The sequence below is a fragment of the Panthera pardus genome, unplaced genomic scaffold, assembly GCF_024362965.1.
Source record: "Panthera pardus isolate Hobbes unplaced genomic scaffold, ASM2436296v1 HiC_scaffold_20, whole genome shotgun sequence".
NCBI classification, from domain to species: Eukaryota; Metazoa; Chordata; class Mammalia; order Carnivora; family Felidae; genus Panthera; species Panthera pardus.
In genome coordinates this window covers 92,720,076-92,850,961 of record NW_026526766.1, presented here as the reverse complement: position 1 = coordinate 92,850,961, position 130,886 = coordinate 92,720,076, and the positions used below count along the sequence as shown (strand labels likewise).

The window sequence follows — 130,886 nt, the reverse complement described above, 5'->3', positions numbered from 1 at the left end:
CCTCTAGAAAAGGCTCCCCAACATCTGAGCAGGGGGCAGGCTCGGGACCTGGGCCCACCCAGGGCAGCCCAGTAAGACCAGCAGGGCACGAGCGCTTAGACATAGGGACCAGGGAAGGGGAGCTGGGACGGCGACGCAGGGGGCCCAACGAAGCAGAGGAGACCAGGGCACAGGGACAGCAGGGCACGGTGCTCTCCTCTCCAGCCCACCCCGGGAGCAGTGCCACTTGCCCACGAGATGATGGGCAGAGGGAGGCCCCGGTCCAGGTCCGACATGGAAGGGAAGGAAAGGAAGGAATCAGGGGCCAGGACAGACAGCATTTAATGAAAGCAGCGCCCCTGCGCTCCCGTGGGCGGTGCGCAGCTCCAGTCCCCCCTGGGTGGCCCTGTCCGGCGGGGTGCCGGGGCTCAGTGAACGGGGCAGCGGGGGCCATCACCTTCAGGGTCTTCACTCCTTCCGAGTTCAGGGCTGCCCCCTGGACTCACCTCCTCACTTCTGGGGCACAGAGACGAGACTCAGCCAGAGAGGGAGGGGTGGGTGCCCTCCCCTCACCACCCACCAGCACTGCCCACTCACCATCCAGGACGTGGAACTGGTCTGCGGCCTCGCAGAAACCTGAGGGCCCAGGCAGGGGTCAGGAGTGGCTGGGGCAGGGCACAAGGCGGGAGGGCGAGGCAGGCCACTGGGGGCTTCGAGGGAGGCTTACCATACTTGGGGAAGAACAAGATCTGGTCCTCGGTCAGGTTGACCCTCTGGATCCGCTGCTCGAATGCACTCAGGGCCGCGTCACTCGGGGGGAGTGAGCGGGCTGTGGGGCACATGGGGCTCCTGGGCACGTGGTGAGGGAGCGGGCAGGGCACGCTGGGCCTAGGGTCTGTGTGCTTGGGACGCACCCACCCACGGACGCACCCACCCACCCCTCCTCCCCGTCCCCTCTGTCCCCCACACGCGGGCCTATGTGTGGGGGCTCCTCCCTCGACCCCTGCTCAGCTGGAGAGAATCAGAATACAGGGAGGCAGGGAGGGTCTGTGTGTCCATCTGGGCCGCTCCACACGGATGGCCCCGAGCGTGCGCAAAGCTCGGGCTCCCGCGGTGGACGCACCGTACAGCTTCACCGACAGCTGCCGCGCCCGCTCCAGGTACAGGATGGCGAAGCCTCGGTAGTCTGTCTCCCCGACGACCACATCTACCGGCCCACGGGCACCTCGGGCTGGGCAATGCTGAGTCAGCTGAGGCGGTTTCTGACCCCCAGCCCTGCACCCCCTCCCACGCCCTCCCCTCACCTTGGAGCAGGAAATTGCCCCCGCGGCTCCTGTGTCTCTGTAGAGCTGCCGTACCTGCCAGCAGATCCCATCCCTGGGGGGGGGGGAGGGGGGGCAGTGAGCAGGGCAGGATTAAGGACCCCCAACCCGGGCAGCGCCTCACAGGACTCTGGTCCAGGCCAGAGAAAAGCTGGGATCAGGGTCAGGGGTCTGTCCCGGGGACTCACAGCTTCCGGAAGGTGCTGACAGCCATGGCTGCACCCTGGGGAGCCACATGCAGTGCGGTGGCCTCAGCCCGGTGGCCCTGCTCCTGCAGGAAGCGGCACGAGGAGGCCACCGCCACAAGGAGCCACGTCCCTGCAAACTAGGGGCAAGTCACGTGAGAACACAAGGGGATGACCCCTGAAAAGCGAGATGAGTTCCTGCCCACCCACCTGTCCCTCTACCTGCTGAACATCAAAGTTGGCCTCAGGCTGGATAGTGCTGATGGGAGACGCGGGTCGAGGGGGTCTCCGAGCCCTCCTGCTCAGGGGAGCCCCCAGCCAGGAGCAGAGTCAAGAGGAGAGCAGTCCTGGGGGTCAGCATGGCAGTGGCAGTGACCAGAGTGGGGGAGGCCCAGGGCAGGACGGCCGGGCCCCGGGTCAGAGTCCACTGACCAGTGTCGCCCGGAAGCCTGGCACAGGAAGTCCGCGTCGGCCCACCTCCAGCCTTACCAAGCACCCTGCCCTCCCTCTCGCCCCCAGCAAGAGTCTAGCCTCCTCGACTCTGCACTTCCTGGGAGGGCCCTGGCTCCATATCCTGCTTACAGAGTCCTAGTCGACCTCTGGTTCTTTGTCCATGACCCCCTAACCCAGGGCCCCAGCCGCTGCCAGCGGCAGCGCGGGGTCTCGAACCCGCGTTCTACGGCGAGCATAGGTCTCGGCCCCGCCCACTAGCTGCCGTGCAAGGCCGCCGCCCCTCCCGGCCGCCTGGGGCGCTGTTTCGAGCGAGCTCGGTGCGCGCGCGCGGCAACTGCCGATGCAGGCTGCCGGGTGCTCGGCGTTCTGTGGCTATCGATGCCTCAGGGCTCGAGGCGTCAGCCTGGCGGGCTCCATCATAGAGACGCGGCGGCAGGAGCGGCGGGCGGAAGCGGGTCCGCCGGCCGAGGCCGGGCGCCGGGCCGGGGGCTGCACAGCCGGGCAGAGGCGGCCGCGGTGAGTGCGCCCGGCCCCGGGGAGCGTCGTCATCCGGCCCCGGCCCCCGAACCCCGTCTCCCCGGCCCCGGGGAGCGTCGCAAACCGGCCGCGTCCGGTCTCCGGCTCCTTGCCCTCCCCCGCCCCCCCCCACCCCCCAGTCTCCGGCCCCTCGGCCTCGCCGCGCCCTCTGCCGATGAATGTGTCGCAGAAGCTGCCGCGCCGGGACCGGGGGCCGAGCCGAGGCCCCGCCCCCGGCAGCCCCTCGGAAGGAGGGTGGGAGGGGACGTTGGCAGCCCCCGCCCCGCCCACAGCTCGCCGGGCAGTGGCCGCGCTGGCCCGCTGACCGCCTGGCAGGGCTCCCTTAGACCACAAGGCACAGGCCAAGGGCCGGCTGGTGCCCCTGGCGGCGTCCGGGGCGGGCTGTCTGGTCCTCGTCCCACCGGCCCCAGCTTCTTCTCGGAAGGATCTCTGTCCCAGGCTGACAGCTCTGAAGCCTTGGGTCTACAAGGTCAGAGTGACTGGAGTGCGTGCGGGTCACCGGTTCTTCGTTTCTTGGCCTCTGAACAGTCACCGGCCTAGGCGTCCACATGTCTCTCTGGGCCCATGAGTGGGAGGTCGTCAGAGGGCCCCACCCAGAAGGCCAGGGCCCCAGACCAGGACCCTTCTGGGGTTGGGATCAGATCTGGGGCCCAGAGGGCCGCCCCATACTCCCACTTCAGGCTCGACCAGGCCAGGAGGTGCTGGGAGGGGTCTGCTGCCCTCCCAGAAGCTGCCTGTTCCAGAGGATCACTAGGACTTGCGGGGGGCCCGACACGAGTGTGGGGTCAGGGGGCTTGGGGAAGCTGTCGGATCCTTAGCCAGGTGGGCAGTGTCAGCTGGCCCCCTGCACGCTGTCAGTGCAGTGGGATTCCCAGCAGGGCAGTCGCCCCAGCCCGGGTCCCTTCCCACAGTGCGACTGGCAACTAAGGGGACCGCGTGTGGGTTTCAGGGCTGCCCGGGCAGAATGTCACAATGGACGAGGGGGGTGCGCCCCTGCTCCCTGACAGCCTCGTCTACCAGATCTTCCTGAGCTTGGGCCCGGCGGACGTGCTTGCTGCTGGGCTGGTGTGCCGCCAGTGGCATGCCGTGTCCCGGGATGAGTTCTGTGGAGGGAGCAGTTCTACCGCTACTACCAGGTGGCCCGCGACGTGCCCCGGCACCCAGGTCAGGGCCTGCACGTGGCCCCATGGTCCACCAGGCTGGCTGGGCGGGAGACAGGGCCATTCACATGCTCCCATCTGGACCACATGCTGCCATGTGGACCATCTGAAGGCACCACGCTGGCCCCCCCACCGCCCAGATCTGCACAGCGGTCACCAAGGCACCGTGTGGCCCGCACACTGATGGGGGACAGCCAGTCCATGCCCGAGCACAGGGCCTGGTGGGGGGCGGTGGTGGGGGTGGACAGCCCTGCCGCTGAGGTGACTAGCGTCCTCCAGGAGCAGGGCTGGCCCCCATGCTGTCTGGGTGGCTGGCCTCCGTGGGAAAGGAGGCTCAGGGCCCCAGCAGTGACTGCCCCCCCCCCCCCCCAGCGGCCACATCCTGGTATGAAGAGTTTCGGCGGCTCTACGACACGGTGCCCTGCGTGGAAGTGCAGACGCTCAAGGAGCACACGGACCAGGTCCTGCACCTCAGCTTCTCGCACTCGGGCTACCAGTTTGCTTCCTGCTCCAAGGACTGCACGGTGAAGGTGAGCCCAGCCCGCCAGGGAGCAGCATCTCCGCTAGGACCTGGGGCTCATAGGACGGAGGCCGGGTGGGGGGCCCTCACTGCTACTGGAGAGTGAGGAGCCCGACCCTGTGGACCCACACACCTCGGGTCTGCTGGCAGCCTGGGGCAAGGAGCGACATCCCAGTGGTGGTTTCTGGGCAGGAGCTCAGCTGGGAGAGGGGCCTGCAGCATGGGCCCCCGTGTCACGTGCAGGGTGGGCACAAGAGGCCCCTGGATGACTGAGCCCCCACGCAGATCTGGAACAACGACCTGACCGTCTCGCTGCTGCACAGCGCGGACATGCGGCCCTATAACTGGAGCTACACCCAGTTCTCCCAGTTCAACCAGGACGACTCGCTGCTGCTGGCGTCCGGGGTGTTCCTGGGGCCCCACAACTCTTCGTCTGGTGAGATCGCAGTCATCAGCCTAGGTGAGAGCCAGCCTGGGGCGGGCGGGCTGTCTCGGCCAACCCCGCCCCGCCCCCACGAGGCCCCGTGCCTCACAGCCCTGTCCCCGCTTCCGCCCCTCCCAGACAACTTCGCCCTGCTGTCCCGCGTGCGCAACAAGCCGTACGACGTGTTTGGCTGCTGGCTCACGGAGACCAGCCTGATCTCGGGGAACCTGCACCGCATCGGAGACATTACCTCCTGCTCAGTGCTCTGGCTCAACAACGCCTTCCAGGTGCGGGCGCGTGTGCCCCCTGCGGCTGTCGCCTCCTCGGCCTGCTGCCCACCTGCTGTCTCCCACCCCCAGGACGTGGAGTCCGAGAACGTCAACGTGGTAAAGCGGCTCTTCAAGATCCAGAACCTTAACGCCAGCACCATCCGCACGGTGATGGTGGCCGACTGCAGCCGCTTCGACAGCCCGGACCTCCTGCTGGATGACGGTGCCACCCCCGGCCACGTCTTCGACCTGGGCGGCGACAGTGAGGACGAGGCGGTGGGCCCGGGGCCGGCTCCGGCCCGCACCAAGGAGGGCTTGCGGCGCTTCCTGGACGGGCTCCTGGACGGGCAGGCGCAGCCCCAGCTGTCAGAGCACGCGCTGGAGACGCAGGTGGCCGAGCTGCTGGCCCAGGGCCGCACCAAGCCCCCCGAGCACAGCACAGACGCTGCCCGCAAGCTCCTCGTCTTCACCACGGGCTGCCTCACCTACTCGCCGCACCAGATCGGTAGTGGGGGCGGGCCCTCCCCAGTCGCTGGAGCCGGGGCGGGGGGAGGGACGGCGAGGCTTCCCTGCAGACTGGGGGGGAGGGGGGAGGCCAGGGTCCCGTGGCCTCGCAGGGAGCGAGACTGGGGGGCCCAGCCGCGCTCCAGCCTCCAGGACGGTGTGTTCCGTGGGGGCCTCTGATTCAGATGTGCTCCCGGTGCCGAGGTGACGCTGCTCCCCTCACCCGGCGCCCCCGCAGGCATTAAGCAGATCCTGCCACACCAGATGACCACGGCCGGGCCTGTGCTGGGTGAGGGGCGGGGCTCAGATGCCTTCTTTGACGCCCTGGACCACGTCATCGACGTGCACGGACACATCATCGGCATGGGCTTGTCCCCGGACAACAGGTGGGCCCCCGAGAGTGTCCTGGCCGGGGGCGGGGGGGGGGTGGGGGGGGGCTCTGCAGGCCGCCGGTACCAAGCAGGGTGCCCCTTGCCCAGGTATCTGTACGTGAACAGCCGAGCCTGGCCGAGCGGTTCTGTGGTGGCCGACCCCATGCAGCCACCGCCCATCGCAGAGGAGATCGACCTGCTGGTGTTTGACCTCAAGACCATGCGGGAGGTGAAGCGGGCTCTGCGGGCCCACCGCGCCTACACACCCAACGACCAGTGCTTCTTCATCTTCCTGGATGTCAGCAGGGACTTCGTGGCCAGGTAGCGGGGCGGGCCGGGGCCGGGGCGGGCCGGGCCGGGTGTGGCGGGCGGGGGGCTCACGCCAGGCTCTCCCGCAGCGGGGCCGAAGACCGGCACGGCTACATCTGGGACCGGCACTACAACATCTGCCTGGCGAAGCTGCGGCACCAGGACGTGGTCAACTCTGTGGTCTTCAGCCCCCAGGAGCAGGAGCTGCTGCTGACGGCCAGCGACGACGCCACCATCAAAGCCTGGCGTTCGCCGCGCACCGTGCGCATCCACCAGGCCCCGCGTCCTCGTCCCCACCCGTTTTTCTCCTGGTTTGCCAGCCAGAGGCGCTGAGGGGGGCGCTGGCCGACCGGAGCGTCCCGGGTGCCCTTGGGCCGCCGGGACCCGCCGAAGACGCCAGAGGCCCACAGCCCCTTCCCAAGGGTCCGGCCGCTGCCCAGACCGTGTGGTGGGCAGAGAAGCCGGGAACAGAACTGCCTCAGGGAGGGGGTTCAGCGGGGCTGCAGACGGGGCAGCCTGACCCCCGCCCGCCACGCTCACGCCCCACGCCACCTCCCACGGCCATGACGTCCAGCACCGGGGCAGCCTCCTGGCTGGCGTGGGATGCACCGGACGCTGGGGGCCCCACCCTTCACCCACTCTTTTTCCCCAGGGCCTGGGTCCTGGGGCGTCAGCACCACACGTGACCCGTGGCTGGCCCCGTGCGCCCCGAGCGGTGTTTCCTCAGGGAATCGGTCTGTGCGGCAGCGGGGCCGACGGCACGGGTCAGTCTGCCGTGGGCCCAGGCAAACTGCATGTCACCGGTCACCCGTTTGGGGCCCAAATAAACAGCTGGCAACAGCACACCGCCGTCCGATCTCTGTGTGCAGGGAGGGGCCCGGTGGTGTCTACGTGACTCTCGTGCCTGCCTGACGGGTAGCAGGACACTCGAGGCTTTGGTGGAGGCAGTGTGGCTCAAGGCTGCCTCCTCGGCGGCCGTGCCCCACAACCTCTGAGCAGACGAGGTCACCGGCGTGCAGAAAACGCCAGAGCGCGCCCACCACGTGTGCATGCCCCCGCAGGGAGACGTACAGGGGGCGCCCGACCTGTATGCTGGGGAAGCGCTGGGGAAGCCCAGGCAGGGCAGGGATGGGGGCGAGTTCTGTGGGCACGGCACGCGGGATGGGGACATGGGGCAGAGCTGGCCCGACCTGGGGGTTCACCAGCGGATGTCCTGGGTGACGGGTGGCAGACGGGTGGGGGCGCCGATGCGGCAGGGGCCCGATTTCTGCGCCTGGCTGCACCTGGAGCTCGTGTTGAGCTGTCGGCCGCTCGGGGCACGGCCACCTCTGCCACCGTTGAGAAAATGAAGCCGGCAGATGCGGACAGGCCCTTGGGAGCTGATGTCCCTCCAGGCCAGAGGTGGTGCCGGCCAGAGGCTGCCGGGGCTGGAGCCACACCGGCCACAGGGAGAGAGCCGGGCAGCGCCTGTGAGGGGCTCGGCTAGGGAGGCGGAGGGCCCAGCGTCCGCCGGCGCAGGCCGCACAGCCAAAGTGGGCGCCCCAGCCCGTGGTAACAACAGGGACCCATCTCAGAACCACCGGACACAGTACAGGGAGGGAGACCCGGAGGCAAGGGCAGAAGAACAGAACCCGGAACTGCCCACGCGTGCATGCCCGAGACCGAGCAGCCAGAGCCACGAGGCTTCTGCCACGAAAAGTCGCCAGTGAGCCCCACAAGTGCACGGGTGCTCCCGAGAAGCCATAAACGTGGGCGGTTTTCTGAAGAGGACTTAAAATACATCGAAGTTAAACTCCTCATGGAAACAGAAAAATCTGCAGAACAAAAACACAGGGGTAAGAAAAGCACACGGACTGTAAAGGAGCCGGACGGAGAAAAGTGGGCGTGAGCTTGAAATGAGGCTCAGTCCGCGGGCGGGTGCAGAAGGCTGGGCCGGCAGCAGGGTCATGGGGCGGGCGCGCAGGAAGAGAGAAGATGGCCCGAGAGCGTCCTTGCGCACGTCCTCGGGACACGCGTGCCGAAGTCTGGCCGGAGGCAGCAGCGGACACACGGGATGCGGGCCGGCGAGGATCCTGAGACCCTACAGCTCTGTGGGGGAGGTCATGGGTCCCGGTGAGAGGGTACAGGCACGCAGGCCCCGGCCCTCCGGTGGCACGGCGACAGCAGCGGCGGGCAAGGGCAAGTGAGAGCAGAACACGCACTCAGTGTCCGTGCCGGCCCGGACTCCTAGTGGCCTCAGACCCTGGTGCTCACGGAGTGGAAATGCCCGGGCCTCTTCTCTTCTCTTCATGCCCCGGGTGACCCCCGGTGGCACCAGGCGTGGCAGCTACGGGAGCCCCCAGTGTTGAGCGCGGAGCACAGCCGTGGCTCTGAGAGAACCCCCGTTGCCGTGCCCTTTCTGGCTGCCGCTGGGAGGACCCCGACGTGGACTGACCCAGGAGGGGCACGACAGAGTGGGGTAGCAAGAGCCCCGAGTCTCTGGCTGGAGCAGTGGGCGGTGCTGGCACCCAGGCGAGAGGGAGGTTATGGCCGCTAAGTGGAGGCGGAGGTGGTCGTGACCGCTAAGGCTGACCACCCAGCCGCACACCCAGACGCAAGAGCTCGCGGGCCCGCCCGATCCCGGCCAAAGGGCAGGTCCAGAGAGCCGGGGCCCGGAAGCTGGGCCGACACCGGCCGGGCCACAGACCGCTGTGGGTGGGGGCCCAAACCCGACGAGAGCTAATGCCCGTGGAGCAGACGCCCCAGCCGCCCAGGATCCAGACGACACCCAGACCCGCTCAAGTGACGTTCGAGATGCCCATGACGTAACCCACAATTACTTGGTCTGCAAGGAGCCATCGAGATGCCAACTCAGAGGAAAAGACCTTCAGCGGATGCCAAGGGTGAAAAAACACAGGTGCTGAAGTTCTCTGAAACTCTAAAGTAAAGGTCAGAAAAACACTCGAAGAAGCAATCACAGACATTCTGCAATAAATGTAAAGATATTAACGGTCTCAGCAAAGAGGAGTCGTCTGGAAATGTTGGGCCTGGAAGTCAAAATCACCAAACCGTTAAAACTCACTAGACAGACTAGCAGAATGGAGACGGACAGAAGAGTCTGAGAACTTGACTGACGACAGGTCAACAGAAGTTAGGCAACCTGAACAAAGAAAGAAAATCCATCAGGAGGAAATTCAGCCCCAGGGACCTGGGGGACAGAACTAAAGGTCTTGCATTCGTACCGCGGGGGGCCCAAAAGGAAAAGAGCACGGGGGTCCGAAGAAGCAAGGGCTGCAAACTTGTCCCATGTGGCGGAAGGCACACACCCACAGGTCTGAGAAGCTGAGTGAGCCCAAAACAGGGTAAAGCCAAAGACGTCCCCGCCCAGGCACATCTCACCGAGCTTCTGAAACCCGAGGACAGACTAACCCTGACCGGTGGGGAAGGACTGTGCTTGCCCTACAGGCCCCTCACCGGCAGCCCCGGAGGCCTCGAGGAGCAGCGACACAGTTAAAGGCGGAAAGGCTGGCAGCCCAGAGTGCCGTGTCCAGTGAAACATCCCTCACGAATACAGGCGAGATAAGTTCTCAAATGAAAGAAGATGGAGAGACTCCACAGCCAGCGACGGAAGCTTCTCCGACAAGAGTAAGTGCCATCGGAACGAGGCTGGGCCGCCAGCAATGACGGCACAGACACAGACCGACCCCTGTCCTCCTGGGTTCTTCAAGACACGTCTGACAGCTGAAAGGAAGGCGGTAGTGTTGCCTGATGGGGGTTTTCAGTCTAGACAGGTGCCCCGTGGGGGATTATAAAGGACCTCTGGGGGGAAGGTGCCCACGCCCCAGTCACAGTGCAAACTATCGAGTCCGTGCGTAAACCGTTAGGAGTTGAGCGTGTTGCGGGGCGCCTGGGGGGCTCAGCTGGTCGAGCGTCTGACTCTTGGGTTTCGGCTCAGGTCACGGTCTCACGGTTTGTGGGACGGAGCCCCACGTCGGGCCGTGCGCCGACAGCACGGCACGGAGCCTGCTTGGGATTCTCTCTGCTCCTCCCCTGGGCTCGCTCGCTCCCTCTCTCAAAAATAAACATGGAAAAAAAAAAGTGGTGTGCTCCTTAGAACCACCACTAAAACAGCACTAAAAAATGTTCAAATCCTGTCCTTCCAGGCAGGAGAGAGGAAACGGAGGGACAGACGGAGGACCGACGTAAAGGACCCCCCCACCTCACTCGGCACCGGGGAAACCCACACACACGAGCCCCCGGCCCCACCCGCCGCTCACCAAGCACGTCAAACACGCTGTCAGGGGGCGGGACGCAAGAGGACGGGGGAGGCAAGCCATAAAAACCCTCCGCGAAGGAAACCCGACCGGCTGCACTGGCCTCCACGGAGAGGGAGCCTCCCCGGGGAAGCCGGACGCCGCCCACGGATGAAAGACATTCCCCAACGTGTGCGTGGCTCGCAAAAGAGCCTCAGCACAGCCGGAGCGACGCGGCGGGACAGAGAGCAGAGGCCGCCGGCAGCAGGAGCCGGCGTCCTGCCTTGGGACTGAACCGAACGGCCACCGTATGCACCTGCGGGGCTGCTGTGACCGGGAACCCTGCGCCGGGGGGGGGGGGCAGCCTGTCGGTTCTGGAGGCCACGAGTCCGCGTGCTCGCTGCGGGGAGACCCTCCTCACCTCTTCCAGCTGCCGGGGAGCCGGCCGTCCTCGGTGTCCTCGTCTGTTGACTCTGCGGTCCGACCTTCTGTCCTCACTTGGCCTCCCCCTGGGTCCCTTCCCACCACCGTCCCTCTGTGTGTGTCTGTGTCCAAATCTCCCCACCCCTTTTTTTATTAAGGAACTTTTTTTTAACGTGTGAGAGACAGAGAGAGAGTGGGGGAGGGCAGAGAGGGGGAGAGAGAATCCCAAGCAGGTTCCGCGCTGACAGCAGACAGCCCAACGTGGGGCCGGGACCCACAAACCGTGAGATCACGATCTGAGCCGAAGCTGGGCGCCTGCCTGACTGAGCCACCCAGGTGCCCCTGGGCCTCCCCTTTTTATACGGCTACCCAATCACACTGCACTGGGCCCACCCTATGCCTCCTTTGAAGCTGTTTATCGCTATAAAGACCCTGTTTCCAATTAAGATCACATTCTGAGTTACTGGGGATTCAACGTGTCTTTTGGGGGCAGACAGAAGTGGGCCTGTAAGAACCACCAACTAACTCGATTTACCTAAGCTGCGGAGAACCTTCCACTCAGCAAGAGCAGGACACACATTCTCGGTGGACACGGACGACCCACCAAGACAGACCACAGCCCGAGCCACGAAACAAACCTCAACGTCAATGCTTCCAGACGCCTTCTCCCTAAGACCACCGTCACCCCGACATGGAAACCACAGACTACGAGCAAGACAATTATAGCTCGACATCCTTGGCGAGTGGACTTGCAAAATCAAGAGATTATGAAACCAAATCCAGAAACACAAAATGAAGAGCACGCCACAACCAAGTGGGATTTAATCCAGAAACGCAAGGCTGCTTCCACACTCAGAGACCGGTCAACGTCGGCGCCTAGAGCAGCAAAACAGAGGAAGACGCTTGGACAGAACACCTGCCATAGAGAGAGCATTTCACAAAGCACCCAAGTCATGACAAAGTTCTCTGCGAAGCAGGAGCAGCGGACGGGAGCTGCGGCAGCCTGACGGAGGCATCGCTCCAGGCTGCAGGTCACGTCGTACCCGGTGGTGAAAGAGGGAACCTTCCCGAGAGTGGGAACGAGGCCCAGGCAGCCCCTTCTTGTACCCAGGCTCCGTCTCCCAGCGGGGGACTCTGCAGGTGGGCCACGGTGGGCAAGAGACGTGAAGGACATACCGACTGGAGGACAGCACAACTGTCCTTGTTCACAGATGCCACGACTGTTTATGTGAAAAATCCCCCCAAAGCTACAAAAACACACACTTTAACAACCTCCCAGACCAGTAAGTGCGTTTATCGAGCTTACGGGACATAAAGACAACACCCAAAAATCAACCGTGTCTAAACACTGGGGACATTCGATCGGGAACTTCCAAAGTATCTTTTACGAACAGTCAGGCCGGCCCTCTGGGAAAACGGAAGCGGGCTCCCCGGCAGCCTGTGTGCGAACGTGCGCAGCTCTACGCAGGACCACAGAGATCTGGAAACCACTCGCACTCCCCTCAACACGTGTATGCTCAGACAGACGGGTCGTCTGAGCACTGGAACGCTCCTCAGCAAACAGACAAGACAAATCTCTGATCCACACGACATCTGAACCTCCGAGGCATTCATCCTGCCGAGCGGCACCAGCCTCAGAAGGTTCTACGCCGTCGGGCCGCACTGACGGCACCCTCGGACAAGCCACAGTGACGAGAGCAGGGCACTGGCTGGGGAGTCACAGGCACGGGGCCCGCAGCGCAGCGGCGTCTACAGGGACGACGGCGCTATCCCGTATTCTGACCATCAATCCGTACATGTGGCAAGACGGACAGAACTGCACCCAAAACACACGGTAAATCAACCTTACGTGACAGGTGGAAAAAGCCACGAGAGAGAGAGTGCGCTTTACCTGAACCGACCCGCAGCAGACTTCACCTGTGCAGGCCCGGGCCGCGCGCGGGGCTGGCTTCCAGGTGACGGGAACAAGAACCGTCAACCCAATGCTAAACCCAGACGGTCAGCATCAAAATACACCCGGACACGGGAAGCCACAGGCCCTCAGGACGGGACACGGGCGGACACAAGGCACCGGTGAGCCAAAACCACACACGCGGCACAGTGGCCGCTTCTGTTTTTAAATAAATACTTTTTGTATTAAAAACTAATAAGGGTTCGAGATTCTAGAGAGACCGTGGGAGGGGCAGGAGGTGAAACGAAGGCGTTACGTGGAAAGCATGCCACGAGGAATGTCGGGCCACCGGGCGGTTCAACACGCAGCCCTCCATTTCCGCCGGCGGGCCGCGTCCACACGCAAACCGCACACGACGCCCACGGCAGCGTGGCTCAAGACGGCCGACGTGGGGACAGCCTGAGGTCCATCAACGGACACGTCAATGAAACGTGGTCTGTCCGTACGTGGAGTCTCTTTCGGCCTCAGAAGAAAAGAAGTCCCGATGCCTGCCGCAGAACCTGGCCAACTTCACACGCAAGCAAGCCCGACGCGAGGGCCGAAGGCCGTGTGCACAGCCGCGAGCGGGTGCGCGTCCAGAACGGGCGGTCCGCAGAGACAGAAAACCGCCTGCCTGCCAGCGGCAGGGCAGGGGAGGGGGCTGCCCCAACAGCAGGCGTGGAAGGCTGCTGCGGGACAAGGGGTGGGGCCAGGCCTCTCACGGTGTCTCTCTAGAGCACGTGCTGTCTCCGGGGGACCCTGGTCTCCCCGCAGGAGCACGTCCCCACAGCAGCACCACCCTGCAAGGGAGACGGGATGCCGCCCTCGGTCCGGCAAAGACTTGTACCCGCTCCTCCCGGAGCCCCACCCTGCACCCCGCTCCTGGTCCGGAGCTCGTCCATCAAGCTCTCCAGACCCACAGCCCGGGGCCCCCGGTAGGTGGGTGAGGTCTGGGCGAGGTCGCAGGGACCGAGCTGCCCTGGAGGGAAGGGAGGACCAGCAGGCGGCTGCGGGCCGGCACCCTGGCAGGGCCCTCGTCTGCTCGCTGGCCACCCCCCAACCCGCCCTCCCCCTTCCAAAACGAGGTCACACCTTCCTTCTGCCGTTCACTTCTCCCTCACCCTGTCCCTGTGGGCAAAAACCTTTCCAATCCTCTCGCCTTACAGTTCTGGTTTGAGAAAAAGGAAGGAAACTCACTAATGCACTTGATCGAACCCAGCTGGCCTAACAGAAAATGAAACGTATGTACACACCCCATAAACAAATTCCCGAGTAAAGCCCAACGTGTTGAAGACGAAGCTTTAAAAACCATCAGAAAAAATACTCGAACGTTTCCTCAGAAAGACTTAGGACTTCTTGAATAAGCTGGTCAGAAGCATGGTTCACCAAGGAAATTCTACACCTTAGGTTCCCGTCGCGAACACGCTCCCGACACGGTTAACGACCGGCCTCCAGGAGCATCGGGCACTCTCGCAACCGGCAGGAAAACGAGACCGACAGCCCAGCGGACAAGTGGACAAGGGCAGGCGATGCTCTGCGTTCTGCAGGAGCAGAGTAGGCGGGGCCCGCGGCCCACAGGCCTCTCGCCCACGACAGCCTGCGCACCTCGGGGAGCCCGGCACCGGGCGGGGGGGGGGGGGGGGTCGGGCCGTGGATGCGGGCGGCGGGGGCAAGCGGGGCAGTCGGCTCTGCGCGGGGGGCTCACATGGCGAAGACGGAGCTGAGGTCTCGGTTGTGAGAAAACAAAAGACGCGACTCGTGAGGACGCCGCTCCGGAGAGCTCGGCGGGAAGGGCCTCGGAGGACGTCAGCTTCCCCGCCACGTTTCGACACCACCGCGCTCGACGCGGGACGTGTGCGCTTCTGTGTCCTCGGACGTGGCCGCAGGGGCCGGTTTCTCTCCTCTTGGCGCTCGCGTCTCGTCCCTTCTCGGGGACGTCAGGGGGAGTCCGACACGTCACGTGTTCTCTACAGAGGCCCCCGGGGCAGCCCCAGCCCGGCCCTCTGGAACCACCCGGGTGCACACAGCCGGCGGCCAGGACCCCGAGTCTGCCCCAGCGCTGCACCCCGTGGGGCCGAGGCCCCCGCTCGAACTGAGATTCGGGTCTGCGGTTGGGGGCTGGCACCACTGGCTGCCGACTGGACGAAACACCTGGTTCTGGAGGAGACCCGGTTCCGGGGAGGCAACACGGCTTGCCGGATCCCCAAATGCAAAAGCTACTGGCCGTTCTTCCACGGCCAGAGGTCCCTGCGGGGAGGGGAGGGGAGGGGTGGGGCCACATGTGGACCTGCTCTCAAGGCAGCCCCCGGGGAGGCCTGAGGGAGGAGGAGCTGGCCAACAAAGAAGATTCCAGAAAGGAGAACGGCTGGCTTCCGCAAGGCCTGCAGGAACAAGCATGGAGTGTCAGGGAACCCACGTAACTGCTCAGGGACTTGGTGACGCAGGAAGGGACAGGGCACTTGTAGGGAAGGGACCGAGGGACGGCAGAGAGCCAGGAGGCCCCTGTGAGGGTCAATGCCACCGAGGCCAGAGGCAAACGGATACCACTCACCACAGAGATTTAACAGTTTAATAACGACTCCTCCACAGCCCGACGGGGCAGCTACCGCACCACGTCTCACGGCAGGGCCCAACGTGCACCCCACGCTTGCCCCGGGGGCGGCTGACGGGAGGCCCTGAGGACACAGAGCGCCCTCCCTGCCCGCTGGCCTGCACAGCAGGACCTCTCCTCAGAGCAGCGGCCGGGCCTGAGCGCGTCCCTTCTCTCCGGGGGCCAAAGGGCAGGACAAGGTGCCGGCCCACCTTGCCCCCTCCGCTCGCTCCGCCCCGAGCACCTACATGGACGGCCCTCGGAGGGACCGACGGGCCTGCAGCCCACCCCACGCAGCCCGGGCTGAGCGGCCTCTCCCAGGAGGCGGCCCCGTCCCGGTGGGCCACGAAGGCGGCAGGCGCCCACCCGCAGCGAGGCTCAGGCCCAGCGTGGTGGCTCCTCACCGAGCCGCCGGGCCCGGCTGCTCCTGACCCCTGACCCTGGTGGGAGGCGGCTAGAGCCCCGTCAGGTCCACAATGGCCTTGATGAAGATGGCGTCATCGCGCACGTAGGAATTCTTGGCCTCCATCTTGGAAACGGGGCAGAAGAGGGGGCAGCCGCTCGCGATGTTCATGTCGCTGACTGGCCTCTGGAAGGAGGACGAGGTCACGTCGGGTCTAAAGGCGTCGATCACGTGCTCCCGGTTGTTCTGGTCAAGCAGCATTAAGGTCACCTGGGGGAGAGCGCCCCGCGGAGGGACAACGCTGAGTCACGGCCCCCCCCGCTCCACGGCTACCGGGTGTCAACCCCGTCTGGGTGATCTGCGCTCCGGCACCTTCTGTGACCAACCCCTGGGATCCCAGGCTACAGTCGGGGCTACGTGGAGCTGCATCGTTGGTGCCTTTTCTTATGTTCACGTGGCACACGTTTCCTCGCCAGAGGGCTCACAGAATACCTGCCGCCCTCCCCGAGGAACAGCACTTTTCAGATGCGCTGCCTCCACCAGGAAGACCACGGGGCTGGCCCGGCACGGCGAAGGGGAAGGACGACGGCACCGGCACCTCCGATCCCTCGCCCAACTGTGACACGAGAGCCTCAGGTACGGTCTCCAGCCGTGGCCCTTCCTCTGAAACCAGCCCCGAGGCCGCATCTGGAACCGCTGGCCCTAAGTGGCCGGAAGCCCCGGGGCCGAGCGGGTGGCGCCCCGGCTCCACTGCAGCGACAGAGCCACGTGAGGCCCTGGGCCCAGGAGCCTGAGGGCCCATCCTGACAGCCTGCCGCCCACCGGGGTCCCCCAGAGCGGCCGCTGGGACAGCCTCGCGTACCTTTTGGTTGAAGGGCCACCGCAGGAGGGCGTCGTTGGGGCCCTTCATCACCACAAAGAAGAGAGACAGGTGCGTCCCGCGCCCGGTGCCATCTCCGTTCAGGTAGATGCGCAGACACATCTTGTAGCCGTACCTGCTCGTGTAGAAGGCTGCAGGGGGGACGGGAGGGAGCGTCAGTGAAGCCAGGCCGAGGGCTCGTGCTCCCCGCAAGGAACAGAAACGCAGGGACAACACCCAGGTTGGGGGCACGTACTTCTCCTCTAAGGACGCGGTTAGTTCCTAGCGAGAACAAACGCCCAAAAGAAAAATAGGTAATTAGAAGAAACGTTTTTAGGGGCGCCTGGGTGGCTCAGCTGGTTGAGCGTCCAAGACTTAATTTCAGCTCAGGTCATGATCTCACAGTTCGTGCACAGATCTGAGCCCCGCGTCACGCTCGCTGCTCTCAGCACAGCGCCCGCTTCAGAGCCTCTGTCCGCCCTCCCGACTCTGTCTCTCCCCCACTCACACCTGCTCTCAAGAGTAAACATTAAAAAACAGCATTTCTGAAAACCCTAAATGTAACCCCAAAACAGAACCAGCCGTGAAGTTCGGGGCGGGGGGGGCTTGGCTCTAGTCAAAAGGCCGTGGTCAGACCTGAGCCGGGGCCTGGAAAGGGCACAGTGGGGGAGACCCTGGGACAAGCCAGAGGCGACATTCCCAATATCCAGCATGGCGCCCTGAGACACGCAGGAGCCCAGACACGGCACGAGGCCGGGCACCCCCGGGAGCGGCCCTCACGGTCTTCCTGCCCGTGGCCCCGGAAACCACCCTCCCTCGGCTCCCCGGACACCAGCCCGCTCCGGCTGCGCAGCTCTGCCTGAGCACAGACGAACGTCTCCCGGGGGCGCGTCACGGGGCCACCCCAGCTGGAGCTCACGCTCAGTTCTCTATCAGGTTCCGCCAGAGCTGGACCCGGAGGAAAGCTGATCGGCAGGCACGCTCCCACTCCCGAGGAAACGCGCTCCCACTCCCGAGGAAACGCGCTAGCAAAAGGAGCTGCCTGCTCGCATCCAGTGCAGAGGGGCCGGCCTCCCGAACACGCCGCTCCCCACGTGGCAGTCGCCTGTCCCAGCCAGGAAGACAGAGCGTGAGCATCCGGTTCCAGGGGACGGCGCGGTCGCGGGCGGGCCTGCCTGCGGCCCTGTACCCGCCGGCAGGAGAGGCGCCCCGCCCCTGCCCCCCGCTCGCCCGGGCTCCGAACACACAACCACGGCAGCAACTTCACCGAAGTAAACGGTAAAGGGCGCCCGTGGGGTGGCAGGCTCCTCGGTGCGGGGTGGGGGGCCGGGCTCGGCAGGAAGGGCCGTGGGCCGCGCGTGGCCCTGGCAGAGCAAGGGAGCCCGCCGCGTGGACGAGCGCCGCCCTCTCCCCAGCGGTGCCTTCCAGGGAACACCCCTGCGAGTACCCGCCCGAAGTTCCGTGCGTGAGGGGAGTCCCGGCCCGGGCGACCACCCGCCCAGCCCGCGTCCTCCCGCGGAGGCGCTGCCGGCACAGCAGGGGCCTCCAGCCCGAGGGTGCGCGCGTAGCTCGGACACCAGCAGCTCCGAGGACAAGCTCCAGAACGGCACCTGGAGAGAAGATGGCGGGCGTGCGGCCAGCCACAGCTTCCTGGCGCTTCCTGGCGAAATCCGAGATCTTCCAGAGAAATACGCCGTCGAAGGTGGACGCCTCCATCTCGTGGACCTTCTGCTCCAGCTCGGCCATGGCCAGGTCCTTCAGGCCGATGCTCCTCTCCAGCTGCTGCACCTGGGGGCGCAGGGGGCCCCGTGAGGGTGCCGGCGGGAGGGGCTGCGGGCCTCAGGGGCCACCTTGCATTTCGCAGGACGGCGCTTAGGGAAGCGCCCCCACGCCCACCTTTCCACCGACTTCGAGCAGGACGGCTTCTCCCACTGCCCGGGGCTTGACCGGGCTCAGGTCGTAGGGGAGCTCCGTCCCCACAACACCCCCGACCCCACCCGCGGCCAAGACTCGAGAGCTCAGTGTCAGGAAACGCACTTGTGGAACCCACAGGCCCGAGAGGAGGGGCCACCTCCCAGAGGCCTCCAGCGCCCCCACGTCAGGCCCATCGGTGCACACGGCTCCGAGAGGGACTCCGGCTCAGACACAGAAGCGGAGAAGCAGGAGGAGCGTCACGCCGGAACTCAAGGTGCCATCCCTGAAATCCCAGCTCCGAGGCCCCGTGGTGCCCTGGGGCCCGCCCAGACTAGCCCTGGGGGCCCCGGGCCCAGACCTTGTTACTCAGGGCCTCGATCCTGTCCTGGTCCAGTCGGTGCTGCCGGCCACAGGCCTCGGCGGTCATGGCCACCCTCTCCACCTCCCGGTTCAGGACGCAGACGATGTTCTCGAAGGTGGCCGTCTTCCTCTCCAGGGCCTCACACCGCTGCCGGAGCTCCGCGGCCTTGGGGAGCTCGGCCTCGGGGTGCAGCGTGCCGGCTTCCCAGCCCCCGACCTCGCCTTGGCCCAGGAAGCGGCCATCGGCCCCCGACGGGTGCCTGGCCTCCAGGAGGCCGCCCAGCAGCATGGCCAGGTGCTCCCGGAGCCACTGGGCCTCGTGCTGCTGCTGCTTCTCACTCTCCACCTGCAGAGGGAAGACGGGGAGGCTCACGGCGCCGCGCCCGCACTCGGCTCGGCGCCAGAGCCCCACGGACGTGCCGCAAGGTGCGGCGACGCCTCCGCGTCATTCGCTTGCCGACACGTCACCTGTCGCTGGTGTCACTGTCTTTCCAAAATCCAAACCTTCCTGGTGACTCGTCTGCTTTCGTGTGAAGTAACAGGAAAGAAGACACGGTTTAAAACTGCCCGGGGTGGAGGGTGGGGGGGACCAGTAAAGCTAAGCTTCTTCAAATCCTCTTTATCGTACGGTTCTGACCCGGCAGCCAATTTCTCCTGAGACTTCACGACAAACTTAAAAAAGTTAAACGCTCCCAAAACACCAAACGAAGGAAAGAACAGAGGCCCCGTGAGGCACAGCGCCCAGGGCGCAGCTCCCCAGCGGGGCTCTGACGGACGCCCCTGCCAATCCGGAGGGGCGTGTGTGAGGCCTCAGGTCAGGATGAGGTCAACAGGCTCAAGACGACACGCGTCCTCAGCGGCATTCGCACTCAGGCCACGGTGGACTCTGGCCGCTGGAAGGGCGGTGGCTGCGGCACCCGGGGCCAGGCCTGGCCTCGGGCGGCGCCCAGGGCGGGGGGCCCAGGGCCTGCATGGGAACGGACCGCCACCACGTCACCAAACAATGAGCAACGGTGGGAGGTGACACCAGAGACCGGGTGTCAAGGCACCAGGTGACAGCACAGCCGGGGCTACCACCCTTGGAAGTTTCTGAGGAGCAGAGCACCGGCCGTTCCCCAGGCCCTCAGAGAGCCCCTTGGGGGACAGACGGTCAGGGAAAAGGGTAGAGGCCAAGCGGACGGAGAACCGCCCAGCCCTGAGGGAAGCTGACAGGTCAAGGTCCTGAGGTGGGAACGGGTCAGTGTGCCCAAGGACGGACAAGCCAGTGACTGGTGCAGAGACGACGTCAGAGGCAGCCAGGGCCACACAGGCCACGGAAGTAGGGGAGGCAGGTGGGTCCAGGACCTGTGTGCAGGCAGCATGGGTCTCTGGCTGCCCTGGATGTGAGGCCGGTGACACGAGGTGCTCTTTTTGGGAAGGTACAGAAACAGGGCAGGGGGGCAGGGGGGTAGGGGGGTGGGGGGTAGGCACGTGTCACAGTGTGCGGCCGAGGCCAGAAACGCCCACCAGACACCAGGGAGGTACAAGGCCCTGGGCATTTTCAGCAGAGGGACGCGAGCCCTGACTGAGACTGGGACACCTGATGGCCGAGCAGGTGGACAAGGCAGCAGAAACGGGAGGGAAACCAGGAGGCCAGTCTGAAGGCTCGGCAGATCCGGCATTCGGGGAGAGGGCACGCGGCACGCTTCTGCAGGCTCCGCCCACTCACCAGGATCGATGGGCACCCGCCCAGCCCCCAGCGGACGGACCCAGGGCCCACGGGACTCACCATCTCGGGGCAGCCGACAGCACGGAACCTGCACGGGACTCGGCATCTGCCACATGCCCGGACGTGGTCCTGGAACTGGAAGGACGGACGCCGTCGGTGCCCTTACTCTCTCCTCCCTGCCACCGTCCCCTCCCCGGACCCCACCCCCACCGGCCTGGCCCCTGCGGTCTCAGGCTGAACACGGCCCACAACCCACCACAGGTGTGCACGTACACGCGCACGCACACGTGGCCACGTGGCCTGTGCGTGTCAACGAAGGGAGGTGGGTGCAGGCCAAGGGCTTCAGAACACGCGCAGACGCCCAGCCCCGTGCTCGGGCCTCTGCACCCCCGTCTCTCCACCACAGCTCGTAGGACACATTGTGTCGAGGGCCCCCGGGCCCTTGGGAGCGAGGAGGGGCCGGCCTGACCGGGGGTCAGACGCCCACGACGGACCAGCAGGGTGCTGGCACATGACAACGCCGATGCCGACAGGCGCGGAACCCAGAGAGCCCGGCCGTGCACACGCCGGGCACTGACACGGGCGGCACGTTCCACCAGCAAAGACCAGGGCGGAGGGGGGCACTCGTAAGTGGGCAAGGGCGAGCGGTCCCTCTGCCTCCATCTGCCAGGGCCGTGGAAGAGAGAGACCGTCAGAGCTACGAATGCCAGACAAAAATAAATGAAACGTTAAACTAAGTAAAAGGACAGGGGACCGTGGCCCAAACCACCGCTGACACTTAGGGCGTCAAACAGAGAAAAGGAGCACGGAGTCTCCCCCCGTTGCAAGAGGCGGGCGGGAGTCCCGATGTTCCCGGTCAGGGATGCGGGCCAGCCCGGAGCGAACAGCTCCCAGCCTGGCTCACGCCGGGACAGAGGGGAACTGGGAGTCCCGAGAGCCCCTATCTGCCCCCACCTCGGGGGTCTGTCATGGTGCCTGTGGGCGGGGCCTGGGCTCGGCCAGTCAGCACACTTTCCCCGGTTTCCAAAACTCGAAGCCCACTCCGTCCGTAAAGGGCGATCTCGGACTAGAAAGCCGAGGCGGACGGCAGCTCAGCACCGAGACGGCCTCCCGGGGCCGCCAGCCCAGAGGCGTGCGCGTGAGTCCCAGAAACGAGGCCGCCAGCGTGGTCCACGACTGACACTGTGAAAGCAGCCGTAGGCCGGGGCGGCACACGTAAGCCACCAGGCCGAGGGGATCCGGCACCGAGATGCTCCGCGGCAAGAGGGCTGAGAACGCACGGAATCAGGCAAAAATCCGAGCCGGAAGCGTCAGTATGAAGCCACAGTACGTTCTCTCTTTACCGGGAGCTCGGAGCCTGCCCCCAGCCCTGCGGGGTTTTGGATGCAGGTGAGCGTGCGCGCAGGGGTGAGACTGAGCGGCGGCCAGCATCTCAGGCGTGTGCGACTTCTCCCGGGCCGGGTGACTTCCACCGTGGGAAGCGTAACAGAACAGCGGCCCACGGGCCACCACTGAGCACGGGGCACAACGCGCACGCCCCCGCCCCGTCGTCACAGGCGCCAGGAAACCACTTACTTTCTCGCGGGAGATCTTCTTCTTGCCGCAGCCGTCACAGGTCAGGGGGAACTTGGGGCAGACTTCGTGGTGCGCCTGAAAGACAGCGGTCAGGAGCCAGGGCGTGCGTGAGGTCACCCTTGCCGCCTCGTGGCCTCGTTCCGGGGTCGTGGCTCCCGAGACCCCTGACGGGGCGGCTCCCACAGGCACCCGCAAGTGTCACTTGGGAGGGTCAGAGCAGAACCCCCTCTTCTCCATCTGGCAGCTCGGGGCCACGTGAGGACAAGCCATCCACGGCGACCAGGGCAGAGCACCACTGCTGGTCACCCGAACTGAAACCAGGCCACTGAGGAGCAAGGCCGTGGGATGTTGAGACCCTGGCCCTGTGAGCGGCCAGATGCCTCGTGAGTGGACGCGCTCGGGCCTCTGGACCGAATGGTCTACAGAATGGGGGTCTGAGGGGCACAGCAAGGACAGACGTGCAGCCCAGCTTCTTCAAGGAACAGCGGCAAAAACAAACAAACAAAAAACAAGCAGCCCCGCAGAGCACAATTAAAGAGACCTTGCGGACACACCATCAAGATGCAGCGTGGGGACCGTGTGGACCCCGATCCCGACAAATCAGATGTCGGGAGACACGGGCACCAAGTGAGCCGGGGATGGCGGGGAGTCGCCGCTGAGACCCGGAAGGGACGGTGGCATGTGCAGCGGTCTAAGAGCAAACGTGCTCAGAAACACATTCTCAAAGTTTCCAGGAGACACGACACAAAGCCCGGGACCCCCTAGCAACCAGGGGGAGCCACGTGGTGCCAGGCGCGTGGGGACACGGACACGCTCCAGGGAGGGTGGCCCAGGCCTGGCGCTGCGGCTCCCTCCGTGTGAGTTTTTCTAAAATAAAACAGGTTTTTAAAACCACTCGGCTCTGCCTTCAGATCCGCCCGAGTTCCTACCAGGAACCTTCCACCCCGCTGGCTGCGAGCGGCGGACTGGTGGGACGCGGTGAAGACGCCACGGCGGCCGCGACGGCGGGACGGCAGGCTCAGCGTTGGGGCTCGAGGAGCTAGGGGAGCCCTGCTGGACGCCCTCACCTTCAGGTCGGCCCAGCAGCAGGGCGCCCGGCAGTGCCTGCAGCTGAGGCTCCTCTCCGGGCACTCCTGTTCCGAGTGCCGCTCCTTCTCTCCGAGGCGAACCAGGCCTCTGCACGCCGGGCACTCGGTCAGCATGAACGGGCAGTGTCCTTCGTGGCAGCTCTGGCAACATAGGGAGCACGGCGTCAACAGGGCACGCGGCGGACACGGTGCGCACACAGCTGGCCGTCCCGGCTGCGGCTCCGCTCAGGCTCCGACGCCAGGCGCCGGGCCCCGTCCCGAAGCCACAAGCACCGGGCACTCATCCGCTCCGACGCCCGTGCTCCAGGTGAGACCGGGGCGGGGGGGGGGGGGGGGGGACGACTCCACGCTAGCTGGCTGCACCCCACCCACGTGACACCCCAGGGATATCCCGCCCCGTTGAAGCTCCAGACTGACACTCCGGGACGACAGGATCACTGGCCAGAGAGTGAGAAGGGCCACGGAGCCCAGGCCGAGGCGGAGGGCCGGGCGGGTGGAGGGACGAAGCCGGCTTGCTGGGTGCAGGGCGGCCAGGGCCGGAGTGGGGCAGGCTCTCGGTGGACAGGAGGCACAGGAGCGCTGAGGGCCGATGTGCTGGGAGGACGGACCACAGCGGCCAGACCGAGCAGAGGAGGACGGGGAGCCCACCCGCTCATCCCACGCCCGTGCTGACAGCCCACAGGCAGGGGGCCCGGGGAGGGCACGTGCCGACCCAGGGAGGCAGGGCCCAGCCCGGGGTCCCCCAGTAGGAGGGAGGTGCAGTGAGGAGGGCGGGATGTGCTGTCTCCTGGCTGGAGCCACGAGCCGCGAGCGGGGAGAGTCGAAACCGGTTGGAACCCAGCTGAACCTCAGCTGGAGGACGACGCTGTGGGAGGGGCTTGGGGCAGAGAAGCCGGTGGGTGGGTGGGTGGCGGGAAGGTGGGAGAGGCAGGAGTGCCCCCAGGGCGCCGGTCCCCGACCAGCCCGGCACTCCCTGCGGGCGTGGCGCGAAGCTCCCAGCAAGGGGAACAGCAGAGGGGTGCCGGGTGGAGAGACCTCTAGGTTTGTCTGCCGTCCCTTCTATTGTGTCAAAACACGCGCGACACAAATTTACCATCTTAACCGCTTTTAAGGGCATCGAGCACATTCACGTTGTTGTGCATCGGTCCCCAGAACGTATTCATCTTCCCAGACTGGACTCTGTCCTGTGACACACAGCCCCTCCCCTCCCCTCCCCTCCCCCGGGATCCGACGCCTCCAGGGCCTCCGGGAAGCGTCCACTCCTACAGAATGTGTCCCCTGCGACGGGCTACTCTCAGCACGGTGCTAAGTTTTAGGTAGGACACACGAGGCCACATCAGGGACGACGTGGGGCCTGCTGGGCAAGGAGGCAGAGGTGGCTGCGAGAGGAAAGTTCTAGACCGGCCAGAGCAGAAGCAGGCTCAGCCACTCCAGCGAGGTTCAGGCTGGGCAGCTCTGGGCTGCGATGCCCGAGGGGCGTGGTCTTTGGGGTTTCCCTGCAGAATCCCGGTTGTGGGGTACCTGAGGGGACCAGGGGAGCCTCCGACCTGCTCTTCCCGAGCGGGGAACAGGGTGGTCGTGTCTCCATCCCGCGCCAGGGGCCTGGCCGTTGGCGCCAAAGCCCAGCATGTACAGGGCAGAGGCCACGGGTGAGCCCCAGGGATGCGGAACGCGTGGGGTGTCCTTCCCGCACGGTGTGGAAACTCTGGATGTCACGTCCGGTGGCGCCCACGCCTCCTCACGGACCCACGTCACCAGTCTCCCGGGGCAGGCACCCCTGCCCTCTGACTTCCCACGGGGACACATACAGACCAGATGCTACATTCCCAGCCAGCCGCCCTAGTGACCCCACGGCAGCCCGACAGAGCACCCCATATGCTGCCAGGTGAGGTCCCAGCCTGTCCAAAGAACACGCCGTGGACTGCCTGGCTGCACAAAGCCCGGGTCCTCACAGCCTGCGCCCGGCCTCCCTGAAGCGCCCCCACAGCCCCTGGGCTCCTCCGCTCCCTGCCCACAGCTGCTCGAAGGCTCCCGGCTGGGCACGCGGCCCGGTCCCCCACCATCCACCCGCACTTGCCGCAGGGTCCCTGGGGCTCTGGCAGGTGGATGTCACATGCCCCACCACGATCCAGCAACAGGCAGCGCCCGGGCCACACCAGGTACACCATAAACACTCGAAACGGACCAAGGACAAGTCTCAGAAGTGATCATGGCTCAGAGCGGAAAAGATACAGCGGCTACAGCTGAGGTGCTTGGGTTTCATTGAAGGCGTGTTAACACATAACGTGGGAGTCCCCAAGGGAAGCACAGAGCAAGCAGGCACCCCCGGGAGGGCTGAGGGCACGCGGCCCCCTGCTGACGGCCGCCCCTGGGCCCGGCTGACGGTGGAGGCCTGAGTTCATCATCCCAGGGCCTCTCTGGAGCAGGCACTCAGCACCACCACCCTCGAGGGATCAGAGGGACCACCTTCACGTCCACTCAGGGAGAAGCACACGCCTTGGAGAAATCAGCCTTTATTCAACCAGAATTCAAACTGAGTGTCTCGGTGAAAAGAGCTGTGCTGACTCTGAATTCACCGGGACGTGCGGGACATCAAGCAGGCTTGACTCGGTCTCCCCTTTCAACTGTGACCACTGGTCACCCCTGTCCCCCATCCCGCCTTCAGCGGAGAGCTTCCCCCCTGCCAGCCGGCCCCTCCTCTGCCTCCAGCCGCAGGCTCCTGCACCCGCCCCCAGAGAAACGGCCCTGGGGCTGTGCACACGGGCACCTCTGGCACCTGGCAGGCGCCCCACTAACATCTTTGAACTGGAGTTTTAAATTATTGGGTTCTCAGAAAATACCAGGCATCGTTGCAAAGGAAAAACCTATTCAGAGGCTAACCGGGACTCTCCGAACAGCTCAGCCACGGCTCAGGCGTTTCACAACACCACTGCTCCCGGCCCCGCAAAGGGCAGCGAGCCGGCTCAGAGAGGAGGGCGGTGTGCACAGAGGCCTTGATCTCACCCAGGCCCGTGACGTTCACGGCCAGGGACAGGGTTTGCCAAAGGCCAGGCCCAGTGTCCCAGAGCAGCGCCCGCCCTCCCACGTGACCAAACCCACCCTCTCAGGGACTTTCCGGGGCTCTCCGGGCCAGCCAGGGACTTTCCAGCCTGCATGCCTGCAGGGCCGTGGCCGAGCCCACAGGCTGGCTGCGGTCCCTGGCCCTCAGCCGGAGGCCCACGAAGCCACCGCCCACCCACACCGCGGGCCTGGAGGCAGCAGAAACCGGCCTTCCAGACCGGGAGGTGGCGGGGGGGGGGGGGGGTGGCATTCCACCTGTCCCCAGGGGGTCTCTGGGTCCCTACAGAAGGCAGCACAGCCCACTGTGCCTACTTCCTGGGCCCACCAGCCCCCAGAGCCTGCTCGGGCTTCCCACCCTCCCGGGAGAGACCCCAAACCCCAAGGCCTGCCGTCGGGACAGCCCCGGGCAGTAACGGCTGCAGGCCCGTGCTGCTGAGCAGGGCCGCCCCGCTGTGCGGGTATGGCCGGGAGCCTCCGGGTCTCACTCCCAGGAAGGCAGCAGTGAGGGTGCAGGGAGCCGAGAGCTGCTCCACTCGAGGCCCCAGGCGCCTGCTGGATGGACAGCACGTCTCACCTTCCCCACCAGAGGCTCCTCCCTGGGTACGGCCAAGCCGCTCCCCTGGAAACACGCGGCTGAGAGCCCGAAGACCAAAAAGGCTAGTGGGTCAACAGAACGAGGGAAGGACGGCACACAGGCCGGGAGCCCAGGTCCCAGTTTCAGACCCAATGGGCCCTCCCTCACCGTCACGACTCAGTGCCCAGGGCCCACCCCACGACGGGGCTGTCCTAGGGCCCGAGGCAGGCCTACCTCCTGAGCCTGAGCCTAGGAGAGCCAGGCTTCCGTACCCACAGCCTCTCTGGCCTCGCCTACGGGGCTGCCCATCTGAGAGCCCCACCTGCCGCTCCACGCCAGTCCCAACCTCTTGTCCTGGCGGCGGCCTGGCTGCTTCTTGCCTCTCTGGGTTTCGCTGTTTCAGGGCTGTCACGGGAGTGGATGGCCACAGGACCGGTCCCCTAAGTCGGGCTCCTCTCACTGAACGGAGTACCCTTAAGGTCTGTTCGTACGTGTCACCATTTTGTTCCCTCCCTCTTACAGCTGAATCCTATTCCGTGGTGTGGACTGACCATGTCTTGTCTGTCCCACCGTCAGCTGGCGGATGCTCGGCTGCCATGACGTTTGTGCACGAGTAAGTGGGCTGTGCCAGTTAAGAGGACGGCCGAGCGAGCGAGCGAGCTGTGGACGCTGCGCGAGGGCGGGCAGGTCCGGTCACACAGAGGCCCCGCTGTACCAACGCAGGGACGCACGCTAGCCTTGCCTGGCTGGGACAGGCCACGGCAGGATGGGAACGGCAGCCACCGCCCTGTCACTGGCCAGATGCCTTTCTGTGACCGCAGATCGAACGTGGCTACTCCTGCAATGCCCAACGTCTAGACAGTTCGAGAAAAGAAAGCCCTAGTCTGAAGACTCACGGAAAAATCCCACCGAGCAAGAAAGCTACTTTCCTGCACGTTCAGCCCCGCAGAGCCAGCACAAGGTCCTAGCGCACCCGGCCCCCTCGCCGCCACCCGCCACAACCCTCCACAGATGACACCGGGCCCGGCCAGGTGCAAGCCCCACGCGAGGCCACAGTCCCCAGGCCCCTGGGTCCACACGCGGGTCGTCAGCAGCCGCCGCCTCCTCTGCGGACGTCAGCCAGGCTCGCAGCCGGCAGGCTCACGAGGGCTCCGCGGGCTGCTTTGGGGACGGGGTCCAGGCTCGAGGCCGAGCCGGTGCGGGGGCCCCTACCTCATACTCTTTAAGGGTCCCCTTCCAGGTGCAGCCGTCGCTGGGACACACGGCCGGCAGGCTCTCCACCTCCCTGCGCGCAGCGTTGTCCGGGAACGCCTGAGGAGAGCATTCCTAGGTTAGGCCTCCACCCGCTGCCCCCTGCCTGCCCCGCCGCCAGCCTTCCAGAACGAGGCCTGGCGGCAGACGCAGCAGCTCCAAGCTCTAGCGGCCACCGGGGCAGCGAAGGCGGGTCCTAGCTGCCAGAACGCCATGAGGCCATTGGTGTCACTAAAAGAAACATCAAAACGTTTTCTGTGTTTTGACGTTTTTTGCTTACAGACTTTCACTTACCGAACCGCTTTCCAAAATAGAAATGCCCTCTTCGTATATGCCTTCGTGAACACAGGCAGCACAGTTCTGAGGCCCGGAGCTGGGGGGAGAAGGGAGGGGCCGGCCATCAAACCCGCTGCAAAGAGCAGAGAGCACTAGGCCGCCCGCCCAGCGCCACTCCTCGCCCCATTCCGCACTTTCTAGACTGAGATGGAATCAGGGAGGAGCACGCATCGACGTCCAACGTTTAAGACATTTAGGGGCGCCTGGGTGGCTCAGTGGGTTAAGTGTCCGACTTTGGCTCAGGTCACGATCTCACAGTTTGTGGGTTCAAGCCCCGCATCGGGCTCTGTGCTGACAGCTCGGAGCCTAGAGCCCGCTTCGGATTCTGGATCTCCCTCTCTCTCTCTGCCCCTCCCCTGCTCATGCTGTCTCTCAAAAACAAACCTTAAGAAGGAAACAAGTAAATAAAAACAAAATACTTAAAACAGGGGAGAGGATTCCAATCCTCTAACGGTGACCCTCCCGCTGTGAACAAAGGTGCTCTCTGGTGGCTCAGCTGGGCGCCCAGGCGTGAGGTGCTGGCTCCCTGGGCCCACCCACCGGCCCTCGACGTGCCAGTGGCCCTCAGACCAGACTTCACAAGCTCCTGGGGACATGTGCCTCCAAGGCACACGCAACATGAACCCCAAGTGTGATTTTCAGCTGTCTTGTGCCCACATGACACGCACGGACACCCACGGAGCAGTGGCAGCAGACGGGCTCTCGTGGTGTTCGTTTCACTCCCTGTGTCCACGCTGCCCCGGCAACCCGCGACCCCTCCTCTTCGGTCGCTAACTTCACTTTCCTATCTGCAGCGCGCCTCTGCCTTTGGGGGGTGTCGCCGGGAGCACGGCCCGACCCGAGGCCGAACCCGCCACCCGCCACCGGGCCCCAGTACCTCAGGATGCTGGTCAGGCAGTAGGAGCAGTAGCGGTGGCCGCACTGTGCCTGGAAGGGCCTGCGCAGGACGTTCCTGCAGGCCGAGCACAGGTACTTGTCCTCTGGCTTGGTCCCCAGCAGGGTCTTTGAGAAGCCGGGCTGCAACACGTCTAGGGAGCCGGGAGGGGTCACGCTGGCCGCAGCCATGGGAGCCGCGAACCGCCACGTCCTAAGGAAGAGCACAGAGCAGGAGAGGGTCACGCAGGGGCCTAAGAGCCGCCTCGACTGCAGAATAACCCCCCGCGGAAAATGGCCCTCGCCCGGCGGTGAGGGGTCGGGGTCGCCAAGCCGAACAGTGGTCTAGAATCGGAGAACCAGGATTTCAGCACCGCGGGGAGCCCTGCAGACAATCTAGTCCCATCTCCCACCACAAACACGGAAATCGAGGCTCGGCCAGGGTGGCGCTCTGCCCACGCCGCACAGCTGCGCCGGCGCGCCCACTCCAAAGCCCCCAGGCCAACAGGCCGTCCTCAAGGTCACCTGGCCCGGCTCGCTGACCCACGGACAGAGCGAGTGCCGGGATCCGGGAGGCCACCTTCTGGCTACACAGCCATCGGCAGCCCTTATCCTCGTGCCTTCCTGTCTCCCCCAGACCTCCTACAGATCAGCCTGGCGTGCAGGAAATTCTGACCTGCCTGTGCTCGGGCCCTAGGCAGCCCCCAGGACGCGGCCACCCCACGCGTCGGCCTCTCCAACGTCACCCCTGACAGCAGGCACGCAGCCTGCCGGGCACCACCGCTCTGCTCCCTGGCCACCATCACCAGGGTGCCCCCTCTAGAGAGCTGCCCGCTGCTGTGCACCAGGCCTTGGCAAGGCCCCCAGGACACACGAGCTGGACAGGGGAGAGGCTCCCACAGTGTTCTGACCCCTTGCGTGGGACGCACAGATCAACAACCAGCATCTCAAAAAGCCAGAAGGAACCGTACCTGCTAACCCTCCAAGCTGGACAAGTACCCAGGTGCCACCTGAACACGCAGCACGTTGACCTCAGAGCCACCCTGGCCCGTTTGCAATCGCTCCAAAGAGCTTTCTTCCCCAAATGCCCCTGGAAACACGGCCCCGTGTCTTCTCACGGATGTGCGTGGGGAACACGCCAACTTTCGAACCAGGATGTTCTGAAATGACACCTCTTTCCAACGTTCGTGGGGCTGTCTTCCCTGGCCTAAGCTGGTGTGACACCACAGGAAGCAGCAACAGACGGTGTGCCCCTGTCTCCCATCTGCCGGGCACAGCCACTTTCAACCAAGGCTTCTGGACTCGTAGTCGGCGAGGCCTCGCTTGGGCCGCGTGCCAGAGCACACAGGCATTTGCTCCTCCAACCACAGGACATATGAGGTGTCGTGCCCGAGGCCACTTGGCAGGAGGCCACGGCGCCCTCTCACTGGTCCACACACTCTCAGCACGTGTGGGCGTGTCTGGGCCCCTGCCCCATCCATCTGTCCCTCTGACGAGCGGGGGAATTCACTCTCTCGAGCCCGACGGCACACAGAAGCGCTACGAGGCGCCACTCACTAAAGCCTTTCGGTAGACGCCGACAGTGCAGGCCAGGGCAGCCGAGGAGGGAGGACCCCTCAGCCCACGCCTCTCAAGGCCACGTCCGGATGTGCTACACAGAAGCACTACCAAGAGCGAAGGGCTCGTGAAAGTCCACTTACTCTCACGAGGTGATTTCACGAGCCATCGACGACGTACAAATCAATGCTCTAAACTACGTTAGCGGGGGCACGCCTGGGTGACTCAGTCGGTTGAGTGTCTGACTTCAGCTCAGGTCATGATCTCGTGGTTTGCGCGTTCGAGCCCCGCGTCGGGCTCTGTGCCGACAGCTTGGAGCCTGGAGCCTGCTTCGGATTCTGTGTCTCCCTCGCTCTCTGCCCCTCCCCCACTCGTGCACGCGCGCGCACGCACACACACACACACACACACACCCTTTCTCTCTCAAAAATAAACACTAAAAAAAATTTTAAAAATCACTGGTAAAAAAAAAAAAAGCCACACTTTAGATCTCTACTCTGTATTTATTACCTTAAATGAAATCCAACATCAAAAGTAAAGGAGTGTAAGCACACGACCGTGTTACACGGGGGCAGAGGAGACTAAAGTAAGAAACCAACAGCCCCGTGACAGTACGAGGATTACGGTGATGCTTTCTTTTGAAAGCCTCACTGAGCAGCCTCCCCTACAGTCTGCGAGACAAAGCTTTATTCTGGCACCGACATTCCGTCTTCTCGAAACCAGACCCGGCTTCTTGGCCGACTGATCACACCTTCTTCGGCCGGTCCCACTGCCCTAGCCCATCAGCATATGCTCCCATTAGACGTACAAGCCCCACACGGGTGGTCTCTTTCTGGCCTCGACCTCTGTCAGCTCTGGCCAGACCTCGATGACCTCGCGAACACAGCTTAGTCAGCGGTCACTACTACCCGACACAGCTGGACGGCGGGCGTCGGTATTTCTGTCCTAAACGCGGAGACAGGCCCTGGAGGACCCACGGATTCCACCCAGCGCCACGGCACCAGCCCCCGGGTCCCGCCGCGGCCCATGCCACGCCTGGGGAGTTCTCGGTGCTTGCGACCTTAAACGTTGTGTTCAAATCTCGTTTGTAACGCATTTTAACTTTTACAAACCATAACGAAAGACATCACAGAGACTCAAAAGCACTGCCCCAAAATGTAACGCTTTGAAGGCCACCAATACATCAAGTCCCGCCGCAGTGGCGGGCTGCCTGCCGCGACCACAGAAGAAAACTTCCCCGTCCCCGCGCCTGGACTCGACTCCCTGGTGGCCTGCACATGTCCACCCATCTGGGCCTCCCCAGATGACCGGCGCAGTCAGCAGCCCCGACACAGGCACCAAGGACGGTGGGCGGGGCGGCCACCGGAGAACAGGACTCGGGGGCTCGTGGGCACCCCAACCCGGAACCTCAACATCCTGCTGGCCCTTTCAAGCTTCCCGCCTATTTCCCAAATACTGACTCTCTCGGGTAAGTTGCTCATAACCAGAGCAACTCCACTGGCAATGAATGTGTGAACGAGGCCTCCCATGCAGTCTGCCCCGGATCTCACATCAACTGATTCCCCAAAAACAAGCTCCAGTTAACTTCCGTACAACAGATTCACATTTTGTTAGAAGGGCATCTCTATCAGAGACGAGACAGTATTTACAGAATAGTTCCAGTTATGTGACGTTTGAGAACAGGCAAACCAGCCCACGACAACACAAGCTGGGAGGTGATGACGTCTGGCTGCACGAGCCTGTGGCACACGAGACGTCTGCTCTCCTTCCCGGTTCCTGGCACAGAGCTCCTAAAACCCCTGGGATTTCCAGAGCAACGGGGCCAAGGGAGTACCTTCTGTGACTCATAAGCCCCTTTCACGCCGCCCCCTGTGAGGGAGGAGAGGGGCCGGAGACTGACCTAACCACCCATGACCAATAAGGCAATCGATCGTACTTTCGTGAAGGAGCCCCCGTAACACCCGGACCAGGGAGGTTCAGAGCGCTCCCGGACTGGTAACCCGTCACCGTGCCGAGAGGCTGGCGCGCCAGAGGGCGTGGGGGCCTGGCAGCCCTGCCCCACACCTGCCCTGTGCATCTTCCCACCTGGCTCTGCACGGAATCAGTGTCTCCCTGAGTTCTGTGAGCCACTCTGGACTCAGTGAACCCAAGGAGAGGTCACAGGAATGCCATGTTCGGCGTCAGAAGCGCTGAGTACAGAAACGCAGGCGTGCCGGAGAGGCCCGGGTACGCAGACGACCGCGCACCGAGCTGTACCCTCAGGATCTGTGTATTTTGCTGTACGTGCACCTCAACTTCCAAAGGAAAAGATGGAGTTTCGGGAAGCCTGGCTGGCTCAGTCGAGGAGGTGCAACTCAATCTCGAGGTTGTGAGTTCGAGCCCCACACCGGGTGTAGAGACTACTTAAATAAATTCTAAAGATTAAGAAAAAGATGTAAATCTCTAATTACGGTATACCCATACACGTTTATCCAAAATAACTCTGTCTCATGATACTAAAAATGGTAAAGAAGGGCGCCTGGGTGGCTCAGTCCGCGAAGCACCCGACTTTGGCTCGGCTCGTGATCTCACGGTCCGTGAGTTCGAGCCCCACACCGGGCTCTACGTCGTCAGCGTGGATCCCGCTTCGGACCCTCTGGCCCCTCTCTGCCCCTCCCGGGCTCGCGCGCACTCGCACGCCATTTCAAAAATAAATAAATAGTAAAAAAATAGTTTTTAATTGCAGAGAACCCGAAAGTCAGGTTCTGACGGGAAGAAGCCCCGAAAGAGCGGTGCATCTGGCACCGTGTGCTGCCCTGCCGTTTCCTCTGCCGCAGGTGGAGCTGGCGGCAGCCCCTTCACAAGCCCGGGGCCCGGCCTGGGTGCAGAGCACGGGGACACCTTCACATGCGCCGACGCTCTAAACTAAGGCATTATGAGCAGACGTTGCAGGTGGGGGAGTGTGTGTTTAATACTTACTTTTGAGAGAGAGAGAGAGAGAGACAGAGTGCGAGCAGGGGAGGGGCAGAGGGGGAGGGAGACACAGAATCCAAAGCAGGCTCCAGGCTCCCGGGTGTCAGGACAGAGCCCGACGCGGGGCTCGAGCTCATGAACAGTGAGTTTGTGACCTGAGCCACCCAGGCGCTCCTAGGTGTTTCTAGTCCTAGGTGCTGGCGCGCGTGCCTTCGTACCACCTAAATGTTGATCTTGAGTCTCTCTGATTAAAAACCAGGGCTCTCAGCAGGGACAAGGTGATCAGTCATGATGCAGCGACTGTCCCTTCGTTCCACCCGACCCAGCTGACCACCCCGCTCGCCTCCCCTCTCCCTGACCTCTGAGTGTGAGTGCCTGCACATCCCCAGCCCCCTGGAGAGCTGGGCCCCCCTTCGGTCCCTCCAGTGGAATCCTCAGAGACCTCTCTCTCTCTCCCTGTCTCTCTCTCTCTCTCATCCACCGTCTCCAATGCATCAGTAGATCCATTGGCTCTACCCTCCACAGACCCCTGGAATCTGACCACATTGCTGCAGTCAGGCCTTGGCCACCATCCACTGTGTCCTGAGCCTCCACCCTTCCTCCACCCTGCCCGTCCAGGCATCTCTTTCTCAGCAAGGCCTTCCCTGTCACCTGTCACCTGTCACCGACACTGCACTGTGCTGGCCTCCTTGTGTGGGCCTGTCCCTCTGCAATGAAAGCTAAGCGCCAGGAGGCAGGGACTGGGAGGGCAGGAGGAGGGACCCAGGCCTGGGCACGGGGTGCAGGAGCGCCCTCCGGGCTTTCCAGGCTTCCGCTCATCCACGGACTCCGGTACCCGTGAAGCCAGCCCTTCCTCCACACCATTCCTAAGTGGGGCACGCCGATCCCGGAACCGGGATGAAGTGTCCCTTCAGAGTCATGCCCCTATTCTCCTCCTACCCCCCACCCGCTGAGTCCTCACCTCCCTAAACCACAACCAGGTCACCTGCTCCACTGCCCACTGGGCCCTGCAGGGGATGTGGCCTCGATGCTGCTCCCACTCAGAGCTCGCACATCTCAGCTCAGACCCCGGACGGCTTCCGCTGAGTCTGCCTCCTGCACCCTCCTCACAGGCTCAGCACCCTCTGTGCAGGGGTGAGGTGGTGGGACAGGGACATGTCCTCCCTGTGGACACAAGAACCAGGCCTTGAGAGTGGTCCTCACGCATCCCCATGAAGGAGCGGGCCCAGTGCAAGGAGAATGGCACACCGCCCACAGGCCTGGACTCCAGAACACGACGAAGATGTGCTCCCCATCCTGGGCATCACCTGCGGGGTGTGTGGGTAATTTCTTCCGGGTTTTCTTCTCTGGACCTTCCCGCCCTGGCCTCTGGGCATGTTCGTGATGTCCCGCCGTGGAAACCCACCCGGCAACTGCCCACCGCCAGACAGGGACCCAGATGTGGCCCTCAAAACACAAAGTGAAAAGGTCTTTATCCTCCCGGAGAAAATGCGTTCTCCAGCGACCAGCGAGTACGGTGCATGCTGTGCTCTAGTACCCAGAGCATAACCAATACTGCAGGACGAACCTGGTCCCCAAGTGACATTCGCATTTATTTCCCTGGGAAGTTTAGAAACCGCTCGAGAGAGAGAACCCCTCGCTGAAAGCCCCCCTCTCCTTGGAGCCCCCTCCGAGGGAGCCAGCAAGGCTCTCTCCATCACACGGCACGGGTGTTTACAGCCTGCCCTCCCCCCTCCCAGGACACTGAGGCAGGTAACAGGACAGGACCACAGGATGCAGAGATCTGTGACACAACACAGCAGGACACCGGAGGCAAGGACCAGCACAGAGGCCCGAGGTCACAGTGCATGCGTTTGGGGACTGCGGCCACGGGGATTGGGCTCTATTCTGAGAACCAGGTGTCCGGGGAGAGGGGAGGGATCTGCGTCTGCTCAGATGCGTGGAGACGCCACTTCTGGAAGCACCGAGGGGCTCTGTGGCTTCCAAAAGCTTTAAACAAATCAACTCTTAGCATTTTTGTTTTTCTAAGATTTTTGGGAGAGAGAGACAGTGTGTGAGCAGGGGAGAGACAGAGAGAGAGGAGACACAGAATCCGAAGCAGGCTCCAGGCTCTGAGCTGTCCGCACAGAGCCCGACGTGGGGCTCGAACCCACGGACCGTGAGATCATGACCTGGACCGAAGTCGGACGCTCAACCGACTGAGCCGCCCAGGCGCCCCTTGTTTCTTGATTCAAGCATTCGCGAATACCGTGGTGTGTAAATCATACTGCAATTAAGCTGTTCAAGAAAAATAAAACTCGAGCAACAATTTCGGGGTGACTGAGACCTGCACCTAAAACCAGCAACCGAGTCGACAGACGGCACCGCCCTCCAGATGCCCCCTCTGCTGAGAGCGGCTGCGCTGGCCCAGCACGCCCGCCCTGTGCTCTGCCCCACACTCGCTGGCTTGCTCGCTCGCTGGCGTGCACTCTCTCTCCCTCACACGCACACACACACGCGCACACACACACACTCTCTCTGTCCCGGGCTCCTCCACAGACAGTTCCGAGCGGCCCCACTCCAGGATCTGGGCCTCACCTTCATCACGGGGACGCTCACCGGGCTCCTGCCCACACACGGGACACCCCACCTCTACTCACAGGCTGCAGGACGCGACAGTGCTGTGACTGGCACCCTAATGTGACAGCTGATCTTGGAACGCGGGTCTGAACTGCCCGGATCCGCTTCTGCACAGACTGCTTACAGCCCGTTACAGTAAACGTGCTTTCTCCTCCCTACGAGTTTACCATTTTCCTCTCACGCACGCACGGTCACAATCCGGCACCCCACACACAAGGGGGTCTGGGGCAGCCGGCTCTTCACACGATCGCCAGGGCTTCTGCCCAACCGCAGGCCGCTAGCTAAGTGAAGGCGGGAGTCGCAGGCGTGCTCACTCCGCAGCACACGTCCGAAAACTGGAACGAGACAGCATTTAGTGTGGCCTCTGCACGATGACCCGAAAATTTGGGAAGCGTTCCCATTTCAAAAAAAAGAAGGGAAGAAAAAAACGTTACACGCAGATTTTCAACTGCGCAGGGAGAGGGTTGGCGCCCCCACCCCCTTGTATGTTCAAGGGTCAAGTGTGAAGGCTCCGGAGCCACAGGAGGTGGGGGGGCTGAGGGCAGGGAACCCAGAGAGCCGGTGACGAAGACAGGCGGCAGGAGACACTGATACCTCCAGGATAAGTCGCAGGGGCGAGGGCGCAACAGGGTGAGAAAAGGTGACCCCAGAGGTCCACCCACCACCCTGAAGTTCAGGGAGCTCGTCCAGATCTGAAACAGGTGAGAACTCGCCCCTCGGAGGAAGAAGGGAGCACCAGGTAGGCAGGGGAGCCCACAGCTGGGGTCAAGGCAAGGGGTACGCGGCGCACAGGCCAGCAACCAAAGTTCAAGGCAGCCAGACTGGAGGGTGGAACGCTGTGACCCCGGGTCGTGGCCCCCCGGCCGTGACCTCGCACAGTGGGCCGGGGCGTTGCGGACGGCATGTCACCGCGTGGGGACCCCGCGCCACGGCCCCCGGCCGGAGCCGCCGTGGACGCCCGCGGGCGTTCGCGAACTTTCCTGCGCCGGCCCCGCTCCGACTTTCAGTTTCCGGCTGCCCGGCTCCGAAAAATCCCCTCAGGCCCGCGGGGCGGCGACCCTGCCGCCGGGGCCCTGACTCCCCGGAGCCGCCCGCCGCCGCCCTGGCCACCGCCGCCGCCCCCCGACCCCAACCCCCACCGCGACCCCCACCGCGACCCCGACCCCGACCCCACCAGCTGGACTCACCAACGGTCGCCGCGCGCCCGGAACTGCACGCCCGCCCAGCCGCCGCCGCCGCCGCCGCCACCGCCGCCGCCGCGGACCCGCCCCCGAGCCCGCCTGACTGACTGACGCGGGGCCCTACCAGGAGCGCTCAGCCAGCCGCAGCTGGCTCCGATTGGCCAGTTATCTCCCCCCGCCCTCCGCGTTGGCCCGCCCCCTGACAGACTGACACGGGACCCAACCAGGAGCGCGCCGGAGCCGCAGCGGGCGCCGATTGGTCAGAGCCGCCGCTGCGTGGGTACTTAAGTTGAGCCCAGCCCAGGCTCTCTCCGAGCAGAGCAGGTGGGTGCCGGGCGTCGTGACCTGCTTGTGCGGTGCGGGGCCGGCCTGCGCGAAGGTCTTCCGTGCTTTTAACCTCCTGAGAGCCTGGCCGATGCCCGCGAAGGGTCAGCCCGGGCCGCGGGCACGGCGGCGGCACCTCCCCTCTCCCCGGAGTCCTGCTCACAGCTGGGCCCCGGTTTGGGTCACAACTCTGAAAAAAAAAATAAATAAATAAAAAAACCACCCTGCTCACTTAAAGAGTATGAAGGACATAAGGTCGGCTGTCGGGGTTGTGAAATGTTCTACAACCACATAGCGGCGATGGTTGCCCAACATTATGAATGTACAAATGCCACTGAATCGTACCCTTTAAAATGATTTCAATGGTGAATTTTATGTTGTGTGAATTTCACCAGCAAACAAAGCCAAAAACGGAGGGCCTCCTGACACATGGAAATGTGGAACACGCATTATCTAGAAACAAGGCGGTGGCCTTAGCAGAAAAGGGGGGCAGCGCCGGGGGGAGGGGGGATACGAATGTTGACCCCATCACTTCCTCCACGTGTGTGACCTGAGGCCAGTCTGTCTCTTGATGTGCCAAAGGACAGTTGGGATAAAACGGATTATCTCTCACTAAACACAGCTTTTGCCAAATATGTGACAAACATCTCGTTTTGTCTCATGCCAGTGTTCAGAGGTGGCAACTGCTCACTCCATTTTGCAGAAAAAGAAATAGAGACTCAGGGAGGTGAGATTCCTTCCCCCAAGTCACACAGCACATTCAGCACCCCCACTCTGAGGGGCTCATCTGAGCAATGGGAACAGTCCAAACCGAAAAACAGGCTGGCTTTGAAGTTACTCGATTTAAGTGCTCTACGCTCTGTGCGGTCTGGAGTCCCCTTTCTAAAATGCCACATCCCCGGATACGGCAGCAAGGCTGTCTTGCCTCTGATAGAGCTCGGATAGCGGCCGGGTTCCGTGAACCTCCGGGCTGAGTTTGCCACAGGCAACTCCCCGTCCAAACTACAGGTTCAGTGGAGGTTTCATTCAAGTCCCATCACCGTCACCTAGTGAGCTCCTCCTGGCGTCTGGGAGGCCAAGGCCGAGGTGTGTACCCACCAGCTGCCCGGCAGGAAATGGCTCTTGTTGTAAAGAGGAGGTTCACCTGCAGCGGTATACCCCCACCCCCTTCCTTAAGGGTAAGATCAGGAAGCTGTCCTAATTGGCTACCTTCTACAGCAGGTTCCGGAGACTGTCAGACCTCACTCTTCCAGGATCGGGGACAGCGGAGAAGCCTGAGAGAGGCCCCAGAGTCCAGGAGAGACTTCCCCGGACAAGCTCTTGCCTCCTGGGCAGGCAACCCCCTGCAGACCTTGGTGCCCAAAGCGCTGAGCAATCTTAAAGTACCTGCCAGTGGTTTTAGCCTGAAGGTGCTTTTAGACTTTGCTGTTCCCAAGGATTTTCACACACACGTTTTTAAAACATTGGATTCTGATGAAAGCAGGCCTTTGGGGCTTGCAGCGCTAAGAACAGGGGGAGGAAGCCCTGGCCCAGCCCCGACTGGGAAGTGGCCGACCCGCCCCCACCGGCCTGCTCGGTCTGGGGACACCTCAGTCCCGGCTTGCTGGAAAGGGGTGAGTCACTTTGGTCGTCGGGCGGCTCAGGGGATTCCCACTCAGGTTCCTTCCTGCCAAAAAGAAAGCAAAACTCCACCCGAGGCAGCCACAGTGGGAGGGCCCAGGGAGGGCCCGGGACAGCCCCAAGCAGCCCCAGGAAGGCCCGCACCGTGCTCGCCCTGCTCCCTGAAGGCTGGGGTCTGGGAGGCCGCAGAAGGCCACCGTCATGGGCCTCGGCGCCCCCCAGAGAGAGGCACGGGCCGGCTGCAGATTGGGGTTCGTGCTGCGGTGAACACTGGCTGCTCCGGGGCAGGAGGGTCCATCGGCTGCCAGTGAGTCTCTGGACTCCTGCACTCCCTCCACTCGATGGCCCGAGCTCCAGAGGGCAGGCAGCCCCTCTGTTCTCCTTTCCCACGGGGTCGTCTGTGCCCAGGGACACCTCTGAATGCGGCACCTCCTCTCCCGACAGGCTGCTCCTCCCAGAGGCCTCATGTCCTTTACTCGGGCTTGTGCGCGTGGAGCCTGAGGCAGGAGGGCTGACCCAGGCCCCCGCTCGGGATCCGGACACGGGAGGTCCCTCCTGTGCCCAGCACTGTCCCCAGAGGGAAGGCCCCCCACTAAGGACGGGCTCCCTTACCAAACACAACCCAGTTTCTGTCCTGTCTCGTTTCTGAGACATGAGAAGGCTCCCCCTGGGCAGCAGCTTCCGAAAGACGTCGGTTTTGCTCTCACTGTACCGTCATCTGACAGAACCTTTCTAGAAAGGCCGGTCGGGAGGGGCGCCCCCCGCCCCCCCCAACAAAGTGCACACCTGCCACAGTCCCTCTCCCAGGGCAACCCCCTCAGAAAGGAGAAACGCACGGGTGGTGAGGCTCGTGCTAACTTAACAGCAGCAGGGCGGGGGCGTCCCAGAGCTGCAGAGAGGAGGAGGAGAAGCCGGCATCCTGAAGGGTCAGCCCAGGGCTGGCCCCCAGCAGTGACCCCGTGCCGAAGTCGCTCGTGGTGACCCACGTGTGCAGAACACAGCGTCCTCTGGGAGCAGAGGCGGGCGACAGCTTCCACGCCCACCTCAATTCCCTGTAGACTTGGAAAGAGACGCAGAAAGTCGTAAGAGTGGTGAAGGGGGAAGAGGAGGGGACACGTTCACGCTACACCACCCCACGTTTTAAAACGCACCCGATGATATTACCAGTTGAAAACCGTGTGTGTTTTAAGCAACAGAAGGTCACTTCAGAAGCTCTGGAAAACACAGGAAAGTACCACGGAGAAAACAAAGATCACCCCCGATTCTCCCACCCGGAAGCGCACTCCGCAGGGGTTCCCTACTCCGTTTAGCACCCACCTCCCTCCAGCCAACCTCAGAACAGAAATGCCACACCATACCCCAGAGCCAAAGGCCCAGGCCACAACCTCACGGGCAGAATTTAAAATGCCCAGTCTGGGCGCACCTGGCTGGTTCATCCAGGAGAGCATGCGACTCTTGGTCTCAGGGTTGTGAGTTTGAGCATAGAGATTACCTTAAAACAAAAAACAAAAAACAGCCCAGGCTGCCCGGGGCATCTCTAGCCTCTGCTCACCGGGCAGGTCTAGCCCCAGGGCATTTGCACCAGCCAGGCCCTTACCGGGACCAGCTCCCTTCCTCTCCCAGGCACTTGGCAACCCCCTGAGCCCTCTGCAGGCCTTAGAAGGTCTCCAGATAGAGGAGTCTCTCTCCTGGTGGCCTTGAGTTAAGAGGGATCCTCCTCCCCACATCCCATGTAACTCAAATCAGGTCGTATGTCTCTTCCCCAGATATGGGTCCCTGTTTGGCAGTGGTCCCTTTGGCCACATTCGGGGCTCAGTTCCTGGCTCGTTTTTGTTGGATAGATGAAGGCACGATCCGGTAACTAATGGCTGGGCAGAGTTCGGGTCCCCAGGGCCGTCTTTGGAGCCTGATGCCACCGCCCTCCTCCTGGCCCACCTCGCCCCTCCCCAACGGGCACAGCAGCAGGTCCGCAGCCGCCCTCTGCCGGGCCCAGCCGGAAGTGCAGCCCGGGCCCTGAGGGCGCCGCGAGCACCTGCTCTCTCCAGGGACCTTGCTCTGATTGTCTCATTTCAAACGTGCAGACCGTGAGGTGGCTTTGCTCACACTCGCACCCACCAAGTTGATCACCCGGCCAAGGTCCGCAGCCCCGTCTCTGGGAGGCTCCAAGTGGCCCTCCCAGGGTCTCTCCACCCCGCCACAGCGGGCTCTCCTGGGCCCACCGCTGCTGCCCTCTGCAGTGGGGCTTCCCCTGTTCAGCTGTAACCCTGAACCCCAACATTCTTCAGCCCAAATGGGACCTCCAACCCTGGTCCTCCCACCTGTCCACCGTCCTTCCTTGCTTCCCCAGACCCCAGGCCACACCTGTCAGCCCCCACCCTCTCCAGCCAGCTGGCATCTCTCTCTCCCAGTGACCATCTGCCGATGCCCTGTCCCCGCTTGGTCTAGGTGGTCCTACCCTCTGACGCTGACCGGGGCTGAAGGGAGTCGCTCCCCGGTGCCCGTGCTCCCTCACAGGGTGACCTCCCTGCCTTGTCCTCCTGCACACGGGCCTTTCCGGTCCTCCCGGCCTGCTGGCGAACCGGACACTGGTTGATCCTTTTTAATCTCCCTCCTGCACAGAACCGAAGAATATTCAGTGATGGCAAGCAGTACAAATGTTCCTTGGCCGAACCTCACGTAAACAATCATGCTGGTAAGAAAGGGAAGTACGTTCGACAGAAAATACGAACAAGGATAGGGGCGCCCGGGTGGCTCAGTCGGCTAAGCGTCCGACTTTGGCTCAGGTCATGATCTCATGGTTCGTCCTCCGTCGGGCTCTGTGCTGACAGCTCAGAGCCTGGAGCCTGCTTTGGATTCTGCGTCTCCCTCGCTCTTTGCCCCTCCCCCACTCACGCTCTGTCTCACAAATAAATAAACATTTAAAAAATACAAACAAGGAAAAAATGATGGATTAGAAGTTTCTTTACATTGTTGTATTTTTTCATGAGCAAGGGAATACTTACACCAACGTACAAGTTTTTTGCTGCAGTGACTGATGTTATAATCCAGTCCGTTTTTCCGCCTCAATATCTGCAAATTTGATGATAAACTTGTCACGGCTGATCTGCTTTTTCTTCTCACGTTCAAGAGACAGCCCAGCCGTATTTGTCTATTTTTGCGCACAGTTGGTCCAACTTTTTACTAACCTTAATTTGGGTAATTTTCTTTCGCTCGAAGCCACAGATTAGGGGGAACTTGAAACAGGATACATTTGGCAAAGAGTCATAAGAATCCCACTTTACGCCGCCTTCTGGAAATTGTGACTCGACCACAAGCAATCCTAGTGGCTTTCGGACATCTCTGCTGCTGAAAAACTGTGAATTCAAATGAAAACCCCAAGTGGCCGTCCGGAATGACAGGACTCAAAGAACTCAAGCGCGTTAGTGGCTGCACCGATGTGGTCTGGTTTTCTGTTTAAACGCACGACAACACAATCCCATCGGGGCCGGAAACACGGTGCACCCAAGCTTTAGGAGCTCCCGCTAGAAACAAAGTTGTAGCTGGTGTGCACGCATGCAGCGCGTGTCCAAAGATAGGTCTCCATCAGTGTGCTGATGCGAAGTCTGCCCACTTGGGCTTAAGTCAAGAGGTATCTTGAGCGGTATTTTATCACTGACGTTATCCGGAATTGGTAGCACGCAGCAGAACTTTTAGCTAGTGTCGTTACGATCTAGCCTTTGGGCCGCAGGACGAGGTGGTGTCAGCGGAGGCAGGCCTGCGGGCAGGGGCCGCACGCTGCAGGACTGGCCGGAAATCCGTGCAAGGACAGCTGGACCCCCGATCTCCTCCCCGGCCGGCACATCCGGGTGACTTGCCCTTCCTCACCGGCGGGCAGCGGGCGGTGAATCCGGCGGTTCTCCGGCCTCGGGGCCGCCGGGCTCCCTGGAAGCTGGCAGTAAGGCTAAGCGGGAGACAGTGGGTCAGCGAGATACTGCTCTTTGGGACCCTCGGAAGAAAGCGCTGCATCCCAGCCCGATCACCCTGAACGAGAGCCCACCCTGGAAGACCCCGGCACGCCACAAGGCCCCCAGCTGCTCCTCTGCAGTGTGACAGACGGCTGAGGGCTGTCGCACACTCGAGTGAGGCACAGACACCAAACCTGACGGAAGGGGAGCAGGGGCGCTGCGGGTGCCGCGGGAAAACGTGAACAGAGCTGAAATCGGCACCCGCACAGGAGAAGAGCGAAAGCCCTGTGAGACAGGGGGGCCCCACCGGGGCACACGGAACATAACAGGGAGCACTTAGGAATGCAAGGTGTGCCATCGGGTTAGAGAAAAATGTCTGCAGAACAATCATAAAATTCGAAACTCTCCCAAAAGCAGAACAGAAACAAAAGGAATTTAAATGTTTTTTAACATGGATTTAGTTTTGAGAGACAGAGTGAGACAGAGAGTGAGGGCAGGAGGGGCAGACACAGAATCTGAAGCAGGGTCTGGGCTCTGAGCTGTCAGCACGGGGCCCGATGCGGGGCTCCAAGCCGTGAACCGTGAGATCATGACCTGAGCCCAAGTCAGACGCTTAACCGACTGAGCCACCCAGGCACCCCGAGCATTAGACTCTTAATGCCAGACTCTAACATCTTAGTAACAGTGGTTTCAGAGAGTGGAAACAGACAATCGAGAGGAAGAAGTTATGAAAGAAATAGCACAAGAGGGCACCCGGGGGGCTCAGTCGGTTAAGCCTCCGACTTCCGCTCAGGTCATGATCTTGTGATTTCTGAGTTCAAGCCCCACGTCGGGCTCTGCGCGGACAACTCAGAGCCTGGAGCCTGCTTCGGATTCTGTGTCTCCCTCTCTCTCTACCTCTTCCCTGCTTGTGCTCTGTGTGTGTGTGTGTGTGTGCGTGTGTGTGTATGTGTGTGTGTCTCTCTCAAAAATAAACATTGAAAAAAATGGGAAAAAAAAGAAAGCCACATCATGAAATTGCAGGAAAAGGAGGGAGGATAAAAGATTCTGCAAACTTTCAGAGAGTGAGAGCGAGAGCGAGAGAGGATGCACCCACACAAAGCAGATCATTCAGAAAGGACTGACAGCCGGGAAAGCACGGGACATCTCAACAGAAAGGTGGACACTAGAAGACAAGGGAACACGCTTTTGAAATCCAAGACAAAACACATTCCAATCTATAATTCATGTAATAAAGACACTTTCAAACGTGCTGTGTCTCAAAACATGTGCCTCCCACGTACTCTTGGTCTGGAAGCTACTGGAGCGTGTCCACCAAGGTCAGGAAGCCACCGACACCTGGCCAAGAAGAGGCCAGCAGCGGCTCCAGGAGAGGAAAGCTCCTCAGAGAGCCGGGCTCAGGGAAGCTCCGAAGGGCAGGTCCGGGCTGATCTGGGTCCCGCAGTGGGCTGGGGGGAGTGGGCGGCAGAGGACGAGGCCTGGGAAGCACAAAGATGACCAGTCACCGGACGGGTGGGCCCCCTTGAGAGATGACAGCTCTCACAGACAGGAAGGGGGGACATAAAGAGAAGAAAAACACAAAACAAAACAAAACAAAACAAAAAACAAAACAAAACATACGACTGACCAGAAAATTAGAAACAACCATCAATATAGGAAAAAGTTATATGGGAAAGGAAATACAATCATAGTGTATTATAGGGATCTGCTATTAACAATATTCACCGAAATGCGGACAAAGGAAATAACCAGTAACTTTTATTATTTTTTTAAATTTTTTAAACGTTTATTTACTACTGAGAGAGACACAGAACGTGAGCAGGAGACGGGTAGAGAGAGGAGGAGACACAGAAGCCGAAGCAGGCTCCAGGCTCCGAGCCGTCAGCACAGAGCCCGACGCGGGGCTCGAACTCACAAACCGCGAGATCGTGACCTGAGCCGAAGTCGGTCACCCAACCGACGGAGCCACCCAGGCGCCCCAACCAGTCACTTTTAAGTTAACAATCAGCAAGAGGCCCGTTGGTGTGTGGATCCAACCCGACGTCATTGGCTTCCATAGGGCGTTCTGCCCCTTCCAGGCACCTGGCCCCTCCTTAGGCCCTGGCCAGTCCAAAGCACCGCCCACACTCCCCTGGACACCGCCCCAGCCCCGCGTACACGCCCCCACTGTCCACACTGTGGGCACAGCACTCTTTGCCAAAGGCAAACTCAGCGGGTCATTCGTGTTCAAATCTCGAAGAGGCCTCTTCTTTGCCGGCGTCCGTCTGGAACTGTCAGACCCACGACACCTTGTGCACTGGAGGCGAAGCCCAGATGTCACCTCCTGTGACACCTACAGTGGAGACAGCCTGGATATAGCAGCTGGAGGGAAAATTTCTCTGGGCTAAATACCATATCAGAGAAGCAGAAAATAGGCCGAGGGCCCCTGAAAATAGCCGGAGATATTATCCAATCTGAAGAGCAGAGCAAATAAAGATTGAAAAAAGAACGGTGGGACAGACAGAACTAGCAGGATCACATCCCGGGGAAAAGACAAGACAAAGAGTGGGACAGAAAAAATTAAAATATCTAAACACTAGTAAAAATCGTCCCTTTTCTTTTTTTTTCTTTTTTTTTTTTTTTAATTTTTATTTTTGGGACAGAGAGAGACAGAGCATGAACGGGGGAGGGGCAGAGAGAGAGGGAGACACAGAATCGGAAACAGGCTCCAGGCTCCGAGCCATCGGCCCAGAGCCTGACGCGGGGCTCGAACTCACGGACCGCGAGATCGTGACCTGGCTGAAGTCGGACGCTTAACCGACTGCGCCACCCAGGCGCCCCTGTCCCTTTTCTTTTTTAATACTTATTCATTTTTGAGAGACAGAGACGGAGTGCAAGTGGGGGAGGGGCAGCGAGAGAGGGAGACGCAGAATCTGAAGCAGCTCCAGGCTCCGAGCTGTCAGCACAGAGCCCGACGCGGGGCTCCAACTCACGAACCGTGAGATCATGACCTGAGCTAAGTCGGACGCTTAACAGACTGAGCCACCCAGGTGCCCCCAAATCATCCCAATGTGATGAACAACATTAACGTATGTATCCAAGAAGCTCAGGAAACCCGAGTAGGATAAATAAAAACAAAAGTGAGGTGCCTGGGGGACTCAGCCGGCTAGGCCTCCGACTTTGGCTCAGGTCATGATCTCTCGGTTCACAAGTTCGAGCCCCGTGTCAAGCTTGAAGCTGTCAGCGCAGAGCCTGCTTGGGATCCTGTCTCCCTCCTCTCTCTCTGCCCCTCCCCCACTGCCTTGGGCGTGCACACTCTTGTCTCTCCCCCAAATAAAAAACCAAATGTGTACCTGGGCACTTGAAAGGAAAATCCAAAAATCAAGAGAAAAGTCTTGAAAGTGGAGACCATGTCACATGACTTGCGGAGGACGATGTTACCAACGACGGCACCCACCGCTGACTTCTCATTTGGAAGCAAGGGAAGTCCGAACACGGTGGGACTCGAAGACAGAAATACCATACGACCCAACAATTCCACTTCCTTATGTCTAAAGGATTGAAAGCAGGGTGACAGAAAGCTACGTGTACGTCTGTGTTCACAGCAGGATTACCCATGACGTCATTCATAACGGCCAATGGCGGAAGCAACCCATGTCCGCAGGTGGCTGGCTGGCTGGCTGAATGGCCAATTTTGGTACCGGCACACGACGGCATAGCATTCAACCTTAAAAAGGAAGGAACTTCGGACACACGCTGTGCGATGAGTGAGCCTTGAGGACACTGCTGAGAGCCAGTCACAGAAGGACAAATATTGCAGGATTCCACTCATATGATGTCCCTAGAGGAGGCGAAATCGTAGAAAGTGGAATGGGGGGGGCATCCAAGGGGGGGCATGCGGAATGGGAAGTCAGCGTTTAAGGGGGACACGGTTTCAATTCTACAAAATGAAGTTATGAGGATGCATGCTTGTGATGGTGTCATGGCATTACAAATGTATTTAATACTAGCGGACGGTATGCTTAAAAATAGCGAAGACGGTAATTTTGTGTTAAGGGTACTTTACCACAATAAAAAAAAAAAATTAGAGTGGCGAATCACACAAAGGCTGGTCTACCGGGAGGCGGAATCACGGAAACACCTTAAAGTCCGTCTATTGTTATTGTGAATAATCCCTCGTTCACGAAGACTCTCGCGTTTACTAGATTTTACTAGAGAGTTTTCAGTTGATAAGGTTTAACGCTAATCTTTTACTGGGAATACAATATTTAAATCAATCTTTATCTTAGAAATATAGAAACAGCTGGGGCTTTTGTTTTCCAGAAGGCTTTATAATTTTTTCTCTCCTCTCTGTCTGAAGATAAAGGGCTGACGCTGATAGACAGCTTACCTTCAACACTGCAGGCAGAGGATTCGCCAACACGACTGGCAGGACGCCGCCGGAAAGCTCCGCACTGCTTACCAGGCCTCCTAAAGCTGGCTGTGTGACACCCGCTCCAGCTCCGTCCCCAAGGCTACTCTTCCCTGGACCCTGAGTCAACTGGAAGCACCCAGAGCCAGGAGGGGGTGTGCGCCGGTGAGTGGGAGGAGGCACAGACGCCTGCACCACCCGTGTCCTTGTAGGAGAGCACGCCACAAGGACAGGGGCACCGGAAGTCTTTGTGGCTTCGGGCCTGGACTCCTGGCCAAAGGCTAGATGGGGCTGTGCGGATACCGGCAGATGCCCGCGCGGACAGAGGACGTCTAGGTCTGGAGAGCCGTTCTCTGGGCCTGAGCCACCCAGGGCAGTTGCAACGCCGCGGGGCTGATGCGACTTCTCTTGCCGGGATCCCAGCCACGACTCTCGAGGGCCCTGTAGTGGGTTCACGTGGTCAAATGTTGGCGAGATCCACGGACCTCATGTTAACGATCGGTTAAGGCCGCTGCCTCTTTCCAGGTAGGCTGTTCCTTCATCACACTCTTTCCGGGGCCCGCTGGGGAGACCACGGCATTTTTGGGACCCCACTATGGCGATCTCGAGTTGGGATGCGTTTAGTTGGGGTTTATGGGAGATTTTTATGATGTTGTTTTGCCTGCCTTCCCTGGGTGGGCACGTCTTCTATGGCTGCGAATTGCCCACCCCCACAGTCTAGGCACGGGGAAGTGAGGAAGAAAACAAGATTTGGGCTCTGAACCAGAAGTGAGTCTGCAAATTGGGAGCGGAGGACTTGGTTCTCCCCAACATCTGGATAAAGGGCGTGAGCGGGGAAGGTGCCGGGCGCGCACCCGATACGTTTATCTTCTCCGAGAAATGTATTCCGTAACACAGTATACACAATTTTATGTACTGTGTATCTTTTTTCTTTTAGACGGGGACTGCATGGGTCAGAATTCCCGTCAGTGGAGCAGGGAGCCATAGCAATGCCACCAAGGGTGAGCGCATCTATGCAAAGCCCCAAGTGTTATCCAAACCAATGTCAATACCGAAGATGAGATACAAATTCTGTCAAACGGCCTAGGGAAATGTCTGAGGAGTCTTTCTGCTGTTTTCATAAAACCATTCTGCAAAGTCATGAGGTGGCCAAGAGAATACAGCCAAAAATGTAAGCAAAAGCAGTAAAGAGATGCATTTGATACTTCGTACAAATGTTATTTTTCCAAACTTTGTGATGCTTGAGGAGTTTGTCGGCTTTTGAAAACGTATTGACTTCTCATTATGTAAGTTATCTGTAAGCTAGTAATTACTGTAAAATAAAGCATCCATTTTTTTTTATTTTTTATTTAAAAAAAAATTTTTTTTAACGTTTATTTATTTTTGAGACAGAGAGAGACAGAGCATGAAGTGGGGAGGAGCAGAGAGAGAGGGAGACACAGAATCGGAAGCAGGCTCCAGGCTCTGGGCCATCAGCCCAGAGCCCGATGCGGGGCTCGAACTCGCGGACCGCGAGATCGAGACCTGAGCCGAAGTCGGACGCTTAACCGACTGAGCCACCCAGGCGCCCCAAAGCATCCATTTTTAACATTATACAAAATATACACGTTATACAAGAATATTAACTTTTGTAACTAAGCTTATTTTTATCATTTAACTTTTTTTTTTTTTTTTTTAAGGAGAGACCCACCCCAAATTGCATATGCTTTAGGCCCCACCAAACCCGGATCCACCCTCGTCCCCAACATCTTTGCAACACGTGACCGCAACTCCAGGGAAACTGAACTTCAAACTGCGTGCAGGGTGACGAAATAAAAAGCACGAAACAGAAACTGAGCTCAAATACAGAAAAGCTGAGGAGGCAACGTGTCCCTTGGCATCCAGTTTTCCGCATCCCCACCGCGCACGTGACCGGGAAGGGGGTGGTCCCTCCCCGTGCCCAAAGGTGGACCCGAGAGCTAGGTGTGGGCCCACCGAGCGCCTGCGGGGCCGCCAGTCCCCCACCGGGGTCGGGGCTCCGCGGTCCTGTCCTCTCGGCGCGCCCCGGCACCCTCCCCACTCACGCCATCCCTCCTGTTGGCGCCCTCGCCCCCACCGCACCTCTGCTCTTCCTGCGCATCGCCCCACCGCACCCCTCCGCCTCCTAGGGGCCCTGGTCTCCCCCGCACACCGGTGCCCCCTCTCCTCCCCGAGTCGCCCCTCCCCACTTTCCCCCCAGCGGGGATCCGCTGTCCCCACCGCGCGTCCCCTCGCCCTGCCGCCAGCGTCCCCGGGCCTAGCCCAGGGCGCCGTCAGAGCACCCTCCGCGCCCGGGCCGCGCACGGCCCCGACGCCTCCCTCCCCACGTCGCGCGCCGCCCGCCGATCCCTCGGACGAGCCGGGTGCGGATTGGCCTCGAGAAGAGGGAAGTGCCCGCCCCCCGAGCCGCCGGCCAATGGGGAGGCGGGGGCGGGCCGGCGGCGGGCGCCGGAAGCGGCCGAGCGACGAGGGGACGTCGCGTCGCCGGGTCTCGAGCAGCTGCCGCGGAGCCGCCGGACGGACCGCCGGACCTGCCTGCCCGCCATGGCCGAGAGCGACTGGGACACGGTGACGGTGCTGCGCAAGAAGGGCCCCACGGCCGCCCAGGCCAAGTCCAAGCAGGTGCGGCGCCGTGTGGGCCTCGGGACTCAGGGGCGGCCGCGCGGGCGGGGCGGCCGCGGGGCGGGGAGCCCGGGGATGGGGGACCCGGTGGGGACGGGGACTAGGGGCAGGGTGGGGACCGGGGCTGGGTGGGCCAGGGGGGCGGCGGATCAGCAAGGGGCCTGCGTGAGGGGATGGCGCCGGGGCTAGGAGACGGGAGACCGGCGTGAGGAAAATGGCCGGGCTCGGACAGTTACGACAGAGGCGGGTTGCGGGCAAGGGCCAGGGCCCGGCCGCAGGGTATGGGACGACAGGTCGGCGTGGTGGGAGGACGGAGGGGTGAGGGAGATGGTGGGGGCGTGGACCGGCTGCGCTGGGGTGGGTGCGGAAGGGCCCAGCAGTCTTTGGAGCCAGGGACACAGGTCCGGGGACGAGGCTGTAAATAGGGACAGGGACAGGGTGGACTTGCGGCCTCTGACAGCCGGGATGGGGGGGATGGGGGACCAGGTGAGGTCGAAGAGGTGGACCTGGGGGCGGGGATTGGGGACCGCGGTGCAGATAGGGGGCGGAGGCGGTACGGACGCCCCCAGGGTCTCTCCCGCAGATGCCTGGGCAGCCTGACGCTGCCTGTGGAGCATCGCGGAGGCGCGTTTCAGGCCATCGGGGGTCCCTGTGACTGGGTTGAGGTGGCCTAGAGACCCAGTGCTTCTGGGTCTTTCAAGTGTAGATGACACGCCCTGGGAGGTACTTGGTAACAGGTCTCTAGCGTGGCTAATCTATGCAGAATTCACCTGTGAGCTTCAGTGAACACCTCTGCGGGGCCTGGGGCCTGTGCCCTGGGGCCCAGTCTGGGCCGGGACTGGGTGCAGCCCTAGCACCTGGCAGTCGCTGACCTGCCCCGACCTTATCATTTGCATGGTCAAAACCAAATTCGCTATTCCTTTTTTTTTTTTCCCCAGAGGAAATTTCATAGCCATAAGCTAGGAGTCACCCGAACATGTCTAGACAGCGTCTCTGAACGTGTCACACTCAGAAGGGCCCCGGTCACTTCTCCGAAGCATCAGAATTGTCAAGAAATCCGTTGCGTTAACTTTTGGCAAACGTAGACAGAAGGGTATTGCTCTCGTTGGTGATGTCTGGGGGCTGGGCTCTCCTCTCAGGAGTCAGGTCCACGGAGGAAGGTTGCACCCGGCCAGCGCTTGACCTTCCTTCCTGGTTTTGCAGGAGAGCCTAGTGGAGGAGTAGGTCCGCCGTGAGCACGGATTTCTCAGAGGAACCCGTCAGCCTGTGCTCGTCCGCAGTGAGGAAGCGAGGGGTGGGGGTGGCGGGCGCGGGGGTACCTCGTGCCTGAGAGCAGAGGGAGGCAGCAGTGCCTGGGGCCGGGAGCTCCGAGCCGGGCTTCCCCGGGCTCCAGAGGCGCCTGCCGTGGGCACGCGTGCTGTCCGGCTAACAGCGGCCTCAGCTGGTGTTTGCCAGACCCTGCCAAGGCCGATTTTGACCAGAACCCTTTTCTGAACGTTCTAGGCTATCCTAGCAGCTCAGAGACGGGGAGAAGATGTGGAGACTTCCAAGAAGTGTGAGTACTTGTGCTTCCTCACAAAACAAGGGTGCGCTGTCGGGGCACCTCTGTGACAGGCGCCCGCCTCGCCTGTGCTGCCCCCAGGGGTGCTGGGGCCGCTGCGGGGCTGGGGGACGCCTGGGGTCTGAGCTGAGCAGCTGTGCTCACTTCCTGTAGTGGGGACCGAATTCTGGACTCCATGCTCTTGTGCCTGTGGCTTCCCCGTGTTGGGATACCTGGCTTCCCGTGTCTCCCTGGCACAGGTCGCTTGTCATGCCTGGTTCCCGTCTTGAAACGGCTTTATTTTGGGTTTGTTGCAAACCCTGTCCTCTGTTTTTGTCGCGTGCTGGTCCAGGGGCCGCCGGCCAGAACAAACAGCATTCGATCACCAAGAACACGGCCAAGCTGGACCGGGAGACTGAGGAGCTGCACCACGACCGGGTGACCCTGGAGGTGGGCAAGGTGATCCAGCAAGGCCGGCAGAGCAAGGGGCTGACTCAGAAGGACTTGGCCACGGTGAGCGCGGCAGGGTCATCCTCCCAGGCTTGGCGGGGGGGAGGGGGGTGGGGGGAGGGGGCCGGGACTCAAGGCCTTGTTTGTCCTCGGCCCTGGGATTCTCTCTGGAAGCCGGGTCAGGGCGGACGTAAGTTCCTTTCCAGCATGAGGTGGCTTCCAGCGTGTGTAGCCCCAGCTGCTCAGTAAGGCCCTCGGCCGCGTGCTGCCTGAAAGGTGGTGCTTGTGGCGACTCCCTTGGCTGTGTGCTAGCTTCGTGGCCTCTTCTTACCGAACCGCTATGCGTGTGATACGTTTCTTTAGAAAATCAACGAAAAGCCACAGGTCATCGCGGACTATGAAAGCGGACGGGCCATTCCTAATAACCAGGTTCTGGGCAAGATCGAGAGAGCTATCGGTGAGTGTCTTCAGGTCCCTCATTGGGTCTCCGCTGCTGCCCTCTGACCGGGTGCCCTCAGCAGGTGCTGAGCACAGGATGGCCCCTGAGGCCGTGGAATTCTCCAGACCCCTAAGAAGCTCATGAGGGCACCGTCTTGGGCGCCCTCCCCTGCTTTCACCTTTCACGTCCTGTCTACCCCTCTCTCTGCTGCTGGCCAGCGCCCTCTGGGCCTGTGGACAGAGGGCCCAGTGGCCCTCCTGTTCAGGCACTTGTGTCCCCCCCTCCCCTGCCGCCATGGGCATTGACTTCCTCTCTGGTGTCAGCATGGCCCCCAGCACGGGGAGCTCCCAGAGCGCTGGAGTCCCAGTTCTGGTTCTGGGAGGGGCGTCGGGCCTGTCCGCTGGGGGGCTGGCAGGTGCACGTGGGGGGCTAAGCCCAGCCAGGACTGCTGGTGATCCTCCGCCTCCCTGCTCTCTCCCGCCTCCTTCCCTCCTTCCCTCCTTCCCATGGAGAACGTCGTGCGGGCAATGCTGCCGTGTCAGGGCGGATGGGTGGGGACGCTGTGGCGCCGCCCCGCCTCTTGGGTCCCAGACGGGGCGCCGTGGCGGTGAGCGGGCCAATGGCTCTTTCAGGCCTGAAGCTCCGGGGGAAGGATATCGGGAAGCCGATTGAGAAGGGGCCCAGGGCGAAATGAACACAAAGCCTCGAAATCAGTGCGTTCCGGCTGATCTCGCCTGGCTGGTTCCCCTTGACCACCGGTGCCAGCGTGGTCTCTTCACGTGGCCGAGCGGAACGCGGGGCGTCAGCCCTGCCCGGGAACCCCCTCTACCCTGCTGTCAAACAAAACCTTGCAAAGTATTGTTTCTCCTGATTTTTTTTCCTTCCCACCCCTGGTGTCTGCCCAGCCTTGGGGCGGCTCCCCGGGGAGCTCTGAGCGGGACCACCCTCACGCTGGCGGGGCTGTGGGGTGGGGTGGCCTGACCCAGAAGAGAAGATGTCTTCTCCAGTCGGCTTTTAGAGAAGCTAATAAACGTGTTGCCCTTCCTGCTGGTGTCCGGTCTGATCTGCGGGTCCCCGCGTGTGTCTCTCTCTGGCCCACGATGTAGGGAAGAAAGGGTTCTCCTGACATGCCCTGGGGAGTACTTGAGGGACCCTGAAGGTCCCCCTCTGTGGTGCCGCTTCCTCGTCACCGTCTGCTGGGATAGGCCACAGGCTTCAGTCAGCCCCTTGATCCCGGACCCGTGCCCTCCCTGGCGTGGAGTCTCCAGTGGGCTGGACGGCAACGTGGTCTCACCCCAGGCAGGAGGGGGCACTTGGCTGTGCAGGTGTGGCTGTCTCCCCTTCCCCGGGATGGCCGTGCCCAGTGGGACCTTCCAGGCCCAGGCAGGGCCGTGTCAAAACTTCCTGTGGGGGTGCCTGGCTGGCTCGGTCGGTGGAGCGTGTGATTTTTTTTTAAAGTTTATTTATTAATTTTGAGAGAGAATGAAGGGGGAAGGGAGGATCCCAAGGAGGCTCCACGCTGTCAGCACAGAGCCTGACCCAGAGCTTGAACTCATGAGGCCATGGCAGATCGTGACCCGAGCAGAAACCAAGAGTTGGATGCTTAACCGACTGAGCCGCCCAGGTGCCCCAGAGCGTGAGGCTCTTGGTCTCAGGGGTCGTGGGTTCAGGCCCCACGTTGGGTTTGGTTGGAGCTTACTTAATGAATAAGTGATTTTTTAAAAAATTTCCCTTGTGGAAGAGCAGAGCCGGGGACCCTCCCTGGGTTAGGAAGGTTCGGCTCCGTTTTACTAGGCAAGGAGGGAATGCAGGCACACCGGCGGCCTTGACACCTCCGAGAGAGGGGGGTTGCCTTCATCCTTGGGCCCCGTGAGGTCAGGAGGGTGGGAGCCTTGGGTTTGCCCTCCAGTGACCTCAGCAGCATCCCCAGGGCACCGAGTGACCTCTGAGACACATCATTCCGGGGACCACTGGATTTGCCCACGGGACGGTGAGCTCGGGGACACTTACGGCACGGACCCTTTACCATGGGACAGTGGACGTGGGACCTTTATGTGGAATCACGGACAAAGCAGGGCGTTTCCTCACCAGGCCAGCTTTACGTCCCCTGACAGCTACTTCAACGTTTGCTAGTCAGTCTGTGTCCGGGGTTTCTCCCTGTCCTGAATTAGAATCACCCAGCGAGGGGCACCTGGGTGGCTCAGTCGGTGAAGCGTCCGACTTCGGCTCAGGTCATGATCTCACGGTTCGTGGGTTCGAGCCCCACGTTGGGCTCTGGGCTGACAGCTCAGAGCCTGGAGCCTGCTTTGGATTCTGTGTCTCCCTCTCTCTCTGCTCCTCTCCCACTTGTGTTCTGTCTCTCTCTCTCTCTCAAAAGTAAATAAACATTAAAAAAAAAAAAAAAAAAAAAAAAGAATCACCCAGCGAGGCAGGGGCTGGGCAGGGCCTGGGTCAGATTCCCACAGGCTGGGCTGGATAGCCTGGGTGCTGGGGTGCCTTCCCGGCCAGGGACAGGGGCTTCTCAGGGTCCCGCTGTATCTGCCTCTGGTGCCTCTAGCCCTCGGCCCCGTCCCGTGTGGCCTGCCTGTTACCTGTCAGCTGAGTCACTGAGACCTGTGGGAGGTGCCCCCAAGCACATCCTTTCAGGCAGGTTGGGTCAGTTCTGGGGATCCCCAAGAGCCCACCTTCCCGCTGACAGAGCAGGGTGCACAGACCTCAGCCAATAAGTGGGGGCTGCCCTCGGGGGCCAGGGCGTTTATTGTTGGGGTGAGGACCGTACCCAGGCACGTGGGTGGCAGTCTCGGTGCTGGGTGACCGTGTGGGGGCTCGGTGCGTCCTGGGGGAGGGGCAGGGGTTGTTCCTTGGGCTCTGTCTGCCAGGGATTGGGGGAAGGGGGTGGGGGGGCGACCGTCTTGTGAGGAGCCAGAGTCTTCTCTGCGTCATCTACTGGCTGTCGGTGAGCGAGGCCGGCAGAGTGACACCGTCCTAGGAGGAAGGAGAGGGGCCTTTGACTGCTGGGTGGCCGCTGCGCGTGTGGAACGGCCCTGGCCAGGGAGAGCGGACCAGGGGGCTTCTCCCCAGTCAGCCCTGCCCACCTGTCCCTACCCAGGGGCTCCTACCGCATTGAAGACGATGTTGTCAAAGCCGGGGGCCACAGCCGCTGTCTCGCCCTGCGACGGGCAGCCCCCCTTCTGCAGCCAGCGTCGTCCCGCCAGTCCTAGCAGGACGAGGAGGACAAGGACGACGAGGGCACCAGCCGACCGCGGCTGGCACCGATGTGGCCACTACCGTGTCCCCTGTGGTCCGAGGGCCGTGTGAGCCCGAGGACTCAAGCCCTGCCTGTCGGCCCTGTCCCCTGAGGTGGCACTTGGGACGGCCCATCCTTGAAACCCTGGCAGGTCGTGCCAGCACGAGGCTCCAGACCTGGCGGGGGTCACAGCCTCAAGCTAGAGCCGCCCCTCCATCACAAAGAGACAGCGGCCGCGTGGGCTCCACGGGCAGGCTGGCCACGGCCGCCGGCCCGCCGGGCACCTCCTCCAGGGTCTGGGAGTGAGGGCGTGGAGTGCAGAGGCCGGCTGAGAGCCGACTCGGCTCCTGAGAGACCAAGGGCAGGGGTGGCCCGGCCCAGAAAGGGAGGGGACAGTGGGCAGGGGGAGGGGCGGGGCAGGTCCCGCCTCGGTGGCTCTCCTGGCTCCTTGGGCAGCCGTGCAAGCCACAGGCTGCCAAGCCTGACGGAGTCCCGGATCTGGGGCGGGGCTGGCTGACCTGGGCAGCGCTTACCCCGGCCGGGTGCAGGCAGCTGGCAGTGCCGTCCGTCCAGATACTCGACGTCGTCCAGGGCGATGGGCCCCACGGCTGGCTGGCCGCTTAGAGTGGCTTCAAACACGATCTGACCAGAGGGAGAGGGGGCTGGCTGCGCGGGCTGGAGGAGGAGGCCGGGGCCTGGGGCCTCCGCAACCGCCAGGCTCCGGGCGGCCCGGCCTCACCTGGAACTCCTCTGCGCTGGCCACCTCCACCTGGCCCAGCAGCCACTGGTGCCGCAGGCGCCCGCCCATGCTCCACACGGCCAGCTGGCCCCGGGCGCTGTTCAGGAGCACCCGCAGCTGGCCCTTGTCTGCAAGAAGGGGGCCGGGGCGGCTCAGGTCCCCAGCCCGGTGGGCCAGGGCTGCCCCCATCCGCCCTCGCTGCTTCCAGCACCCATCGCTACTGGCCCGGCCCCACTCACAGAAGTGCTCCGGGAAGCCCATGTGGTACCAGAAGCGGAGGCAGGAGGCCTCGGTGGCGGGCAGAGGCTGGCTGTGCAGCCAGGCTGCCTGGCCCCCCGGGCCCAGCATGTGGGTTTCAAAGAGCACGAAGTGTCCTGGAGGTGAGAGGGACAGGGTGCCTGGCTAACTGGCCGTGGCCCTTGATTCTGATGGGAGCCCCCACGGGCTGGGCCGGTTGGCCTGGGGCGGGGTGGGGTGCGTGCCCCCCCGGGGTGTGTGTGTGTGGCCCCGGGGCCCCTTGCCCACCTCGGACGCACCTGTCTCTGTGCCCAGAGTGTGATCCACCAGGGGCTGGGGGTAGCGGGAAGGTGCGGCCCCACTGCTCCAGTCCCAGCTGTACCCTCCCAGGCCAGGCCAGGCCAGATGACTCCAGCCACACAGGCCAGCCTCAAAGTCACAGGAAGCTGCGGGAGACCTGGGCAATGAGCCGGGGTGCCCCCAGCCCCCGGGGAGCCCGGCCAGTGAGCGCTGCTGCCTCCCCTCTCTGTCCTGCTGGGGCCAGGGGGCCAGGGGGCCAGGCCAGGCATCTGCCGGTCCGCACTGGAGCTGGTACCAGCCGCGGATCGGTCACAAGGGGGCCCGGGGCCCGGCCGCGGGGCTCCCACCTGGCCGAGGGCAGGGCCCGTCCTGGAGGAGCAGGTCGTCCAGCGCGATATAGGAGTGCTCCACGCCGGCGGCTACCGCCTCAAACACCACCTGGGCAGGGACAGGGCAGGGCAGCCTCGTGCGTGGTCCGGGCGGGCCCTGGAAGCGAAAGGCCGCCTGCCCCTGGCACTCACCCTCCAGGCCCTCTCGGCCTGCACGTCCACACTCCCCAGGCGCCAGGCGGACCCTCCGTGGGCACTGATGCTGAGCACCTGCTGCCTCTTGGCCTCCCCCACGTGGACCTGCAGGGCGCCTGCCACGCCGAGTGACCAGCCCAGGTCAGCAGCAGCGGGGGGTGGGGGGGGGGGGGGGGGGTGGCGGCCGCTCGGGGGCCCCGGGCTGCAGACCCCTCACCTGGGTTTCTGAGGCTCAGGTGGTACCAGAAGGTCAGGCAGGCAGGCCGGGCCAGAGGCTGGTGCTCCTCTGAAGTCAGGGAGGCCACGTGGCCGGGGGGCAGGGCCCGGGGGCTCGTGTCCACCACCATGTAGTGCCCTGGGAGGCGCCAGCGTCAGCCCCCACATGGCCCCTTCTGCCCACCCCTCCGTCACCCCCGATGCGAACCTTGAGCCGTCCCCGTGGTGTGGTCAGCGCGGGGGCCCCAGGCGGCGTGGCCCGTGGCATTGGGCTGGCGCGTCCAGAGGCCTTGGCCCCCGCTGGAGAAGCCACAGGCTGAGTCCTCAAAGGAGCACCGCCTGGGGGCCCAGCAGGGCCCGGGTCGCAGGGCCACTGTCGTCCAGAACCATCGTGCCGTGGTAGCCGTCCCGGGAGCCCTCGAACAGCAGCTGGGGGCAGAGGGGGTGAGCGGCTGTGGGCTGGCCCTCTCCCCCACCGCCCTGGCGCGGGGCCTCACTTGGTACTTGGTGCCAGAGCCTGGCTGGTGGTGGAGGGTGGCCCAGGCCTCGTGCCAGTGGTTGCCATGGGTGCCGGTCCGTGACCACAGGAGCGTGTCTGCCTCTCCTTCCCGCCTCAGCACCAGCGCAGTGTCCCTAGACAGGGGGGTGGGGGTAGGAGGGGACCAGAGCCCGACTCTTGAAGGCTTCCGCCCCTGCAAAGCCTCGGACCCAGGAGGCCCTGCCCGGCACCAGGGTCGCTCACCGATCTGGGGCCCGTGGAGGTGATACCAGAAGGAGAGGCACTCCTGAGGAGCTGTGGGCACCTGGGGGCTGGGTGAGCAGGTGGGCACCAGGGCCCCGGGCTGGGGGGTCCGTGGGGTCCAGAAGCAAGAAGTAGCCTGCGGCAGGGACACCGGGCTGAGCTGCAGAGACCCCGGGTACCAGGAGGGCTTGGCCCAGACTGAGAGCCGCCCCCGGGCTTGGGTGCCCCTGCCCTACCCTCGGCCTGTGGTGTGGTCGTACCCGGGGCCGTGGCTCTGGATCCGGCGCCAGTGGGCATCTGTGAGGTGGCCGGTGTGCCAGCCGCACGTGTCCCGCTCGAAGTTACAGGAGACCTCTGAGGGCGGGGCCGCGGTGGGGTCAGCACGCCCCGAGCACCCCCACACCCGCCCTGTGTCCCTAGAGAGTGTGAGAATTGCTCTCTGGGGTGGGGGGCTCCAGGGTCCCTTGAGGTGGTGACGGGGGGCGGCGGGGAGAGGCCCCTGGGTAGGGGCTGGAGCGGGCAGAAGGACCTGAGTCCTTCTCAGTGGCTGTCACGGGGCTGCAGTCCTTCAAGGTCACATCGTCCACTCCAGCGCCCTGCTGGCCAGGGCCGTCCAAGTCCACCAGGCCGACAAACTCCAGCTTCGTGAGGAGCACAAGGGAGGGGGCTGTCGAGTCAGCGCTGGCTCTGTGACGCACCAACCCACCCCACCCCCAGGCTGCCCTCCTTACGCGGAAAGGCCGGCGGTGTGCCCCAAGAAGGACTCTGTCCATCCTCCAGCCCTGGCTGCTGCCCGGGGCCTGCCACACCAGCTCACGGTTGCTGTCCTCCACCACGACCAGGGCCAGGAAGCCTGGCCGAGGGGGTCACTGTGGGTCTGCCCAGCCCTCCTCCCCCACCCTCTCCCGCAGGGTGTCTCGGGGCGGGGTGGGCCAGAGGGACAGCGGGGGGGGGGGTGGGGGGTGGGGTGGGTACCTTGGGGGTTACTCTGGAAATAGTAAGCCATGTGGAGCTCACAGCGGGGGCCCGAGGGACCCAGGGGAGGTGTGAGGACCCGGGCCTCTGCCGCCAGCTGTCCCAGGCCCTCTGCAGGGACAGGAAGTGCCCTGAGGAAAAGCAAGGCCTCTCAGAGCCAATTCCTGCCAGGGCCCCCCCGCCCCCCTCACCCCGCTGCCCCAGGCAGGCACACTCCCTGGTGAGAGGAGGCACAGCAAGGTCTCCTCTGGGGGTGCAGTTTGCAGATGGGGGGACTTGGGCCTCACCAGCAGCGGTCCCGCGGGCGCCTGCGCCAGGGCCCCGGCTCTCCTGGGCCAGGAGACGCCCCCACTGCAGTCGCCCCACGCTGGCATCCTCCCAGCCCCCCGCTGTGAGGGGCTCAAAGTCCGTGGTGCCTGGAACGGCAGTAGCAGGGAGGGTCGGGGAGGGTCTGGAGGAAGAGAGGGCCCCCCCGCCTCCCGCCAGCTCCGGCCGCCCCTCACCACAGTCCTGCTCATCCTCGCCCCCCTCGCACTGTTGCTGGAAGTCACAGAGCTGCTCTGGGGGGACGCACCGGTCCCCGCAGGAAAGATGTCCCGGCTCGCAGAAGTCCCGGGGCCGCAGGCTGGACGGCTGGCGCCAGGGGGCTGCGGCCCAGAGCCCAGGAGGTGATCCAGACACCTCTGTGGGGACAGAACAAGGGTCAGGGGGGTGGGCTGTGCTTCTCCTGGAGAGGGAGGGGCTCAGCGGGCCCACCTGGGACTGGCTGGCAGTGGTCCGACAGGATGAGGTCATCCAAACTCACGACACCGCCTGGGCCTGTGTGCCCAGTGAGCAGAATCTGAGGGCACAGGGGACTCAGGGTGTGCCCCCCCCCCGCCCCCCCCCCCCCCCGCCCCCGCATCCTTCTGTCATCCCCAGGTCGGCTCCGCCAGCCCTCCCCCTGCCTGGCCTCGCCTCGTGTCACCGGATACCCTCCCCTGTCACCACCCCCACGCAGGCCTTGAAAGCGACCCCTCCTTCCCTGGGCCTGCTCCCAGAGCTTCCTGCTGACACAGCCTGGGGCGGGGGGGGGGGGGGGGGGGGCCCTGATCTCCCCTGCCCAGCTTTCCGGGGGGCGGGGGGCCCTCTGGGACCTCCCGCTCGCCCACCCCTGGCCGCCGCCGTCTCGGGCCTCACCCGGAAGGGGTGGTCGCTCTGGATGTCGACCCGGTCTCGGACCCAGGCGGCCCCCAGCTCTCCGTGGCGCCTGCGCAGCAGGACGGGGCCCTGAGGGGAGCCTGGGCTCTGAATCTGCAGGAACAGCTGGAGGCAGCCACCCTCAGACCCGTGCAGGTAGTGGTAGAAGATAAGCTGAGAAGAAGCCAAGGAAGGTCAGGGAGACCCCCGGGCCTGGGCAGCCAGGTCGGGCGGCCCCGTGTCCCCCAACCACCTCACCGAGCAGTGGTGGGGGCCTGAGGCTTGGAACTCGGGGCTGGAGAGGACAGCGGGGGCGCTGGGCTCGGCCACGGAGACCAGGAAGGAGCCTGGGGAGACACCAGACGTGGGCCGGGGTGGCCGGGCGGGGCCCCGGTGGGTGCTCCCTGGCGGTCCCCCGTGGGCCTCACCCTGCGCGCTATTGCGGCTGTGGTCCCGGCGCGGCCAGGCTGGCGGCCTGGGGCCGGCACTGTGGTTCCGGGCCCAGCCCTCCGAGTGGTTCCACGGGCCCAGGCCCGTCTCGAAGTCGGTGGCCGCGTGGCGGCCTGTGGGGGAAGCAGGGTCAGGCTGCCGGCAGGGCCCGTACCCCGCCTGTCCCGCTCCAGCATGCTCCCTGGTGACCCCCAGCAGCCCCTCCAGCTCACGGCAGGTGGGCGTGTCCTCATCTGAGCCGTCCCCACAGTTGTCCTCTCCGTCGCACAGCTGGTGGGGCTCCACGCAGGCCATGTTCCCACAGTGGTGGTACCCCAGGGGGCAGCGTGCCTGGGGGGCTGACATGGGGGAGGGGCAGCCCGTCACCGTGACCCCAAGACCCCGGGGGCCGGGGCAGCTGGGGGAGAGGCTCAAGGCCATCTGGGTCCTGCTAACCCACTGCCCCCCAGGTGTGGGTCCGCGGCACGGGGGCCTTACTGGGCAGCCCACAGCCCCGGAAGACCACGTCGTCCAAGGCCACGGTGCCCCTGTGGGTGGCATTTCGGGTGGCAGAGAAGGTCACCTGAAAAGAGTGGGGTTCTCAGGACTTAAGTCAGGGCTCAGACCCTCCCTGCTCCCTCCACATCCAGACCACCCCCAGCTCACCCAGAAGTCGCCCCGGATGCGGCCAGTGGCCACCACCAGCTCCTGCCAGCCTGGGCCCCAGGGCCCAGAGCTCTGCCACAGGGTCAGCGTCTCGGTCCTGTGGGTCAGCTCTAGCCGCAGCTCAGCCACATCTGTAAGTGGGGGACGGGGGGTCCTGGGGCGGCTTGGGCCCCGCTGCTTCCCGCAGCCTGCTGGCTGTGCCCTGCCCTAGGACCCTTGTCCCTCCCTTGAGGTACCTTACCAGTCTCTGCAGCGGCCCTCCGTCCTTTCCCAGTCCCTCCCCTCGGGGTGCCCCACCCTGGTGGAGGAGTTCTGGGCACCCACCTCCAGTGGCCGTGTGGTGCCAGAGCCTCAGCTCACAGGTGGGGGCGGCGTCGTGCAGGACGGGGGAGCGCAGGGCTGCCGTGGACGCCTCTTTCCCACGGTGCGTGCCAACAGCCGTGTACCAGCCTGGCCGGCAGAGAGGTCAGGAAATGGGGCTGGAAGTGAAGGGGGGAGGGGGCATCACGGACGCCCGCCAGGGCCTCACCGAGGTCTGTGCCGAGAGTGTGGTCTGAGCGCGGCCCCAGAGGCTCCAGTGTGGCTCCTGCCCGGTCTCGCAGCCACCTGTACCCTGAGGTGCTGATGTCCCGCCAGCCGCAGGAGTCTCGCTCGAAGTCACAGGCGAAGGGGGCGCCCGGGGCGGGCGAGACCCCGTGGTAACCTGGAAAGTGGGGGGCTCAGGGCTGTCTGCAGAGAGCTGGCCTGCCCGCCCCCTGCCCACCCCACCGGGCCCCAGCTCACCGCACTGGGCCTCGTCGGAGCAGTCTGGGCAGTCACACACGAAATTGCATGCGGCCTCGCTGGGGGCCCTGCAGTCGTTGGGGACCCAGGCCCGGCCTGGGGGCCCTGCTGCTAGGAGAGAGACAGGCGGGTGGCCTGGGGCGGGGTGACCCCCCCCAATCCCAGGCGGCCCAGGATACTGTTCACCTGCTCTGAGGCCTAGGCCAAGAGGTCAGGGAGGGAGGGGGCTGGGTCCTGCCAGCTGGGGGGTCCTGGTCAGGGCCAGGCAGGACACATCTGGCCCAGGAGAGGCGGGCTGCACGTCAGGATGGGGGGGGGGGGGGGCGTTGTGAGCATGGGACCAACGGTCCCCGACATGGGACGCCCCCCGAGGAAGGGAGCAGGAACCCAACAAGGAAATGCCCCCGGCCCCCTCAGGCTCCTTCCAGGGCCCTCTCGCCCTGGGACCCGGGTGGACACTGGGGCCAGGTAAAGCAGAATTCGTGCCCCTTCCCCGATGGGGCAACCCCCAGGCCCCCAAAGGCTTGTCCTGGGCACCCCCCAAAGGCCACCCAGGGCCTTGCCCCTCTCCTGGGGAGGAGACCTGACACTCACCCAGGAGCAAGGCCAGCAGGAGGTGGTGGGGCAGACGCATGGTTGGGCCGGGGGAGTGAGGCCGAGGGACAGCGCACTCCAGGCGGCCTCACGGGGATTTCGCCCGGTTATCTGTCTGTGGCCCCGCAGGCTGAGTCTGCTCTGCTTGGAGGGGGGACCTGGCCCCTTCTGTACCCGCTGCCCGTCAGCAGGCCCCGCCCTGTGTTGATGAGGACGAACGTCCGACTGTAAAAGCGTCCAGGAGAGGGGCCCCTGGCCCAGGTAGGCTCCCACCCGCCCGGATACTTCTGACCAAAGGTCGGGCTTCGGTCATCAGGCCCACCGCCCCAGCCCTGCCTGGCAGAGGCCCCACCAGAGAAAGCACCCACTCGGGCTTTGTCTCCCAGAGCTGGGGCAGGAGCCCAGCACGCACCCCCCACCTGTGCCCCCAGCCCCACGTTCCGTGCCTCCCTGCCCCAAGTGACCAGGGACTTCGTCCTTCCCCACCACAGTCTGTGGCTGCCTGTTCGCTCATTCCTTTGTAAGGGACGATCATGTATTCATCAACAACCGTTCTGATTAGCGTGGCTGGGTGCTGCAGGGCACAGGGCATTTACCACCACGTGACCTCGGTCTTACCAGATCCTGTCTCCTCATCACTAAGATGTGGTCACAACAGCCTGGAGAGGCCACCGTGAGCTCACGGAAGGCCTGCCCCAAGATGGCACCCGTGTTCACGGGGAGCCACAGGGACAGCTGTGCTCGGCTGTCCCCTCATCCACACATCCACTTGCCGCAGCTCGTCTCCCCTCAGCCCTGCACTGGGAGGAGAGGAGGGGGTCCTGCAGGGGGGCTCCCGGCTCCAAGCCTGAACCCTCAGAGCCTGTGGCTGCAGGGCGGGTGCCATGGGACCCGGTCTTACGAGGGGTCTGGGAAACTTCACGTGACTTCAAACGGCAGATCACGAGGGGACACTGATGTCAGCTGGCCCTGGGGGACTGGTGCTAACTCCTTGCGCAAGGGCTCATCAAAGAGTTTCCTCCCAGATGTCCTTGGACACAGGAGGGGTGGAGAGGAGCAATCAGGCCATAAATGGGGGCAGCAGCCCAGGGGCCCCCTTATCAGAGCACAAAGGGCTGAGTGTGCACGCCACCCCCCCCCCGGGGCCCCCAGATGTGGAGCCAGGTGAGGGACAGCCAGTAGGGGCCCTGCGGCTACCAGGGCCGCCTCCAGCTCTCTGTCACCCACACCCTCCGGCCAGGGGTCCCCAGGGGTGACCGGGAAGCAGACAGATCAAGACACACACACATCTGAGGAAGAGCAGGGGTGATAACGTTTTTAATTCCTGCAGGTGAGGTAAACCTGGGCGCTCGGGCCCGGCTGCTGTTGGTCTCCAAGGCCTGGCCCGGGGTGCATAGCGCCAGGGGGTATAGTGGGCCGCTCGGGCAGGCCTCAGTAACCGTCGTCGGCCCAGGTGACCTCGTAGTCCGGGTACACGGCTTTGATCTTCTCAGTGGAGACTGAGTGCTGGGCACGACCGTAACCCTGAAGACAGAGGCCGACGCTCACAGCCCCGTCCTGGCTCTGGGCGTCCATCGGCAGCAGCACCCGGGAGGCGGCTATGGAGGGGGCCCGCGGGAGCCGGACGTGGCCAGCCCTCCCTGACCGCCCAGGGCAAGCTGGCCGCCAAGGTGAGCAGTCCTTGCGCGTGGGCCCTCCAGCCCAGGGCGCAGCCTATCCTAGGTGCCGAGAGACGCTGTGTGAATGCCCCTGGGTCTCCACCGTGGCCTGGTGAAGGGACTCGTGGAGGAACGGGACGCGGCCCACTGTGGCTGAGGGGCAGGCAGTGGCCTCCCTCCCACTACTCGTGGGAGATGGGGAAGCCACTGGCGGGAGGGGTCTGCGGCCCAGACAGCCAGAGAACCCCCAGTGCCGCAGGTGTCCTCAGCGCAGGGCAGCGAGGGCTTGTGAGAGCTGGTCCCTCCCCCCGCCCCCCTCCGCGGGCCGGGGGCTCACCATGGAGTAGCCATACACGTGGATCTTCTTGTCCTGGCTCTGGTGGGAGATGCGCCCGCCTCCCAGGCACTCACAGCTATAGCCCTTCTTCTGCATCTCGCTCGATACCTTGTCATAGATGTCGGCTGGGACAGGGAAGGCGGCTCAGCACGTGCCACGGCCCCCGGAGGCCCGGGGGATCTGGAGCTCCGGCTCTGGGCAGCTCCTTCCCCAGGAGAGGGGCCCCTCCAGGCTGGGACGCCATGAAAGGAGGAAGGCGTGCACCCGGGCAGGAGTCCTGGGACTAGGAGACACGGGTCGCGCCATGGCGGCCCCTCGCCCTCCAGGACCCTTGCCCTCAGACCGGGTACAGGACCGCCTCTCTCGACACCGCCTCATTCCCCGCCCAGGGCCCTCAGCCCCGCCCCCAGACGCCCTCAGCCCCGCCCCGAAAACGCCGGCCGGCCCCGCCCTCACCGTGGTACTCGGCCCACTTATAGCCCCGCACGATCTCCTTGCTCTTCCCGGCCGGGGCCTCGGAGGGCGGCGCCGCGTGAACTCGGATTAGCACGTACTTGAAGACGCCGTCGGGATCGATGTCCACATCGGCTATCTGGGCGAGGTCCGCCGCCGCCATGTTTCCCACAGCCCGCCCGCCCCGGCAGCCCGCGGCCCTTCCCGCAGCGACCCTGGGTCGAGTAGACCGTGCGGGAGGCGGGCCCTGGGAGCCCGGACCCAATCCCGCGGGGCCTTGCTGCCCGGGCCCGGAGCTTCAGCCAATCGTGTCGCCGACCCGCAACACAGACTGGCCAATGGCAACCTAGCTCCTTGCCACTCCGAGGCCACGCCGGTCCCGCTTAAAGGGGAACAGGGACCCGGGAGTGGGCGGTGATTAAATCAAGCTAACTTAACAGTTCTTTTTTAGTGGGGACTGGGAGGCGGAGTGGGTAGAGGGAACGGTGGCAGGTTCCTTTAGAGGGGCTGGACGGCTCATGAGGCCCAAGCGACAGGCGCCCGTCCCGACCCCTCCCCCACCGCGTCCCAAGACCTCCCCGTCCGCCTTCCCAACGCGCGTTCCAAGGCCTCCCTCTCCCTCCCAAGGCCTCCCTCCCTGTCCCCCACCGCGTCCCAAGGCCTCCCTCTCCCTCCTCTCACCTCGTCCCAAGGCCTCCCTCCCTGTCCCCCACCGCGTCCCGAGGCCTCCCCCTCCCTCCCAAGGCGTCCCAAGGCCTCCCTCCCTGTCCCCCACCGGGTCCCAGGGCCTCCCTCTCCCTCCTCTCACCTCGTCCCAAGGCCTCCCTCCCTGTCCCCCACCGCGTCCCGAGGCCTCCCCCTCCCTCCCTAGGCGTCCCAAGGCCTCCCTCCCTGTCCCCCACCACGTCCCAGGGCCTCCCTCTCCCTCCTCTCACCTCGTCCCAAGGCCTCCCTCCCTGTCCCCCACCGCGTCCCAAGGCCTCCCCCTCCCTCCCAAGGCGTCCCAAGGCCTCAAGGCCCTCTTCCCTTCCCTCCAGCGCCTGCCCAGCTCAGCGTGGTCAAGGGCCTTTCTCCCAGTCCCACCAGTCCCACCCACGGACCGCCCCCGCCCCGCCATCAAGGAGGAAGCAATGGCTACATTCGAGTTGTTTTACTTGGTTTGAAAGCATTCGCCCCCTGGAAATAATCCCAGTCCAGCCAGGATCATTCCTGGCCAGCCGGCCCTCAGGCGTGGGGCTGAAAGCTGAGGCCCTAGGGCAGGGGGCATGGCGGCTGGACTTGGGAGGCCACGAAGGCGGGTAGGGCAAGCGGGGCGCGTGGCCGATGCAAACGCGCTAGGCTGATAGGCCAAGGTTGGCGCGCAGACGTTGTGGGATGGGCTAGGGTGCATGGCACGGAAGGAGAGCGGGGAACAGAGGTGTGGGGGACGTTCACAATTTAATCGATGTCCTCTCCTGGCCCCGTTAGGGAGTGCTGGGAGCCCCAGGAGGAGCTTGCCAGGCCGGCCTGGTCCCCTCTCACTCTGTCCTTATGGAGCTAGGGCTGTGGGCCCATGAGTGTGCGCTCCCAGGAACAGAGCCCAGTCCCCTGCCTCGGGTCTCTAGGCCTCAGCACAGGGCAAGGCCAGAGCGAGCACACGCGGGATGTTCGTGTAGTCAAGCCCCCACACCTCCAGTCGTCCCCTGCCCTGATCAACTGGCTCACTCCGACACCCCTTCCCCGCAGTCCAATCTTTTTGTCCTCCCTACGTTAGTGGGTACGAGCCCCTAATGGGCATGTGTGGTTCCTCCTGTTCATCCGCCCTCCGCATTTGCTTCCCTCCTCCCTGTGAGGTTAGGGCCTGCGCTGCCGGTTTCACCCCCTCTCTGTTCTGGCACCCACCTAGGGGCCTCCTGTCCGTGTGGGCCGGCAGCCGACTCACACACAGCCAGGACTCCTCACCTCTCAGCTCTGGGCCGGATCCTGCCAGCGCCCCCACCCACATCCTCCCGCCCACCCCGCCCAGGCCCCTCTCTCTGTCTGGGTGTGTTGTGCCTTGGTTGAAGACCTCCGACTATCCCCCTCCACTGCTGCTTGTTCCAAACCCTCCTGTAGGACCCATGTTAGGGCGGCTGGAGGTGAGAGGACCGGAGGGCGGGTAGCGTCGCCAATGTGTGGACTCCGTCGCCAGTGTGCGGGCTCAGGGTCCAGCCGTGCTCTTATCTTGCTGGGGCCCCCTCCAGCCTTGTCATCTCGGGACACGAACACACTGGGACTAATCAGGGTGTCCGCCAGAGAGGAAAGGCCTCTGAGCAGGATGCACCCTAAACCACAGAAGGCGGGTGGGGGGACCGTTGAAGCGACGGGACGAGGCTTTGGGCAACCGGGGCTCCTGGATCAGGGAGAACCAGGGTTGGGGAGGTTGCAGGGAGGCTTTGCGGACGTCAGGAAATGGACTGACCGGATCTTCGCGGTGGGGTCTGCGGTAGTGACCCCTCCGCGTGAAGGCAGGGTCGGGCGGTCCTCAGGCCCACCCCGCCTCCCAGCGGGGAGCACCAAGCGGCTGAGGACCGACCTCCGGGGAGGCCCCAGGGCTGGCTGGGAGCTGGGAGCCGGAGGAGGGGGAATGAAAGGCGGGGCCTGTGGCGAACTCAATGGGGCGGGACCCGGGCAGAGCTTGTGGCAAACAGAAGAAAGACGAGAGGAGCACGGCCTGGCCTGAGGGATTGGGCTGGGCTCCCGGTGGGCTGCGCGGGGTCTGGGTGGGCAGGCAAAGCTTGGGAGTGGGCCCTAGGTGGACTGCGCAGGCCCAGAGAGGGCTGTGTGGGGCTCCGGGTGGGCCTTGGGTGGACTGGTCGGTGTCTGAGTAGGCGGAGCAGAGCTCGGGGGTGGGCCCTAGGCGGACCGGGCGGAGCCCGGGGAGGCCCCAATGTGGAATGGGCTGGGCGGAGCCCAGGGGTGGGCCCAGTGTGGACTGGGCGGAGCCCGGAGGGGGTGTGTGGGCCCAATGTGGACTGGGCGGGGCCTGAGCGGGCTGGGTGGAGCCGGGGGTGGGCCCAATGTGGACTGGACGGGGCCTGAGCGGAGCCCGGGGGTGGGCCCAATGTGGACTGGGCGGGGCCTGAGCGGGCTGGGCGGAGCCCGGAGGTGGACCCAACGTGGACTGGGCGGGGCCTGAGCGGGCTGGGTGGAGCCCGGGGGTGGGCCCAATGTGGACTGGGCGGGGTTTGAGCGGGCTGGGCGGAGGCCGGGGGTGACCCCACCGCTCACATGATGTCGTCCAGCAGGTTGGCGCTGGCCACCCAGTCGAGTGCGCGCGGCTCGGAGGCAGCCATGATCATGCACATGAAGGGGCGGCCGGTGCGCCGGTCCGTGGGGTAGATGGTGGTGGGCGTGAAGCGCCGGTTGGCCTCGACGAACTCGCAGAGCTGTTCGTAGACGCGCGGGAACTCGTGGCGCAGGAAGACGCCGCGCAGCCGCAGCTCGCGCTGGATGTGGATGAAGGCCACCTCGCGCGCGCGCCGGCCTGCCTCGCCTTCTTGGTCCAGGCCTGCGGTGCCTGGCGGCGGAGTCAGGATCAGCGTCTCCATGTCGGCCTCGCGACCTCGAGCCGGGGGCGGTCGAGCCGGGCTGCCGGCCGCCAACGCCACCTTGGCGAACTTACGCACCGTGGGCCCAGGGCTGCGCGGTGCGGGGGCGGGCCGGGCGGAGGTGCCGGGGGGCGTGGCGCCGGGGCCCACGGCCACCGACACACTGAGCAAGAAGCACTCGGCCGGCTCGTAGAGGCGCCCGGCGGCGGCCAGCTCGCGCGCGTAGCTGCCCAGGGGCGCCGCGTGCGTGGCCAGCTCGCGCAGCGACAGGTAGGTGGGCGACAGCAGCAGCCCCTCGAGGCCGAAGCGCAGGAAGTTGTCTGCAGAGCCAGGGCTCGGGAAGCCCAGGAAGAGCACGCCGCGACCGCGCGACAAGAAGCCGACACGCGCGATGCGCGAGAAGGCGCGGTGAACGGGGCCGCTGTCGCGGCAGAACTGCAGCACGTGGCGGCACACGCTGCCCACGCGGCCGTACACGCAGCGTGCCTTGTGCGCGTCCCAGTCTTCGCGGCGACACAGGCGCGAGCAGTAGTAGGTGTAGCAGCTGTGGCAGGACTTGAAGTAGAGGCAGGCGTTGAACATGGTCTCGGTGCGCCGGCAGCGTGCGTTGGAGCACGTCATCAGGTCGTCCTCGTCGGCGCTGGGCTCCGGGGACGCGTCGGCAGCCTGCCCCTGGCCGGCCGGCTCCTCGGCGCTGCCGGCGGACGCGGGTGGCGAGCGCGGCGCCAGCGCGGGTGCCCCGGAGCCCGCGGGCCTGGAGTCCAGCAGGCGGCGCAGCTGGCGGCCCAGTCCATCGGCCGCGGGCTCCGGGGCTTGGCCCGCGGGGGGCCGAGAGTCGATGACCAGGTCGGTGATGAGCTCGTCCAGTTGCTCGAGGCTGCGCTGGCGGCCACCAGTGGGCCCATCTGGGGCGGCGGGCGGAGACGGCCGGGGTCGCCCTCCCGGCAGCTCCCAGGCCCTGGCTGGCGGTCGCTCCCCGGCTCGCAGGTCGTTGTCGGTGATGGTGATCTCAGGCGTGACATACCAGTTGCGGCCCGGGCCCTCGCCCGCGCGGCCCTTCTCCGACAGCGACGTCTCGGACAGAGACAGCGCCGCATAGCGTCTGGGCGAGGTGGAGAGGTTCACGACGACGGGCGGGCGCCGGCCTTCGGGGGATGCGCCTCGCGGCTCCCGCGCCTCTCGCCCCAGCAGGTTTTCGTAGCTGCGGCCGCGGCCCAGGGGGTCCTCCCGGCGCGGCCCCGGCGCCAGGATGTTGTCCCAGGAGCGCGAGTAGTGGCGGCTGTCAGTGACCAACCGGGGCGGGCTGGTGCCGGTGCCGCCGTGCCAAGAGGCGAGCAATGGGCCAGGGTCCGGGGGAGGCACCACCTGCAGGGTGCGGTAAGGCCGCAGGCCCCAGTCACCCCAGGCGGGGCTGCCTCGTGGGTGTGGGTAAGTCCGAGCTAGAACGTCGCGATCGCGGTACCGCCCGAAGTCCTCTGTGTAAAAGGGGCGGAGAGCGGGGTGGGCCCGCGGCGGCTCCTCGGGAACATAGCGGGGGCCACAGGGCGGGCCGTAGGGCGGGCCGTAGGCTCGAGCGGCCTCCCCATAGTAGGAACGGGAGGGCGGCTCCTGGACCGGGAAGGTGCGCACTTCGCCTGCGTAGTAGCCGCCGCCGCCGCGCCTTGGGCTGGGCACAGGGGGCTCCTCCGACGGGAAGGGCCTGGCATAGTAGCCGTCGAAGGGCAGCCCAGGGCTGGCCGTAAAGCCACCAGCGTGGCCCTCGGGCTCCTCGGTGTAGAAGAATTGGGTGGGACCCGGCGGCGTGGTGAAGGGCAGACTTCGGCGCTCCGTATAGTCCCGGGGCCCAGGCAGGGGACCGTCGCAGTACAGCGCTCGCGGATCCGCGCAGTACGTGTCACTGGGGGTGGGGGTGCGCGACAGCGCCACGTGGCGAGGTCCGGGCACCGTGAGGCCGTGGAGCTGCGGGGCAGGGCGTGCCCAGGGCATGGTCTCCGCGGGCCCGCAGGACCGCGAGCCCCGGGCGGTGTGTTGCAGCACCGCGTCGTCCGGCTTGATGTCCAGGCGGCAGCGGACGTGGGGTGCAGGCCCGGCGGGCGGCTCGGGGGGCGCGCAGCGCCCCGTGGCGGCGCAGAGGGGCGCGATGCGGCCGGGGCCGCCCCGCTGCGGCTGCAGCTTGATGGGGTGCAATTCATTGGCGAGCGCGCGCAGCGCCGGGTACGCGGGCTCCCGATGCGGCGATGCCTCGCCCCGCGCTGTCCGTTGGGCCTCCCGGCCTCGGCGCGGCAGCACCGGCGGCGAGGCGGGCGCGGGCGCCAGGCCCGGGGTCGCGCGGGGCGCGCTCTTGGAGCGGGCGCGGCGCCGGGGCTCGCCTTCGCGGGGCCGGGCGCGCGGCGCGGCCGGCTCCGGGGGCGGCGGCTCGGGTCGGGCCTCCATGGCCTCCCCGTCCAGCGCCTCCAGGAAGTCGAAGCTGCGACAGTGGCGCTTGTTGAAAGGCGCGGGCGCAGCTGGCGGGGGCACGGGGCGCTCACATGGCGGGCGCCGCGACGCGGGCCCGGGGGCCGCCACCTTGATGTCCTGGTACACGGTCGACACCAACAGGTCCGGCGGGTCCGTGCGGGTCATTTTAAAAGAGGTCCCCAGGCTGGCGGTCGCAGCTCACTCTGCCTTTCCGGGCTTTTGCCCTGGTGGGAGATGCGGGTCAGGGTGACCCCTCTGCAGCCCAGAGCTGGCTACACCCCTACGCTGGCCTGACTTACCTGGGACCCAGTGGGCGGAGCAGTCCTGGCTGCCCGCGGTGGCCGAGGCCCCAGGCACTTGCTCCATGCCGGCGTCAGAAGCACCTGCGGGAGGAACCCAGCCGTCCAGCTACTCAGGGTCTGTCCCCTGCCCCGGGCCACCCTTTCTGGGCCACTTTCTGCTGGGATGTAGCCAATCAGGCAGAAAGGCAATGGCCGTCGCTGTGGTTCCCGAGCTCCTGCTGCCAGGCCCGTGCCCCCGGGGGGCCTCCCCCTCCCCCCACTACCATCGGCAGGTTTGGGTAGAAGCCGTGTCCTGGGGCAGGAAGAACGGGGGTGTGTTCCCAGCTGGGATGACAGTAGGCTCCTTCGAAACCTTATTTACAAATTTCTTTATGGGTGTCTGCCTCACAACACTCATGGGTGACTTGAGCCTCACGCCCAGTGCAGGGCAAGCCCTCTGATGGTGTGGTCTGAGGGGGAGTCCCTGGACCGTGACAAAGTTGCTGAGTCTCCCTGGCCACCTGCTGACCGGGTGGGACATGGAGACCCTCCCCCAGTACGGCAGTGGTGGCTGCCCTGGGAACAGTCCCCGGAACCAAGCCCCGGTCCCGAGGCCCCAGCAGACATGGAGATGGCCCCATCAGGTCCAGGCACCGCCCCTAGGCTGACGGACTGGCCTGCCCCACCCTCGCCCTTCTGTGTGGCCCAGGCCAGCCAGCACACGCCACAAAGAACATCCCTTGGCCCTAAAGCCCCCTTTCCCTTGCAGAAACCTCTTTCGATCCCTGGTGTCTTAGGGTGGTTGGAACCCATTAAGCTTGTTGGGGCCGTCGTGACAAGGCCCGGGGAGCAGCCACCCCAGCTTTGCGGCCTGTGCCCTGCAGCTCAGAAACCGGTGGCGGCCGCAGGACCATGTGGGGGCGGGAGCCACCGGCTCAGGGCCGCCCCTCTTCCCCAGAGCAGCATGGGGCCAGGAGGCCGCAAGCAGGGGAGGCAGGGTGGTGGGCGGGTAAAGCCCCCCCCCCCCTTCACTGCTTCTCCTCAGGAGAGAGCCCTCTCCACAGCAGCTCAGGAAGGCTCCATGGCAACCTGAGGTTCTGCTGCCCCCGCAATGGGGGCTGGGCGGGGGTCCACCCCTCTGCACTGGGCTCATGCTGAGACTTGGGCCACCGGCCCCTCTGTGGTACCCGGGGCCTGGACAGGTTGTGTAGGGTCTCAGACGGTGCTGACAGGGCCCCCACCTCACACGGGCTGGGGAAGCGTGCTCCTGGCCGGGCTGGGGGAAGCCCGGGGCGGGGGGCGGGGGGCGGGCGGGGGGGCCTCACCTGCCAGGGTCTCTGGTCAGGCCGACCTTGTGTCCCAGGTGTGCCAGGGGCTTTCTGCCGGCAGGGCTGCCCTTCTGGGTCAGGGCCATGAAGTCCCAGCGGCCCGTCCCATCGCAGCCTTGCACCCACCCCAATTCTGTCCCTGCTCATAGGACTGTCCCCTTCCCACTCCCTTCCATCTTAAGCTCAAAGCCAGGCTGGAATTGGGGGTCCAATGACAGGGCATGAAGCTCCGCCCCAGGGAGGTGACAGCTCCGCTTCGCCTCTGCGGCGGTAAGGATGGAGCTGGGCTGGGTGACATCCCTCCCCGTGGGCACGGGGGCGGTCGGTCCTTGCAGGGGCCCCAGGCCTAACGCGCCCCTCCCGCGGGTCTCCCGGCGGCCCAGCCCTGCCCCCCGCCCCGAGCGCCCGGAGTGAGGACCCGCCGGTGTAGCTCTGAAGTAGGACCCCATCCTTGCGGGTGCCCCCCCCCATGACAGGGCCCGCGGGGCAGCGGCCCCCGATCCCTTACCTGGGCGCTGCTTCCCCGCCGCGCGCGCCCGGTGGGCTGCGCAGGCCTGCGCCCGCTCCGCCTTCTCCGCTCCGCGGCGTCCCCGGCACCGGCAGAAGCTTCGAGGCAGCGGCGCGGAGGCCGCCGGCTGCTCAGTGCTGCCCCTGGCGGCGGCCGGCGGGGCCGCATTTAAAGGGGCCGTGCGGTGGGCCTGGGACCCGTGTGGCCTGCTGGCAGTTGGTCGGGCTGTGCCGAGCGCCAGCTGAAAAGCGCTCCCTCGTTCTCAGGGTGCGGGCCTGGGCTCCAACCGGGGTACCCACACGCAGGGAGCAGCCTGCCGGTCCCGCCAGCCCCCACCCCGGGGGCACCTGGTGGCTTGGCGGTGGCCTCGGAGCAGGACCCTGGAGGAGCCCCAAGCTCCGGAATTCACACCTCCGCCGAGGCCTCGCAGGAGCAGATGGGCTGCTCCCAGCCCCGCTGGGCCCCGCTCCGCTCTGCCAGGCCGGAGGTGCCAAGCTCTGAAGGTTCCTGGGGCCAGATGGGCACGGCTGAGCGGGGCCTGCAGCCCTCCTGTCCCCGGGCTGCCGGGGCTCTACAGGGCAAGGGCACGCTCCTAGGCTCCCTGGGATCAGAGTCGAGGTGCGTGGAGGACTGTCACTGCCCTGGGCAGGTTTGCACGTGGGCCACTTACAAACCACGTGGTGATCTCCATTCTCCAGTCCCACCAGCCCCTCCCAAACCAGATGCTGAGCTGGGGAACCGTCTAACTGCGGAGGGTTGAGTCATGGATGCCCTTGGCTCCAAAGGCCAAGACCTGCCCCGCGTAGGTCCATTAGATCCAGGGCCCTGGGCAGATTCATTTCGTGTCAGCCTGATCCGCACATTTACTGGGCTCCACGAGGACAGGAGATCTTGTAGGCTGTGGGCTGAAGGAAGTCCTTACCACGTCAGCTTGCTGTCTGGTCCCCAGCCCCTGCCTGCAGCCTCCAGGGTGAGAAACCGACTAGTCTAGGCACAGGAACTGGGGGGTAGGGGAGGCTTTCCAGACCGGCAGGGGGATGGCCTGGCTACCACCCCCGCCTCCCTCTGTGTGCCTGGTTCTCATGGCAACCGTGGGGTGGGGGGTGGGCGCTGCTGGCAGCTAGAGGGGCCGGGGTATGCAGGGAGCAGCAGGGCTAGAGGCAGAACGGTGGCTGGGACAGGACGGTGCCTTCCAGAGGCCGGCAGAGCAGATGCACGCTTGCCCTCGGCAGGCCAGAGGCCCTCGGGTGTTCCTGGGTGCAGCCGCCCAGCCCTGGCCTGGGGGGGCTGGGACCGGCGTGAAGGACAATGGCTGCATTGGCCAGCCTGCACAAGACGGGGCACACGTGGGGCCGGGCCTGCCGGGAAGTCTCCTGCAGGTCAGCTCCCTGGGCCACGTGGTGCCAGAAGGCCTCCGATGGGTTGGGGGCGGGGGGGGGGGGGGTCCGGTGCCTCTCCGGGAGAAGGGCAGGGAACTTAGGACCTGCCCACCAACCCAGGGCCACCCGGGACAGGCGGGGCGGCTCACAGGGAGAAGCACACACAGACGCAGTAAAACAGGAGAGCTTTATGGTCAGAGTGGAGTGGTGGAGGAAAACGAGAGAAACAGTGTCTGACGACCTCCCGGCCTGGCCGGCAGCGAGCCCGAGCGCAGGTGCAAAGCGAGACCCTGGGCCCGGGAAAAGGCGCCAGTGCCGCCTGGCGTCTGCCCCCCATGCCGAAAGGGGCAGGAAGCGGAGCCCGCCCGCGCGTGGGGGGCCCAGGAGAGCGAGCGCGGCGGGCCGGGGGCAAGCAGGAGCCGGCCGGTGACGAGGACGCGCCCCGCCCTGTAAACAGCCTTGCGGCCTCCTCGGCCTCAGTCCCATCCCTGAGAAGCGCTGGGGGCCGGCTCCCCGCACGGCCCAGCCCGCTGCCCGCTGCCCGCTGGCCGGCTCGGTGCAGGGCGGGCCCAGCCTCCCCAGCGAGTGTGGAGCAGGCCCGCGGCCATCCCCGCGCCGGGCCGCCGTCGGCGGAGCCAGGCCTAGAGCTCCTCGTAGTCCCCGCCCCCGCGGAGGTGGCCGCTCGGCGCGGCACCCCCCAGGAAGGCTTCCAGCTCGTCGGCTGCGGTCCTCTCGGTGGTGCCCCTGGGCCGCCGCCGCCGCTCCGGCCTGCCCTCCTCCTTGTCCCTGCTCTTCTTCTGCTTGCTTTTCTTCCTCGCGGCCTTTTCTTCCTCCTGGGAAGGGGGGTGGCTCAGGCCGTGTGGACGCCGGGACCCCACACTGCCCAGCGGGCGCCCGGAGGTGGGAGGCAGGGCTCCTACCTCTTTGCTTTTCTTCTTTTTCTTCTTCTTCTCCTTCGAGGGAGGCTTGCCCTCCTTCTCTGCACAGAGGAGACACCGCGTGGGCCCCGCAGCCTCCCCGGTGCACCCCCGTCGCCCCGGGCTGGGCCGCACCGGCTGGAGAGCACACAGGGGTACTACCAGGCTACGGGGGCGGCCGGGGCGCGCTCTCGCCGTGGGGCCGACCCACCACAACCCCCACTCCTCCGCCTTGGGGGACAAGGAACTTCTGGCACGTGTCCCAGGTGACACTGCAGATCGGGGCCCAGGGCCACAGGGAGCCATGGGTGCTCCAGGGGTTTACGCAGCAGGCCACCTCTCCCGGCCGCCAGGTACCTCCCGGGCAAGCACTCGGCAGGTGGCGGTGGGACCCCCAGCCCCTCAACTACCTTCGTCACTGATCTCCTTGTGGCCCGTCTCCTCCAGTCCCAGCCCAAAGAGGTCCGAGTCATTCTTCAGTCTGAAGGAGGACACGGGGGGCTTGGGGGGCGGGGGCGGCTGGGCAGGGCGGGCGTCCTCGTCCGTGTCGTCAGAGAGGTCCTCTCGCACCGGGAACTCCTCCTGGAGTGGGGGGCGGGTTGGGTGCCCACCTGTCACGTGACCCTTGCGGGATGGCTCCTGCGCTTCTCGGGCAGGTGACAGCCACCTCGGGGGCCCCCACGCCCAGCCTGGACTTGGGGTGGCCAGCGGGGCCCGGGTGTGGCAGCCGGGACACCGCAGCCTTTCTGTGGTTGCTGTCCTGGGATTGGGCCCCAGCACCCCGCCCTGGGGTCACATGCTGGTCTGGGGCTCTCAACCCAGGATGTCGTCACCTGGTCCTCTCTGCTCCATCCTGCCATTCCCACCGAGACCGTCCCCTCCTCACCGCTTTCCGCTGAGTGTCTGAGTCGCTCTCGAAGTCAGGGTCGTCCATGACGAAGGACAGCATCTGAGCGGCGATGGGCCCCTCGGGGTCACTTGATGACGATGATGACGCCACCTGCTCACCCCTCTTCTCCTCGCGGCCTCCTGAGGGGTCCTGGCGGTGGGACTTGCGGACACCTGGCCGGCGGGACTCCACGGCCCTAGGTGGCCTCGAGGCCTGTGTGGATGGCCTTCGGGACAAGGACGAGGTCAGGGGGCTCTCGGCCGCCCCCACCCCAGGGCGCATCCCCTCCACGTACCGTTTGGTCTCTGGCTCGGCGCACTTTTGGGGGGTCGCGGCAGTGGCCTTGGTGTGCCCCGCCATCCCCGCTGCTTCCTCCTCGCTGGCAGTGGCGTCTCTCCTGGGGACAGGGCCCGCGGGCGGCCTGTCTTCAAGGCCCACGTCATCCTGGAAGCCTGCCACCAGTGGGTTCCCCCCCGGGGCCTCCCCATCGCTGCAAAGGAGGGGCAGGGCGGTCAGACGACACAAGCGGGTACGGAGAGTCTGACTTCCCACCCTGCGCCCCCCGAACACCTCTGGATGTCCTCTCCGCCGGGTGTGGGCACCGGGCCGGGAGCCACTCTACCGCTGGCGCTCGGCACTTGCGGGAGGACGCGGGCCACGGAGGGGACCCACCGGTGTGGCAGGAAAGTGGCACGAGCTGGCGGAACGGGGGGTGCGAGGTGGGGGCCCGGGGGAGGGGCAGGGATACCGCCACACACCGGGAAGCCGTGGGGGGGGGGGGCTGCTCCGTTTACGTGCAGTGTGAAGGGTGTGGGTGTGGAGGGGCTCGGCTGCCGGCTCCGTTCTGTTACTCTCGCTCCCGGAGGGACCGGCGGGTCTGACCTGGGGTCAGTGTGGCGCGGGGGAGCCCGCGCGGGACAGGCCCGGGACCCGTGACGAGGGTGAGCGGCAGGGGTGGGGCAGCCAGGCCCGAACCGCTCTCTCTCTCTCCCCCCCTGCCGGGCCCAACCTCCCGGGGAGCCCTCACAGGCTGCCCCTCCGCCAGTGCTCTCAAATGGCATCAGCCCAAGAACGTGTGGACAGGCAGGTCACGGGGCACCACAGATATGCCGGCTCGGGCCACCTGTGTTACGGGCCAGCCTCGCTGCCCCTGCTCCCTCCCTGTGGCAGGGGGACGAGCCCCAGGTCCAGACCCCAGTCAGCAGCCCGATGGCTGGTCTGAGCGGGCTTCCTCCTGGAGCGTGGAAGCTTCCCTGAGCCCTTCCCTCGAGGTCCTGCCGGACCGGTGAGGCCTGTCCTCTTTGCTCACCCAGGGATGTGGAAGGCAGAGGGGAGGCTGAGGGCCCCGACCCGCCCGGCCCCTGCTCTCACCTGTCACTGTCCTGTGAGACCTTGGCTTCGACTTTCTTCTCCTCCTTCCGGGGGGCCGTGTCATCCAGGAAGCTGCGGTCAAGGCCATCTTCGGGAACAAAATCCTCCACGTTCTGGACTTTTGCCGGGGCCTCTGAGGCCGGGGCTGGCTCTGTGGACAGCACAGGCCGGTTCCCGCTTGTCCAACGCCTGCCCCCGCCGGGCCTGTCCCAGGCTGTACGTAGGTGACCGGCCGTGGGGCTGCCTGGCCGGGAGGAAGGACGGGGACCCCCTCCCGGTCTCCAAGCTCACGGGGCCAGGGAGGCCGGGCGCCCCGCCGCATCGCCCGTCACGCCCACCCCGAAGAGCTGCTCCCGGGGCTTACCTGGGGATGAAGGGGCCGCCTCGGCAGCTGGCGACGTCCCGAACAGCCTCGAGATGATGCTGCGCCGCGGGGCGGGGGCTGCGGGAGGCGGTGGGGCCTCTGCAGGGGCTGGGGGGCAGGGGCAGGCCGAGGGGGGTTGGAGGGGCAGCTGTGGGGCCGGCTGGGGCGTGCTGGGGCTGGAGCTGCCCGTGGACACGGTGCTCGGGGGCACCACCGGAGACTGGGAGCCTGAGGACGGGCTCTGCCCGTTGGCGGTCAGTGGGGACGCGTGGCCACGGCTGCGTGCCTCCATCATCTCGAGGAAGCTGGGGGGACACAGGGCAGGCAGTGAGCAACCTGCCTTCCCCTGGGGCTCTTCCTCTGAGCTGCGGGTGACAGCAGAGTCCTCACCCTCGGGCTTATCAGCCCTCCTGCCCCCCAGGCCTCAAGCAGAGCACCACAGGGAAGGTGCCGGCGGGCGCTGATAGGCAGGTGTGGCAGCCCCCTGGCTCACGCCCTGAGCTCTCCACCCACGACACAGGACCTGCGGTGGGGAGGCCCCCGACCCCCGAGACAGGGAGCAGCCAAGACCAGGGGCTCCAAGTCCCACTGGAGGTCAGTGACGAGCCCTGCCGCTCGTGGGCCGCCGTGGGGAGTGCCACCAGCCCGTGGCAACGCCTTCCCCGTGGAGGCTTCCCCACAGGAGGTCTGCAGTGAAGAGCTGGCCCGTTTGCTGGCTGAGCTCCCTGGGCACTGGCACCTCCGACTTAGGATTTCCGGGGCAGGTGAGAAAGAAGGGCAGGGCGAGGGCGGAACCCGACTGCCCGCCCACGTCTGCGGCGGCCTATCCCCCATGTTCCAGGAAGCGTCGCGGAGACGTCTCCGCCAGGCCCCTGGCAGTGCTGCCTGATGCCGGGGCTGGCTGTGGGGTGAGCGCAGGGGACTCTCCGGCTGCCATCACCCCAGGGGGCAGGGGGCAGGGGGCCGGGTGGTGCCGGGTGCCCGCGCTCTCGGCCAGAGGAGCTGACGGAAGCGGGTCAACCCCGGGACGGGCTCCACGGCGAGGGCAGTTGCTCGCCGGGGCGGGGCTCCCACCCGGACCGGCCAAGCAGCCCAAGTGTGTGAAAACTCACTCCCCCAGAACCGCTGGAGCCGGTTCCAGAACCAGCGAACGGATCTGGCTCCAGGGAGACCCTAAGGCCCTTCGGAGTTCCCGGGGGGGGGGGGGGGACAGACACCTACTGGGGTGCCGGCACTCCCAGGACAGGAGCCCAGGCCGGGAAGCAGCGTGCCCCGCCTCAGCTCCGACGTTTACGTGCCATCTCTGCGCACCAAACAAAACGCGAGCATCTGTTTGTTCGGGGGCAGCTCAGGTCACACCTGCCCGAGAGCGCGTGCCTCCCCGGGGAACTGTGGAGGGCGGACGGGACCCGGAGCACGCAGCGGACAGGGGCGCTCAGCACCACTCAGCCGCGCTGCCGGCAGGGCACACGCTCTGCCCTGGACCGCTCTCCCTCCACTGCCGAGGACCGAGCTCCCACTCCTGCCCCACAAGCCTCCCCAAAGTCAGGCCTCCGAGAGCCCTACCCTACATCGCCATCGATCTGGGAAACCGAACTCAAACCCACGGGAGCCCCAGCGGAAGACATCGGGGACGGCCAGTCTCACCAGGGGCTCGGGTGGACACTCGGCCCGGGGTGGCGGGAACCGTGGCCCAGAACGGCAACCGTGTCTGGCAAACGGACGGTCAGCTGTACCCCGGTTACCCCTGTCAGCTTGGGGCCCCCCAGGGGCCCGTCAGGTCAATTAAGGCCTGACCCCGATCTGCCGGGTGGGCATGGGGAGGGGGCAGGGCCTCAGGGTGTCCGTCCCCAGGGAGCCTCTGCTTCCGAGGTGAGGTGGGCTCCACCTGACACGTAAGCTGCCTGTTCTAGAAAGCAAGGCTGCTGCTGTGCGTTAAATGATGAAGAACCCCGATACAGGGAACGGGGAGGGCCGCGGGGCTGATCTCACCGCGAGGCCACCCTCCTCTCCCTCCCCTCGGGGGCCTGGACTCCCCCTGCCCGCGCTCCAGTCCGTGCACGGCCACACCCGAGGAGGAAGCGACTCGGGTTTTTTGAGCAACACGACCGGCCCAAGCTGCCGGGTGTACCGGGTGGGGGCTCTCCTCGCTGCCGTCTCCTAGGCATGCCCCCGCTCAGAGGCGTGCGTGGCGAGCCCGCCCTTGGTGCTCCTGCAGAGCCTGCCTGCAGGTCTGACCCGAGGCGGCCCCCGGGCCGACGTACATGTCGTAGTTCTGGTCCTCTGTCTCCTGCTGCACCGACAGCTCCTCCAGCGTGGCGTCCACGTCCAGCTGGTTCGTCTCCAGCTGCCGGAGCAGCGTCTCTCTCTGCGGGGGAAGCAGACCCCTTCAGCCTCGTGTCCCTGCTCGGCCAGCCCTCGAGGGATTAAGCAGCAGCTGAGCACGGGGCATGGCGCCCGAGGCCTCGTCCGACACCCAGGCGGTTCGCCGTGGCTCCGAGGACGAGGTCGTTGATGTTAGCACCGCCCCCCCCCCCCCCCCCCCCCCCCGGCCCCGTTGATGTTAGCACCCCCCCCCCCCGCCCCGGGCCCTGTTGATGTTAGCACCCCCGCCCACACGCGGCCCCAGAGGTCCAGGCGGCTCCGACGAGTGAATGCGGCTGTGGGGCCGGAGCTCAGCGCCTCAGCGCCTCCGCCGCACAACCTTCTGCCGCTTGCTCCAGCGACATGACATGCGGTGTGGCCCGCCAGGTACAGGAGACCCCTCCGCATCGGTGTGCGGGTCGTAGCTACAGGGATCTATGACAACGACGCGGGTTCCCCGGAGGAAGAGCAGGGTGCAGTGACCGCGGCCACTGCCTTGAAATGGGCCCACGCCAGCCTTCCCTCAGCCGCAAATGGCAACCACCCTGTCTGCAGGGCCCTGGTTTCCTTCCAAAGACAGAAGGACAGGAGAGGAAAGACCACCACCTCCCCGGGCAGGCCCACGCCTTTCTGGACGAAGAACGGAAACCACTGTGGCTGCAGAGGGGCCGCGGGCCAGCATCCCAGGGACAAGATGTCACGAGTCCTGCCGCGACGTGCCCGGAAGGGCAGTCGCCTCTGCGGGCTTCTCCCTGAAAGCCCAGAGCCTCGACCCTGAACGGGGCTCATGGCGATCGCACAGCCTAGAGCAGGCTCAGGACTACGTGGGAGGTGGGGCCGGGCCTGAGCGGGACACCCCGGGGGGCAGCGTGTGGCAGTCGGCGGACCCTCGCTGCTTGTGGTTTGGAGGGAGGTACCGAAGAAGCTGAGCGGGCGGTGTGAGAGCCCTCTGCACCGTCCCTGTCCCTTCTGTGTAAACCTAACATTGCTCCGGAGTAAAACGTTTATTAAGAAAACAGAGGGACACCTGGGTGCCTCAGTTGGTTGAGTGTCCCTCTATTTACTTATTTTTAATTTTTAAAAAATGTTTTACTTTTGAAAGAGAGACAGACAGATAACCAGAAGCAGGCCCCAGGCTCTGAACTGTCCACACAGAGTCCGACGCGGGGCTTGAACTCACGAACCGCGAGATCATGACCTGAGCTGAAGTTGGACACCTAACTGAGCCCCCCCAGGGGCCCCAAGGGTCTGACTCTTGATTTCAGCTCAGGTAATGATCCCAGGGTCGTAGATCAAGCTCCATGTCAGGCTCTGTGCTCAGTGTGGAGCCTGCTTGGGATTCTCTCTCCCTCTCCCCCACTCGCTCTCAGTCTGGGAAGGAAGGAAGAAAGGAAGGGAGGGAGGGAGGGAGGAGAGGAAGGGAGGGAGGAGAGGAAGGGAGGGAGGAGAGGAAGGGAGGGAGGGAGGAGAGGAAGGGAGAGAGGGGGGAAGGAAAGGAAGGAGGAAGGAAGAAGGAAGGAAGGGAGGGAGGAAAGGAAGGGAGGGAGGAGAGGAAGGAAGGAAGGAAGGAAGGAGGAAGGGAGGAAGGAAGGAAGGAAAGAAAGGAAGGAGGAAGGAAGGAGGAAGGGAGGAAGGAAGGAAGGAAAGGAAGGAAGGAAAGAAAGGAAGGAGGAAGGAAGGAGGAAGGGAGGAAGGAAGGAAGGAGGAAGGAAGGGAGAAAGGGAGAGAAAGGAAGGGAGGGGGGAGAGGAAGGAAGGAAGGAAGGAAGGAAGGAGGGAGGGAGGGAGGAAGGAAGGAAGGAAAGGAAGGAGGAAGGGAGGGAGGAAGGAAGGAAAGGAAGGAGGAAGGAAGGAAGGAGGAAGGAAGGGAGAAAGGGAGAGAAAGGGAGGGGGAGAGGAAGGAAGGAAGGAAGGAAGGAAGGAGGAAGGGAGGGAGGAAGGAAGGAAAGGAAGGAGGAAGGGAGGGAGGAAGGAAGGGAGGGAGGAAGGAAGGGAGGAAGGAAGGGAGGGAAGGGAGGAAGGGAGGGAGGAGAGGAAGGAAGGGAGGGAGGAGAGGAAGGAAGGGAGGGAGGAAACGAGACAGGGCAGGCGTGCTTCCTGGACTCAGCAGGCTGCATACCAGGCACTGTGCTCGCGGTGTGTGTGGGGGTGAGACGTGGCGGGGCTCTCCCCGCAGCTACACACCAGCGGGGGGCCACCCCTGCCACGCGGCGGGGTCAGAGGAGCTGGGGAGCAGAGCCCTCCTGTGGGCCTTCGGGGGCAGGCCGTGCCCATACGGGGCAGAGAGACCCGAGCAGGCCTGGTGAAAGCCCATGGCAGGGGTCAGGGTGGGTCTAGGGGGAGAGGGGCTGGGGCACCCGCCGGCCCGCACGTCTAGTTCCTGGCTTGTTGGTCAGAGACGGCCTGACACATCTTAAGGAACCCTGCATCCTCCTGCAGCCGCATCTGTGAAAATTCTAGAAAGGCCTGGGTCTCAGGCTAGCAGCAGAGCAGAGGAAGGGGACGGAGGGGGAGGGAGGGGGACGGAGGGGGACGGAGGGGGAGGGAGGGGGATGGAGGGGGACGGAGGGGGACGGAGGGGGACGGAGGGGGAGGGAGCGGGTGCCACGGGGCCGCCGGCACTGGCACGGCGAGCCCTCACGGCGGCCGCATTCCAGGCAGACGGCTGTGGCTCTGCTCGGGAGGGCGGCCCTGCCCCTGCACTGGGACGGCACCTGCGGGCGGAGCGCTGCCGCTCCACCCCCGGGGGATGGACTCACCTGGAGCTGCAGGAACGGGATGTTGAAGAATTTGTGAAGGTATTTCAGGCCAAAGCTGTTTTTCATGGAGGACTCGGCGTAGCGGAAGTAGGAGGAGCCCGGGGGCCTGTGTGCAGGGGGAACAGAAGGTTCTAGAAGCTTGGTGGGGGGGGTGGTTCAGCCCCTCTGGAACGCGGACCACACCCGGGCCGGCCAGCCCTCCACGCCCCCGAGGGGGGCCTCACCGCATCACCCCGACACCCAGCCCCGACCCGGCCTGCCTGGTGCCAGGAAGCCACTCTGCCCTCGGCAGACCCCCTGCCAGTCACTCTCTGACCCTCGCTGCCCGCAGCAGGGCCCCTGCTGGAGCAGGGGGGAGGAGTCTGAGCCCCTTGGGACGCGGCTGGGCCTCGAGTCCGAGGAGCAGGAGGGAGGGCAGGAGGGCGTCCCAGGTGCCAGGTCTCCCGGCCACCCACCCACCTGTCCAGGTTGTCGATGAAGTCACGCACGTCATCGGGCAGGACGACTCGGTGCTCGCCCATGTCGCGGTAGTTCCCCAGCACGCACACCGGCACGTGGGCCGGCACCTTGGGAAGCTCCCGGAGAATGTAGTTGAAGGTCCTGAGGGGGTACAGGTGAGGAGAGACGTCCTCGGGGTCAGCTGTGACACGACCACCCGCCACTTCGCCCGGAGCGCACGGAGCCGGGAGGGCCGAGCCCTCGGTTCCCCTGGTTCCCGCCTCTCTCCACCTCCTTTCCTGGGAGTCCCTCTGGTGAGGTGTCTCTGCACCCCCTGTGGGGCACGGCTGCCCCGTGGGGCCAACACGTGGTGCGAAGCGCGTCCCGACCCAGAGACCGCCACCGGGCACGATGCGGACACGCACGCCCGTGCTGACAGACTGGACTTCATTTTCCCGGGAGGCGCAGTAACCGAAACCGTCATCAAAGGACCAAGGGCATCCGCCTCCCGCCCTGGGGCCCGTCTCCGGCATTCTGTCCGAGGCCACGGGGCCCAGCGACGCGGGCCTGGCTCCGGCCCACGCGGTCCACCGAAAACGCCGCCGCCCCACGAGGGCTCAGAGGAGCCATTCTCGCTGGCCGTGGGAAGGCTCCGGACAGAGCGGCACCACCAGCAGGGCGCCGCGGCTGCTCCCGTCCGGGCTGACCTGCCCCTGCCGTCCCTGCCCCAGGCCCGCGGGCGGGCTCCTGCTGCCCCTCACACACGGCAACCCCCCCCCCCCCACTCCCGCCCCCGCCAGTGGTCCTTCCTGGCCTTGGGCAAAGGCCGCGGGGAGCTTCGGGGATGCCGAGGGCCTACCCAGAGCTGCGCCCTGGCAGATTCTAGGCGGGGAAACCACCTCTAGGTGCCTTGGCGGCAGGGACCACTGCGGCTCATTCGGGAGACACGCCGGCCTTCCCTGGCGCCGACCCCGGGAGAGCAGGGTGGCCGCCTCTCGCACAGGCACGTCTGTCCGTGGGAGCCACCGCCCTGCTCTGCACGCTTCCGAGGTGCGCCCGCTGCCACCCAGGGGCCTCCCATGCACGTGCTAGTGATGGGTCCCCGGCGGGAGGGACCGCATCCCCGCAGGCCGGAGGGCTGACGGGAGGCCCCATCAGATCCCTTGGGCCTGAACCCTCCGGGTTCCCGAGAGTGAAAGCTTGACCTGCGCAAGGCCGGCGCCTCCGACCGTGCGCGAACGTGCCCTCAGATAAACGCAGCGTCTGCGGATGCGCGTATAAGAGCCTGTGTCCCGAAGACGGAATCTGCGTGTGCAGCGCCCTGAGGAAAACCTGGCCGGCACCAAGTGACGCCCGTGCCAGCCTCTCGTGGCGGGATTACGTATGCGGTGACGAGAATCTCAAGGCGGAGCTAGACCCCACAGGCCATTTTCGCCAGCCCCCACCTTGGGCTGATGCAGAGGCGGGACCGGGGAGTCCGCTCGTGTCGCCCGTGTGGCCCGCTCCCACGCTCCTCCCCGCAGCCTGCTCTGTAGCGTTTCGCTGGGATTCTAGCTACGCGCCCCCTCGTGATCAAAGGATGTGGGGCGTGTCCTCGGGGAGCCCCAAACAAGCGGTCGCTCGATCCCGCCAGACGTCGCGTGGTACTTTCAGGGAAGGCCGTGGGCTGTGGGAGGGGCGCCTCCCCCGGGGCCGTGACCCCCACCCGGCCCGCCCGCCCGCCACACAGAGACGTCCAGAGACGGCTGGGCCTCCGCTTCCCGGCGGCTGAACTGCTGGAGCCCACGACAACCACGGACAGGGTCCCGTGGTCTGGCACCAGCCGCGATGCCGGCGTAACCACCGCCCGCTGGGCTGCAGGGGGAGCCCTCCGGGTGGCGAGGCCCTAGGAGCCTCGACGGCCGCTGCCGGCCAGTGCCCCCTTACCACTGCTTGGTGATGTCGAACATCATGACCACCCCGTTACAGTTCTTGTACACGTCCAGGAACTCGGCGTCCAGGGCCATCTCGGACTCCGCCTAGGGACAGGAGAGAACTGGGCGTAAGAGAGGGTGCTCCGGGCAGAGTCCCAGGGGCGAGAACCCGGTCTCCTCCTGGAAATGGCTGAACAGGACTTTCACAATCTGAAAAGACAACAGCTGTTTTCGTTTTGGGAAAAAAAAACCACGTAGACGAGATTATCCAGGGTGGGGGTCCGAAAACTTTGCGTCAAAAGGTCTAGTAGTGAACAGTTCAGGCTCCGGGGCCACATCAGCTCTGTCTCTGATCGGGGCCTTCTCCACCGGCCAACAGCATCCCACCCGCAGGCCTCACAGACTTCACGCCACACAGAGGGACGAGCGGGCTGGAGCAGCCGGCGCCCCGTTGCAAGGTGTACATTCCAGAACTGAGGAAGACACTTGCAAAGAACCTTCCAGAGCACACAGACAGCGCCGCGGGCTGCACGCACACAGGCTGCGGTGCTGGGGCCAGGGGCAAAGTGTCACACAAAGGGCCAGACGGACCTGGACCAGGTGGTCACTTACCCCTCCTGCCCTAGAGGGGATCAAGGAGGCTGCCTGCCAATCATGAGACCATCTACGGGCAGGAGGACACAGAGAGCAGGGCCCTTGGGAACAACGTGAAGGCCTCCCTCAAAGGGAAGGGGTGCCGGTTTGCCCGACTTCTTTGTGTCAAGAGTGGTGGCCACAGCGAGAGCCCATGCAGAGCCACACTCGTGCCCACGTGCGCGTGGGGCCACACGGTTTGACCAGTGCACCTCGACAGCCCTCAGCTCAAACTCCCTGCAGGCCAGCAGCTTAGGCAGGCCCAGCCATCCCCAAATACAGCCGTGGGGCGGCGCAGGCTCGCACGAGGAGTGGGGCCGACTGGTGCCACTGGAGTCCCGGGGGAGGGGTCCCAACCCCCCATCTGAGCGGTGGGCCCCGTGGCCGGACACGGCCTACCCACCTCCTGGGGGTCGTTCTCCACCTTCAGGCCGTCACCTCGCCGCCTGCACTTCCCTGGTCAGAAGACAGACAAGTCACAGAGGGAACTGTGGCTCCAGGGAGGCACGCGGCTCCCCACATCCCACCCTGTGCCCGGCCCCCACCTCCAGCAGGCCGCCGTACTCTACTGAGGAGGAGGCCCGGGGAGCCACGCCCCCACAGCGGGCACGGGAGCAAACCCACCAGCGCCAGGAAGCGGCCGCCACCTAGCGAGACCTTCCTGGCAGCTGTAGCCGCCGACCCCACCAGGAGAGGCCCTGAGGGGCTCCAAGAACTTGGCCTAGACTGGAGGGACATCCGGCAGGGCTCGGGGCCGCTCAGCAAGATCGCCCTAAAGCCCCCACCCGGGCTCTGGTTTGAACTCGGGCACTTCCTTCCCGGATCGGACAGAGGTCCCAGCCCTGAAAGGGCGCTGCCGGCTGGCGCAGGCTGGCACGGCCCAGCCTGTGAGGTGCCGCACTGGAGGCCAGAGAGGCTCCCTGAGCTGGTGCCGGTGCCGGCCGAGCTGGGCCCGGCCCTGAGCGGGCCCCAAGGAGCTAAAGCCAACTCCAGCGGGTCCTGAGGAATAGAGTTCCACACCATCACCGTTATAGACTGGGCGCGTTCACACCAGCTGCTCCCTGTCCCCACAGCTTCTTTTTGACCCTCTGACCGCCTTTGGGGCCCATGGGGCTCAGCGGGCGGTCCCTGTCTGACGGCAGCTGGCCACAGTGCGCCCTCCTGGTGGCCGCTCCCGGGCCACAGGGCGGCATCCCAGCACCACCGACACTCTCGGTGAGCTTCCGCTGCCCTGGGGTACAAGGCTGCTCCCCAGGTGCCCTCCCTTCTCGGGGCGCTCCAAGACTCGCCGGGCCTCGCCTCCTTGCCACTCTGCACTTCCCACCAGGCTCTCAAACCCGATGCCCTCTGCTGCTGTGCATGCTCACACCCTGTCCCACAAGCAACGGGCTGGGGTGGTGGAGGGGACCAGGCGACACGGAGCTGCAGGGATGCTGAGCACTCACCAGGGGCCCCGCGGCTTAAGCCTCCTGGCCTGCCTGGAGCTCCCGCTCACCCTCAGGCTGTCCTACAGCAGCCGGGTCGGGCCTGGGAACCTACACCCACCTAAACCCGAAGACGATGGTGAGGGGACAGGGGTGTGCACTTTCGGCACAGAACCCAGAGCTCACAGCAGACTGTCCTTTCTCGCTGAGGACACCTGTGGCTACGGCAAGCCTCCCAGGCCAGGGGTGACACCGTGCTCGGGAGCACAGGGCACACACGGGGCACCGGCACCAGGGAGGAATAGGGGCTCTTGCCCAGAAACACAGAGGAGGGAAGGAGAGGGCTCCGAAGGGGGAGCATGCCCGCCCCCCCTCACCAGGCGCACTGGGGTGTGGTCCTGACAGCTGGAGCACTTCCCTGTGAGAGCACAGAGACACCACCGCCGTCAGCGACCATGGGGCAGCAGTCACGTGGGCGCATGCCCCTAGAGGGTGGCAGCTTCAGAAGCCCAGGAGCTGGTCCTCAGCTCCGGGCCCAGGGCACTACATGAGGGGCACTGCAGGAAGGGCTTCTGGAACAGCTTCGTGCAGGCATCTGGCTTTGGGGCCCACCCGCTGCCGGTCCGTGTCTGCCCCAGGGCCACGTGCTCTGTCCCCAGTGCGTGAAATGCACATTTAAGCAGCAGAGGCCGAGGTCCCTACAGGTCACTGCTGTGCGTCCGCCCCACCACCCTGGATGCAGGAGGGAGTGGCCTCAGATGCAGAAACTCAGGGGAGCAGCACGAGCCCAGACCTCCTACAGCCCCTGGCTGTTCCTGGGGGCAGACCTTCTGGTCACACACTCCTGTGTCCGCCCTGCGGCTGCGGAGAACCCAGAGGTTCCGTGACTCACACAAGGACACGCCCAAAGCGGTGAGCGTGGGGGGGAGGGGGGGACATCTGCTCCGCAGAACGGACGAAGCATCAGGAAAATGTACTCGTAATAAAGAGACAGGACTTACCTTTGTCAACTACGTCCCAGACCTCAACTTTCACGATGTCGTCAGTGGCTACGACGGGGGGATACAAAGATTAGTGCCCGACATGACCGTCGACCTTCTGGGCGAGAGGGGCTTTTAGGGGCTGCCAGGGTGTCCGGGTTTGTTCCCACTCTTCAAGGGTGGGTCCCCCGCCAGGAGACACTGCGCTCCTCCCTCAGCACCTTCTCCAAGGACAGCCTCCCCGCCCCACCCCCCCACGGGCTCCTACAGAGGGCCGCGGCCCCCTCCCCGGACGGCAGGGAGACTCATCGCTCCTTCAGGCTCCTGCTCAAGGCGCATGGTGAGCAATCCTGGCCTGTCTTCAGCTGACATGCCAGCCATTTCCGGCGGGTGTCCCTGGGGCGGGCTTGTCCCTGGCCCGGGTCCACATGGCCAGGTGCTCTTTGCAGGTGCACCTGGAGAGCAGGCTCTGGGTGCTGGGTCAGGCCTCGGTGGGCCTGATGGTGCCTCAGGCCCCGACTCTCACCCAGCAACCGGCCTCAACTTCACTCCCCGGGACGTGGGCCCACTCTAGCTGGCCCCCCGGCATCAAGTTTCCACCCAACCCGTGGTCCAGGACAGGCCCCTGAGGGGAGAGGGGCCCTCGTGCAGGTCGTCGGGGACACCTCTGCCAGGCTTGCTCAGAACTACTGGCCTTTCTGTGCTCTGCCTTTTCCTCACAGGGAAGAGACCCTCAGACCCTCCTTGGCGGGTGCTCGACCTGGGAGGGGTGCGGGGGACCCAGGGGGGCCGACCCCGCGAACGGCCAGTCCGGGCCCAGGGCCCCAAGCGCAGGACGGTGGCTCGCCGCTCCACCCCGGGTTCCGAGGGGAAAAGGGGGAGGTGGGGAATTGCCACACACCTGCCCCAGGCTGAGGGGCACGGCCAGCTTCACCCCTGCTGGGAAGGGGTGCCGTGGGTGGCTGCCCTCAGGCCCCGCCAGCCCCAGCTGATGACTGGGGTGGCGCCGATCCACGCAGCCGTCCTGGGACGTGGCGGGAAGCGGGAACTTCCACAAAGACCCCGTGTGTTGACAACTACATTTTTTTTCCCAACAAAAACGGATGTTTAAAATGGTTCAAAGGACTCTGGTTTCATGATTTCTGAACCCCGCAAAGCCACTGCCCTGCCGCCCACGGGGCCGCCGTACTGTCCCGGGGACAACAGCGCCTGCAGCTCAGCTGCGACCAGGGGCCTCGAGGTGCCCCGTGCTCTGTCTGTCGCGTGACCTCGACCTTGCAAAGGTGAAGGGGCGGGGCTCAAAGGACAGAGGGGTCCTTCCTGCTGGTGGAGCGTATGTGGGCGCAGGTGCCGGCTGTAACGGGAGCAGCCCCCCCCGCCCCCCGGCACTCCCTGATGTGTCACATGTGGTAAACCCGGAACTGGAGCCCTCTGGTGGCCTCTAGGGTCTCAGAACCGAGTGGGTCTTGACACAGCCCCCCCACGAGGCGCCCCCACCACTGCCTCGTCTCTGTCTCTGGAGCAGCTTCCCGCGAGAGGGGGATTTCAGGACAACCCAAGCACGGCTTTAACGGGTGCCCCCACTGCGGCCCTCTGCGTTCAAGGTCTGCGGGGTTTCTGTGAGGACACCACAGCCGGGGAGGCGTCTCCGAGGGACCGAGGCCTAGGGAGCCTCAACAGAAGCCCCGACCGCACAAAGGGTGCGGTACCTGGCCCCCAACTCGGGAGGGCGGACCTCGACCCGCCCCCCTGCCCCCCAGCCCTGCCCTCACTTTTGTAGTTCCAGTGGATGCTGGTGACCCGGATCTCCTGCGTGGGGATGTACTCCTCCACGAACTGCTTGCCTGCAGCCGGTGCCACAGCGCGGTCTTGCCCGTGTTCCTGTCTCCTCGGATCACAATCTTCACTGGGGGGGGGACAGATTGGGTAAACAAATCAAACCAACGGCAGACTTTAACTTCACCGACAGGAGCCCACGTGCCACCCATGTTCCTTCCACACAGAGCGTGGCCCGCGTGGCTGGCGAGCAGGGAGGAGCCCAGCGCCGGGGGAGCGGCCTGGCTGGGAGACCACCCGCAAGGGGTCGGGCCCCTGCTCGGCCCGTGGACGAGACCACACCGTCCGTGTCCCGGCAGCCCGGCCCCTCTGCTCTCCCTCCCTGTCCACGACCCCCGAAACATTCCCTGCCCCGCCCCCCGTGCTGATGGAGTCAAACCGGGCTCGGACTTCACACCTGCCGGAGAGCGGTCTCGCCCTAGAGCCAGATGTCCTGGGGGACCCCTGACTCACAGGGTCAGGGTCAGGGTCAGGCTGCCGGAGGGGGTCGGGCGGCAGCTGATGTTCTCAGGAGGCTCCCTAGATTTTGGTAGTTTGCTCTTAACCCACTTTCTCACAGCCCTGGTATTTTTAGCACACAATTTTGTAGAGCGCCAGCACTTTCCAGGCCGCACACGTGGGGTTACGGGCAGCAAGCCCGTGTTCCGTGCCGTACCGGGTCCAACACGGATTTACGTGGCGGCCCATGTGCCAGGTGTGCGCACGCGGCAGTGAGCGAGCCCACAGGCAGCGAGTGCGGAGACACGAGGGGCAGGCGGGGCAGCCGTGGATGAGATGGGCAGCCCGCGCCGGGACCCCGCGATGCTCCTGGGCCCCGTGCAGGTGCCCGGCGCAGCAGTGTGGACGGCGGATGGTGCTTCACAGCCTGGGACTGGGTGAGGCCAGCAGGGGCTTGTCCAGAGCCCTGGCCTGGCCCCGCAGCTGCCTGGCTTTTTTCTCCTGCAACCCGTTCCTGCTCCAAGGCCCCCTGTTCTCGGACACCTCGTTACTCATCCCGCGAAGCGTGGTCACCACGTCAGCTCCCCCCCACCCCCCCCCTCCACCCTCCCCCAGCTTCCGCCATCAGGACATCAACTCCCCCCCCACCCCCCACCCCCCCCCCCCCCCCCCACCACCCTCCCCAGCTTCCGCCATCAGGACATCAACTCCCCCCCCCACCCCACCCCCCAGCTTCTGCCATCAGGACGTGGTAGTTGTTTTCAACTTGAAGCACCTCCAGTCAGACCAGGGGCGTTCCTCTTGCTCCCCACTTTATCCCATCACCAGATGGGACACAACCAAGCCACTGCCCTCAAGGCCGCGGGCAGTCTAGACGCGATTCCAGCCAGAAGCCAAACACCCGGCAGAACCGGGGGAGAGCCACCAGGACGTGTCTGTGCTGTCAGCGCAGCCCTGGGGATGCCCTGGGTCCCTGTCACCAGCCTGAAACACCCTGCAGGAAGCGTGTCGCTTTAGGAGAGCACCCCCCACGTTAAGGACCCACACGAGACACACGTTCGGTGAGGGTGGGTGGACAGAGACCATGCGCAGCTCACCCCGAGGGCGGGAGCACGGATGCGGAGCCCCCAGCGCGTCCCGGGCGGCGGGCCAGGAGCTGGCTGTCCTTCGCTCTCCGGATGTTGCTTTTGATGGCGTCAGACTCTCACTTCGTGGTGGCGCTTTCCCTGGTCTCAGCTTCCCCGGGCAGGCTCCTTTCCAAACCTACTTGGCCTTTTTCTATGCTCTTCGGATTCCCGCTTACTTCCCGAAACCTCTTCCACTTCTTCAAACACTCTCTACGTACTGACTTTGTCACTGAGGGGCAGCCGGGCACACCACACGTCGTTAGTTTCAGGCGTGCAGGGGACCCGACGCTGTATGCACCACAGAACGCTCCCGCGCTCCGCGTCGCGACCTCACCGCTCAGAGCTGTTACGGTGCTGCTGACGTGCACGACCGGATCCCCTGAGGCCGCCAGGGCCTGCCGTCAGCCTGCCCTGCTCCCGCTGCTGTGTCTGCCGGCTTCCTGATCTCCCCACCAGCAGCTCCGGTTTCTTGGAACTTTATCCCCGGAGCCTCTCCCGGGTCTGGGCTGGAGCCGCCGTCGGAAGGCACCTGTGGTATTTCTGCCCGTCGTTCGGACGCTAACAACCTGGGAAGGCCTTAAGTGAATCCTCCATTCAGACTTTGGGACCACACGGATGATTCAGACGCAAACCCTCCTGGAGGTCACCCCCTGGGCTTGCACAGACCCGGCTTTGGGCGGGGCTCTCCTGGGAGAGGCCCCTTCTAGAATGGGTTCGGGGTGTTTCCCTCCTGCCCCACGGGGACCAGCACCCAGCCAGGGTCAGGCAGGTGCCTCAGGGAGAAGGCAGCTTCAGAGCTGGCCTCCCTCCCAACATCCACCCCCTTTGCTTTTAAGAAACGTGCCCTAGACAGCTGCACAACCTTTATCCGAGTTCAGAAACTGAGTGATGCGTCGACGTTTCCCCTAAATGTTTTATTCAAACTTTTTAAAATGCTTTTTGGGGAGCCTGGGTGGCTCAGTCGGTTGAGTGTCCGATTTCAGCTCAGGTCATGATCTCGCATTCGTGGGTTCGAGCCCCACATCGGGCTCGGTGCTGACAGCTCAGAGCCTGGGGCCTGCTTCGGATTCTGTGTCTCCCTGTCTCTCTGCCCCTCCCCCCCCACTCACACTCTGTCTCTCTCCTTCAAAAATAAACATTAAAAAAAAATTTTTTTTTAAAGTTTTTTAAGGGAAGGGCTGTTCAGCTTACTAACTTTATCACGCTGCCAGAAACAGAGGTTGGGCGCTGTGGTAAAGAAGGCATGAGAAGTCCATTTCCTACACATAACAGTGTCCCAACAAAGGGAGACTTCACACACACACACACACACACACACACACACACACACACACACCTTTTTTAAAGTAGGCTCCTATGCCCAGCGCAGAGCCCAACGTGGGGCTTGAACTCATGACCCCGAGATCAAGACCCGAGCTGAGATCAAGAGTCAACGCTTAATTGACTGAGCCATCCAGGCACCTGGGAAAATTCATTATTTTTATGTTAATTTTTTCCCTTTAGAAGGGCACGTATCTGCCCTGCTCCACACTTGTATTTTTTCTTGTGCTGGGTGGAATTCTATATCCTAGTGAAAGCTCAGTGAAAGAGGGGAGTCCTTGCCTTGGTCCTGATTTGAAAAGAAACGCTTCCTATGTCTCATTAGTAACATACGGACGCAGGTTTTGGTAAATACTCTTGAACAGGTGAAAGAAGCTCCTTCTGTTCCTAGTTTGCTTCTTAGCAAGTGGGTTTTCTCAGGGGACCCAGCTGGCTCAGATGGTGGAGCATGTGACTCTTGATCTTGGGGTTGTGGGGTCGAGTCCTATGTTGGTGTAGAGATTACTAAAAAATAAAAATCTTTAAAAAAAGTGGGTTTTCTCTTTTTATTTTCTGTAAATCACGAATGAGCGTTGAATTTTATCAGATCTTCTTGCACCTACTGAGATTATGATGCTTTTTCTCCTTTAACCCGCTGGTAAAGCGTGGAATGTATCTTTTCTATTAATCTGTGCACTCCTGGGCAGTCCTACTTGGTCTCGATACAATGGTCTGTTATGAATATTTTGATGACTTTCTAGATCCGATTTCCTGGCTTCTCACCGGGTTATTCCCTCTGTGCTCATGGACAGGACCGGACGGTTGCCCTTTTGGTACCGTCCTCCTCTGTCTTGGCAGCAGGATTTACCAAGTGCAGGAAGCAGGCCGAGTGCCCCTGCCCTCCGTGTCCTCTCCACCAGTGTGATGCTCGGCTCTCTGATGTCAGATTTTGTATTTCTCAGGGTCGGCTTTAGGGGCCATTCTCGAGGACACTGCCCACTCTAAGTTTTTCGTTCTACTGGCGCAGAATTATTCAGAACGTTTTGTATTTCAAAACCTTGCAGTTATAGTCACGTACTCTTGATCACTCGTGACATTTGTCTTTTTTCTTTATCAATCTCTCCAGAATCTGCTTTACCAGACACACACCATGTTACATTCTGGTGAAGATTTCAATTGATTCTTTTAAAAAAGAAAGAGTCACTGGTTTTTGCTTTTTTCTTGGTCATTTCCTTCCTTCTCCTTTCTTGGGGCTTATTCTTTGTTTTTTTCCTAAATTTTCAAACCGTATTCCTAAGTCAGTGACCACAAGTACGTGGGGTGTTCATGATCACTGAATTGTATTGTTTTAAATTTATTTTTATTCACTCATTCGTTCATCGAGAGACAGGGAGAGCGAGCGAGCAAGCACCGGGGAGAGGGGCAGAGGGAGAGAGAATCTTCAGCAGGCCCCATGCCCAGTGCGGAGCCTGACACGGAGCTTGATCCCACAACCCTGGGATCGCGATCTGAGCCGAAATCAAGAGTGGAACGCTCAACGGACTGAGCCATCCAGGCGCTCCCGCCCAGTAACTTAAATGTTTAACATTCATTCACATTTGCTGTGATACATCTCAAGTTAATTAATCTCTTTATCTTCCTTGTAAACAGCGCAAGGCCTTTCCAATGCCTTAACTCGGATCGGCTCGGTCCCGGGCTCCGTGAGGCCCTCCAGGGGTTCAGTCCCTCCTTCCAACTGGACCATGTTAGTCACCATCGCGGTGATGGCCACGACCAGCACTTGCTTGGATCTCGCCCCACATACTCACCGGTCTCGGCGCTCACCTTAGCCTTCTGAACCCCACCCCTGTGTCCCGAGCGCCGTTTCCATCGGCCCGGCGCACACCCTTGGTATTATTTCAGCGGGCGCCTGTGTACAGCAAACGGTCCAGCTCAGACTGCAAACGAGCTGAAGCACACACACTTGCGAGTAACTGCTTCCTCGGGTGAGGACCTCCCTCAGGCCGCAAACGGGACTGCTGCCTCGGTGGCGTGTGGGCTGCTCCTCTGAAGGCGGGCTGGGCTCTGGCTGCTTCCTGGACTTCGATGTTGAAACGCTCGCAGGATGTTTTTAAAACCCTGGACGGGGACTTCTTGGGAGTTTCACGTACTTCATGGATTCTGGAAAACCCTGTCTTCGTTCCCTCAAATATTGCTTCTTCCCCGTTCTTGCTAATCTTGTGTGAAACTCGTACCCCATGTGTGCTCCATTCCTGGGCCACACAACTCTCTTCCAGGCGTGAATTCTCTCCTTAGTGTGGTTATTACGCTGATTCACCTGACTGCTGGCTTCTCGCTTTTAACGGCCGTGTTTCTCATTCCTAGCTGTTCTTTTTGGTTCTTTTTCAAACATGACTTGTCTGTTCATACAGTCTTGATATGATTTTAAAGCCGTTTCCTTCTTACCCTGGAAAAGCTCTCACCCTGAAATCAGCCTTTCAGAAGGTTTTTCAGTGAGAAAGTGTTTAAGTCCATTTCTAAATTCTAGCACCGAGATCCAACTGGCCAGGACTCTGGCTGTCCCAGTGTCCGGACGCTGTCTTTGTGAGGAGTGCAGTCCTGACAAGTTCCATTACGACTGGCGTTTCCTGACCTGGGAAGGTGCCCCAGTTCAAGCTTCTTCACTAAACGCGGCCAGTAAATCGTGTCCAGAGTAGAAAGGATAGACCAAGTCAGGTAACATCCTTTCTTCCACTTTGAACGCAATTAACTTTCAAACTATAATTATGGTTCAGCGTCTCATTCAGGTTTGATTCTAAGTTTGATGTGCGTGCTGGGGCTCTTGCATATATGACATGAATCACTTCTATTATCACAGCAATTTAAAAGAAAACTTTGCCCTAGGAGACAAGGTTCTGTAAGAGGCAACAGATACACTTGGAAACCGTCAGCCCTTGCGTGTAAATATCTTGAACCTATAGTCATCAGATTGCTGGCTGGTTTCCCCTAAATAAGGTATTTTGGAAAATAAATGAAGGAAATCGAAGTTTCCACGTTGCACACTGTTCACCTACTGGGCCAATCTCCCTCTAAATGAGACTTCTCTCCATCTCTCCACCTTTGCTGTAGTTGTAGGGAGTCACAGCCTGTCCCCCAACCACCCGAGGCTGGGTTCACCTCTCTGGAACAACTCTATGGCACCTCCCCCTTTTTCCTAACCACCCTCGCCAGGGGATGTGCCGTCAGGGAGTGCTTCTCAGAGGGTGAAAAGTTCCCAGTTTCCAGCTCTGATTTCCACACAACTAGAATTAAGCTTAAAATAATACTCTAAGTGATAAAAGTAAATAAGGGAGCCAAATGGAAATTCTAAAGCTTTGCACAAATGAGTAACTCGACTTACCATTCTCTTCTCTGAATGTGACAAACACATACAAAATTGAGAGTTGAATACACCTACATCTAAAATACCTCTCTTTAAAACCTGCACAGAGGTCTTTAGGGGCCCTGGTTGGCTCAGTCGGTGAAGCATCCTACTTTGGCTCAGGTCATGATCTCGTGGTTCACAGGTTCGAGCCCCGCCTCGGGCTCTGTGCTGACAGCTCGGAGCCTGGAGCCTGTTTCAGATTCTGGGTCTCCCTCGCTCTCTCTGCCCCTCCCCCACTCATGCACCGTCTCTCAAAAATAAATAAATGTAAAGAAATTAAACCTGCACAAAGGTCTTTCTAATTGGTTTAATATTGCACGTTACCACCTCAATATGTCATCATAGGGACCAGAAAGTTCCCCTTAAAGTGGCAAAGGGGGCGGGGGTAGGGAGGAACCCAAAATCTTGTAGCAATATATGCAAATACTTGAAAGGAAAACAATTTAAAACCAGAGAACATAAAAGTCCTTTAAGTAATGCTAGAAAAAGGCCAGCCAGATGGAAAACCTTAAAAGAGGCCAAGAGGACCATCAGCCTCAGGAGCTATACATTTTACATAATTTATGACAGGACTGGAAACGTCCTGGGCTCTGAGGGCGTCTGAAAATAACTCCTCCTTCCCTCGGGGGAAGAGAAGTCTCCTACAATAAGAGTCTCTGTGCCTTCTGGAGCTTTTTCCAAATATATCCCTTACAAATGCTTCTTAAAAAAAAAGAGAAGAGGGGGGCAGGAACGCGTGGCGTAGATGATATTCTCTTCAAACTGAATGCGAAGTCTACAAAGAAAAATCCCAAAGCTCAAACCACCACATCCAGCTGGATCTCACCGCCCCTGGGCAGGTTGTCACGTGGTTCATTGACGGGGAGCCCATCACCCCTTCAAGCGTCACAGACCACAGAGCTCTCCCCACGTTATATAAGAATCACTCTTGGACGAGGTTATCCGGGCCAATCAGGGCACCGCAGAACGCACCGGGAACCGCCTGGACGAATTTTACCGTGCAAACGAAACGCACAGATTTCTTAACGTGCCCGTATTCCTCGGGAATGACCCACCGGTCAGAGGGGAACGCCACGGGCCCAGGCGCCCCCACTCCGGCCCCTTGGGTCCTCCAGGACCTCGTCTCCAGCCTGGCATCACCTCCCGACATCACCTCCCGAGCCCAAGTGAACACCCCTAGGGTACCTGCCACAGGTAAGGGCTCAGCACATCTCACACGGAGCAACAGGATTTGCCACATCTCCCCGCAGACCGCCAGGCCCTGGGGGCGCGACAGGGCCCTGGTCTCTGCCAAGTCCCAGTCGCCAAAGCCCGGGCCTGCGGACCCTGCGGGACAGCGCCCTCCTCCACCCGTGCCCTCGGACCCCCCTTTCCACGTCCCCTGGCAGGAACCCAGCGCGCCCGGCCTGCACTCACTGTTGTACTGCACCCCTTTGGCGAAGCGCCTCTGCAGCGCCTGGTTCATGGATTGCAGCCCGGCGGGGATATTCTTGTCGCGGCCGGGAGCCTGCTCCGACCCCACCAGCTTCTTGAGCGCGGAAAACATCTTCCCGCTCCCACGTCCGAGCCCGGCGCGGCCCGCGAGCTCAGCGGCGGCGGCGACGACGGCGACCCGGCGCGGATCGCACCATGTCCCGGGTCCCGGCGGCCGGGCGCCTGCTTCGAGGGCAGCTCGGGGGCTCAGCCGCGGCGGTTCCGCTCCAGCCCCGGGGACCCCCGGCGCGGCCGCCCTCCGTCTGTCAGAACCGCCATCTTGGCGTCGGCTCGGCTGGGCGCGCGGCTACGGGGCGCCGCGAGGGCCAAGAGGGTGCGCGCATGCGCGGCGGAAGGCGAGCGGAAGCGGACTTGGCCGGCCGCGCCTCTGAGGGGCGCCGCCAGTGCCCCGGTTGTGCGGCGGCCTGGGGGTGTGCGCATGCGCGGGGCAGTGGGCCGGAGGTGCGCGCGGAGCCACGTCAGCCAGCCAGCCGGCCGGCCGGCCTTCGGGGCGGTCCCCGGGCTCGCACAAGGCGCTTGACACCTGTCCGCTTCCTCGCCGGACCCCTCCCCCCCACCGCCGTTCACCCCCTAACCCTGGCCCCTCACCCAGCACCACACGTTTCCGCAGACTTCCCAACGTGATCCCCCCACGTCTGCGTCCCCGCAGGGTTCATTTCCGCGACTCCGCTCCCGCGGTCCCCCCTGGCAGTCCTGGAAAAATGTTTATTTGTGTAACAAAGCGCCGGCTGGGGGGCGGGGGCTGCGGGGCGGGGCAGGGGCTCCTCCTCCGGGTTACTTCTTCTTTTTCTTGGCCACCTTGAGCCTCCCCTCGATCAGCCACCGGGCCTGCCTCTTGATCTCGGCCCGCGAGGGGACGTAGCTGTGGTCCACGTCTGCGAACTGGAAGGTTTCTAGAAGGGAGGTCCAGGAGGAGGGCAGCTGCACTCTGCAGCCCCTCTGCTGCAGCGAGCTCACTTACAGTGCGGGCTTTGTTGGCCTGCACCATCACCCGGCCAGCTATTAGCGTTTTTTTATTTTCTATCTTCCTGATGCCCTGGCATGTGGGGTCTTACAGACCCGGGGAGAGGCTGTCCCCTCGCAGGGCTAGCCAATCCTCAGAGACAGCAGAAGCCTCGCCCGCTGGGAGCGTCTCTCCTGCAAACCGAGCTATCCAGAGCCCACACCCCCCGGCCCCCTTTCTATGTCACGCTCTCACACCAGGTCAATAATCCTCCGCCTGAACCAACCCAGGCCCAGGCACCAGACAACTGGGGACGGCCCCTACACGGCAAGCCCACTGGAATTATTCCAAAAGCCCACCCGAAGCTGCCCTCCCCTGCCTTTCCCACAGAAACCCCCATAAAGGCTCTGGCCTCGGCCTTCCCCCTGCTCCTCTCCGCCGCCTCGCGGGCAGTGATGCTCCCATGTGTCAGGAAAGTTAGTAAATTTTCCTTTTGACAGCGTCAGCCTCTCCATGTCCTCACTAAGCCCCTTCCGTGAATTAAAATCCCATGGGTACAAGAGACGCACCTGTCCGTCCTCGTAGCCCCCCCCCCCCCCGCCCCCCCGTGCCTCTAGGCTGTCCTGGCCAGAAAGAACCATCTGCCACACGCCCCCTCCCCAATGCCGGGCGGCCTGGCCCCCAGCCCCGAGCCTGTACCTATCACATCGTCCTCCAGGTCTTCAAAGCTGATCCTCTGGTTCTGCTTCTCCTTCAGAGTTGAGGACTCCAGGGTATCCCTCACCTTTGCGTTGACCTGCAGGGCACAGGGCGCTGTCAGCTCCAAGGGTACATGGGACGAATAGGCACCCCCAGCCTCGGGCTACCTCCTCGGTCCTGGACAGCGCCTGCAGTCTGTCGGCCAGGTACAGGAGCTTTCCCTCACAGTATGCCAGCTTGCTGGACACGTCGAGGGTGTTGGAGAGCACTTCTTTCTGTAGGCCCGGAGAAGGGTCTCATCTCTACCCTGGCTTCTCCCGGGGACCTTCCGTGCAGACGGCTCCGCCCCACTGCGGCTGGTACCTGGGCCGTGGGCAGCGCAATGCCGATCAGCCGGGCGTAGAGGTTGTCGATGCCCATCTGGATGGTCAGCAGCAGCTTCTGGCTCTTGGTCATGTTGGAGTAGGCCAGCTGGAGCCTTTCTTCCTCCTCTCTCAGCATGTCCTTCATTTTCTTCTCGACAGACTTAAAGCTGTCGAGGACGGTGGGGAGGGAGGTGGCACAGAGTCGAGGGCAGGCGGCCACAGACCTGCGCCGGGTGTCGTGCTAAACTCGGGGGCTCAAGAGCTCAGCTGTGGGCACGTGGCATCGCCCGGCTGGGCCTCCGTGGCCCACCTGCCAGGCTACCCACAGGCCCGTTGGCAGCCGACACACCGGGCTCTGAGCCGGGCCCCGCCCACACGGGCTGTCCACGAGGGCCCCACCGGGTGGCCCTGGCGGAAGGCAGGGGCCTCCTGGGGTACCTGGCAGAGCTGGGCGTCTGGCGGAACCTGAGCGCGGTCTCCTCTGCTTCCAGCTGCTTCATCAGGGCCTCCAGCTGCACCCGCCGCCGCTCGCAGCCCTCCACCTGCAGCCCGAGGTTCTTTTCCGTGTTCCTCTGAGCCAGGAAGCGGCCGGCGATGTCCTGGCCGGGCCCGTGGGGAGAGAGGCGGGTGTGGGCCAGGCAGGCATGGGCCCCCCCAGAACTGGTTTCTTCCGGGGTCCCCCCCCCCCCAGCGGTCAGGAACGATGCTGACCGCGGCCGGGCACTGGGTGAAGCGCTTTATGTGAGGCCCCGCGTGTCGCTCACAGCACGAGCAGAGAGGGCAGACGCCCCAAGGCAGAGGCAAGGAGATCACCCCTGAGAGACTGCCGGGGGCTCTGAGCCACTCGTCCAAAGTCAGGGCCGTGGATGGGAGCTAAGCTTACTACTGATAAAGCCAGATCGGATTAAACGGAAGGGCCGGGCAGTGTCAGCCTCTCACCGTGGTCCCGGCAGTTCAGGAAGGGACAGGGTTGTAGGGGAAGGTCTCGGCATTTGGATCCTCCCTCCAGTCCCAGCGGGCCCTGTGTGGCCCTTGGAGTGAGGCTCGGCTGTGCCAACCGTTTCCCGGCGTGCTCTCCGCTCTCAGCCGTGCAGCCACAGCTCTGTGCCCACATTCATTCGAGAGGTACCCGCGGCAGGCTTTGGGCTGGGGCGGGGGCCCCCTGCCCTCCACTCACTCCCCGGGAGTGCCAGGGGGCAGTACCCAGAGGTGGGAGCATTGTACAGCCATCTTCACTTTCTCCACCAAAGCAGTCACGTCCGTCTGGTATTGGATATCAGCCTGGGAGGTCTCTCTTTTCCTCACTGGGCGGAGCAGAGGGGAAGGGTGGCCAGCATGCAGGAGGGTCACGGGAGCTTTGCCCGAGGCCATCAGACATCTCCTTGCATGCCCAGCCGAGCAGGTGGCTGCCGGAGTTCCCTGCAGTTTGCCCTGCTCCCCCCGCCCCCTCAGCGGGCCCTTCAGGATGCCCCAGGGCAGCTCCATCCAGCGGGTGCCTGGCATGGGTGCCTCCTGGCACTTCTCAGAGGCAGCACAGGGACCTGGGGGGCTTGACACAACCCTTCTGAGGAATCACCCGGTGGTCGAGCCTTGGGAAGCCAGGGGACCGCACCGTTAAGTGCATTTTACAGCTGAGAAAACTGGGGGCTCGAGCACACTCAGCAGCAAGCCCAAGGTTGGGAGCAGTGCCTTGCAGAGTGCGCTGTGGCTGCTGGCACTCGGCCTCTGCAGGTTAGTGGGGACAGGCAGGGGCCCGTCTGTCTCCCTCGCCCCGGCAGCCCTCGCAGAGACCTGAGTCCCTGCCGGCCTTTTGGGACCCTGGCTGGGGGCGGGCAGAGAGCTGAGCGGTTACCTTTCAGGTTACCTTTCACGGTTTCTGCACCCACGAGACTGGAGGGGAAGTCCAAGTCCCGGCGGCCCTGGGAGGAGGGGGAGGAGGGGATGAGCGACGTCGTCTGCGGGGGCGGGGCCTCCCGCTGCCGTGCGGTCCCAGGGTCCTGCAGGGACTCACCCTGCGGAACTTCTCGTTGGTCTCCTTCGTGTGGATCTTGTCGATCAGCTTCTGCTGGTTGAGCCGGTTCTCCCGGGCCCTGCGTTCCTCGATGAAAGTCGCCTCCGCTTGCCTCATGTTCATCTGGGGACGCAGGCGGTGGGGCAGGGGTACGTCTCACCACGGCTTCCGTGGTGCTAAGTCCGGCCGGCCGGCGGTTTCAGTCCCCATCTTCTAGGTTTGGGACTAGTGTTGGAAGCTCTCGGCTGTCCCCTTCGTTCTAACGTGCCCAGGCCTGCGGCTTTCGTAGTCCTTCCGGCCCTCCGTTCTCCTCTCTGGACGCCTCTCCCACCTGGCCCCTGGGGGTGCTGCCTTCTGCAACTGCAGCCTCGGCTCAGGGACCCCGTTTCTCTCTGTAGCCTGGGCCCCCCGCTGCCTCGGCCGGCTCCACTGACAACTCACCGGAGTGATGCCCCAGTCTAAAAAGGAAGTCAACATCTTCCCCCAGGCCCCGTCTCTTCCCGAGTGTCCTGCTTTGGCGGCTAAATCTGTCATCCCTCCACACCTGCCCTTGCGTCCTGCACGCTGCCCTCCCCACCCCCGTCCACATCTGACTTGGCCCCACACTTCATCGGGTGACCTTTAGAGGCTCTGGGGCCCCAGTGATGACCAGGCACCCAGCTCTACCGCTGCTCTGTTCCATGCAACCAGGATCCGGACTCTGCTCACCCTTAGTCTCTGCAGCCAGAGCATGGCCATTTTTGAAACGCAAATTTCTCCTCCCAGAGCTCCAGGTTGGGTGGGGGGCCAGCACCTAACCCCCCCGCCCCCGCCCCATTGCCTCCACTGGTTCAAAGGCTCCCTTCCCTGCACCTGCTCCGTTCCAGCCAGCCGTGCCTCCTTTGGCCCCGTTATGCCCCAGGACCTTGGTTGTCCTTCGTCCTCTAGGGTTGGGACCGCTCGGTTATATGCAGAGCCCTACTTGAGCACTGCCTCCCTTAGCAGCTAAGGGCCCCACAGTGGCCCCACGTCACCCACTCGTCTCTGCAGCATGGCCCAGTGGTCGTGTGACATTTCTTCATGGACCGCCGGATGGTTCCTTACACTGCCCCCATCAGGAGGAGGATGCACGCCTGACTTACAAGGGCTTTGAGGAGGCCTTGGTGCAGACCTGGTGAATGGATGGCCTCTGTCTGCACCGGGCTAACTCTCTCCCTCCTGTGTCTACCTCTTGGCTTCCATGCCCAGGGGCGACTCTTTCTGTCCAGGGGCCTAGTGTGTGAGCAGAGCAGGCCAGTGAGGTGGCTGCTGGGTCCCTCCAGTGATTGTGGGCAGCACGGGCTGTGAGTGTCCCTGCAGACCCTGGGCCAGACGGGTCAGAGACAGGGCCCTGCGGGATCCCCAGGCTGGGACTTGAGCTTACCTTGACCTCGTCTGTAATCATCATGGCATCCTGGGACATGACAGTCATGTCTGACAGTTCTGAGCAGTAGTCACTCACGAGATTCTGCAGCTTGTCCAGCCCTGTGGGGTAGCTGGCCAGCTCCTGCATCGAAAGGGGCGGGAGCAGCTGGGCACAGAAACTGATGGCCCCGGGGCTCCAGGCCAAGCAGATGCTGCCCCTCACTCCTTACCCCAGACAGTGTGGGCCCTGAGCACCCTGGAGGGTCCGGCCTGGGGCCCCAGCCCCCACCAGGCACAGAGCAGGGAAAGCACCGTTTCAGGAGGGCAGACGGCATTTCCCTGGTGGGCCTTCCCACTGCCCAGGACACTCAGACATACTTCCAAGGAGGCTGTGATGGGGGTGTCGCACCGGGTGAGCGGTGACTGTGCCCCACCCCGGGGGAGCCTGCGGCTGGGGAGTGGCTGCTGTCTGAAGCATAGCAGAGGGGCTCGAAACACGGACGTGGGGTCAGAGACTAGGACTCAAGGCCAAGGCTGCCCTGACCAGCGGGCTAGGGGGACTTGGGAAAGCCACTTAACTTCTGAGTGTGCCCACCTATTGATAATTGGTTCTTTCACAAGGCTGCTGTCAGAATCTATATGTAATGAAGTATTAAGCTCAGAGCCAGACTCATATACATCTAATATATCTTAAAAAATTTTTTTTAATGTTTATTTATTTTTGATGGAGACAGAATGTGAGTAGGTTGGGGCAGAGAGAGAGGGAGGCACAGAATCTGAAGCAGGCTCCAGGATCCAGGCTCCGAGCTGTCAGCACAGAGCCTGACACGGGGCTCAAACTCATGCGCTGCGAGATCATGACCTGAGCTGAAGTCGGACGCTCAACCGACTGAGCCACCCAGGCGCCCCAATATCTAATGTATCTTGACCCTTAGTCGTTTGTTGTTAATAACTACATAATGTAGAATTTCCCTAGTTTTTAAAAAAAATACAGATGACCCCAGGAGTTATTTTTAAAAACTGCGTATGTTCTGAAAAGAACATACCCCCCGGGGGACATAATTGGTCACGTGAAGGAGGTCTGGACCCCAGGTAACAGCCGGAGTGGGGTGGTGGGCCCAGGAAGGCGAGGTGTGCAGGGCCTCGGCTGAGTCTAGGAACAGGGGGCTGAGGCAAGAGGGACAGGCAGGAGGACCGTGACACCTGCCTGTGCAGCTTGGGCAGAGCCTGGGGGGCTGCGACCCCAGCCAGGAAGAGTGCCGGTGTCTGCCCATGCCACCACATCTCCACCTGTCACCTGGCTCGCTGCGCTGCCCTCCAGGACTCCCCCTGCCCCAGCCTTGGGGTGAGGGAGTGTGGACAACTTCCTCATTCTCCCTGTGCCCCTCCTCCTCTCGGCACCGGGGCCCCCACCGTCCAGTCCTCCCATCTTCTGGTCCTCTTCCTCCCCATGAAGAGGCCTTCCCTCCCGGTGGGACCTGTGGCCCCTGGGGGCCTCCTCCAGGCCTCCTCTGCTGGGGGCAGGGCGGCTGGCTTAAAAGAGCTGGGCAGCAAGCTCCAGGTTACTGGCCTGCCGTCTATGAAGTCCCTCTGGGATGAGGGACTTTCTGAAGGCTCAGGGCCCATCTTTTGCCCTCGGAGGCCAGGCAACGATAAAGGATGGGGCAAGATAAAAACCGAACCATCAAGTATGTGCAAGAAAACCCAAACAATTCTGATGTGTCCCATAATATGCCTTTTTGAAACAGCAAATTACACGTTCTTGATGGAGTGTTTTCCACCTACAGGTGCAGGGTGTCCCTGCTCAGCTGGGGCCTAAAGCAGGGCTCTGTCCCAGAGGCAAACCGGCCTGGAGGAGAGTTGCAGCCCCCTCCCCACGGGAGGGGGTGGTGGTGGCAGGGGTGGCCCTGCCCCGGAGGCTGAGGTCCCCACTGAGATCCTAGCCCCGCGGTGCAGGCTGGGGCCTGAGACTCCCGCCCTCCGCGCCAGATGACTTCCCTGGGCTGAGGTGTGGGGTGAGGGGGCTCACTTTCTTCAGATAATCCAGCAGGTCCACGTACAGCAGGTAGATGTTCTGGCTTGCGGTGATCTTGATCACGGTCTTCTCAATGTTGTTCTCCAGCTGGCGGATGACCTGGGGGTCGCCCGAGGGCACGCGGTGCTTTGGGACAGACCGCGTGGATGCCCACCTGGAGGCCGACCGGGGGAGGCTGCGCTTTCTTCCAGGGAGGGTTGGCGGGTGTGGCTTTCTCCTAGCCCCGCCGCCCGACGGCGTCCCATCCCTCTCTCCCGGGGCCCCGCCTCCCGGAGGAGCTTCGCCCCTCCCCCCGGAGGCCCCGCCCCGCCCGCCACCTGCCGCAGGCGCTGCTCCTCCTTGGTGTTGTCGGGCTGCCTCCGCAAACTAGCCAGCTCCAGCTTCATGCTCTCCAGCTTCTGCTCCCGCCGTCGCACCAGGTGGATCAGCACGTTGTGCACGTTCACGCGGTCGAAGACGTACTTTCGCAGCTTCTCCCGCGCCACCTGGGTCGGGGAGGGCACGGCCCGCGCGTGGGTGCGCAAGGGGCCGCGGGGACCGCGCACGGCGGGGCTGGCGGGGCGGGACCCCTGGGATTGGGAACTCGCTCTGCCCGCCACCGGCTCCGCAACGTGGTTTAGTGGTGGTGGTCGGGGTGGGGGGGGGGCGGTCCGCTGGCCGGGCGAGGCCGAGGGATCCCTCCTGCCACCTCACCTCCATGGAGCAGCGGCAGTGCGCCAACCTCATGGACGTGTCCTTCCCGCAGGCCTTGGAGATGATCTGCTGGTCATACTGCAGAGCGGTGGTGGCTGAGCTGGGACCCCGGTCTCCCTGTGTACCCCCAGCCACCAGTCCCTCCCTCCAGGCATTCTCCCCGGGCCTCTCTAGCCTGTGCTAGCCCAGCAGCGAGGGCCCATCCAGGCTATCCCAGCTCAGAGGTGATGGGAGTCAGGAGAAGAGGACCCAGGTCTCCCCTACATGGCCAGAGAGCCAGAGGGGCCCCTGCTGTAGGGGGAGTCCAGGAGAAGCTCCCCATCAGGCCCACCCTGCCATCTGGGGTGGGCGGTGGGGAACCTGCCCATCCGGCTTGCTGGAGTGACAGGTCCTGGGGAGCCCCTCCCCAAGATGCCCCCTGGCTCCTGAGAGGTAAGAGTGGGAAAAGGGGGAGGTCCTTGTTGTCCCCTTGTGTGTGGGCCTGTTTCAGCATGTGCCCACCCCCAGCCCGTGGTCAGCAGGGAGGGGGAGCAGGGCTGCTCACCTTCTTGGCCAAAGCCCAGTCCTGGGCCCCACGGCGGATGGTGCTGTGCAGGAGAGCCAGCGTGGCTCTGTTCTTGACCGTCTTCTCCTTTATGGCCTGGATCTGCAGTGCCCGGCATTGCTCTGGTGGGGGGAGGGGTGGGCACGGAGATGCTCCTTCCTGCCCCCACTCGAGGGCCACAGGCTTCACTGCCCAGCAGTGCTTATCTGGATGGCTCTTAGTGATGGCTGTGCTGCGCAGTGGGGGACGTGAGGTGGCAGCCAGAGGTGGGCACGTCCTGTGATTCCCTTCCAGACCCAATGGCCAGAGAATGTCCCCTCTGGCTTTGGGGCTCACTGTGCTCACAAATCTCCGTGAAGCCCCCTGCATGGCAGACCCTTTTGATCCCTCCTCTCAGGTCCTTTTTTGGGGGGGGGGGGTGGCCTCTAGCCCTTGTTTGCCCTGGACTGGCCCTGTGTTAGATCTGAAAGCCCCTGGGCCCTGCATGGGGCCAGGCAGGCTGGTCCAGTGGGGGGGGGGGGGTGAGGGAGGGGGGGACGGAGGGCTCACCCTGGAGCCGAGTGATTGTCTTCAGCTCCTGGATCTGCCCCTCCACATCTGCCTCACTGCATGCCTTCATGGTGGCCGTCAGGGTCCTCCAGGCCCCCGTGCAACTCCCGCCCTCCCTGTCCTGGGCCTGTTCAACAGAGCCGCAAGCAGTTCACGTCGCCCCCGGAATCTCAGCCCATTGTGATGGGGGCCGAGATTCTCAACCACGGAGCCCTGGAGATCCCGGCCCACCCTGCCCCCTTTCTGTGCCCCCAGCCAGCCTTGGGGTTGTCCCCTGCATGCTTGGGTCAGCTGCTGTCTGCTCAGGAGCACTGCTGGGGTCAAGGCACTTTCCATAGGGAAGTGATTTGTGGTGATTTGACACGGCACCCCACACCAGCCCCCTGTACCCTCCCCATCCCCTCCATACCCCGAGGCTGTCCTCCACTGAGCCTCCTAAAACCTCTAATCTCTGCCTTGTGGGATCTCCATTTCTTCACCCCACCCCAAGCTCAGATTCCACACCCGGGGCGACCTGGCTCACGAGACCTCAGCTGTCAGCCCCGACCACCTCACCCCTCCCTGACCTCCACCTGCTGCCTGGAGCCCGCCCTGCTCCACCTCCACGTTCCTGGGGCAATTCCCGGGTCTAGTTTCGATGCCGCTTACTCCAGGCGGGGTCGTGTGCAGCCCAAGCTTCCGGTGGGGTTAAGCGCTCCGAACACCTGCCAGCCCGGGACTCTGAGGGAGGCACACCGGATAGGTTACTTTTTCCAGCGGCAACGCATGGATTTGCAGGGGCCGCCACAGCAAAGTGGCAGGTGGCTGAAACAATGGAAATTGCTCGTCTCATATCCCGGAGGCCAGGTGTTAGCAGAGCCGGCTCCTCCTGAGCTTGTAGGTGGTCATCTTCTCGCCGTGTCCCCACATGGCCGTCCCTCCGTGCGTGTCTGTGACCTCCTCTCCTAACAGGGACACAGGCCGGAGCGGATCAGGGCCCACTTCGTTTCAACACAACCATTTCTTTAAAGGCCTGATCTCCCAAGTGCAGTCATGTTCTGAGGTCCCGGGGGTTGGGGGTCCAACATGTAAATCTGGAGACCCCACTCATGACCATGGCCTTCACTCAGATATTGTCACGTGCAGGTCCTCCACGACCTCACAGACCTTTTCGGCTTTCTGGTCATTGCCAGTTTTTTTTTTTTTTTTTTTTTTTTTACAATTTATTTTTGAGAAACAGAGTGAGACAGTGTGAGTGGGGGAGGGGCAGAGAGAGAAGGAGACACAGAATCCGAAGGAGGCTCCAGGCTCTGAGCAAGCGGTCAGCGCAGAGCCTGATGTGGGGCTCAAACCCATGAACCGCGAGATCATGACCTGAGCCGAAGTCGGACGCTCAACCGACTGAGCCACCCAGGCGCCCCAAGTCATTGCCAGTTTTTCAAAGGGGAGTCCAGACCCATTTAAAACTCCACGCTCAGCTTCTGCCCTCCCTCTGAGACCTCAGGGGGTTGGAAGGACCCGTCAAGGGCCTGGTCTGCTCCCTACAGTGCCAATTCTGCCCCCTGTTCTCCCAGGGCCTGAGGCCGGGCTGCTCACCGTCCCTCAATGTTGCTTCTCCCTTCTTCCGCAGATGTACACCCTCTGAATTTTAGTGGGGCACGTGGTGGCCCAGAGCAAGGCTGTCCCCCTAGGCCCCTTGGCACCAGGGATATCATGGGACTCTTGTTTTGGCCAATGGAGTGTAAGCACAAGTGGGGAGGGAGCTGTCCTCCTCCCCAGGGACTGGAACCAGCACCTCCATCTCGGACCACGAGGTAGGTCTGGAATAGAGGCCGTCACAGCAGGGAGCGGGCCAAAAGGAGCCCGGGCCCCTGACGGCCCGTGGGTCCCCGACCGCCCACTTGGACACGAAACAAAACTCAAACCCCGGCCTGCTCTCCCGTGGTTATCCCGGGCTTGCCGTCATTGTGCCTTCCCGCTAACAGATTCCCTGCTGCACAGTAGGTGCACAATATTCTTTCGAACGACTGTCTAGGCCGAGAGGTACGGGAGCTGAGCCGGGGCTGGGGCGGCGTGGCCCTGTGCCTGTGTGTCCTCAGCGTTACTGGGAAGGTGGACTGGCCCAGGTTTTATGCGATCTCTGCCTCTTCCTCTGCTGGGGGGGGGTGGGGTGGGGTGTGTCATCTTACCCACTCCAGAACTTGCCTGCTGTGCGGGCGGAGCTTCTGCAAGCCAGCTCTGGCCTGCCCCCACCCCTCGCTTCCTCCTCCCCTGGAGAGAAGGACGGAGTCTGATAGGTGGGTTCGGAATGGCAGGCAGGCAGGCACAGCCGCTTCCTGCCCCTCGTCTCTTGGGAGTCAGGCGCTGATTGGCCGAACACCTTCTGCTCTGCCCCTCCGGGACTGCTTGTGTGCAAGTGGGTCCCATAGGACAAGGCCGTGGTGGTGGCCTCCCAGTGCCCGCAGGGCCTGATTCTGGGGCTCAGTGTTAGGAACTGCCCCGGCAGGTCCTCCCGTGTATGATGCTAAGGTGACATCTGTCTCTCATCTTGCTGCTTTGACGTGCTTCCCGATGGCTGCAGAACTCAGGTTGGAGAAGGGCAAGGCATTTATTTGTCCGGCGACCCCCAGCAGCAGCCGTCACCTCTGACTGTGGGGGACGCCGGGGCCAGACAGGGAGTGTCAGAGCACCGGAGCATGCAGATGGCCCTTCCGCCAAGTGCCCAGAGCCTCTCTGACCCTCTGCAGCTTTCGGTGGCCACCGTGTTTCTCGCTGCCCTATGGGAGCCAACCACCATGGGGACGGCCCCTCTGGTCTGACCTCCTGGGCGGACGTGGAAGCAGTTTGCACAGGTTTGGCAGATCTGGCCACGCCTGTGTGCAGGGGACACCCGCTGGGTCACCTTAGGGTGTGGGGAGGGTCTCTGTGGGGGGAGAGGGCCAGTTTGGGGTGCAGACGCCCTGAGGGCTGTGTTCCGGAAGTCTTTGGCCCAGGTCTTCTGCGTCCCAGCTGGAGCTCTCCTAGCTGCGCTGATCTGTAGGAGATAAAGGGAGCCGGCTAGAACCGCACCCTAAGCTGCTGACCAGGCCTGAGATCAGTCAGCTTGGTGTCTGGCCGCTCTTCTCGGGGTGCCCACACTCCTCATTCTGCACTCCCCCCACCTCAGGGCCCCCGACCCCTCCTGCACGAAGGGCTCAGGAAGGTCTGGCGTGCCTCCCACTCCCGCCCTTGCAGGAGGGACAGGCCAGCAGGGAGAGGCCCTGTCCAGCCTGCACGTTGGACCCTGGGCTTGCCTGCCTCAGCCCCTGGCACTGGGCCCTCAGGTTCTGCTTCCCACTGCCCCCAGCCTCTCCCTTGTGCCCGGGGTCTTTGGGGAGCCGCCTGTCTCTAGAAGCCTCTCACCTGTGCCCAGGTCTTTGGGGAGCCGCCCCGTCTCCAGGAAGAGCCAGAGGTTGCTGCATCTGTGCGACTCCACTCGGGTCACCCAATAGCTGGCCACTGAGCCTGTGACTGGGGACAGGGGCAGGGGCCAGTGGGCTGTGGGCCTGGGTCTCTGCACTTCTCAGGGAAAGGGGACCTGGGCAGATGGTGGTGGTGGACTCGGCAGGACGCCCACTGAGAACTGGGACCCCATCCCAGGAGGCATGCCTCCCACCCCTGCCGAAGAGCCAGCATCCCCTCTGGCAATCAGGTGCATTTCCAAGGCCATAGGCACACGCCCCGGAGTACCCACCTACGGCCACCAGCACCTTCCACTGGAAGGGGTACGGAAACTTCCTCTGAAGGAACATCTGCAGGCCGAAGGTTGCACCGGTGCCTGCCAAGAGCCAAGGTCCCCTTCAGCCAGCCTGTCCACGAGGTGCTGAGCGCCCCCGGCCCCTGTCAGGCTCCCAGCACCTGACGCCACCTGCCGGGGAGTCAGGGTGAGACAGGAGGGCGAGGTCTCTCCATACCCTAGGACACGGGGACCCAGCCTACCTGTGACAAAGGTGAAAATGCCCTTCACGAAGGCGCTCGACTGGCACGCGGCATACTCCCGGAGTCCCTGGGATGAGGGAGGGGGTTGAGGGCTCAGTTCCCCTCCCGCTTCTTTTACCGTCCCTCCCGTCCCTCCTTCGGGCCGTAAGGAAGGAGACCTCATCGTGAGGCCCTGAGGGCTTGGACACATCCCACCTGCCTGCATGTCCACCCAGGATGCCCCGGTCCCCACAGCAGGAGGCTCCCCCCCCTCTGTCCCTGTCCCTCTTCCCTGACGAGGACGCCTCCCCCCCCCCCCCCTACGGATCCTCTACCCGCTCCGCTCAGGTCAGCTGCTGAGGTCGGGGGCCCGCGTTCCAGGCGGCCTTCTCACCGGGTGCTTGGCGGCCACGGCGTCGTCCACCCGGGACAGGCCCAGGTTCACCATGTCTGGCGGGTCACCGGGAGCCAGCGGGCGAGCCTGCGCAGGACCCGGCGGAGGGGGCGGGGCCGAACAGAGGGACGGGCCTGCGCAGGATCCGGCGGAGGGGGCGGGGCCGAACAGAGGGGCGGGGCCTGCTCAGGACACGCGGAGGGGGCGGGAGCGAGAAGAGGGGCGGAGCCTGTGTCGGAAGAGGGGGGTGGGGGGGGCTAGGGTCCTGTCTGAAGGTGGGAAAGGGTGGGGGTGATGGTGGATAGTCTGGGCGATGGGACTCAGGTGGCCTTTGAAGTAGAAGGGGAGTGAGGCTGGGTCCTGGCCAGGTCTTCTGGGGGAGATTGACCATCAGTTTAGATCGCTGGTCAGAACGTTGAAGTCCCAGCTGGCACAGGGACCTGGGAATGGACAGATTCCCTGGGCTATTGGGTCCTGTGTGACATGTGGGCAGGTCTAGCTTACCTGTATGCCCCAGCCACGGTGGAGAGGCAAAGCTACCTCCTGGCCTGAGGATGAGGCCAGGCCTGAGCTGTTTTCCTGACTCGGGGGCAGTGCCTGTCCAGTGGCCAAAGCTGGGCATTCTGGGTGAGGCAAGACCCCTCCTTTGAGGCTCCGGCCCTTTACTAAATGGTCATGTTGACCTTAAGAATGAAAGTTATTTTACCAGCAGATATGGGTTGATTGGGGAATAGCACAGAATCGCAATTTGGGATATGCGAGCTAACGGCAAAACCACAGACAAGTCCAACAAAGGAGAGAAACATTGTTTTATGGAGAAGAAGGAAATGGGAGGGGTCCTGAACCAAAGCCCACTGGAGAAAAGCAAGGGTTCAGGGTGATGGAGACTTTTCACAGGCTGAGTTGCAGGGGCCTGGATTTCTTGTAGGAGGGGTGGTGTAGGTCTTTGCCATGGGGCCTGTAACTTGTGATTTTCCCCGATTGACCCTGTATGGCGTGGCTCCTCTGTGGGCCGGGAGAGGCAGGGCTGACTTGGAGGGTGGTAGCCCTGTCCTCACCCCCAGACCCACTACCTTCACCTGCGCACACAACAGGGGAGGGTGGGCTGCCGGCTGGCGCCCCCACCCCCTCCCCGGCACCCCAAGGAGGCCATCCTGTGCCGTCCACACGCCCTTTGCCAGGATGGGCTTCTCCTGCTCTTCCTACCCCCTGCCTCCCACACGCCCACTCCTTAGAGGGTGTGCCTGTGCCTGTGCACGTGTGTGTGTGTGCGTGTGCTGACACGTCTGCGCGAGCCCCTCTTACCTGGACAGGGGCCTCCCTCCTGGCCCGGGGCCCTGGAGGGGAAGAGACGGAGGAGAGACACAAGGGTCCAGAGAGCAGGCCACCCCGTTTCTCTGCGCGTGCTGCTCCCTGGTTCCAGGTCGGGTACCCCACAGTGGCCTCTCACTAACGAGGTGGGGTCAGCCCCTCTCCTGCCTGGCTGTGCCCTCTTCTGGCCTGGAGGACACCATCCCCTTCCTCCTCCCCTCTGCTTCCTCCCCTCCTCACATCCCTCTCCTCCCCCCTCTCCCCTCGTCCTCTCCTTTTCCCCATTTCTCCCTCCTCCCCTCCCCTCCCCTCCCCTCCTTCTCTCCCTCCTTCTGTCCTCCCACCCCTCCCCTCCTCCTCCTCCCTTCTCCACTCCCCCCTCCCCTCTTCCCTCCCTCTTTCTCTCCTCTTCCTCCTTCTCTTCTCATTCCCATACTTAGTGTGGCTGCCCCAACAAAACCGGAGGCCCGACACATGGGAGGATCTCCAGACCCCGGGTGGGGCAGCTGCCAGTGGGCCAGAGGCTGACTTGAGGCAACCTGGTGGTTGAGGTCGCCACCTAGCCCCACAGGTGCTCTCATGGGTTCGAGCTCTAGGGCCTGCCATCAGGTGCATGACACGTCACCCAGGTTTGGCAAGAGGAGGAGGCAGGGGCGCCTGACTGCTGAACAGTGGGGGGCTGGGACGACCCAGGCCCGCAGAGCCCACGTCCTGACTGCCCTGCACGCTGAAGCTGGGGCAGGGTCACGGTGGCCTGCAGCCTGTGATCGGGGTGCTGAAGGTACCTGAGGGACAGGAGCATTGGAGGCAGCTGCCTGGTTTGGATTCCAGGTGAGGGTGGGGGCAGGGGCCCCTCCTGAAGCCCCAGGCAGAGATGCCCAGCCCCGACCCATTTCCTGGAGGGACACAGAGGGCACCCACAGATTAGGAGAAAGTGGGTCGTGTGTTTACACAGAAACTATGCACACGTGGGTGGGGTGCAGGGGACCCTGAGGGCCCGTGCAGGAACCTAGAGCTGGGAGCAGCAGAGCTGACCCACCCAGGTCAAAGGGTGCAGGGGAGGACCGGTTCTAGAAGGTCAAGGTGAACTGTGTAGGTGAGGCCCCCAGTGACCATAGGGAGGATCTGGCCTCTGCCCTCCCAGCTGCTGCAAGGGCTCCCTGGGGTGGAGTCTGACTAGGCAGGGGTCCAGGGGGCCCTTGACATGTCAGCACAGTTCGGGCTCCCTCTGTGGTCAGCAGGGTGGAGGCACGGAGACCTGGAGACTGCTTCTCCCCCGAGGGCAGAGGTCTGGGGGCAGAGAGCAGTGCCACGAACCTGACGGCTGGGCCTGGGGGAGACGGTCAGCAGCCCCGAGCCACCAAAACCAGTGAGAAGTGTCTGGAAGGATCCTGCAGCTCCTGGATCGGTAGGAAGCTGGAGAACCAAGCCCGTGGGGTCTGGGACAGCTCTGGTGAGTGGAGATGGACAGAACAAGAACCTCCAAGGGAAGTGTTGGGTCTGAGCCACGCTGGGGGTGCCGGCTCCAACCAACCCCTGAGTCCCAGGGCTCCTGCCCGCAGGGCTCAGACCCCAGGGTGGGGGCAAAGGCGCTGCTGGGCAAGGTGGCAACCCCCACACCTGTCCCCTTGGCCTTCACAGCATGACTCTGGGAGGGGCCGAGGCAGGGAAGCCAGATGGCCCCTCGCCCACCAATTCTGTCCTCAGTGGCTGCTGGCTCGAGCTTGGCACAAGGGCAGGAGCAGGTGAAGGGTGCTCGGGGGAGCCCCGGTTCCTGCCTCCTGGGTGGTTGTGCTGCAGTTGGGCGGGGCCCAGGGCCCACCCCTCCACACAGCCTGCAGGGGAGGGGGTCCCCCCGCCCTCACCCCTCCCTACCTCTCACCAGGAGCTGCTGGAAGTCCCTGCTTCCCTTTGAGAGGGGAGGAGGTGGCCTCTTCATGGCCAGAGCCTTCCTTGACCCACAGTAGGGCCTCCTCCTCAGCCCGCAGGGCATCTCTGTCTGACTTGGCCCCAGAAGGCACACGGAGGAAAGGCCAGGGTGTGGCCCGGGTTTCGGAGAGCTCGCCTTCCCTGCATCTTTTCACATCTGGAGCTGGACCAGCCCTGGCAGAGTGGGCAGGGCATAGGGGCTCAGCTTGTCTGGGGCAGCCCTGGAGGGCAGACTGGCCTTTCCTGGATGGCACCCACCCCCGCAGCACTGGGGCTGGGGCCCCGCTCCCCTGTGCCCCTGGTCTGCCCCGGGGGGCTGAGAGGGCGATGCCACCTGCTCAGTGCCCACCCATTGTCAAGAAAGAGCCCCCCCGCCCCCGCCCCAGCCCTGGGGCCAGGGTGTCTCTGCAGGTGAGGGGGGAGAGGCTGCAGAAGCCATAGCCGGACGCACCCCTGCCTCCAGGGAGGCCACCCTTCAGTGCCTTGGGCCTTCTCTGTGCATGCCTGCCCCCGGTGGGCTGTCTGTGCCCGGGCCCTCTTGACCGCGTCTGGAGTAGGGGTGGGGCAAGAGGCGGGCTTCACGTGTGCATTTTCTTTTTCCCGGAATTAAGTCTGTGGCTCTGTCTGTGTCATAACCTGTGTCGTCCGTGAAGGCCAGGATGGCCTCCAGCAGCATGTGTCATTTCTGACAGTGTGGGGTTTACTTCGCGACCCCACAGCTCAGCCATAAGCGTGCGCGGGGGCCGGGCAGCCCCGGCTGGGGGAGACCCAGACCCATTGACCAGTCACTCGGGACCCCTGGCCCCGGCAGCCACCGATGGCCTTTCTGTGGGTCCGCAGAACGGGGTGGCTCGGGTCTCTGTGTCTCTGCACGACGCGCTCGAGGCTCATCAGCGACGCGGCCGGTCGGTCCTCGGTCCTCCCTGTTCTGGGCGCTGTCCCCCACTCTGTTTGTCGTTCACTGCCGCCGAGCCCGCCTGCAGTTTGAAGCGGGTTTCCAGTCCCAGGACTACCACGATCCCGGTGGGCCGGACGCCCCGCCCGAGCCCTTCCTCAGCTCAGGGTCCAGCCAGAGGGGAGCACCCCCCCCATCTCCCCATGCACAGAGCCTGCTGTGTGTGCCTGTGGAGCACTGCCCTCCAGGGCGCTGGGCGGGCAGGACGGGGGAGGCCCGGCAGCTGCCCCCTGCGTGGACTCTGGGGGGCTCGGGGGACGAGGCCGCGGCCTCGAGGGCCTGCTGCGGCCAGGGACAAGGCAGGCTGAGGCCACCCACACAGCCTGTGCCCGGGGCCGCGAGTGCTGCGGTGTCTCCGGAGGCCACGGTGTGTAGCGCCCCCCGCTGGCCGACGTGACTTTCCTCCCTCGTTCATCCGCAACTGTGAACAGAGAATCCCCTGTGGGGCCTCAGAAGCCAACGGGACACCAGAGCTCCCGTTGTCACCGAGTTTATAGCATGTGCAGCAGGAGGAGAGTAAATAAACACGGAGGAAAATATTAAGCTCAAAGCCCGGAGGAAACAGACCGGGGGTGGGGTGCACGCTGGGGTGCGAGGAGGGCTGCTTGGAGGAGGCAGAGGCCGGAAGCCGCCCCGGGAGCAGCAGGCTCCCGCGGGTGCTGGAAGGGCCGCAGGGCCAGGGGGCCGATGCCGCCAGAGTCTGGGTTTCATCCCAGGTGCCCCGACGGACGACTCGGGAGGGTCGTAAGCAGGGATGCGCCAGATCTGTGCCCCTCAGGGTTCGCTCCGGCCACGGTGTGGAGAGCACGTCCCGGGGGGCGAGGAGCAGGGGGGCCGGCGGGTGGCCGAATGGCACTCAAGACCCCGGTCGGGGCACGCCGGTGGCAGGTGTGTCTTCCGTGGGTTGGGGCGCTGCCTCACACCTCTGAGGCTCCTCAGGGGGGTCTGTCCCTCGGTCCTCGCTGGCTGGAGGAAGGAGTGAAGCACCACCCCGGCATAGCAGTCCTGTGGCTGGAGGTCACGTCTGTCCTGCCCCCACCCTTTCCTTGGAGCTCTGGACTTGGGGCCTGGGGACTTGGGGCCTGGGGACTTGGGGGCTTGGGGACTTGGGGGCTTGGGGACTTGAGGCCTGGGGACTTGGGGTGTGGGGACTTGGGGCCTGGGGACTTGGAGCTCTGGAGTTGGGGCCTGGGGACTTGGGGTGTGGGGACTTGGGGCCTGGGCACTTGGGGTCTGGGGACTTGGGGACATGGGAACTTGGAGCTCTGGACTTGGGGCCTGGGGACTTGGGGCTGGGGACTTGGGGTGTGGGGTCTTGGGGACTTGGCACTTTGGCCTTCCTGTCCCCCAACCCAAGTGGTGTGTTTTTGAGGAAGGTCTTGTAGCTTGTGCGTGTGTGTTTTAAACAAGGTATGATTTACGTACGGTAGGACTCACTTTCTGGGGACAGATCTGCGGGTTTTGACAGATGCAGGCACATGGCCAGCAGGGTCCGGGCTCCAAAAGTGTCCGCGTGCCCCTCTGCCCTCCGCCGCTCCACCACCCCTGTTCTTGCCACCAGAGCGGCTTCTGTTCCCAGGGACGTGCCTATTCTGGCAGGTCCGTGGCCTTTCCGGAGAGGCTTCTCTCACTCAGCAAACGCATCTGGGATTTGTCTAAGCTCTTTACCCGAGCGGATGGTTTGGGCTTTTCATTCGCTCCCGGCACGGAGGGACCCCTCTCGTCCACTCACCCACTGAAGACGTTTGCTTGTCTCCGCTTTTTAGTGGTTGTGACTAGAGCCCTCCGAACATCCGCGTGCGGGTTCATTTCTCTTGCGTCAGTGCCGAGGTGCGCGACTGCCTGGGACAGGACCAGCTCCCTTTGTGAGAATCTGCCACACCGTTTTCCAGGGTGGCGCCTGGCTTTTCCCGCCCAGCGGCCGCAGGAGGGTGTATTTGCAGGCGGCCCTGCCACCTGAGGGCCACGCAGCGCGTCTCGCGTCAGAGCGGCTCCCCCTTCCTGTCCCCTGACTGATGGGCGTATTTTCACGTGCTTACTTTCCTCCTGATGTTTTCTTTGGTGAAGTGGTTTTTCAAATCTTTTGCCTGTTTTTTTTTTTTTTTCTAACTTGGATTGTTTGTTTTTCTTATCATTGCGTCTGTCTCAAGAGTTCTTTATACATTCAGGATTTAAGCCCTTTATCAGATGTGTGTTTTGAAAATATTTTCATGGGAAGGCTTTTCCTGTGTTGTACCCAGTGACTCTGGGGCCTGGCCGCACTCGGAAGCACCCCCCTCCCACCCTCCACCCACCCCAGCGGGGGGACCCTTCCACTCTGAAGCACTCGGTAGTGTCGGCCCTCCCTGGGACCCCTGCCCCCGATCAGAGGTGTCGGGGCGCTGTGCCCCCGAGGACACAGGGTGGTCGCAAGTAGTGTCTCTGGGTGCTCTGCGTGTGTGCACCCAAGAGGTCACTGGGGAGCCCCCACCAGCCCATGGCGCCTCCTTGGCGATGCCCACGCCTACAGGCTTATGCAACCCTTGATAAGGTGGTTGTGATACCATAATCCACCCAGACTGGCGGCTCAGCTCCACCCTCCAGACGGGCTGCTGGAGGCCCAGTTGGTGGCTGGGTAGGGGGCGGTGGGGTCTAGAGCGAGGGGCACCCAGGCCTCCGACGTCCCCTCTGTCGCAGCTGGCCCGGGCAGGCTCTGCTCCTAGGTGAGGCCTCGAGGCCTGGCCGATGGTGACTCCGTTGCAGTGTGGGGAGGAGGGACTGAGGACTTTGGGGGCCCAGACCTTGAGTGGGACCCTCTGGCTGGAGCATCCCCGAGGGGGTCCCGAGCCCCAGCCAGGCTGGAGGTGGATGGAGGCCAGGCTGCTGTCTCTGCTTCGTCCTCGGCGACTGCGTGGCAGGCCTGGGGCACAGATCCTCAGACCGGGTCAGAAGAGGGGAGAGCTCACCTCTCTGGGGGCCTCCAGGAAATGACCCCTGGGGCGGGGGCGGGGGCGGGGGCCGGGGGGGGGGCGCTCTTGAGTGATCGTGCCAGACAATGGACAAAGGGGACTGGGGTTTCCAGAGCCAAGTGCCTTCTGAGCCCAGCTGGTGGGCCGGGCTATAAAGCCTGGCCTCCCGGGGCTCCGACCGAGCCCGAGGGCAGACATGGCGGCCAAGCTCGTCCTCCTGGGCCGCGTCCTGGTGCTGCTCTGGGTGTCCGTGGCTTGGGCCGACGTCCTGGTGCAGCCCGATTTTGATGCCAAGAAGGTAACAGAGGCCGCTGCACTGTGCCACAGGTGGGGTGGGGGCTGAGCCCACGGCAACGCTCCACCACGGGGTGACGGCTGCCGCTGCTGGCCACGGGCGCCTGCTCTGTGCCTTGGGCCTGCAAACCCGGGGGTCGTCTCTCCATTTCATCCTGAAACGACCCCGTGGGGATAATTACTGAGCCATTTCACAGCCGGGGGAAGTGAGGCCACGCCACCCGCCCAGGTAGGTGGCAGAACAGGGGCTCGGACCAAGAGACAGGTGCTCAGAGACCCCGGGCCGCGTGGTTCCCGACAGGCCCGTGTGGCCACGTGGCTTTGGGGCCCTGGGGCCCAGGGCAAGGGGGTCCGGCCTGCGGCCACCGAGCTTCCTTGCAGTTCTCAGGCCGCTGGTACGTGGTGTCCATGGTCTCCGACTGCAAGGTCTTCCTGGGCAAGAAGGACCATCTGCCGATGTCCTCCAGGGTCGTCAAGGCCACGGCAGGTGGCAACCTCAGCGTCCACATGGAGTTCCCCCGGTGAGTGCGGTGGGCCGGGGCGGGGGGGGGGGGGTGTGGGCGAGCCGGGCCGGCGGCCGGGAGTGAACACCGGGCCTGCACCCCCAGGGCTGACGGCTGCAACCAGGCGGACGCCGAGTACCTGAGGGTGGGCTCCCAGGGCCACTTCAGAGTCCCAGGTGGGTCCTGCCCCGCCCGCCTTCAGGGGCCCCTGACGCGGCTTCTCCGTGGGGTGACCCGGACCACCCCCCAGCGCCCTCTCCTGACCGCGCCCTCGCCCTCCGCCCTCCGCCCCTCCCTCGGGCCCAGACGCGGAGGCCGGTGGGGGTGGGGGTCGGCGCCCGGGCCCCAAGCACTTGGCCACGGCTGGCCGGCTTACCCCCTCTGCAGCCCTGGGCTACCTGGATGTGCGGGTCGTGGACACCGACTACAGCTCCTTCGCCGTGGTCTACATCTACAAGGAGCTGGAGGGGGCGCTCAGCACCATGGTGCAGCTGTACAGTGAGGCCCCCCCCCCCCCGCCTCTCCTCCCCACCCAGGCCCCGCCTTCCATCTCCCCCCCCCCCCCCCCCCCGGCCCTGCCCCTTCGGGACCGGCCTCTCCTCAGCCATCTTCCCCAAGTCCAAGCCGAGAAGGACCGGGGGTGGGTGGTGGGACCCCACAGCTCTTCGGATGGGTCAAGGTTGGCTCGAGGGGCCTCTGGGGCCCAGGCCCCCTGTGGGTGGGGACGCCCCTCCCCCTTCCCTGCCCGGCCCCACTGCCTGAGAGCTAAGCGGGGGCTGAGATCCTGTTTCGCTTTAATTTCTGAGGGCCTTGGCAGAGGGGGGCCAGGGGCTCCCCAAGGTGCAGAGGTTGGGGTGAGGGCTGGAAGCTGGTTTCGGGAGCCCGAGGGATGTGGGGCCCAGGGGGATGTGGCCCTGGGAAACAGCCAGGCCATCCCCGTCTCCCAGACGCTCTTGTGTGAATTAGGAAAGGACACCCCTCTGGGTGGCTTCCAGTCCCCACTGGGCTCTCAGCCAGGCAGGCACTTTTGTGCAGTGCACAACCTGCGCAATCTTGGGTGGCGGACCTGCCCCCAACTCTCAAGGAAGGGACCTCTGTCTCCCCTGCCCCCCACCTCCGTGAGCCACAGAGCTCACAGCGGCCCTGCTCTGCCCCAGGCCGGACCCAGGAAGCCAGTCCCCAAGCCGTGAAGGCCTTCCGGGACTTCTACCCCACGGTGGGGCTTCCCGACGACATGGTGGCCATGCTGCCCAAGTCAGGTACACGGGCCAGGGTCTACGCAGTCCCCAGCCCCCAGCCCCCTTCCCTGCTAGGTTGGCAGGCCCTCGCCCTCCTGCCCGCAGCCCCTCCTTCCCCACAACACACACTGCAGAAGAGGTTTCAGGCAGCTGGGAAGGGAGAGTCTTTCAGAGGGTGGGGCTGTTTGGGGGCCCAGGGCCCCCAGGGGTTAGGGGCCGCAGGAGGCAGTGACAGTCCCGGCCGGCCCAGCCTCACCGCTGTCTTCCTTCCCACAGACACATGCTCCTCTGGGGACAAAGAGGCTCCCTGAGTCCTCGGGAGACCCACCGTGGCCCTTCCCAGGTAGGAGGGAGATGGGGTACGTCCTCTGTCCTGTTCTCCGGCACCTGTCCGGGCAGCTCCTGGCCACCCCTCTGTCTGCCTGTCACCCTGCCTCCTGCTCTGCACGTGCGGACCCCACCCCCCACTCCTCCCGCCCCCTGTTCGGCCTGGCCATCCACTCTTGTGATTCAGGCCTCAGCTCACACGTTACCTCCTCCAGGAAGCTTCCTCTGACTTCCTACGGCTGCCATAACAAATCACCACATACCGGTGGCTTCAAAGGACAGAAATGTATCCCCTCCGCCGTTCTGAGGCCGCAGGTCCAAAGTCAAGGAGGGGGCAGGGCTGGCCCCTTCTGGAGGCTTCAGGGGAGAACCTGGCCTCTCCCGGCGTCTGGTGGTGCCGGAGGTCCTTGGCGTCCCTTGGCTTGTAGACCCGTCCCTGCCACCTCTGCCTCGGCTGTCACATGGCCGCCCTCCCTCTCTGTGTCTGTGTTCAAATTTCCCTCTTCTTAACGAGGACACCCGTCACGGGATGCGGGGCCCGCCCTCAACCCAGGACGGTGTCGTCTCGGTCCTTAACCGATCACATCTGCAAAGACCCAGACTCCAAGTAAGGTCCCGTTCTGAGGTCCTGGGTGGACGTGAATCTGGGGGGACGCTGTCCGGTGTGCTGTGTGTCCCCACAGTGTGTGGCTCCCTCCCTGGGGTGCTGGGCCTGGGATCTCAGTCTCTCCGGGAGAGTCTCATGAGGTGGGCGCTGCCCGCCATCTTCTTGTTCACTGCCGTCACGGGGCTGGGTCCCAGGAGCCCTTGGGACATGGGCGCGGGTGGACTCTTGGGGACACCCTCCCCCAAAGGGGTCACCAGGAACCCGTGCCGCCCCTTACCAAGTTCGTAGTGTAAAACTTGGGAACCTACGTTAGACGATAGATGACAGGTGAGACGTGACAGTCCTGCAGCGTGGGAGGCCACCCTGCGGCCGCCCTGGCAGGAGAGGGTGGTGGGGGGTGCGTCTTCCTCAGCCTGCGTGCCCGTCGTCCCGCTTTCCCTGGCCGTCCTGGCTATGCACCCAGTGGGGTGTTCGGGCTGTTTTAACTCCCCGTGGCTCTTCAATACGCCTGCCCAGCCTCCCGGCTTTGCCCCTACCACGGGTGCAGCTGTTTTAGGCGGGAGGAGAGGAGGGAGGGAATTGTGCCAAATCACTCACCTTCTGGAAGGCTCTGCCTTTGGAGCGTGTGAGCCCCATCTTCCTGCTGCGTGCCATACCCTGACTTTCAAGATAAAGTGCCCCAATTGGGCCACTCCGGTGCTGAATATGGGGTGTCGTGGCGGCTTAGTGACCGTTCTGGGGCTTTCTTGCCACGCCAGCCCCTTATCTCCTGACAGCGAGCAAGTGAGGCTCCGGGAGTGTGGCAGGTGCCCAGGCCACGGCAAGGTGCTGGACTCAGCCTGGGGCCTCCGGGGCAGCAGCGGAATTGGCTTGCCACGGCCAGGCAGGCGACGTGTGACGGGGGCCGAGAGAGGGGCCCGAGTGTTTGCTGAGTGACTGGGTGCACGCGGTGACGGTGCCTTTCCTGTCCCTGCAGGGTGAGCTGGGGCAGCTGGCCTTGTCGTCCTGAGCTGTCTGGACCCACCCCCCCCCCCCCCCCCGGCCCGCCCTGCCTTGGGTGGCTGCCTCCTCGCCATCTCTGGGCCTCCCTCTTCTGCTCAATAAACGTATTCTGCAGTCTAGTGGGTCCTCACCTCTTTGCAGAGGCCCCTGGGGAGGGCGCAGTGAGCCCCGTCTTGACCCAGAACTCCTGGGGAAACTGAGGCAGGGAGGCGGGCGTGCAGGAGCCACTGGCCACTGGGCACCTCCTGGCTTGAGGGGACAGGAGGCTCCAGCCCGTCTGGCACCTGTGAGGGGCTGCACCGTAGGCGGTCAGCGTCTAACGCCACTGGCCTGGCCCCCGCGCGTTCACGGCGCCTGCAGCTGGGGCTCCGCGGTGCACACACAGACCCCTGGAGGCACAGCGCCCTCCTGCCGCTGGGGTGACCTTGACCTTGGGCGTGTCATACAAACCTCAGTAAGGCCTGGAGACGGGTCATGGTCATGGCTGGTGCCCTCAGGGCCCTCGCCGCTGGCCCGGCCCAGATGCTCCACAGTGGATCCCTGGACACACGGTGAGCTTGTTTCGCTCCTTGTTCGGGAAACTGAGGCACAGAGAGCTCGGTGACTTACCTGGCAAGGAGCCAGGCTGAGGTTCAGGCCCCGGGGTCGGGCTCCAGGGCCTGGGCTCCATGCTGAGCCTCCATGAGACGTAGGGGGCAGGAGAGGCCTCCCTGGGGCCCTGGCCGCTGCTGTCCCCCCCTGCTAGGAGCTGCATCCAGTGAACACACCTCAAAGGGGTGGGGGTGGGGTGGGGCAGGAAGGTAGTGGCGGTTCTGCTTCACGGCTCACGGGCTGGAGCTGGAGGCCATCAGCCACATCAGATGAGGGACATCCGTCCTAGCCCTGCTCCTGCGTATCCACAGACATGTCCCCCGCGCTTCCTGTCCTCCCTCTCCTGCCTGGCCAAGCACGTCCTGGGGGGCCCTCTCCTGTTAGTCTGGGCCGGGAGCAGCCTGGGGCTCAGATCGGCCGGTCCTCAGCCTCCTCGGGGCCCCGCCGCCCCCGCTGTGTCGATGCCCCCCACCCCCCTCCCGGTCTCAGGCGTGCCGGCCAGCCCTGGGCCGCCCCGTCCTAGCTTGACCTTTCCACACCTGCCTGACCCTAAACTGACAGGCTCTGTGGGAGGGCAGTGTCCAGGGTCCAAGGTGGCCGGTCCCCCTGGTGGGTGGGACCTCCCCTTCGGCTGACCAAGCCTGGGGCCATTCCAGGGTGGGCTTTTCTGGCCCCGAAGCTGGGAAGGATCCTTCCTACCGGTCAAGAACCAGGATGCAGCCCCAGACCCCTCCTGGCCACGTGGCACTGTCCCCCTGCTTTGTCGCCAGTACACATGGGGAAACCGAGGCAGCGCAACTTGCCCCGAGTCACACAGCTGGTGGAGCCGGGGCTGCTGTTCACGAAACCATCAACTGGGATAAACTGAAGTTGGGGGGGGTCCAGATGGGGAGGAGGTGGGGCTGGGTCCCGCCACGCTGGCTCGTGTCCTGGCTCGTGTCCTGGCTCGTGTCCTGGTCAGCGTCAGCAAGACAGGGCCGCTCTCGGGCCGGCCTTCTGGGCTCCGGGTCTTACCTGGCTGTGCACCGAGGCCTGAGTGAGTCCGGTGGGGGACGGGCGCGGGGCCTGGCCTGGTTCCTGTCACGGTGGCAGAGGACACAGGCCATAGGTAGGTGTCTGCAGAGGTCCCCGAGCCTCGGCCCCCCCCCCCCGAATCTCCCATGAGTCCTCCCCCTCACCGGGGCTCTGTGCCTCCTCCCTGGAGACCTCCGCGGGGAGAGGGACCCCTCATTCATTTCCCCACCTGGAGGGCAGGGCCCCCATCGGCTCGGTGCTGCCCCGGCCGGATGTACCCGGCCGTCAGGACGTTTCCTCACTGTCCCAAGGCTGATCTGAAAGAGCCAGAAAGAGAAAGCTGTTCTGAGCCCGTGGGGCCTGGGCCCAGCATGCCCCTCGGGCTTGGGGCTGTGGTCCCGAGCCGCCCCATGGGGGTGGGGGGCCTCCTCCCTCCTCCTCTCGGGGACCCCAGGCGGGCCCACCGTGGGGCCGTGGGTGTCCCCGGGAGCTTGCGCAACACCGTCCCGATATAAACCCAGGTGCCTGGGCAGCAGAGGTTCCGTGAGCCGCGATGGACGCGGGGCTGCTGAGTGTCATCCTGGGCACTGTCCTAGTGCGGGTGGAGACGGCCACGCGGGACCTCAGTCTACACAAGGTGGCTCTTCTGTCTTACGTGGACAGGTCGGGCAGGGAGGGGCCAGCGTGTCCGGCTCCGTTGGCCCCGCCTCCGTCCCTCCAGCCCCCAACCGATGCCACAGCAGCCACCCCGGGGGCCCCGGGGCCCACCCAGGTTGCTGAGGGCACGAGGCTCTCCTGGAGACAGGGTGCGAGAGCAAGGACCCAGGGACCGGCAGGGCCAGAGCCCTCCCTGAGCGTTTCCTGTGGGCAGGCCGGCTGGCCCTGCGGGGTCTCCAGGGACCGGGGCTCAGGGTGGTCACCTCCTGCTCCCGGATCGGTGGGGTCGCCCCCACCCTCCATGGCGCCACACCCCGTGGCGCCCAGAAGAGGCTTTCCCAGCGTGGGGCCTTTGGTTCCCGTCTAGATGCTTCTTCGCCAGTCTGTGTTGGCTGCTGAGTCAGGAGCACATCAGAAGGCCCAGAGATGACAGACGTTGGGGACACGAATTCTTTTCTCTTGCAAAACGATCAGTTTCTGAGTTTCAGATGGAAGTTCTGGGCTCCGGGCGGGTGTCCGAAGGCAGAAGTCCCCTTCCCCAGCTGTGCCCTTCCTGCGGGGGGCGGTTGCTGGCTGCCCCCTCCTGTCTTTTGGGCTCCAGCCACTGCTGCCCCTGGCGCCCTGGCCCCAAGGACAGGGCATCGCCGTCTGATGGGCCGGAGGGGCTTGTCAGGAGGGTGGTGACTGTCGCTTTGCCACAAGGGCTTGTTGACCTTTCAGACCTGCCCAGGTGATGTGGGCCTGCTCCCTGACCCTGACCCCGCCCCTGCCCAGGTGGTGTGGGCTCTGTTCCCTTGGACGGGGCTCCAGCTTCTCTGTCTAGATTGTAGGATTTTGGCGAGAAGCTGGTGTGGCCTCCAGCCAAAACCTGGCGCTAAAGACCCCAAAGAGGCTGCAGGCCTTGTTCCTGACCTTGAGTGGAGATGAGCTGACGGGGAAGGCTGCATACGACAGGTGAGGGGCCCCAGGGGGGTTCCCGGGAGCTCCGGCAGGAACAGGCACGTGAGGCCAGCCCCAGGCTGCACCGGCTGTAGCTGCGGGAGCGGGACGGTGTCCCTTTGGTGGACCGGTCCCCGCTGTGTCCAAAACACCAGACCTTGACCCGCTTCCCCAGCCCCACACCCCCAGGCTCCCACAGCTGCCACACGTCGATCTGCTCCTAGACCTGAAGATAAGCGTAGAGTTTTGAAAAAACCCCATTAACTGAAAAGAGAGAAAACAGTGCTAGGGCTCCTGGGGGTCACAGGCCCGGGGGGGGCAGAGGCTGGCAGGGCCCCGGCTCCGCCCCTCCACCACCCTCAGCCTGCCCCAGGCTCTCCTGGGTATGGATCCGCTGCTGGAGCCCTTTCTGAAGACGCGTTCCCCTCTCCGCACCCCTGTGACGGGCCCGGCAGAAAGAACGCAGGCTGGCCTTTCCCTGATGGGCCCTTTGCTCCCTTCCAGCTCAGGAAGTTGTGAGACAGGAAAAATAGTGGGCTCAGAAATAGATGTTTTGGGGAGATCCTGCTTTTCCTGGTAAGAAACGCTGCCCTGTTGTCACAGTTACCACCCCCTGGCCCTGCACGCCAGCTCTCCTCGGCCTTGCCGTTTCCTGCGCTGTTCCTCATGCTGTTCCCTGTGCTCCTCCTCATGCCCCAGACTCTCCCATTCTCTCAGCACAAACTGGGCCATCGTTCAAGGGCTGGGTCCCCCCGGCCCCCTGCCTGGTATTACTGGAGGGTCTGGTGCTGGGCGGGGACGGGATGGAGTCAGACCCTGCCCAACCCGGTGCACGCGGGCTCTCCTCCCCCCGCCCCCCAGGCCACAGGGAGACCCACGTGATAGGCACGGACTGCGAGCAGGACGCCATTCTGAGGGTGTCCCTGCACTGGCAGGGCCAGGATTTCCACGTGCTCAAATACTTTAGTAAGCGCACCCCGCGGTGGGGGCTGGCCTCGCTCCCGCGTCCCGGGGACGGCCCAGCCCAGCCCCCTGGTGTCCCCACAGCTCGGACCCTCGAGGACGAGTACGGACCAGGCTTCTGGAGGTTCCGGGAGTTGACAACAGACATAGGGCTGTACCTGGTGGCCCGGCACGGTGAGCCCCGGGCCTTCCGGGCGGGGGTGGGGCTGGGGACCCCGAGGGTGGGATCCGGGGGCCAGTCCCACAGCACCTCACGCTCCCCTGTCCCGCAGGGAGGTGTGCCAAGCTCCTGAAGGAGGTGAGCCTCGCCCCCCGCTGCGCCGAGCCCCCAGGCTGAGTCTCCCGGCCTGACAGGGGCCCTGGGTCACTCTGGATCCACGCTGCCAGATGGGGACCCTGGAGGCTGGGGGACTGAGGACAGGGCTGGGAGAGGGAAGGGGAGAGGCGGAGCTGGTACGTCCCACCCGGGTGGGGACACAGACCTCGTGTCTCAGGTTCCCACTGTGCTGGCCCATCCCCTGCCTGAGCCCCGAGAGGTGGGGGACTATGACCCTGCTTTGCAGGTAGAGAAACTGAGGCCCAGGGAGGCTGCTCACAGTCATGCAGCTAAGACACGGGCTCCCACCTGTGGCCCCAACCACTGCCCTGAGGCCCTGCCCTCCTGCGTCTCAGGAGCTGATCTAGAGGATCCCCTGACCCCAGGCCAGCATGGTCCGAGGCCCCGCCTGCCTGGCCTGCCTTGGCCCCAGGGGGCGGCTCGCACCCACTCCGAATAAACCCCATGCCAAGCCCACTGCCCTGAGTGTCTTTCTTGGGGAGGCGGGCCCGGGGGGTGACAGGTGGGTGCAGTGGGTGTGTGTCCCATGACTTCCCTGAAGCAGCAGCAAAGCTAAGTGTTGGGTGTTCTTTGTTCACCGTGAACGGTGGTGCGTGTAAACCACTCAGGTCCCGTCCCTGGCTGGACCTTTGCCCAGACAGGACTGGGCTGGGGGGCCGCCTCTGGGCAGGCTGGCTCCCCGTCTGTCCCGTGTTTCCTTCCCTGTGGGGCCCGGGGGCCACACAGCTCAGATGCAGGGTGACAGCCCCCGGAACCTCCCCCCTTCCTGCCCTGAGGGTCTCACCCGGCCCTGCCCTGCTCGGGGCCCACGAGCCAGGCTGCCTGGGTGTGTGGGCCCCGCAACCATCCTCCCATCACCGTCCCGCTCCCAGAGAGCCTGAGAGGCCCCGAGCCGGGCATCCTTGAGCTGAGCTGCTGGTTTCGTCTCTCAGATGAAAGGGGACCACACTGCATTTCTGCCTACATTCTCCCATGGCTCCCTCTTGCCCCACAGTCAGATCCCACAGGCATGCAGTCCAAAGTCCTCCAGTCAAGGCTGCTCTTCTGTCCACCTGCTGGCTTCCTCCCACCCTCCCCTGCGTGGTCAGCTCAGCCCTTTCAGTGTCCGGGTCCCCTCATGCACGCTGTCACCCCATGTCCTACACTGACTGATCGCCCCACTTCCTTTCCACCAGCGGGGGCTGAGACCACAGGGCAGACAGGGTTCCTGGTCAGGGCAGAGAAAGTGGGGAAGGTCTCAGCCCAGGATGCCCAAGGCTCCCAGGGAGCAGCTGCCTCACGGGTGAGGCCAAGCGGTGCTGGGGGGCTGGTGGGGACCGGCCCACCCCCAGCAGAAACCGCCCCCGCTCAGGCGTCCAGCACCTTCCACCAAGGCCTGCCTGGAGGGAGGCCTGCCCGAGGCGGGGGCCTGCCCGGGACCTGCCGGACCGAATCCCGAGCCAGGCTCCCGAAAGACCCATGTTGTTCGAAGCTGCCCCTGACAGATTAGAGGGGACAACTGGGACTTTCCACGCATCTGTCCGCCCGAAACTCGCAGTGCTAGGTGGTCCGCGTGCCGGTGGGCTCACCGGCTCGGGCAGCCGCCCCAAGCTCCACGGGCCTGGAGTGGGGGCGGTGGGGCTGGGGGAGCAGTGCGACACCAAGAGTTTATCTCTCACACATCTGGAAGTTGGAAGCCCGAGACCCGGCTGCTGATGGGTTGGTCTCTGCTGAGAGCCCTCCTCCGGCCTGGAGCCCGTGGGCTTCCGGCTGTGCCCTCGCCAGGCCCCTGCCCCACACACCCCGGAGAGACCTCTGTGTCTTGCCTCCCTCCTCTCACAAGGGCGCCGGTCCTACCCTCACGACCTCCCTCCACCCCGTCACCCCCTCAGAGGCCCCGTCTCCAGGCACAGCCACAGTGAGGATTAAGGCTTCAACAGTTGCATTTCTGGGGACGCGATTCAGTCCCTAACGAAAGCCAGCGGGATGCAGAGGCTGCCTCTGGGTCCAGGGCCTCCGCACTGCGTCCTAAGCGCACACGCTGCCGGACGTACGAGGAAACAGAAAAGGACGGCTGAGCTGCACACAACGAACAGGAGCGCTGCTGAATGTGACCCGGGGGCGCCTGGGCGGCTCGGTTGGTTGAGCATCTGACCGGCTCAGGTCATGATCTCACGGTTTGTGAGTTCGAGCCCCGCGTCGGGCTCTGTGCTGACAGCTCGAGCCTGGACCCTGCTTCGGATTCTGTGTCTCCCTCTCTCTCTCTGCCCCTCCCCTGTTCATGCTCTGTCTTTCATTAAAAAAAAAAATAAAAACAAAAGTGAGCCAGAGAAGATCCGTGGGCGGAACGAGAAGACAGGTGGAGAGCGGCCTGGTACGGACGCAAAGGGACGAAAGGAAGGCAGGCTCAAGGGACTAACTCGCCGACGAGACGGCAGAATAAAACAGCTGGCTAACGAACCCAGAACGAGCGAGCCAACGGGGCCGGGGCGCAGCGCGACGGAGGCCATCGGGAGAGCCAGGCGGGGACGCCAACACCGCGTGGCACAGCAGCCGAGATGAAAGCTTGCCCGGACGGGCATAGGGGACCGCAGGGGACACAAGCCAGTGGCCGTGAGCCTGGGAC

The 130,886-nt window shown here is 63.9% G+C and overlaps 13 protein-coding genes across 21 annotated transcripts; 4 read left to right on the top strand and 9 right to left on the bottom strand.

The window, feature by feature from the left end:
• Positions 1–297: 297 nt before the first annotated feature.
• C8G (complement C8 gamma chain) lies at positions 298–2,288 on the bottom strand. Its single transcript, XM_053908578.1, is given in 9 exon segments — positions 298–495; positions 577–615; positions 707–808; positions 1,103–1,210; positions 1,284–1,302; positions 1,305–1,356; positions 1,490–1,626; positions 1,709–1,792; positions 1,794–2,288. Coding segments are annotated over 9 exon segments (609 nt in total). The 5' UTR covers positions 1,848–2,288; the 3' UTR covers positions 298–481.
• A 16-nt stretch (positions 2,289–2,304) lies between these two features.
• FBXW5 (F-box and WD repeat domain containing 5) lies at positions 2,305–6,876 on the top strand. Its single transcript, XM_053908576.1, is given in 10 exon segments — positions 2,305–2,945; positions 3,426–3,578; positions 3,581–3,640; positions 4,009–4,166; positions 4,442–4,616; positions 4,719–4,867; positions 4,940–5,354; positions 5,592–5,739; positions 5,833–6,045; positions 6,123–6,876. Coding segments are annotated over 10 exon segments (2,343 nt in total). The 5' UTR covers positions 2,305–2,317; the 3' UTR covers positions 6,367–6,876.
• An 8,297-nt stretch (positions 6,877–15,173) lies between these two features.
• Positions 15,174–37,613, bottom strand: TRAF2 (TNF receptor associated factor 2). Of its 2 annotated transcripts, XM_053908574.1 has the most exons (11): positions 37,525–37,613; positions 29,214–29,423; positions 28,295–28,373; positions 27,962–28,060; positions 23,095–23,256; positions 22,028–22,102; positions 20,513–20,587; positions 18,743–19,090; positions 18,081–18,258; positions 16,474–16,622; positions 15,174–15,881 (listed from the first exon to the last, which is right to left on the bottom strand). In XM_053908574.1, the coding sequence occupies exons 2-11, from the start codon at positions 29,399–29,401 to the stop codon at positions 15,663–15,665; spliced, it is 1,572 nt and encodes a 523-aa protein (XP_053764549.1). In that variant the 5' UTR covers positions 29,402–29,423; positions 37,525–37,613; the 3' UTR covers positions 15,174–15,662. The 2 variants fall into 2 exon arrangements, with proteins under 2 accessions (XP_053764549.1, XP_053764550.1); XM_053908575.1 differs by lacking the exon at positions 37,525–37,613 and having other exon boundaries at positions 18,081–18,252.
• Positions 37,614–50,254: 12,641 nt separating this feature from the next.
• EDF1 (endothelial differentiation related factor 1) lies at positions 50,255–53,910 on the top strand. Its single transcript, XM_053908573.1, has 5 exons — positions 50,255–50,436; positions 51,940–51,991; positions 52,329–52,489; positions 52,790–52,883; positions 53,498–53,910. The coding sequence occupies exons 1-5, from the start codon at positions 50,359–50,361 to the stop codon at positions 53,557–53,559; spliced, it is 447 nt and encodes a 148-aa protein (XP_053764548.1). The 5' UTR covers positions 50,255–50,358; the 3' UTR covers positions 53,560–53,910.
• Positions 53,911–55,594: 1,684 nt separating this feature from the next.
• On the bottom strand, positions 55,595–63,825 carry MAMDC4 (MAM domain containing 4). The gene is given in 32 exon segments (XM_053908572.1): positions 55,595–55,850; positions 55,985–56,119; positions 56,121–56,161; positions 56,646–56,754; positions 56,852–56,979; positions 57,091–57,225; positions 57,388–57,534; positions 57,736–57,826; positions 57,910–58,028; positions 58,130–58,267; positions 58,337–58,502; positions 58,504–58,557; positions 58,626–58,937; positions 58,939–59,006; positions 59,102–59,224; positions 59,400–59,511; positions 59,602–59,723; positions 59,846–59,947; positions 59,950–59,976; positions 60,133–60,261; positions 60,349–60,528; positions 60,602–60,686; positions 61,025–61,198; positions 61,283–61,371; positions 61,453–61,587; positions 61,687–61,812; positions 61,952–62,036; positions 62,120–62,250; positions 62,444–62,569; positions 62,649–62,822; positions 62,903–63,013; positions 63,497–63,825. Coding segments are annotated over 32 exon segments (3,756 nt in total). The 5' UTR covers positions 63,537–63,825; the 3' UTR covers positions 55,595–55,808.
• Positions 63,826–64,786: 961 nt separating this feature from the next.
• PHPT1 (phosphohistidine phosphatase 1) lies at positions 64,787–66,190 on the bottom strand. Of its 2 annotated transcripts, none has more exons than XM_019435944.2 (3): positions 65,948–66,175; positions 65,492–65,616; positions 64,787–65,020 (listed from the first exon to the last, which is right to left on the bottom strand). In XM_019435944.2, the coding sequence occupies exons 1-3, from the start codon at positions 66,105–66,107 to the stop codon at positions 64,928–64,930; spliced, it is 378 nt and encodes a 125-aa protein (XP_019291489.1). In that variant the 5' UTR covers positions 66,108–66,175; the 3' UTR covers positions 64,787–64,927. The 2 variants fall into 2 exon arrangements, with proteins under 2 accessions (XP_019291489.1, XP_019291488.1); XM_019435943.2 differs by lacking the exon at positions 64,787–65,020 and adding an exon at positions 65,033–65,214 and having other exon boundaries at positions 65,948–66,190.
• Positions 66,191–67,079: 889 nt separating this feature from the next.
• AJM1 (apical junction component 1 homolog) lies at positions 67,080–75,528 on the bottom strand. Of its 5 annotated transcripts, none has more exons than XM_053908566.1 (3): positions 74,088–75,528; positions 72,270–72,353; positions 67,080–72,194 (listed from the first exon to the last, which is right to left on the bottom strand). In XM_053908566.1, exon 3 carries the CDS (start codon positions 72,133–72,135, stop codon positions 69,190–69,192), a length of 2,946 nt encoding a protein of 981 aa, XP_053764541.1. In that variant the 5' UTR covers positions 72,136–72,194; positions 72,270–72,353; positions 74,088–75,528; the 3' UTR covers positions 67,080–69,189. The 5 variants fall into 5 exon arrangements, with proteins under 5 accessions (XP_053764541.1, XP_053764542.1, XP_019291484.2 ...); XM_053908567.1 differs by lacking the exon at positions 74,088–75,528 and adding an exon at positions 73,577–73,963; XM_019435939.2 differs by having other exon boundaries at positions 67,080–72,353.
• Positions 75,529–75,634: 106 nt separating this feature from the next.
• Positions 75,635–99,407, bottom strand: RABL6 (RAB, member RAS oncogene family like 6). Its single transcript, XM_053908569.1, is given in 15 exon segments — positions 75,635–76,299; positions 76,387–76,445; positions 76,794–76,965; positions 77,270–77,762; positions 78,644–78,794; positions 79,008–79,312; positions 81,272–81,375; positions 84,130–84,235; positions 84,589–84,729; positions 86,494–86,585; positions 87,517–87,569; positions 89,539–89,586; positions 91,290–91,364; positions 91,367–91,423; positions 99,037–99,407. Coding segments are annotated over 15 exon segments (2,178 nt in total). The 5' UTR covers positions 99,167–99,407; the 3' UTR covers positions 75,635–76,107.
• Positions 99,408–99,702: 295 nt separating this feature from the next.
• CCDC183 (coiled-coil domain containing 183) lies at positions 99,703–108,486 on the bottom strand. Of its 2 annotated transcripts, none has more exons than XM_019435908.2 (14): positions 108,337–108,486; positions 107,788–107,909; positions 107,244–107,321; positions 106,868–107,035; positions 106,545–106,649; positions 104,535–104,657; positions 103,133–103,255; positions 102,974–103,040; positions 102,325–102,425; positions 101,560–101,720; positions 101,120–101,288; positions 100,924–101,031; positions 100,757–100,853; positions 99,703–100,007 (listed from the first exon to the last, which is right to left on the bottom strand). In XM_019435908.2, the coding sequence occupies exons 1-14, from the start codon at positions 108,404–108,406 to the stop codon at positions 99,889–99,891; spliced, it is 1,611 nt and encodes a 536-aa protein (XP_019291453.2). In that variant the 5' UTR covers positions 108,407–108,486; the 3' UTR covers positions 99,703–99,888. The 2 variants fall into 2 exon arrangements, with proteins under 2 accessions (XP_019291453.2, XP_019291454.2); XM_019435909.2 differs by having other exon boundaries at positions 102,986–103,040.
• A 2,418-nt stretch (positions 108,487–110,904) lies between these two features.
• On the bottom strand, positions 110,905–112,800 carry TMEM141 (transmembrane protein 141). The gene is made up of 5 exons (XM_053908571.1): positions 112,667–112,800; positions 112,294–112,360; positions 112,049–112,132; positions 111,718–111,825; positions 110,905–111,349 (listed from the first exon to the last, which is right to left on the bottom strand). The coding sequence occupies exons 1-5, from the start codon at positions 112,718–112,720 to the stop codon at positions 111,336–111,338; spliced, it is 327 nt and encodes a 108-aa protein (XP_053764546.1). The 5' UTR covers positions 112,721–112,800; the 3' UTR covers positions 110,905–111,335.
• Positions 112,801–114,384: 1,584 nt separating this feature from the next.
• LOC128778601 (collagen alpha-1(III) chain-like) lies at positions 114,385–116,582 on the bottom strand. The gene is made up of 4 exons (XM_053908022.1): positions 116,543–116,582; positions 115,853–116,243; positions 115,295–115,427; positions 114,385–114,873 (listed from the first exon to the last, which is right to left on the bottom strand). The coding sequence occupies exons 1-4, from the start codon at positions 116,580–116,582 to the stop codon at positions 114,583–114,585; spliced, it is 855 nt and encodes a 284-aa protein (XP_053763997.1). The 3' UTR covers positions 114,385–114,582.
• A 2,365-nt stretch (positions 116,583–118,947) lies between these two features.
• Positions 118,948–125,245, top strand: LCN15 (lipocalin 15). Of its 2 annotated transcripts, none has more exons than XM_053908564.1 (8): positions 118,948–119,563; positions 119,923–120,107; positions 120,485–120,624; positions 120,712–120,782; positions 120,994–121,104; positions 121,764–121,865; positions 122,121–122,187; positions 122,387–123,746. In XM_053908564.1, exons 2-7 carry the CDS (start codon positions 120,006–120,008, stop codon positions 122,153–122,155), a joined length of 561 nt encoding a protein of 186 aa, XP_053764539.1. In that variant the 5' UTR covers positions 118,948–119,563; positions 119,923–120,005; the 3' UTR covers positions 122,156–122,187; positions 122,387–123,746. The 2 variants fall into 2 exon arrangements, with proteins under 2 accessions (XP_053764539.1, XP_019291455.2); XM_019435910.2 differs by lacking the exon at positions 122,387–123,746 and adding an exon at positions 123,755–125,245 and having other exon boundaries at positions 118,949–119,563.
• Positions 125,246–125,938: 693 nt separating this feature from the next.
• LCN8 (lipocalin 8) lies at positions 125,939–128,737 on the top strand. Its single transcript, XM_053908021.1, has 6 exons — positions 125,939–126,022; positions 126,866–126,996; positions 127,486–127,551; positions 127,838–127,947; positions 128,029–128,118; positions 128,217–128,737. Exons 1-6 carry the CDS (start codon positions 125,939–125,941, stop codon positions 128,279–128,281), a joined length of 546 nt encoding a protein of 181 aa, XP_053763996.1. The 3' UTR covers positions 128,282–128,737.
• Positions 128,738–130,886: the final 2,149 nt, after the last annotated feature.

Coding starts and splice junctions, on each gene's coding strand:
- TRAF2 (XM_053908574.1), bottom strand. CDS start 29,401: ATGGCTGCGGCCAGCGTGACCCCTCCCGGCTCCCTAGACGTGTTGCAG. Junction 23,257..27,961: donor GGACCCTTAAAGAGTATGAG/GTAGGGGCCCCC, acceptor CTATGTTGCCAG/AGCTGCCACGAAGGACACTG. Junction 15,882..16,473: donor GGTGGCCCTTCAACCAAAAG/GTACGCGAGGCT, acceptor GCTCTCCCCCAG/GTGACCTTAATGCTGCTTGA.
- EDF1 (XM_053908573.1), top strand. CDS start 50,359: ATGGCCGAGAGCGACTGGGACACGGTGACGGTGCTGCGCAAGAAGGGC. Junction 50,437..51,939: donor CCCAGGCCAAGTCCAAGCAG/GTGCGGCGCCGT, acceptor TGAACGTTCTAG/GCTATCCTAGCAGCTCAGAG. Junction 51,992..52,328: donor TGTGGAGACTTCCAAGAAGT/GTGAGTACTTGT, acceptor GTGCTGGTCCAG/GGGCCGCCGGCCAGAACAAA.
- PHPT1 (XM_019435943.2), bottom strand. CDS start 66,107: ATGGCGGCGGCGGACCTCGCCCAGATAGCCGATGTGGACATCGATCCC. Junction 65,617..65,947: donor TAAGTGGGCCGAGTACCACG/GTGAGGGCGGGG, acceptor TCCCTGTCCCAG/CCGACATCTATGACAAGGTA. Junction 65,215..65,491: donor ACGTGTATGGCTACTCCATG/GTGAGCCCCCGG, acceptor CTCGGCACCTAG/GATAGGCTGCGCCCTGGGCT.
- AJM1 (XM_019435939.2), bottom strand. CDS start 72,135: ATGACCCGCACGGACCCGCCGGACCTGTTGGTGTCGACCGTGTACCAG.
- CCDC183 (XM_019435908.2), bottom strand. CDS start 108,406: ATGAAGGCATGCAGTGAGGCAGATGTGGAGGGGCAGATCCAGGAGCTG. Junction 103,041..103,132: donor CCAACGAGAAGTTCCGCAGG/GTGAGTCCCTGC, acceptor CCCTCCTCCCAG/GGCCGCCGGGACTTGGACTT. Junction 101,032..101,119: donor TTGCGCTGCCCACGGCCCAG/GTACCAGCCGCA, acceptor CCGGGCCTACAG/AAAGAAGTGCTCTCCAACAC.
- TMEM141 (XM_053908571.1), bottom strand. CDS start 112,720: ATGGTGAACCTGGGCCTGTCCCGGGTGGACGACGCCGTGGCCGCCAAG. Junction 112,361..112,666: donor CCGTGGCCGCCAAGCACCCG/GTGAGAAGGCCG, acceptor CCCTCATCCCAG/GGACTCCGGGAGTATGCCGC. Junction 112,133..112,293: donor CATTTTCACCTTTGTCACAG/GTAGGCTGGGTC, acceptor GGCTCTTGGCAG/GCACCGGTGCAACCTTCGGC.
- LOC128778601 (XM_053908022.1), bottom strand. CDS start 116,582: ATGCTGCTGGAGGCCATCCTGGCCTTCACGGACGACACAG. Junction 116,244..116,542: donor GGCCTTCACGGACGACACAG/GTTATGACACAG, acceptor GTGGGCACTGAG/CAGGTGGCATCGCCCTCTCA. Junction 115,428..115,852: donor CCAGCAGCTCCTGGTGAGAG/GTAGGGAGGGGT, acceptor TCCACTCACCAG/AGCTGTCCCAGACCCCACGG.
- LCN15 (XM_019435910.2), top strand. CDS start 120,006: ATGGCGGCCAAGCTCGTCCTCCTGGGCCGCGTCCTGGTGCTGCTCTGG. Junction 120,783..120,993: donor GGGCCACTTCAGAGTCCCAG/GTGGGTCCTGCC, acceptor CCCCCTCTGCAG/CCCTGGGCTACCTGGATGTG. Junction 121,105..121,763: donor CACCATGGTGCAGCTGTACA/GTGAGGCCCCCC, acceptor GCTCTGCCCCAG/GCCGGACCCAGGAAGCCAGT.
- LCN8 (XM_053908021.1), top strand. CDS start 125,939: ATGGACGCGGGGCTGCTGAGTGTCATCCTGGGCACTGTCCTAGTGCGG. Junction 126,023..126,865: donor GGGACCTCAGTCTACACAAG/GTGGCTCTTCTG, acceptor TTCTCTGTCTAG/ATTGTAGGATTTTGGCGAGA. Junction 127,948..128,028: donor CCACGTGCTCAAATACTTTA/GTAAGCGCACCC, acceptor GTGTCCCCACAG/CTCGGACCCTCGAGGACGAG.